This window comes from Gymnoscopelus braueri, assembly GCF_963280865.1.
Source record: "Gymnoscopelus braueri genome assembly, chromosome: 11".
Taxonomy (NCBI): domain Eukaryota; kingdom Metazoa; phylum Chordata; class Actinopteri; order Myctophiformes; family Myctophidae; genus Gymnoscopelus; species Gymnoscopelus braueri.
Window position 1 is genome coordinate 23592677 of NC_137613.1, and position 123855 is coordinate 23716531.

Sequence of the window (123855 nt, forward strand, 5' to 3'; positions counted from 1 at the left end):
GGGACTAGGCGGGGGGGCGGGGACCTCCACCACCTCCTCATCTACTTCCTCCTCCGCCGGAGGGGCCAGTGGAGGCGTGAAGGTCATCGCCATGGCGACGTTGCCCCAGCAACAGGGCGGGGCGTTGCCTCTGATGATCCTGCCGCAGGGCTGCCTGTCGTTCACCGACAGGGAGAAGCTAGCCCCGCCCCTTCAGGCCCTGCCCCAACAGGCCTCGCCGCTCACCGTGGTCGCGGCGACGCCCACCTCGGTGGTCCAGAGAGCGAGGCTGAACGCCAACAAGCGCTCCCTGGAGCAGCAGCAGCCGCCGGGGCCCGCGGCGGTTGCCGCGGGCAACGCCCCTCCGCCAGTGAAACGGAAACGAGGACGGCCGAGGAAAGCCCGGCCCGACGACCCCCCGCCTCTGCCTCCCCCCGCCGCTCTTCCTCCTCCTCTGCCTCCTCATCCTCTGCCCTCCATCATCACCTCCCTCAGTGGCGGGGTCATCCAGAAGGCCTCTTCCTCCCATCCGCTGGTAGAGATCGTGGCCCAGGGCTTGGTCCTGACGGGGCCGCTGCCCTCCGTGTCGGTGGCGTCCGAGTCCGTGGCCCACCGCGGCGTGTTGGTCCAGTGCCAGACGGCGTCCGGCACCGCGTCCGCCCGGAACCCCCTGGGGACTTCAGACCGCCGCCATCCTCACCCTCCGCCTCAGAGGCCTGTGCTGGTCTTCCAGAACGCCACCATGGTGGAGGTGATCCAGAGGGCTCCCAACAGCGCCGGTAAGACCGCCACTGCTGGGACTGGCGGCACCGTCGTTACCCAGCCGGCGCAGAAGATAGACAAGCCGCATCTTCCGCCTCCTCGTCCTCCTCTTCCTCTCCCCACGCTCCACGAGGAGGAAGGCGAGGTGGAGATCACATTGATTCCTATAGTGAAGGAGGAGGAGGAGGAGGAGGAGCAGCAGCAGCAGCGCCTTGAAGTCCCACCCCCTCCTTGTCCTCCTCCTCCATCTTCATCTTCTTCTGTTGCTCCGGCAGGGAGAAGCGAGAAGTCCGGAGGAAGAGAGGAGAGGAATGTGAAGGAGTAACTGTAATGCCTAATTTATGCTCTGCCGTACGTTGGCGTTGCGGACCGAAAATAGCCGGTCTATAAGCTGACATTGTGCTTCGGTAGCAACGCGCTGTCAGCTTATGGTCATAGATCGTCTATTTTCGGTGCGTGACGTCGTTGTGCGACAGAGAATAAATCGAATATAGTATAAAAAGAATCACCCTCTCTCCTCCTTCCTGCCTCATGTCTTTCTACGTCTGTCTGTCTGTCATCGTTACTCATGGTAACGGGCTTCTCCCCTCCCCTCAACCACCCCTCTGCTTCTCTTCCATTGGTGGAAATCCCTGATTGGTTGCCCACAAAACGACCAATCGCAGTGGGATACATGAAACCAAAAGCACTAGTAACCACTAGTAACTCCTCTCTGCTCTCCTTGCACTTTGTACAGACGCTGCCTGGTTTGGACGGCCAGGCAGCCAGTAACCAGTTTGCTGTGATTCCCTAAAAAACTGCATGTTTGACTGTGTTTGAACCTATGGACTCCTTCTACTGCTGGGCCTGCACAAATACTTCACATATGGATCTTTCCTTCCTCGTCTCCTTCCTTTCTTCCTTCCTTGCCTCCTCATCTCCGTCCGTCATCAAGGTGTCAAAACAGTTTGCAAGTAAAGCAGACAGCTTACTATTCTGTCTGATAAAGAGGATGTTCTTGTAAAAGAAGACAACAAAAGGAGAGAAGAAATAAGCAAAAAGCAGGGAAGAAAATGAAAAGAGGACATGAGGAAATGAAAGCAGACATATTTGTGGTATGGTGTGAGGTCCAATAGAGGTACTACGGGTCTGAACCTTCTGAAGGTTCTTCAAACAGGGATGGACATTTTAGTCACCTTCAGGTCAACTCAAAATAAGAAGATGTTCCAGCTCTAGAATGGCAGGTATAGATGACATCTTTAAATGCAGCCTTCATGAAGTTATTTCAAATCGCCAAGAGATTATAATCTGTAAAGATTAAGATGAATCCCAAGTAGATGTCTAGATCCAGAGCCCGTCTGTACTACGAAGCAAGTTCAACATACCTAGAATAGTCTTCGCTAACCCTGACAACCACAGTCACATGACAGTAGGGGTACAACAGTTACTCCAACTAATCGATTGAATCGATTATACATTATTATTATTTTTTAATTTTTTTAAATACAGCTTCAAAAATAACTGATCTACAAGCTCACATCGTGTTGCATCAAGATGCATTGTGAGCTTGTTGATCGGATATTTTCACACTTTTTATGACAAAGTATAAAGTAGACATCTAGAATGCTAGGTAGAGAATGATGGCAGTAAACATTAACCGCTTAAGACCTATTTCATACTATTAGAAAATAGACGATCTACAAGATCAAGAAGAAGAAGCGTTGTAAGCTTGTAGATCGGCAATTTTTTGTAAGTGACAATTTGGAAAAAATCTTTCTAGAAAAGTGAAAGTGGTTAAAGCAATCATTTCCTACATACTACAAGCTTTGACCTGAAGGTGACACTCCAGCCCTGCTCTCCTCATCTTTAAAGAACTTGTGTTCTCTATAGCTTTGGTTTGTTGTGTTCTGTTGGTGTTGGTGGTCAGTTGATAGATAGTAGTTCTGTGTGTTATCCCCCCCCCCCCTCTCCCCCAGAAGACAGTAAAGACACTCACCAAGAAAAAAAAAAGATTCTGTTTGGAGCACAACAGTTATGCACACATGGTTATAAAAAAATGCTTCCACAAAGAACCATTTGGATCCATTTAAAAAAGAGCCAAATGTGAGGACAGAAGCGAACTAGAACCTTTTTCAGTTCCATAGAACCTTTGTTGATGAGAGTGTGGGGTTGGTTTTCCACAATGTGACTCTTTTTTTTACAAGTGTTGGTAAGCAGATGGTGAAGTTAATAATAGTACAGTGTGAGCTCTCACACTATAACACACAAGTGGTCCTCAAACCATTGGTTGGTTATTGCTGACTTATTTACAAAAATGAATTGTGCACAGCCAGGCCCCAAATCACAGTATTTCATTTTATGAGTGAGTATTATCTATTTGGACCCCAATCTTTTATTGTTTATATATCCCATTCATTCCTCTTATCTCCTCTCTGATCGAACTCTTGCATCCAAAGTTCTTTCAAAGTGATTGATTGAGGTGGCATCTTGTGACTTTAGCACTTGGGAGCAGTCATCAAATGTCTGCCCGCTCCTGTTTTGATTAAGTTAACTTAATGCACGGTTGTAACAAAACTAAATGTTCACAACATTTGCAACCAACTTTGCCGTTCAACCCTTCCGTATTTGATTTAGGCTGTTTGACAACTGTAGCACCAATTGTGCAGCGATAGAAGGCGGGACAAAACGGCATTAGGATGCAGTTGGCTGTCGGCGGGTGATGTCACTCAAAAGGTCAGCCTAAACCCCTTTGTTATGAGTTATAAAACGGGACTAGCTCGCTTGTGTTATGATTAAAATATCAGGACCGAGGTGTTCCATTGTCCTACACAACGCTTCAGCTCAGGCACAAGAAATTAGATTCCAAGCACAAACTGATAGTCTAGTAACACTTGTTCACCTATAGTGAACTTTTCATGCCTAAAGTAGGCATGCCAAGTTGAAAGTGGTTAACCCTTCAATTCAACAATACGATACTAATGGGATTTTGATTAAATGACATTCATTAATTTAATTATTAAACTGGGCCTACTTTAAACATACAAACAAAACAACTTATAAACGTTTGTACTTATAAACGCTTTTGTCCTAATTATCTCTGCCAGCAGAAGAGTGGATGTGGACGTAGTGTAATTTAAAGAACACTGCTACATTTGCTTTCTTAGGACTAGTTATTGTGGGCAGTGCCACATGAGTGCTGAGTGCTGGTTTTCTGGTGTGTAGTTCGTTGGAGTGGTTAGCTCACTGAAAGAAAACTACAAGCTAAATGGCTGCCATGTGGGGTCAACAACAGCGCTTCTTCCTTTTGTTTAGACGTCCCTAAAGTTCACTAATGTTGAACTCCAAGCTTCAGACGGGTTGGACTTCACACAACACCATCAGCGCCTTCGCTGCCATGGAATGGAAGTGAATAGCGCTTCTGACGCGTATGAAGCTGTTTGCTAGCTTAGCCCAGGCTCTTGTACAGTATATGTGGCCATGGTGTTTACACATGATGTTTACACTTCATCAGCTCCATCTGCTTCAGTAAAGTGACACAGCGATGTGTTATGAGGGTGATATTGTGTGATGCACCACCAGATAGAAAACTCACTTAATGAGACCCCCCCCAAGTTCATCCCTTGAAATTACTCTTTTTCATTGTGATTTGATGATGGGACTAGAATCTATAGTGTAGAATGGTTTACTTACCCCTGGTGGTGTAGAATGGTCGATAGGCCTACTGCTTCCTGGTGTTTAATGGTGGATAAATATCGCTGTTGTTAAAGTGGTTTAGCTGGAATTTGTTCAGGTCGCAGACTGGTTGTATCGGGTTTATGGGTCGAGCCTGATGTGAGATCAAAATGTGCTCCAGATTTGTGCGCTTGAGATTAGTTTTTATGTCTACATCAACATATCAAGGAGACAATTATACTGTGTGTGTGTGTGTGTGTGTGTGTGTGTGTGTGTGTGTGTGTGTGTGTGTGTGTGTGTGTGTGTGTGTGTGTGTGTGTGTGTGTGTGTGTGTGTGTGTGTGTGTGTGTGTGTTCGGATTCTAATGAACCGACAAACAGCTTATTAGCATCATTAGAATGAAAGTTACTAATGTCTGTTATGCTAGCCTGGTCTCAGAACAATGCTCAGAGTGGATTGAGTTTGTTTGTTTTTTTAAGAAAGATGGCGGAGCGTATGTCTAGCCTGTATTATTATAATTGTTTGATATTTTATTTTTTATGACATACATAAATGCCAATTACCTAAAGTTTCCTTCATTTTGTGAAAAGCAAAAATAGCAGTTTAAACTCCCCAAAGCATTGAGCTGTTTTTGAATTGTACTGAAAGGAAATGACGTTTGCACTGTTAAAAGTTAAAATAACTTTGTATGTGATAATATTTATGTCATTTGCATCAAAAATACTACTCTTAAGTATTTCTGAGTGACATAATAAGGTGCTTTGGGATTGCACTTACTCCAACAGCTGACTGATGATGTTGGCATTGATAAAACATTTTTATGTGATAGAATTAGATCAATGGATGTTATTGAAATGGGATATGAGGGCATCTGACTCTACAGTATTATGCCTAACTTATGTCAAAAGCCTTCCAGACACAGAACTGTGACAAGACAGTCTGTCATTACAAAGTGTGTATTTTCACAGTCAACACATAGGTGAAAACACTATAAACAATAATGGTCAAATACAGTGACATGAAAGGTTTCTGAGATGACAACCTGAGACATCACTACAGATACCCAGGATAGCATAGAGTACCGTGTGTTCTAAACCTGTAAATATGTGTCAAAGTGAAATATGGCTTAAGGGTTCTTGTTGGAAGTTAATGTGAATATTCGGAGTGTAGTGCCAGCTGTTAAAAAGGGAAATGTAGGTGAATAAAGAGGAACACCAGAGTTTCCACTTCAGGGTTAAATCCGGTAGTTCACCAGTCATACCTGGGAACTAGAGTCTAGAAAACAAACTGGTTTATGGAATTGAGCCAAGGTCTTGTAGAGACCCCCGGTTAAACTGGGGTTGGTAGTGGAAAGCAGCAGTTAGCCTATGACAGCCAGTCCTGTTCGGCGTTCGCTGGAAACCAGGCAGTGAGTGTAATGGTGACCTCATGCAGTGTTGTTGACGACGTAGTGTTTGTGAGTGATGTGAATGTGTGTGTGTGTGTGAGAGAGAGAGAGAGAGAGGGGGGTGAGAGAGAGAGAGAGAGAGAGGGAGGGGGGAGCGAGAGAGAGAGAGCGAGAGATCGTTCACTGTGGAGCCATGGTGCTCAAAACTAACAAACGGGTCAAATAATCAAAGATAATGAATCGGGATTCGGGTAGCAGCGCTTTGACCTTCGACCTTATAAGAAAAAGGTGCATATGGGAGAAGTTCTTTCATAAAGCATCCTTTGATTGGTCGGAGTTAAGGTTATGGACTGTTAGTATGGTTACGTATGTTTTGGCATGGTTTTGCTGGGGTTAACTTTAGGCATGGTGTTAGTGAGGTTAAGGTTAGGGCCTAAATTCACCCATGTGACCATTTGATTGGTCTGGGGGTATGACCAATCAAATGAGGTTTGTCACTTCCTTTGTTTGTTGATCTGTTTGTGGCTGCTTAATTGTTTGGATTAATTCACTTTCAGTTCAATCAACCCATGAATGATGAAGATTTCCTCAGTGATTTCAATTCAACCAGACAAGGATGGCAGATTAAAGAATTCTGGTGTCTTGAAACATTTGGTAAAGTAAAAAAACAAACCCTCCTAACTTTAAAACAGCTAAAGGACTAATTTTGAACTGTGTTATACCAGACATAGCTTACCTCTGTTTTGCCACTGTGTTGTAAACCTTGTCACCAAACCCAATATGTGCGGTTGGTGGGGTTTCAAAACATTACAAAAAATAACATTTTACAGCGAGAGACGGTGACATTGACATGAGGTCAAATCTATAACATAATTTATGCTTTAATGTAAAAACAAAACAAAAAATGTTTGCGGGACCCGCAGGTTTACTGTTGGGAGGTTCAACGTTGGTCCCAGAGAGTTCTTGCTCTAGTTCCTAAAGTTAAAGCTCATTAATTCAGAATGTAAATAACATCCTTTTTAGTATTATTTAGTCATCTTTATCAAAAGATACTCAAACAGTTTACAGTTATCATTACATACTGTATATATGGACTGATATGTCTTCAAAGTCTCATAGATGTATTAAAAACAAATAAGAAATAATCAGTTAAAAGAACAGGCTTAATAAATGTAGCTATAATTTATGGATTTCTGAAGAAAAGCAGATGACACTGAACGGGTTGGATTGGAAGTGAATTTACACCTTAACAGATCAGTTTGATTCTAGCTATGACAGGTGATCAGTTGCTATGGAGACGGCGATGTGTTTGAAACTAGCGTGTTTTTTCTGAGTTTTCATCGAGGATTCAGCAGAAACATGTGCTTCCGAATGTTGTTTTTAATGCAAATTGTGATGTATTGCATTGCGTTTAAAGCTAAATGGAAAAAGGTAGCATTTTGATTGAATAAAATCTCTCAGTGTCACAGGAAAAAAGAAAAAACATTTGGAACCTAAGTTTACTTCGAGTTCGCTCTTATTCTAGAACAGCTCTGGATGAGTCCAGCTCAGTACCTCAAAAAGGTAAATAAATGTGCTAATGTACAGGCCCCCATCATATTGACATGAAAGACAGAGGTGTTGAAACAACATGCTAGTGTAAAGCACAGTCAGTTTGTACTGTATGTGTGCATGTGCGTGCGTGTGTGCATGCGTGTTGAACCTGGTCTATTGAATCATACAGAGGCTGTGGAATGTTAAGATGATGAATCATTTCATGGCATCATTCATACATGGCAGGAAGACTCCAATCCTGATTAATGACCAAATGACCTAAATTTTATCTTAATTCAAATCCACATAACACCGCCTTTCCTTAACCTATGACCTTAAGTAAACCCCAATCTACACTTAACCTAACTCCAACTATGAGATAGATAGTCCTTTATTGATACCCAGAAAGGACCGAATACCATAACCCTGTTTTGCTTCTTATAAGGGCAAAGAATACCACAACACAGACACAGGAGTCGATACTATAGGTCTGTGAGCCTGCCAGAACTGTTACACTATGCAACAATGACTCATGCAAACACAGCATAAGGGAAAGTTAAATAACTATAAAGTTAAATAGAATTTGATTTCAAACTACTTTTAAATACAATAAATGAATACAATAGTTCAAAGTGTTTTTGGTTCTCTAATGTGTAATGAGACTGTTAGTCAGGAGAACAGGGTTCTAAATGCCATCACAGCCTCGGCTGCCATTTAATTTTGAATTCACTCAGAAAGCTGAGTCGTTTTTTTTTTTTTCATTGTTGTTTTTTTTTTTTTTAATAATCTGTAAAAGTAATTCATTTATCATAAATGTGCTTATTGTTGTGGATTTGTGTCTTTGCTGTGTCCTGCCACTGTAAAGGTATCTGAAGTGCAGTTTTATTTTTTATTATTATTGTTATCTTTTAAAGATATCTTTGGTTCATCTGTGGGGTTGGTGTATGGCTTTCATGTTTTCAATGTTTTAAACTTTGATTTGGTTTAATAATAGGAAAAAAAAGTATTTTCGTTCAGACAGGAAATGATTTCATATGCATTTTGTTTGCAGTTTTATTTTTTCCCCTAATCATTAGGCCTATAATTTGCTGGCTTTTGTTTTGCACTTTATTGTTATTAATAATAAAATCGCGCTTTTTTATTTGATTAAAGAAACAACTTTTAAATGGTGTAAACCAGAATTGAAATGATCACCAGCCTTTATAAAACGACAAGTTAATCTACTCTACCAGACATGGTACACAGGCCCTGTTCTACAATCTAGAGTTGGTCTACCATTGACATATTGGCTGGTGATCTTTGGGATGTACTGACCACTGAAGTGGTCAAATGTTGATGATAAAGACAAATGTTCTGTGAAATGCACCTTTTACCCGTTTGTCATTTCTGCTCTGTGTGACTCTGAACGTCCCTCTGTCTAGAAACAGTCCTGTTTCATGTCATCGTTACATTTAACATGCTTCCTTCTGGAGATGAGAGAGTACAAGTGATGACGGGATGATAAGCACTGATGTGAATCTATTTTCCTATTCTGACTGACTGTAATAAATGGTGTTTCAAATCAACTTGATCCCCCCCCCCGGACTCTTCTCTTCTCTTCTCTTCTCTTCTCTTCTCTTCTCTTCTCTTCTCTTCTCTTCTCTTCTCTTCTCTTCTCTTCTCTTTTCTTCTCTTCTCTTCTCTTCTCTTCTCTTCTCTTCTCTTCTCTTCTCTTCTCTTCTCTTCTCTTCTCTTCTCTTCTCTTCTCTTCTCTTCTCTTCTCTTCTCTTCTCTTCTCTTCTCTTCTCTTCTCTTCAAAATCAAAATTCTTAACTACACAGTAAAATCTACAGTGTTCATTTTAAGAGTTAAATGTTGTGTTCAATTTGTAAATGGAACCCTTGCGGCTCCATTTGGTTACATTTACAGTAAGCACTCTCATGGTTACAAATGGATGAATTAGACACTGAGGATTTTACTGTGTATTCTACTGGGTTCTATTGTAAATGGGTTGACTGAGGGTCTACTGTTTACTCTAGCACAGATTAATTCACAGACAGAATAGATATTATACTACGTTGGACTGACATCAGAGATGTCATGGTTTGGTCTTAAATGAGAGGAGAGAATCAGAAATGAATGAACATAAGTATATTAGTACACACATTGGCCCACAGGGTGGTGTAGGCCTACTCTCCAATCATTTGGCTGATAAAAATTGTCACCACCTAGACCTGTGTGTGTGTGTGTGTGTGTGTGTGTGTGTGTGTGTGTGTGTGTGTGTGTGTGTGTGTGTGTGTGTGTGTGTGTGTGTGTGTGTGTGTGTGTGTGCGTGCGTGCGTGCGTGCGTGCGTGCGTGCGTGCGTGCGTGCGTGCGTGCGTGCGTGCGTGCGTGCGTGCGTGCGTGCGTGCGTGCGTGCGTGCGTGCGTGCGTGCGTGCGTGCGTGTGTGCGTGCGTGCGTGCGTGCACCAGAGGAAGTCCTCTCTCTGAATCCTGATCCACCGAAAAGTCTTTTTTTTACTTGCCTAGTGAATGAATGAATGAATGAACGAATGAATGTTTTATTTCCATGTCTGGACAATTTCTTGACCCATCCCACATGGGATTATCAGACACATCAATTTTAAAACAAAAACAAAATAAACATTCCAGTGTATACCCAACCAGCAACTCATAATACAGCCTGATTTTAAACAAGCCGCATACAGTACATACATTCATATATACCGGCACATAAACATTTATGAAAATTCATCTATTATAAGTCACCCTCCCACGCTTTATAAAGATATTCTGAAAATGCAAAAACATAGTAGTAGCAGCAGCAGCATTATTAGCTGTAGATTAGGGATGTAGATGTATGATTAGGCCCTAGGGATACAGTAGCCTTGTACAGAAGTAGTACTATAGTAATAGTAGAATTTATAATTATGGCAGTCTAGCAGTAACACAATTAGTTATACTGTATTAGTCTAGTGTAGTAATGGTAGAATTAGTAATAGTAGCATAGTATTGTAATAATAGAGACAGCAGCCTAGTAATAGTAATAATATCATTATTAATAGTAGCGTAGTATGGTCGTAGAATTAGTAATAGTAGCCACGTGTAAAATTTGTTATTGTAGCCAAGTCAAGTGTAGTAATAATATAATTAATAGCAATAGTCAGTGACTGGTTGTATTTTAATTCATTTACTATTTTAGAATTTTAGTGGGAGTTATGATGTGATAATGGTGATGATGATGTCTGTGGTTGTCAGGGGAGACCTCGCCTCGCCTCCACTTCCGGAGCCTTCGGCCAAGGATGGTCTGTCAACAGCCTACCAGTCTCCTCTCCTCTCCTCTCCTCTCCTCTCCTCTCCTCTCCTCTCCTAGTCTCCTCTTCTCCTCCAAGCATGATGAGCGTGTGTGTGTGGCGCTGGCGCACGTGTGTGGTGCATGGTCTATTGAATCATACAGAGGCTGTGGGATGTTTAACATTTATTTATTTATTATTTATTTAACAGGGACAATGCACATTGATCAACATGTCAGTTATTCACGTCCATGTAAATGAGCCAGAGTTAGCCCAGAGTTGGCTAATTTTCATCTGTAGTCCCTGAGCAGGCTGTTAAAAAAAAGTGGTATAGTTATCCATACAAAAAGAGACATCGTCAACAATACAAAACAAGTAGACATAGTAAAGAAGACAAAACAAATACAGTAAAATATGAGAAGACACAGTGATTAATGGTGAATCATTTCATGGCATCATTAGGCTACATGAGGAACATTCCATATCCTCAATTTAATCTCAATTCAAATGCACATATATCACATTTCCTTAACCTATTTGACCTTACACAACACCTAGTCTACACTTAACCTTAACTCCAACATAATAAAAGATAAGATAATCCTAAGTAACTAAGTACATTTACTCAAGTACTGTAGCCTACTTGAGTACAATTTTGAGGTATTTTGACTTTTTGTGTCCAATTTTCAATACTTTTACTTCTATTCCACTACATCTCAGAGGCAAATATTGTACTTTTTACTTCACTACAATTATTTGACAGCTTTAGTTAACTAGTTAATTTGCAGATTTAGATTATTATCACGAAACAAAAATCAACCACTTCAGCCCTGTATATATTTTGTCCATTTGAAAATAGCAGATTAAATATAATATCTATATAATATCTATATAATATCTACAAGCTCACAATGCGTCGCGATGCGACGCATTGTGAGCTTGTAGATCTGCTATTTTCAAAATATTGTTCATACATTTTGAACTTGACATTCTGCACAAATGAGTACTTTGTACTTGTGGTACTTTAAGTACATTTTGATGCCAATACTTTTGCACACTTACTCCAGTACATTTCGAATACTGGACTTTCACTTGTAACAGAGTATTTCTACACTGCAGTATTGATACTTTTACTTAAGTAGTACATCCACGTACCAAGTACTTCTTCTTCCATCCATCACTGACACAGATCTCCAAAGGGACCCAAATCAAATCTTTATTTTTAAATCCTCCCATTATAGCGCCCCCTCGTGGTGAAACCACAGCGATGGTGGTGGTTCCTTGCGTCACGTCCCCTCCCTTCTAGAGGGGCGGAGTCCTCCCGGGTGTGTTGCTGCATTTTTCTAGCAGAAGCACCAGATCCAAGAAGAGATCCACTAATAGATCCAGATCCACCGGACCACTGAGGGCCTGGAGTCTGGACTGCTCTGCTGGAATAGAGAGACCTGGACCAGAGGCCCCTGTTTGTTGTTGGTCCCGATTTATATGGACTTATAGACCCCACCAAATGGACCAAGAGAAACCCTGAACATCGACGTCCAAATCCCCTCATAAAAGGTGTGTGTGTGTGTGTGTGTGTGTGTGTGTGTGTGTGTGTGTGTGTGTGTGTGTGTGTGTGTGTGTGTGTGTGTGTGTGTGTGTGTGTGTGTGTGTGTGTGTGTGTGTGTGTGCATATGAATGATGAACAATCGTAACATTGTAACAGTATCTGAGGGGGAGCGGACGGTGTGTGTTTGTTTGTGTTACGTGATGCTTTGCTTGGTTTGGTTTAGTTTTGATTGTGTGTTTATTTCCTTTACATCTTTACAACAACACAAACACGATCGTTTGATTTAACAGGATGGTTCCTGTTTTTTGTATTTATATTATTCCCCGTCCGACGTCCTAATAAGGCGGTGTCGCTTGCCGAAAAGAACACATCTAGAGGGCTAGACGTGTTCTTTCAGGCTAGAATCTCTAGCTGTCTAGCAGTGTTGCCATGTCCGCTTATCATAAGGGACTTTGGGCTTGTTTTGCCTGTAAAGTTGCTTGTAAATATTTGGTGGATGCGGTGTTTGGGGCTTGTTTGTTTCTAAAGTGTAGTTGTTGCTTATTTGGGCTTGTTTCCTTATCGTTGTTTAAACCAGTGGTTCTCTAACATTTACACGTCAAGGACCCCCAGATGAATATGTATTTGTCCACAGACCCCCGCATCTGAAAATGATTTGTGCCAGCCCAGGGCAGGGGAGCCCCGCAGCCGCATACCAGATGTATTTGTTTTGTTGAATATGTTTAAAAAAATATTCAACATTTTCAACTTTTATTTCAAGATTTTTTGAAAATGTCAGATCGGCTGTTTTGAAATAGCCGATGCATATCGGGTTAAAGTGCGCATGTGGCCTTTTTTAGTCTCTTCCTTTGGGCTTGTTTTCTTGGACCTGGTTGCTTGTTTCTCTCGCAAAAAAACCTGGCAACACTGGCCCGTCCTACGACGGAGTACAAATGCATGAAGGTTTTGTTTAGCGTCGCTGACGTGGGTTTGTTTTGATGAAGAGGGTTTTCAATGTTGTAGAATGTAATTCTTATTATAACTGAATGCCTTCAACCCATAGTTAGTTTATCATATGATGATGATGATGATTGTGTTGATGTTGGTGGAGGTAGATGTGTGTTGAACTTGACCGATAGTGACCCCTCTGTGAGGAATGTTTGTGTGGTAAAAGTTCTTCATCGTAGTCGTCGTCATCATCATCATTAAAATCAGTCCTTCGATTATTGCGCAACATTTACAACCTCACTCTCATGTGCAGGGTTGGACAAATTACTCAATAGATAGATAGTCCTGGTCAAATATTACTCAACTACAACAAGTTGCTGAAAATGTGTACTTGAGTGAAAGTAATGTAGTGCTTGAGTTAAAGTAATGGAGTACTTGAAATGTGGCTTAAGTGGTTAATTTATGATGCACCCATTCCCTTCCTAGAGATGTAGTGTGGGGTCACAAGTACAATATTTGCCTTTGAAGTGTAATGGAGTGAAAGTGTAGTCTGGCTAGTGAAAGTATCCAAAAATACAAATACTCAAGTAAAGTACAGATACAAAAAAAAATGCTGTACTGTCCAACACACTTGCATTTATGATGATGAATTAGTTTGACTTTCTTTAGATAAAGTCATGTTGCTGAATCTTGTGATAGTGTCATACACTAAAACAGTTGTCTATTACATATTTATGTTTCTCTTTTTAAAAAGACTTTGAACAGCATCTTTAATGTGGTTGTAGGAAAGTGAAATAATGATGTCAGACTGACATGTTGTCACTTGAACTTGTAACATAGTGAGCAGTTGGCACTTTGAACATTAGTAAGGTAGCTCTCCACCACACGTCACAGCCTATACGTCACACCTTTGTGTGTGTGTGTGTGTGTTTGTGTGTTGAAGAACCTGTCAAGTTGAACAACGTGTCTTTATGTCAACGGTTACGTAAGACAACAGCGTCTGTCTGTCTGTTCCATTGTATACTGGTCTTACAGTGTACAATGTATACAATGAAACAGACAGACAGTATAGGAAAAATCAGACAGACAGACAGACAGACAGACAGGGGTTTCTCAGCAACAGTAGAACAAACAGCCTTGTCTTTCCAATGGAAACTAGCCTATCACCTATCGTACTCACTTTACTGTGTGTGTGTGTGTGTGTGTGATGCTATCAGTGTGAGTGAGGTAGATTGTGTGTGTGTTGTGTGTCACGGGTGTGACTGTCAGTGTCATTCACACAAACCAGCTAATTAAAAAGAGAGAGCTGTGAGGAGTGCTACTGTTGACGTCACACACACACACACACACACACACACACACACACACACACACACACACACACACACACACACACACACACGCTTTTGTATTTGTGAAGACATTTTTCCCACTTTTTGCCATTCCTAACTGTAACCCTCAAGTCTTAAGTTTAAACTTGAATCGCGTGCCAGTCTCATGCACACCCAAAATAGCCGATCTACAAGCTCACAATGCGTTTCAGCGCGACACATAGTGAACCTGTTGATCGGCTGTGTTGAGTGTGCGACAGCATCCCACGGCCAAGTATGAATCAAGCCTAAATCATTTTTAAAAAATAAAAATGGTCCTCCTCACAATGTCTATTTCTGAAATTCTACTATACCTGTGTGGACAACTACATACTTCCCCCAGTTTGTTTTCTCATGCCAAATAAAGCTCCTTTGAATTGAAAAAAAAGGGGGAAAAAGTAATGCAAGTACATTCTCTCACTCTCTCTCTCTCACACACACACGCTACTTCTTAAGTACTTACCTTCTAGTCTCGTGTAGGCACTAGGCAGACGATCAGAGATCTCTGCCGACTGATATGTAAATGTGTGACATCTAAGCTCAATGAATGGGCAAAAACTGGGTGGAATCAATTCAGAGGTGTTAAAAAGATGTATGTAAAAATTCACAGCATCACAGAACCCATTCAAAGACATTCGGGCGGCCCTTCTTAAGGGGGCAGTATCGGGATTGGTTTTCAACGAAGCGGGCGTAGGTTTGTTGATAGCGTCCATCACTGAATTTAGATGTCACCAGAAGTATCACTAGGCGGAGGGAGAGGCTAGTTATCTTCAGTCTTGATGTTGAAGACAGTGTGTGTGTGTGTGTGTGTGTGTGTGTGTTTGAATGTTTTATTGGCAATTTTTTAAAAACCCATTTAGACCTAAGGCCTATTCTAAAAACTCCTGGCCTAAGTTTTCTGAAAAACATCAAATCTTTATTAAAATAATAACAATAATAATGTTTCTATCTGTCTTAGGCGAGCGAGTCGCCGTGACGAGCGTTGCGAAGTCACCTTCAGCCGACTCAGCGCCGTCCGAATTCTGTCCCGATATGTAATAATCGTAAAACATCCCCCCCTAGTCTCGGTACCTCAGGTGTCAAAATATAAAGTTTAAAACAATTCATGATAATAAAAAAGGAAGGAGGTGGGAGGATGCTACTCACAAGAGACATAGTAGAGCTCACTGAAGGAATGAGTGGTTCTCTACCCTGGGGGCAGGCCAGCCGGGGAGTTTCGGTGGAGTCATGATGATTTTAGGTCAGCTGTACTCTTTAATGGGGAGTGTAGGGCTTTGGTAGCACATTCCACTGCGCTGTGGCTGCTACATAGTAGAATGCATTCTTACCCTTGTGTGTGTGTGTGTGTGTGTGTGTGTGTGTGTGTGTGTGTGTGTGTGTCATTTTTTGAAAATCTATTTATTTGTATCTGTTTAAGTAAATGTATATAAAACAGGAGAGCATTGTTGAATTCTAGAGAAAACATGTTGAATATCGTTGCTTTCGGGCAGAAACCTTGTACCTCCACGAGTGTTGCACAAAAGTAGCGAAAACAGCAGATCTACAGTACATGCTCACAGCGCATATCTTTGTGTGTTGTTCTATACTGTGTTGTGTGCTCGTAGATCTGCTGTTTTTGCTCGTTTTTAAAGATTTTGAAAGTGAAAGTGGGTGTGTGGGTTTTATAAATATTTAACCAATGAAAAGTATTAAGAAGGACTTGTGACTAAATAATAACTACATTGGATCCATTGGAACAGAGGTTCTTTATTTTCTATTTCCTAAAAAGTAACAGTTTTGGTTTCCACCCAAAGACGACAATATAAATCTATAGACCTTTTCAGATGAACTCTGTGTGAACTTCTTTGGTCAACAGATGCGAACTGTGAGCAGATTGATTGTCTCATATATTCAGGACCGTTTGGTTTGTAAAGCTTAATTTATACCCTGTAGTGCAAGGGTGCAGACCTATGCTTTTTGGCAAGCAACACCCTCGTACTACAGAGTATTAATCAGGCTTTAAATGTGACTCAGTGAAGCCTTGACTCTGGAACAGTGATTAACAAATAGAAGATGCAGTATAGTTATACAGTATGTATGTTCATGTGTGATATAGACATAAAACATGCAAATGCCCACAGACAGACAGACAGACAGGCCTAACACAGGATAGAAACGACAGACAGACATGCAGGTCTGATGACAGACAGACAGACAGGTCTATCACAGGACAGACAGTCACATGTAATGTGTGTGAATGTAATCACACACAGCTGTGTGTGAAGTCATGGAGTCACACTACAGACCCTGAAGACCCTGCTGTGTGTGTGTGTGTGTGTGTGTGTGTGTGTGTGTGTGTGTGTGTGTGTGTGTGTGTGTGTGTGTGTGTGAGAGAGAGAGAGAGAGAGAGAGAGAGATGGTTTCCAGATGTGAGGTTTCTGGATCTTTAGGCGTGGGCGACTGTCAGCGTTTCACTCCTACACACACACACACACACACACACACACACACACTCACTCACTCACTCACTCACTCACTCACTCACTCACTCACTCACTCACTCACTCACACACTCACACTCACACTCACACTCACTCTTTGTGTTTTCTTCAGGAAAACACCCCTTGTGCAGCCCAACAGTATGCAGACAGACAGACGTCTTAACCCATTGATACCTGGAACGCATCTGTGTAACTTTAGATGTCTTTGGCTATTCAAAAATAGCAGATATACAAGCTCGTAGCGAGTGCCGCGCTACGAGCTTGTATAATTGCTATTTTTGAAAAATCTTGATTTTTTCTTTTTGATTTTTTTTCAAAAAACTGTTAGGATTTAGATTTTTTTTAAAGAATCGCCTCAGGTCTTAATGGGTAGTGTACGGTGGTTGAGCGGCTCCGCGTTGTCGCTTCACATCAAGAAGGCCCTGGGTTCAATTCTGACTAGATGTTTGTTACCAAAACACATCATTGACGAGGACACAGGGTGCCGTCACGCAGAGACGCGCCATACTGGCGCAAACACTGTATGGGTCAAAACAGCGGGGTGCGCCTGTGGAGCAGGCCTGCGTGTGTAACTGGGTGATCAATGAATGCGATCTTAGCGATTGTTCTATTGATAACTTGTTTTTTGATAAAAGGAATAATTGAGAGGCATGTTTTTTTTGTGATTTTCTATAATCGACCTAAATGGACCACACCACGCAGCTTTATTTTAACTTATTTCTTTCCCCCAAGGCCCCTCAATATTGTTCAGATATATTTTATGACCAATTAATTATTATTATTATTTTCAAATATATCTTTGAAATGTATTTAAAATCAGTTTTTGAATCCCCTCTGTCAATCAAACTGAAACATTTTATGAACAAACATGGCTCCCATGATCATGGAAAGTTTCAGAATCATTGTCATGTTACCGCGGTTACACACATGACGACGTCACTGTGTCACTCTGTCCTCTGGGCTGTCTGTCCCTCTGTCCTACAGAGTTCATGTTTCTGTCTGCTCAGCCATGTCCACCTGACACCACAGCTAAATATCACTGTCTCTGTCTCTGCTGTCCTACTGTCTGTCTCTCCTACTGTACACTGTCTCTCTCTCAGGTGTCCTACTGTCTCTCTCTCTCCTACAATGGCTCCCTCTCAGCTTTAGTTGTCTGTCTTGCCTACACTCTCAGCTGTCCTACTGTCTGTCTGTCTATCCTACTCTGTCTCCCTCTCTGCTGTCCTACTGTCTGTCTGTCTGTCTCTCCTACACTGTCTTTATCTCTCAGCTGTCCTACTGCCTGTCTCCTACACTGTCTCTCTCTCAGCTTTACTACTGTCTGTCTCTTCTACTGTACACTGTCTCCCTCTCAGGTGTCCTACCTGTCTGTCTCTCCTACACTGTCTCCCTCTCTGCTGTCTTACTGTCTGGCTCTCCTACACTGTCTCTCTCATCTTTCCTACTTTCTCTGTTTCAACACTGGACCACACCCCCAAATAAATGTGTCATGTCACAATTTATACGGGGGAAATAATGTATAGTTCAAATATACTGTGAAAATATCTCAATAGATAGAGAGAATCTCTCACCATGTGTTGCTTGTTAATTTGTATGACATACCGTACTGTACACTTAAGGCCAATACATGCTCCTCCCGACGTCGCTCTTCGGACAGGCTTTGTGAACTATTGTTCGAAGAGTCGGGAGACATACTGTATGGGGGTGCACGAGTTCTGAGGAAGTTCTGAGACCTCCAATCAGAAGTTCGGAAGGACGTCAATTTGTAGTTATATCACCTCCCTCTCCCAAGACAAGTTCGGACGTCGTGAAGGAGCATGTATTGGGCTTCATTTATTCACAAAAGTTCACAAAATGTTTGACTAACACTTGAACTGCAGCGTAAATAGACAAACTCTTAAATGAGGAACTTCCCCCGCGAACAAAACATAAGTCTTACTGCACAGTATCAATGGTCAGTGTTTGAACAGTTGAGAGAGCACAGTTGAGAGAGCACAAATGAAACCAAAATGAACCCAGCACAAATTGGAACCCGTTTGGTTCCATTTGTCCTCTGTCAAGAGTTCTATCAACACTGGGGATTTTACAGTGCAGTCACTGTGGGATTCCCCGGCAGCGAGGGGAGAGAGTTGGCTGAAAGCGCTGCTAGTCTCTCCTCATCGTTAAGCAGCTGTTGTGTGAACCGGTGAAGGTCACCGTTCTGTGCCTTTTGGTCCTTGTACATCCAGATCAACTCCATTTTTTGGGGGGTTTTGGTGGTCGGCTTTCATCCATGGTGGCTGTGGTCCTTTAAGTTCCTTTAAGTCAGTTGTTCTCAAGGTGGGGTCCCCTCAAGGACTTGAAGGGTTCAAGGGGGTCCCCAACGAAATTAGTGTTACAGCGTCAAAATGAGTTTAACCACTTTTACCCTATATTTTATACTAAGGCTATTTGAAAATCGGATATTTTTTTAAAATATTTTCTTTAAATCTTGAAAAACTGAGACATTTTGAAGAACTTTATAATTTTTTATTTTTTTTCCTACACAACTGTTCTCTTATGGGGGCTCCTGGTACAAAATCTTTTCAGCTGATAATATAAGGTGCAAGTTACATATGCTGCAGCATAGGTTAATAAAAGTTAGGTATTACATATTAATAAAGGCTAGATATACATACATATGTAATAAAGTCCTAGTCCTATCACAACAGTAATCTTAGAAACAGCTGGAGGTGTGTGTGTGTTTATCAATGGAGTGAAGTCCCACATTGATTGACAACACTTATCACTGTGTTAAAGTACATCACCTGACCTACACACACGCACACACAGACACAGACACAGACACAGACACACTGATCAGCTAAAGTCCAGGCCGTACTGTGTATGAGAGTGAGTTGTCATGTTTTCATGACACACTTCTTTTTCTCGAGTGTACTACTACTAGTACTACACAACCCTTTATTGTACTCGGGTAATTCTACTGAGTTACTTCTGTTTTGCGATGGCAACCTGAGAAAACATCCAACAAAGCATGTACAAAATAAACGACCATGTCAGTCATTCATCATTTCTTTGTATATTTAGTTAATTGTCATTAGAGTTGTTCCGATACCGATACCAGTATCGATAGTCGATACTGCCCAAAATGCTGGTATCGGCGAGTATGCCAGTCTATGCTGATCCGATACCACATCGCCTGTCACATGATGATATTTAATGAACAGTAATATTTTGAATGCCTCAGTTGATGCCTCAGTTGACTGCTTTGTACTCTTACTGTACTATTTACGTCATTATTTTACTAATGACGTATGCACACACGCACGCAAAAGCACGCACACACTCACACAAAAGCCCCACAAGTACTCACTGACACTGTACATGATTTGTCGGGGATCATGGCCAGGCCAGTGTGTGTGTGTGTGTGTGTGTGTATTGTATGTCTTGAGAACACAGCTGCAGGATTATGTAACAGATGTATGCATGGTTTGTTTCTCGCGCACCTGCATCTGTGTATGGTTGTGTGTGTGAATACTGACCACTTAATAGCAGCAGCTACACCACACACACACACACACACACACACACACACACACACACACACACACACACACACACACACACACACACACACACACACAGCTCCGGGCAGTAGAGAGGAAAATATATTCAGTTAAAATATAAATGCATATCTAGTGAGACTGCCTGAAGTTCATAATCATATTGTAGAACAGTTACCGTACATGTCAGTCATTCATATAACATGAACACGGAAATATATTCTGTTCTACAGATAGTTGCTGTCGCCTGGAAAACTCTTATGTCAAAAGTTCTTTTTAAATAGCAAAAATAGCATCGGATCGCGACGTGTTGTGAGTTGTAGTTAGGTTTATTTTTGCTATCTTTGTGTGACACTGTAGAATGACAAAGAAGGGCATTAATTTATGAAAAATAAAACAAAATATTGAGATACAAGCTTTCTGCCTGAGAGCAACAAGATGATAATAGATTCTGTCTCTCTCTCTCTCTCCCTCTCTCCAGGTCCATCATGGCGGAGGTCTCTCTCTCCCTCCACCTCTCCTCCGTGTCTCCTCCTCCCCCGCCTCCCCCTCCCGTCTCCTCCTCGCCCCCGTCCACCTTCTCCTGCCCGTCCTCGCCTTCCAGTGCCTCCTCGTCCTCCTCCTCTTCTTCCTCGTACCGCCACCACCACCATCACCACCACCACCATCACCACCACCATCGCCCGCCCCTCCCTCTCCCCCTGCCTCTCCCTCAGTCCGAAGAGGAAGAGGAGGTGCGGGGTTCCACCTGCGTCTCCTCCCCCTCCGCCAGCCCCCGCAGCTCCAGTCCCACTGGGAGCATTGGGAGCAGTGGGAGCGTGGGCAGCAGCAGCAGCAGCGAGACCTCCTCTACTGCTCTTGGAGGAGGAGCAGGAGAAATAGAGGAAGAAGGTCCTGTGGTCTCCTCCCAGGAGGTCCCCACGGAGACGGACTTAGTGATTGACCAAGGTGAGACGACGTGATTGGATGGTTCGATTGATTGAATACTTTGTTATACAGAAATTTAAACGGCACGAGGTACAGTCAGACATTTAGGCTAAAAGGATGGCATAAAAAAGTCCAGGGGACTTGTTTCCATTGTAGTCCTACAGTATGTATTCAATTCATCAACATGGAAAGAAAATAACACAAACATACATGTCATCAACAAATACAAAACATTATATGTGCAAAGGAGAAAAAGGAAAATGTCGGTAGAGACTGACACCACCTTTCTATGGGAAAAATTGCGTTTACCTTCCCTTGTGGTCTCCTGATAGATGGTTTTTCAGGTCTGTTTTGAAAGAAGCCAGTGATCCACATTTTTTAAGGCATGGTGTCAGGGCATTCCACACTTTGATGGCAGAGTAGTAGAATGAGAATTTTCCCATGTTTGTTCTATAAGTGGGTGGTACCAGATCGTTGTCGCTCCCTCTAGTATTGTGACTGTGGGAGTCACTAACTTTGGAGAAGTATGGTGGTGTGATGTAATGGCTGGGCAATTAATGAAATAATGATACAATTCGAATAGGGTTAAATGGCTAATCACACAAATCAATTTAGTCGATTATGAAAATTCTGTGTTATACTTTGTACAAAAATAGTGTTGAACATGCATTCAATATCTGACTCCCGCCTTGTTCTGCTCCTAGCTGTGATTGACCCGGAAGTGGCTCTGCAGGCCTGCCAGGAAGTACTTCTCAAGGTCAAACTGCAGAACGGAGAGGCAGTAGAAGCACAACAAGAACAACAACAACAACAACAACAAGAACAACAAGAACAAGAACATCAAGAACAACCACAACAACAACAAGAAGAAGAACAAGAACAGCAGCAGCAGCAGCAGCAGAGCGTTGATTTCCCAGAGAGTTCCAGTCCCCAGCACTGCAATGTTTCAGTGTTCCCAGAAATGTCTGATACCGGCTCCATCAAAGAGGAAGAGGAGCAAGAGGAAGGAGAGGACCAAGCAGCAGGAGGAGGAGAAGAAGTAAAACCTCCGGCCAATCCCAGCCCCACGCCTTCGTCGGACTGCTGCTCGTACTCGGCCAAGCAGTCGTGGCTCCTCCGGCTGTTTGAGTCCAAGCTGTTCGACGTCTCCATGGCCATCTCCTACCTGTACAAGTCCAAGGAGCCGGGGGTGCAGGCCTACATCGGCAACCGGCTCTTCAGCTTCACCGACGAGCAGGTGGACTTTCACCTGCCTCAGCTGCTCAGCATGTACGTTCACATGGACGCTGAGGTCGGAGACGCCATCAGACCTTATCTGGTGAGACTCTACTCTAATACCTATCACTCATGGAGTACAGTTCATGGATAAAAGTCATTTTGATTCTGTAGAGGCCAGCATGTTTTTCTCTTGGCTTGCAACGCCAACGCTAGCACACACGCAGAACATAGATTTAGAACAATAACATCAAAATGTTGTGCTAATTGTTTAGGAAACGGAGTGCTAGTGTGGGGGGCTCCTTTCATGCTGTTTCTCTCCTCTTCTTTTTCCTGTGTCCTCTTTCTCTCTGCATGTGGAAGCCATCATGTCATTGTAAACTGTAGTAATAAACGTTATTTAATAATCTATTGCTTTGCCTCCTCTCCTCTTTCTCCTCTCCTCCTCCTCCTCCTCCTCTCCTCAGATCCATCGTTGTAGAGGGAGCATCGCGTTCTCCATGCAGACCGCCTGGCTGCTGGGGGCGTACTCTTCAGACATGCACATCTCCACGCAGAGGCACTCCAGAGGGACCAAACTCCGCAAACTCATCCTGTCGGACGAGTTCAAGCCCAAGAACACCAGCGCCGCCAGCCCCGCTGCTCCCGCGGATACCAGAACCGCGTCCGGTTCTGGAGCCGAGGGTCCCATGACCCGCTCGCCGTCATCCATGACTCGCTCCCATCACCACCATCACCACCACCATCACCGACACAGGAGACACAACAGCAGCCAGGTGGAGGCGTGTGCACCTCCCTCCGCCTCCTCCGCCTCGCCGCCGCCGCCAGGAGAGGAGGGCTTTTCCTCTCCCACCAGGAGGAGAACCCATCAGAGGTCCAAGTCGGACGCGGCCGCGGGAGGAGGCTCTGGTCTGGGCGGCGGACTGCTGAGGTCGGGGAGTCACCCCATGGTGGAGAACCAAGGTCACGAGGAGGTATGAATATACTTAAACCCATTAAGGCCTGAGGTTCCGATTCTACAAAATGTCTTCTAAATCCTAAGAGTTTTTTTTTTTTTTTTAACGTATGTTGCTATGTTGTTCCAGGGACCCCCAGAAGCAAAGATTCGAGTAAAACATTTTCGCTTTGAAAATATACATATTCAAAGATTTGCACACATTTTCTCGATTTTTCAAAAATAGCAGATCTACAAGCTCGTAGCGCGGCACTTGGTGCCGCGCTATGAGCTTGTATATCTGCTATTTTTGAATAGCCAAAGTGTAATATAATGCTTTTTAGCTCAAATAAAAAAAATTAATGGGTTAAAACAAATTAGGAAGAACACGCACATCTAAGCCCCAAATAACATAGCCAATCTTCAAGCTTGTAGATGACTTTTTTTTTGGCCTAAAAGGTTTTAGGCATAAGGGGTAAGGTAAACATAGGGCCCTGGCCCCTTGGTGTAGACGGAAAAAGCGGTCCAAGTACAGCACCAGCTCGGGTCCAGTTTCCTCTAGACCGCGTCTAGAGGGTTTCGCACGCCATTGGGCTCCAGTTTAAAACATTGCATTTATTACACCCAGAAAGTGTGTTGGTTAGTTAGTACTTTGCTGTGTTAAACGGGGCCTATCTGTTCACAGATATGCAACAGGATCTGGGTCATAGGCCAAAGTCTCTAATATGTGACATTGTGAACAATATGGAAACTTATCAGTGGAGATCCAGAGATATGTTTTTATTTGCGTGCGTGCCTCTGTGTGTGTGCGTGCGTGCGTGCGCGTGCATTTGCTTGTGCATTTAGTGTTATGAACAGGAAGTAAATGTGTTCTTTCAGGAAGTCATGGTTACCAGGAAGTTACGATGTTGTTGCTCACAGAACAGGAAGCAGGTCATGGATCACGTACCAGTGACAGGTCTAAACTGGAACCCAGTTGAAACCAGTCTGCTGTCAATCCACACCATTGCAGATCGTGCGCTGCTGCTAAACTGGTTGTGCTTTCAAAATATGACAAAAATCTATTTGAAACTAAGTACAGAACATAATAAAACAGTAAAATAAAATAAATGTAGCTCTATATTCTGATAGTAATCATCGATATAGAGTGTTTGTTCGGTAACAGGGGTCTCCTCGTCTCTACAGTAGTAAACAGAAAATGCATTTTCAGGTCAGGATACCAATTTTATCCTATCAGGAAAGAGAACTGACATTTGAAGAGATGACACTAACAAATGAGCAGAGAAAATTGTAATAGGAACAAAATTGAAGCTGATAAATGAGTTATCTTCCTGATTGGCTGTAATTGGCAACCCACCTGAAAATGTATTTTCTGTTTATTAAAGCGCTGGAGAGATGGATAGACCCCTGTTACTGAGCAAACACTATTATAGCAATGATTACCATCACAATGTATAGCTTTAACCTTTTTTTTCACAAAACACCTTTAATTAATCCATTTGTAACTCTGGACCATTACGTGTCCATTTGGTTACATTTGTACTCTCCCAGAGTTGAATTAACTGTGGATTTTCCTGTGTGTATGGTTGTTCCAGGGATCCATGCTTGATAAACAATGAGGTTTTTGGTGGGATGTATCTTACTGGGAGGTTGACTGTTCTCTGACTGGAATATTCTTCTACCCACACATACTGTACGTCATGTCCTAGTATGAGCGAATAGGGGAAGGGAATCAACTTCACGTGATGCCTTTCTTTGGCTCAGCAAAAACTTGCATGTGTGTCAAAGAATATGATTATTGGCAGAATCGCGGAACGTTTAGAATAATTTGGCAGTCCCGTTTTCAGTTTTTCACAAGATCGGTGGTTGTTGCAATGACCTGCACTACTATACTTCACCATATGTTGCGCTATGACGAAATAAACCCATACAATGTAGCAACGTGTACGCTGCAATTTCAATGTGTTATTTCACCCGAAAAAGTAATGGCGGATTCGGCCACGCCCCGAAATACCTGCATGTGTGTCTCAAAGAATGAAACATGAGACTGGATGACCCAGAAAGAGCCGAGACCTAAACATGAGATCTGATTGTCTGAGTCACAATACAATACAATACAATACGATATCGTTGCTGTCGTTAAGAAACCTTGTATCTTCTCCGTATTTCAACTTAAATAATTCCCTAATTTGTCATACTACAGTCAGTGTCACACAAAAGTAGCAATTAATTTTTAATAAATATTGAAAAGTATTGACAAGAGTGTGTGACTAAATAATAACTACTACATTGGATCCATTGGAACACTGGTTCTTTTTTCCATTTCCTGAAAAGTTAAAAGTTTTGGACACACCCGACAGCAACTATAATATGCACATCGTATGTGTGTTAGAATGTAAGTTAGGTAAACATGTATTTAAGCAGGTTTTCTGCCTTTTAATCCCCTCCGGTAAACCATGTGACTCGGGTTTCATGTGGACGACAGCTGGTTCAGACAATGTGACTGTGCAGAATGCTCAGACATGAGGAAATGAGGAAACAAAATTACACATAAGCTGTTTACAAAACTGTATGATGGAAATAACCCTTGAGTTGAGCTGAATGTTTAACACGTTAAAACCGGGAAAGCATCTGTGTCATTTTAGATTTTAGCGTTGGTTTTAAAGAAATAGCAGATATACAAGCTCACAGTGCGTCATTTCATGCCGCGCTATGAGTTGGGTTAACTGTATACTTGGGTTAACTGTATACTTCTGTTGTAAACAGTTCGCTACAGACCTGGAGCCTTCATTTACAAACTAGTGAACTGGTTATCTTGTAAACAGTTCTCTACTAGCGTGGAGCCTATATTTCGTTGCTGTCGGACGGCAACCTCACATGTCCAAAACTGTTACTTTTCAGAATAAAAATAGCAGATATACAAGCTCAGAATGTGCCACGATGCGACGTGTTTTGAGCTTGTAGATCTGCTATTTTTGATATTTTTGTGTGACACTGCAGTATGATCAAGTAGGTCAGGGGTCGGCAACCCTAGATGTTTAAAGAGCCATTTTGGACCAAAACAAATCATACAAAATATGTCTGGAGCCGCAAACAATATTTAAGCCTTCTAATGAAGGCAGCATAGGCATATTAGCCATATAAAGTGTATATTAGCCTATAAAAATTACTAGTTACTTGCAAATAGTAAATGAGCATTCATTTTAATGTTGTCAAAATATTCCACGCAGCAGGATCAGTGTTGCCAGATTCTGTGAGAGAAACAAGCGACGAGGTCTATGAAAAAACAAGCCCAAAAGAAGCGACCAGTTTCACCACTTGAGCCCTATTAAATCAGCTATTTTCAAAAATAATCTTGAAAGCAAGCCCAAATAAGCAACTACACTTCAGAAACAAGACATTAATTTAAGAAAAATTTATAAAAAAATGTCAAATATGGAGATAAGAGGTCTTTGCCTGACGGCGACGACTCACAAACTACAATGTAGGCACTAGGCAGGTGAGCCAATAGTGCGTGCCAACGTCTCGTCACCACGGGGGCCGTGGCATAGTAGCTGCAGACATACTTGTGGGGGGCAATGTTAAGTCAACCTGTTTATACCCCCCAAAGATGTCCGCCGCTACCAAATGACACTTGTTGACGCCCCCTCCAGGATTTTTGGCACGCTCTATAGCATGGGCTCCCAAACTTTTCAGCCCGCGACCCCAAAATAAGTCGCCCATTGACATTCGCGACCCCACCTAAACCTGGAGGTAATTTATGCACATAAACTTGCACGTTCAGTGCGCATTTGAAATGTATTAAAATGGTCAAATGTACTATTTTTAATCAATTTAGGTTGTATTTCATCCATTCTGTTTTTTTTATATTTTTTTAAATATTTTTTTTATGACTCAAAACAATTTAGTGACCCCACCGTCAGTCTCCCGTGACCCCAAGTGGGGTCGCGACCCCAACTTTGGGAACCCCTGCTCTATAGGATACAACAGGAGTGTATTCAGTCCCCACACAGAAATGCATGGGGAGGATTAATTGGCATTAAAAAAAATTTGGCTACTCTAAATGAAAAGAAAACCCAAGAGTTGGGTTCAACTACAACAAACTGCATTTCTGGCCCTGAAAGTCGTTTGTTTTTTGTCTTTTACCTCAAAACATCTGTGGTAGAGCAAGTCACATGACAGAAGAGTGCATGTTAGGTCAGGGCTCGACTGGCCGGGACAACAATCCGGGCCCAGCATTTAAAGCCTTGACCGGCCCATTTAGGATTCAAAAACAAAAGTGTCTCATCTAACGTAATCTCTACCACGTGCTGATCACATAGGCTTTGGTCACAATAGGCCTACTGTACATTTCCGCATCAATTAATTCATTGACAGGGTTAACAGACTCTAATGCATTATTGTACATGCAGCCTCTCTCACACAGCTGATACAGTCCAAGGCTGTGTTGTCACAGCTCGCATATCAAATCAAGTATATACACGGTTGCCCAAACCCAAATCAAGTGGCACCAATGAGTAGACTATCGTCAGGGTTGCACACAGAAATACTGTAGCTGGACCCATGAAAAGGTTCAGTGAGTGGACTCGCCCAAAGCTGCTTTACTCTGTCTATTCTATAGTTGAGTGAGAGCATAAAGTGCACTCAGTCGCTAATAGAACTACATGTTAGTACACATGGTGTGTGTGCGTGTGGCGTGTGCATGCGTGGGTGGGCATTTAATGTGAGAGAGCAAGCCTTGGCTGACTGCCTAGATGTTTTCCAAAGTAGAACTCTGCAGATACTGCAATACTGTTCTCCGGTGGCCTAACTGAGTACTGCAGTTAGCCAGACTCTTTCAGTTAGCAACTCACCTTCAATATGCTGTGAAATACTGCTAATTATAAACAAAACTCTCTCTTTTCTCTCTCTTCCAGCCGGAGCGCTTGCGTCCTCAGAGAGAGTTCATCAAGTCGTTGATGGGGATCGGGAAGCGCTTGGCCGTCCTGCCCACTAAAGAGCAGAAGACTTCAAGACTGATCTCAGAGCTGTCCTTACTGAACCACAAACTCCCTGCTCGAGTCTGGCTGCCCACCGCTGCTTTCCACCACCATGTGGTCCGAGTTCCACACACACAGGCTGTAGTACTCAACTCTAAAGACAAGGTAAACACATGTACAGTATACACTTATGCAATGCATATGTACACACACAGGCTGTAGTACTTAACGCTAGAAATTAGGTTAACGCATACAGCACATACTACACAATGTAAAGATGATTCTGATTGTAATGTAATCTAACATAGTATTATCTAATATAAATGAACATTATCTAATATAATCTAATGTAATCTAACTATATAATCAAATTTAATCTAATCTAACTTTATTTTAATGCAGTCTAACATAATGTAATCTAACATAATATATCGTCGCTGTCGGGTGGAAACCTCGTATGTCCCAAACTGTTACTTTTCAGGATTCAAATTCAAAAATAGAAAAAGTAGCAGATATACAAGCTTAAAACGTAAAACTTTCGAGCTTGTATATCTGTTACTTTTGACGCTGTAGTATGATCAAGTTGGGCATTCATTTACGAAAAAAATGTAAACCATAAATATGGAGATAAGAGGTTTCTGCCCGGCAGCGACGATATTCTGACGTGATCCAACATAATCTAACGTAGTCTAATGTGATGTGTTATAGCACATTCTAATCTTAATGTGCTGTTTTCCCCTCCAGGCTCCTTACATCATCTACGTGGAGGTTCTGGAGTGCGAGAGCTTCGAGACCTCCCCGGTTCCGACCCGCATCCCCGAGACCAGACTGATCCGGACCGCCCGCTCCGCAGAGAACCTGGACTGTAACGGCAGCCACGGCAGCGCCGGCAGCGGCATCACGGCGGAGCAGAGAGCCGGGAGTTTCTCCACCGTGCCGAACTACGACAACGACGACGACGCCTGGGCCACCGATGACATCGGACAGCTGCAGGTGGAGGTGAGTCCTGTCTGTCTGGACCACTGTTAGCACGACTGCTAGTGCAACATTTGATTAAAGTCATAAACGTAAAGATAAAGAAAACTCTATTGTCCATTAATTTAACAAAAAAAATATAATTGCACTGGCATCCAGTATACAAACAATGAAAACCAGTGGCGGCTGGTGGTAGTGCTACCCCAAAAATGAAGCCAATAACATGTACTATGTTATCACACTAGTTTATATTGATAGGCCCTGCCCTAGGCAATAGAGCATCGCAGTTCCCGCCCACTTCCTGGTTTTTCCTGGTGCCGGAAGGAAAAACTCAATGCATTTTTCCCATTGACATTTCCAAAAATATTTATATCAATTAATTTAAGCCTAGAATCAAGCCATCCAGGGTCCTGGTGAATCATGACCATAAAACGTTCACATTTTCTGTGATTTTTGTTATTTTATATTTAATTATATGATATACTATATTTAATAAATACCCTTTGTTTTGCCGTTTTCAAAAAATAATAATCACAGAATCAAACGTTTTATGGTCATGATTCACCAGGACACTGGATGGCTTGATTCTAGGCTTAAATTAATTGATATAAATATTTTTGGAAATGTCAATGGGAAAAATGCTTTGAGTATTTTGCGGTGGAACCCGTAAGGGGCGGGAACTGCGATGCTCTATAGTCATTAATTTGTGAAAGACAGGCTACTGAGCTGGTTACGAGTGTCCAAGTAAAATGGCTGTATTCATTATCACCCTTGACAGAGGTTCCTCCAAAACAGGGGTCCCCAACCTTTTTTGCACCATGGACCAGCTATATATAGACAATATTTTCCGGGACTGGGCAATTAGAAATGTATTACTTATTAATTAAAATAGTCTCTGTATAATCTCGGATTGTAAAACGAAAAACTCTGAAACCTGTGCAAAAAGTTGAGTTAAGGGCGTGTGGTTTATGTGGTTGATCATTTAATAGCGTAATTTAATACGCTGTTATGTAAAGGTGTCCGTTTTCAGCTGGCCAGCATTTCTCTGTGCATGATTTCACAGGTACAACATATACAACAACTTGAGGAACACACGGTTCTACCAAAGTTCAACATCAATTTAAATGTCAAAGAAAACACAATTTTCAGTAACCATGGGAACCAACATCCTAACCATGTCTGCTACAATGTTTATCGAACATAAAACATGGATATTGGGAAACTGTTATTAAAGGTGAGCAGGATGTGAAGTATTATTCCTGTCTTTGTCTTGTGTGTGTGTGTGTGTGTGTGTGTGTGTGTGTGTGTGTGTGTGTGTGTGTGTGTGTGTGTGTGTGTGTGTGTGTGTGTGTGTGTGTGTGTGTGTGTGTGTGTGTGTGTGTGTGTGTGTGTGTGTGTGTGTGTGTGTGTGTGTGTGTGTAGTTGGCAGAGGGCCAGGCCAGCAGCAGTGACAACATCAGTCAGTTTTCAGTCGACAGCATCACCAGTCTGGAGAGTAAAGAACCTGTTTTCATAGCAGCGGGTGATATCAGGTAGGTACACACACACACACACATACACACACACACACACACACGTTCGCTACCATTGTCATTGAGTGACTCAACTGTGATGTTATGTGTTGAAGGCGTCGACTGTCTGAGAATCTGGCCCACCCCCCAACATCATTCAGACGAGACCCAGAGGATCCATCAGCCGTCGCCCTCAAAGAACCCTGGGAGGAGAAAGTCACGTAGGATTATTATAATATTATTATAATACTGTATATTATACCATCTATTGACGAAAGAGAAAGCTGGATGGATGAATATAATTTTAATCTGGTGAATGTGCATTGTAGGGATGTGAACAATATGTTGATTTTCGACTTGTGCATAATTTTCTTTCTCTCTGTGTGTGTGTGTGTGTGTGGGTGATCAGGAGGATTAAAGAAGCATCTCCGTATGGTGCGTTACCAAACTGGAGGCTCCTCTCCGTTATTGTTAAATGTGGAGACGACCTGAGACAAGAACTACTGGCTTATCAAGTACTGAGCCAACTACAGGTACTACACTACTACTGTTACTATTACTACTGCCTTATCACGTATACTGAGCCAACAGGTACTACAGTATTCATTTCCCCAACATAGTCTCATACTAAACACTGTCTCTCTCCCTCTCTCTCCAGTCTATTTGGCAGCAGGAGCGTGTTCCTCTGTGGATAAAACCATACAAGATCCTGGTGATGTCATCAGACAGTGGCATGATTGAGCCCGTCCTGAACGCTGTGTCTTTACACCAGGTCAGTCACGCACTGGAAACCAGTTCACTTCAACTATGTGGCCCCGTTTGCAGCGGGTGACTAAAACGGAACTAAGACGAAGATTTGACCAAGAGTGGATGAGGCTGAGAGTAGACACAGAACACTCATTGTTGCTGTTAACCTCGCATCTTTTTAATGTTAAGTGCTCTTATCCGGTTTAGAGCCCGCCTACTGTATGTGGTAAATTCCACATACACATACCTGCACGCACAGCACACAGAGCGTTTCTGTGTCCGCTCTAGACTGGATAGCTATATAAACTGTAAAGCGAAATGATCCCAGTCTACCAAATAAGCAAACTAAACTTCTCGGATCATGCCTGGTTGACACATCTAGCTGTAATACGTGTGCAAAGTAACAGTACTACATGTGAGACATTTTCATTAGAAATACACCGGAACACAAGGCTACGTTTTGGTGCCTAGTAAGGCATGGCTTTATTTAACTCATTCACTGCCACTGACGTAATAAACGTAATAATTCCCTTTTACCAATGCTGCCACTGACGTAAAAAACGTAATTTTTGTTTTCTTCAATTTTTTTTTTTCAAATTTGACCCAAAGACCAAGGAGATATGATTTTTCGAAGATCTAGACTCCCATCCACTTCCTTGTTAACTTAAAACTTAAAAATTCTGTATCTCGGCTCCTGAGTACCTTTTTTTTTTAATGAAAAATCTCTGGCAGTGGGCAAACGCGGCCAGCAATAATTGTGGCAGTGAATGAGTTAACACTGCCACTGTGCAGTTAACGTATACATGATGCAGGACCTGCAAATCGTTTTTTCCTTGTAACACTGCTGCTGCTGCGCAGGTTAACGTGGGCTTGTTGTTGTTGTGCCACCGTGCAACTAGTGTTTTGGTTGATAGTGTTTTTGTTTATTCTGCACCTGACTTTTGTTGTGAACAGTGCAGTAGTGTAGTACACCTGCCTGAAAGCCTGTCAGATCTGACTGTGGATCTGAGATCTATGACCCAGAGGAAAAAGGTTTTCTCTGTTTATCCACATGGATCCTAGCATCCCTATTCTGAGCATTTCATTAAGAGAACATTTGGCCAAATTTGTGATGCGTTGTGAGCTTGTAGCTCGGCAATTCCAGAAAAGACATTTGGTGTGTAGAGTGATAAAAGGAAGGGGTCATATACAGAGCCCTGGTGGACCACGGTCAATTAAGTATAGGGTTTAAGTGGTTAAATAGGCTGTGTAGATTGAACCATTAGGAATTTGACCGTATGTGGTTGGAGGGTGTGTGAGGGTGGGACCGGTTTGACTTCCGTGCCTGCCTGCACTACCGTGATGCTCAATTATTTTACTTCAGTTATGGAATTTATCCATCCCATTACAGTGTAGAATTTGCTATAAAGAATTGTTTCTTTTCGGCAAGCGACACTGTAGTACTACAGAGCATAAATCAGCATTCAGACACTGGAAACCAGTTCTGAACCCTGAGTCTGACATACCAGAGGTAGTAGAAACCCTGAAACTGCTATTTGTGGTTAAAAATACTCTTTGTGTGTGTGTGTGTCTATCTGTGTGTTTGTCTGTGTTGTCAGGTTCGTAAGCAGAGTCAGCTGTCCATGTTGGACTACTTCCTGCAGGAACACGGCAGTTTCACCACAGAGAACTTCCTGTCTGCTCAGAGGAACTTTGTCCAGAGCTGTGCGGGTTACAGCCTGATCTGCTACCTGCTGCAAGTCAAAGACAGGTACCTGTCTGTCTGACTGTCTGTCTGTCTGTCTGTCTGATCTGCTACATACAGTAACTTCCAAGTTCATTGTCACATCACAGGTTGACAGATGTAAAAATAAAAAGTGTGTGCAATTATTTTCTATACAAGCTTTGACAAATTGCAGTATCGAGGTTTTTGGTTTTTAAAATTTAGAGCCCTGGTCAGTAGCCTGATGGCGCTCTCTCTTTCTATCTCTCTCTGTCTCTCTTTCTGTCACTCTCCCTCTGTAGACATAATGGGAACATCTTATTGGATTCTGAAGGTCACATCATCCACATCGACTTTGGCTTCATTCTGTCCAGTTCTCCTCGGAATCTTGGCTTTGAGACGTCTGCCTTCAAACTCACCTCCGAGTTCGTAGACGTGAGTGTCTGTCTTTCTCTCCCTCTGTCTATCTGTCTCACTGCCTGTTCATCTACTAGATGTTGATCTGTATGTGTGTGTGTTGCCTTAGGTGATGGGTGGTCGTGATGGAGATATGTTCCTGTACTATAAGATGTTGATGCTGCAGGGTCTGATCGCTGCCAGGAAGCACATGGACAAGGTCCTGCAGATAGTGGACATCATGCAACAAGGTAACCCTCTAACCAGTGTGATTACACATAGTTCACCCAATAAAAATATACCACCCCATATACAATGAAATGACCGGTGCCAATAATCAAAAATGGCCGTATACGTTATTATACTTTTAAAGTGTTTCAAAATGCCTTGTAGATCTGTTACTTCCACAATTTTTGGAACTTTTTCTACGGATACATTTACACAGATTAATTAACGATTCTGACCATTATGTCAAATAATTGTGATCAGGCGGCTATCTAATAATTGTGACAGGCCTAACTGAAGGTCCATGTTTGTTGGCTGAGTTGGCACTTAGTTTAGTTTTCTAGTTTATTTCAGCCATTAGCCATGTACAAATATGACACAAAAATACAAATAGAGCTACACATTTTTAAATCATTTTCACAGATATTCCACATTTTTGTCGCCTTTGCAGATACACATTGCTTTTTAACATTAGTTCTGGCCCTAGTCTGACCATTCATTCTGTCCTGCTCACTCTCTCCTTCTCGTATCTCCTATACTGTAGGTTCTCACCTGCCGTGTTTCCACGGCAGCAGCACCATCCGTGGTCTGAAGGAGCGTTTCCACATGAGCCTGACGGAGGAGCAGTTGCAGATGCTGGTGGAGCAGCTGGTGGATGGCTCCATGCGCTCCATCACCACCAAGCTCTACGACTCCTTCCAGTACGTCACCAACGGAATCATGTGAGCCATGGCCGTGGGAAACCCCCCCCCATGGAAGAACTGTGGGATATTGTTACAGACACTGTGTTACAGACAGGTGTACACTACACCCGGGTTGCACCTGGACTACAACACCTGTACTAACACACCTGCACACCTGGATTACACCTGAACTACTACACCCAAACTCCTCCACCTATACACCTGGACTGCTACACCTAGTCTACAGAGCTATTGACAGAGAGAGTTATGACACTCCCTTAGACTTCCGTTATAAAGAAAGAATATTCAATCATTTATTGCCAAAAACGACATGCAATTGATTTGGGATTTGTTTTCGGTGTGGTCAGAAATAACAAGAAGAACGAGAGGAACGCGGAAGTAACGCTTGACATCAGGGGGCGATCAGTAGTTCCAAACACTAAAGTAAAGTTCCAACTTCCAAACATTGAATCCTCATAACGGGAGTCAATGAATGCATGCGCAAATCTATGAACTATGTGAAACGAGTCGCGGCGAGATCAAAGAGTAGCGTGACTCTCTCTTTCATTGGGTCTGGTCGACATGTACCAGATGGACATATGATCATATGATGTCTAAACACACACACATGACTTCTGTCTCAGCATGTTTTGCCCCAAGTACACCTCCAGTACCCTCCCCTATACACAAACATGCACGCGTACACAGAAACACACACACGGTTTTACTGCACTCTACTTTACAACCCCCCCCCCCAGCCTTCTACGATGCATGGAATACTGGGAACCGCATGGAATCATGGGAGCACACAGGAGCGTTGGAGCTGCATGTAACTTTTCCTGTTCACCTCATCTCCGACGACTCATCACTTTTATGCCTTGCAGGAGAATTCACCTCCTCTCCTCTGCTTTTCACCTCCTTTCCTTTGTATTCTTCGGACTGAGGATTCTGAGTTTAAGATCTAAACGGGTGGTGTGTACAGAGGGGGAGGAGAAGAGACTTCACGTGACTTTACAACAGGCGAGAGGAGGACTGTTTAAGTGACAATACAATATCTCTTCATCAGAAAGCACGACTTCATCTATTGGGGCTTTATTACTTTTAATGTTAAATATTAAAAGTAAATATTTGGCTTTGTGTGTACAGGAAGCGTTAAAAAAAAAAAAGACACCTGGGAGAAATCCTTAGAGAAAAAAGATGTGAGAGAGAAAGAAAGTGGAAGGATTGAAACTGAACACTTTGAGTCTGTGTCTTTTCAACTGTTTTGACGGTTTTTGAAACGTGGATCTGAACTGGAAGACTTACTTCATCTCGTCACCGTAACCTTTTACTGTTAATATACATGTATTCTTGAGTTTCACTTCACTTATTTGTCAACAGTAGCATTTATCATTCTTTGGCAGCATTCTCTATTCAAACTACAGGGCTGTGCTGGTCAGTTAGATGCTAGCTTTAAGCTAGCGCTAGCAGAGCTCTAAGTGACCATTCTAATGCTAGTCAAACAGGACATGATGTCACTATGCGGTTCAAAGTAGAAATGTTGCTTTCTTACTATAATGACGAGATGGAGAATTAACAGACTAAAATGTGTGAAAACGTTTCTCTTCATGTATGTTTTCATGTACTTTTTTCATGTTTTTGTTTTGTTTCTTAATTTCTTGATTCAGCCTCAGAATCGATGGCTGTCGTTTCATTTCAAGCAAAGTTTGACATTCCAGCAACAGAGGCGTGGCCAGGACATCAGGTGAACCAAAAGACCAGTAGTTCTCAAACGGTTTTAATTTCGAGGACCCCCATAACTCTGAGAGTGTACAAATGGTACAATTGGTTCAATTTGTACACTCTTCATTGTTACAGACCTGCGAGGGTCCATCTGGAACCCCCTAAAGGAACCTGAGGGGTCCCTGGACCCCACTTTGTGAATCACTTCAGTACACTGATGAACATGGAGCTGCTCCACGGTACACAAAACAAACATCTGAGCTGTTCTCCAATCTCCACACATTGTACTGTACACCAGTGGTTCTCAAGGTGTGGTTCCAGGGGGTCCACAGCAAAATCAGGAACAGTTTAACCACTTTAAGCCTTCTTGTACGCTTCCGCTATTTGGAAATGTGCAACATTTTGAGAAATTTGGAAAGGTTTTGAACACAGATCTTCTCTTATGGCGGTTGCTGGCACAAAGCCTTTTCAAATGCCGGTCCGGGACCTAATACATATGAATCTGCGGGTCCTTGACATAAAAAAGGTTCTAGAGCCACTGCTGTACACAATACAGCTGGAGCTCAATGGCTAATATATCTACACTTTCATTGTATTCTGCACAGACATAATTTTGGACTGTGTTTATGGTTGAAATGTTTAGGGGGGAAAAAAATTAATGTCTGTACAGAAAGATATAACTAAACACTACAGAGACATACTATGAGAACTGTCCTGTCCAATGATTCTGTTGTCATAGTAAACATGACTCGCAAGTCCATCTAAAATGGCTGCCTGTGATGACTGAAAACTCATAATTGTACATTATTTGTGTAACTTAACTAAATCAGTGCTTTATGTTTATGTTTGTGGAAACTTAAATTTACATATTTAACGAACGCTCTTTTCTGATTGGCTCCCAGATGCATTCCTGTGACCAACTCCAAGCCAGTCAGAAAGTTGGGCAGATTACATAGGAGAGGCAGCATGAAAGTATTTCTGTATTCATCAGAAAGTTTATTTCACTCCATTGGAAGGAGATCTGTGATATGATAAGGTTTTTATATGACCATAACAAACCATTTAAACCAATGACTTTTTTGGCGGACAGACTTCCACTCAGTATTGAGCTGTTTTCAGACACTACCTGTGTAAAATATTTACATACTACGTGCTATTATTAATAATACTGTCTCATGTTTGAGAGCTGTACAGTTCTGTTTTTATTGTGTTGCCTTGACACTTTTGTTTCTGTAATAACCACTATTGAAGGAGAATGTGTTCGCTTGCTAGTTTATGCTACAGTTTAGCACCAGCTTTGCTCTCAGCAGTGTTGCCGGATTTTGCAAGAAAAATTGCCGATCTACAAGCTCACAACACGTTGCGTCGCGGCGCGTTGTGGGCTTTTAGATCTGCTGTTTTCAAAAAAGATCTTGGAGAAAAAGCGCTACATTTTGAATCTTTTTGAAACATTCTAACAACACAAATCTGGTATGGGGATCCTTGGAACAAAATCTTTTCAGATGGTGGTCCACGGATGCATATTAATTTGGGGGTCCTTCATATGAAAATTATTGAGAACCATTGATTTCAACCATAATAAAGAATTAAATTGGAAGCCCAAATAAGCAACTGCACAAGCCCAAAACACTTTAAAAAAAACAACCAAAAACGTAACCTGCAACATATATACAAGTGACTTTACAGAAAAACAAGCCCAAAGTCTCTTATAATAAGCAGACATATGGCAACACTGGCTCTCAGCTAGCAAGTTATGCTACTTTTGAAGCTTTACGGTCTAGTTCAAAAGGTTTAACTGGTCAGCAAGCAAGCTATCTAGTTAGTTTATGCTATGTATATTGACACCGCTGCGCTCATTACAGAAGCTGCAGTAACTCTGTTGCTTTGCTGAAAGGCTAGCAGGTAGGCTAGCATGTCGTTGCTTACGCTTTAGTTTGTGTTGTTAGTTTGGCTAGCTGCTAATGTGTGCAAACTGATGCCTTGAATACCAGGTACAAACTGTTTATTAATGCAACAGGAGAGGTCAGAGTTGTAGTTGTTTTGACGAGTCTCAATACTGTAAGTGTCTGTCTCTCCCTCCCCATGCTCACAGTCTAAGCCTGATTTACACGTGGTCGTACGACTGTGTCACGTGGCGAAAATAGCAGTTCTACAAGTTCACAACGCGTCGACTCGTAGTTTTGAATATGTAGATATGTTATTTTTGTAGATCTGCTATTGTTATACGACAGACTATAAATTAAGCTTATTGATGGACTGTAGTTCAATGCACAAGGAGAGACGTTAAGAGGAAGATACTATTGAGATGTGGCCTTTTGTTTATTTTGTTTCATTGCCTTTGTCCTTCCATCCTGACCCTCAACCTACAGACGGAAATAAACTCTAAAGTGCATTCATCCTGCTTCTGCCTGTCTGTCTCGCAGTGAAACTGAAACATGGCTGTGTTTTTCTGAAGCTGTGTTGTTCCATTGTCTCGGTAGCTAAACTCAGCATACATGCAATGACTGTCAGGGAACTGGATAAGAGAAGGTTCTTGTTTTAAATAGAGGAGAGGAGCAGGTCTTTAGGTCTTTGTTTGTGGGTCTACAATACATTGTTGATCCAGTAACAGAAACATGTAGTGTGACTCCTCAGAACAGCGCATGAATAACTCCTTCAATAAAACACAGTTATTTTTAAACAGACTGAGTGTGATTGGCTGTTCTTAAGCAGTGTTTCCCAAACAATGGCTGGGGACTATAGTCTGATTATCAGAATGAAGAGCGGCAGTCCACGCAGTGGTATGGAGCCAGGCTACAAAGCTGTCTGTCTCTTAGACTGTGGTCTATGTCATGTCACTGTGTCCACCAGATGGTGCTGCAACTCAACTATACCGAGGCTGTCTTGTTGTTCCTGTGCAATACTATATGAAATGTTTACTGTTATTGTCTCCGCCAGGCCGAAAGGCATGGCGAGAGAGTATGTTTTACCCCCTGTCCGTCCGTCCGTCCGTGTGTGTGTGTGTCCGTCTGTGAACAGCTAATCTCCCGCACCGTTGGCTTGATCGCAGCGAAACTGTGCACACACACTCCCTGGATGCCAATTCATCATCATCATTTATTTAACTCACGACCATGTTCACATGGTATGGAGCACAGATATGATATCATACATTTACATTTCATAGTATTCATACAGACATGGCAAAAGGCATGGCAAGCCTTATTTAAACAGAGGGAGAACATTCTTCAGAAAAGCACCCAATTTATAGATAACTCTTTGCTTGTCAGATTGCAGTAGTAAAATTTGTTTCAACATAGATGGGCGAGTTATATAATACTTTGGCAGATATTTTTGTCTGAAATTCATAATGATAGTGTTTTTACACTCAAACATAACATGAAACTCATCTCCAACTTGATTTCCATTACATAAATTGCATAACCTCTGGCTTCTTTCAAGTCCTCTATATCTACCAATGATCTTTGGGATTCTTGTGTTGTTCAACCTGAAATTACAAATGGCCTGTCTATTCTTCTGGTTTTCACACAACAGATATTTTTCCAACTTAAACTCTGGTTTATACTAAACATAAATGTCACATGATGTCATATTATTAAGTTCACTTTGCCACTTTTGCAGAAACTGATCTTTCAACCTTTGTTCGACTGTTCGTTTCAACCAGTCAATGTTATTACATTTCTGTGTCAGCCAGATGTAAGACATACCACAATCGTCCAGTATACGCTTCACCTGTGAAACCCATGGTGACGTATATGCACCTGTACTAAACAGGTTAAGCAGACAGTCGTACATTATTCGGCTCAGTTTGCTCTCTTTCCCTTCGATCAACCTGGCCCAATAGCCGATGACTCTCTTTTTAACTAGAATACAAATTGTACGTTCCACGTAGGTTTGTCTGGGATTCTGTATTCCTCCTCTTGTCTATCTCTCCTTCTCTCTGTCACACTCTACAGGTCTCATCAGCTGTCAATCAACCTGTTACCTGGCCCCACCTTCATCCAATCACCACCATCTGCTGTCTATAAAAAGCTGGGTCCCCACCTCAGCTCAGTCTCTCTCAACCATTTCACCTGTGTAGCCTTGTTTTGTAGCCCTCATTTATGTTCCCAGAGCAGACTTTAGGTATTTATTAGGTATCTGTTCTCCTTCTTGGCTTGTATATGCTGCTGCCTTGGGACAGGAAAGACGGAGGCCTCTATACATAGACACCACGTAGGCAGAACCTTTGTTAAGCACACTAGATAAGGGGGTGGTTGCCACTTAAGTATTTTTGAACATTGTTTGGTTAGAGTAATTGGGTAGGCAGGCTTTTGTTTTCACTATACTTAATTAGTTAGTCTGTCTTTGGTTTACCCTAGCTGCTGCTTTTGTTGTTTTGTCAACACCCGTGTTCCCTGGTAGTGGCTTACCTTTTTGTTTATGCCCTGTGCATTTAGTAATGTTCATATTGTAAATATTATCCTGCTTAAGAGTAAAGGCACCCTGCACCTTTTTCTCCAAACGTGTGGTCTCCCTTATTTGCACCTCTCATTGCTCAACATCCCGGTTATTCAAACTGTATTTCTTTATGTGACAAATCCATCCCTAGACCCTAAAGAGTTTCGTAAGACTTTAATTTTGCAATCCCACATGTCCTTATTTGTGAGATATTTCTGAGGTGGTCGAGGGGAAAAAGCTATTCAAGTACAGAGCCAACTCGGTCCAGTTGGGTATAACTGAAGTGGTTAAAGTCACAGGTCCCAGGAGATGTGCATGCATGAGAGTTCATAAGATGGGAGAACACCAGAGTTTAGGCCTGTGAGAATATTTATTGCAGACAGATAAGAGAGTAATTTATGCAGATAACGAAGGTCTAGCTAGCACAGGCTGGAAGAGACTGGTATACAGTGGTGGAAAGTAATGAAGTACATTTACTGGAGTACTTTACTGGAGTACTTCCAATGTTCTCTAATTCTACTTTTATCTCCACTACATCTCAGAGGCAAATATTGTACTTTTACTCCACTATAATTATTTGAAAACTTTAGTTACAAGTTACTTTGTAGATTTTGATTATTACAAAACCACTTCAGACCAAATAGGCGATTTACAAGCTGACAACGCAAGCTTGTAGATCTGCTATTTTCAAATGATTTTTATATATTTGAAAATGTGTGAAATGGGACCTTCTGCCTAATGAGTACTTTTACTTTTGGTACTTGGTGCATTTTGATACCAATACTTTTGTACTTCTACTTCTACATTTTGAATACCGAACTTGTTCTTGCGACAGACTATTTCTACAATAGGGTATTAATAATTTTACTTAAGTAAAACATTTGAGTACTTCCATCACTGCTGGTACAAGGGCCTTTTGTTGATCTCTGGGAACCTGGAGGGTAGATAGGCCATAACGGAGGAGCTGGATGCTGCAATGCTTTAGCATTAGAGTAGAGACAGACATTCTTCATTCATGACCTGTGTTTGTGAGGCGGAAACTGCAATAAAGTCACACAGAAGGTATGTGTTTTAAGTCATTTTAAAGTTTTATTTAGGTTGACACCTGTAATAAAGTTACCCAGAATAAATATGTGCTTTTTATGTCACTTTGCTGCTCAAGAGTGTTTTATTTTATTTTTTCATTCCTGCCTTAAAGAGGTTTTGCAATAGTTTTTATTTTATTAAAATGTTTTATTAAAATTTCAATTTAATAGAAAAACAGCGCTTCATTGTTCTTATGTAATAACTAAAAGTCTATTCTGCTGATTTCCACTGACCACCCCAGGGAGAGGTCTACTCTATCAAGACAAGAGAGATGGCATCCAAAAGGTTGGTCCGGAACAGGAACCTCCTTCCATACAGGTGAGGGCCAAGTTTTTTTCCTTTTCTTCTTGTTTGAAGTAATTCTTTCAGGCTTTTCTGCCCATTAGTACAGTGGATATTGACAGGAAACAACAAGAGTGTTGTGGAGTGACATGTAGCAAATGGTCTCGGTGGCCTGGGATTGGGAATCGAGCCGGGGACTCACTGTCAGGCATCAGAGTTTATGTGTTATACACCCTAACTACTCGGCTAGCGGGCGCCCCAGGCATAATTTTTTTTGCGGGCCCAAAGCACGGGCAACAGCTCTGGTTGAGTCAAACAATAATAGCGGAGCAGATGTAGTAGGGAGCTACCATCATTCTGTTTCCCCCCTCGTGGGGCAGCACAGCGCCCCTGTCACTGGCATCAGCATCCACAATGAATGGTTTGTAGGGGTTGATGCACATGAGGATAATAATACATGGAGAGAAAATAAAAGGGGCTTTTCATTATGAGTATCAAAACGAAATTATACAACAGGTAGTTCCGACCAAGCAATCTGATTGGTTGAAATAGCTATCTAGCCGTGCTTCAAACCAGCACGATAGCACGGGCCTAATCACATTACAAAATCACTCCGCACTGCAGTCCGCACCTGATTAGACCATAATGGCACAGCTGTTGTGATGTCACGCTGTCCCACGGTAGAAAAACAAACAGACAGTAGCCTGACCCACCGCCGCCACCGGAGAACAAACAGCTATGCAAAATGGACTATGTTGTTAATTTTGACTTATTTGGTGGACTTACTGTTGATCAATGGTTAGAAGAAGAGGATGAGAAGGAGAACGCGAAACCAAATGAGAGATATGTTCCAATGACAAATGAATAACTAGAATTTTCGCAATTCAGGGAAATTGCAAAGTGTGGTTGCGCCGACGCGGGTCGCGGGTCGCTACCGCCGGGACTCGAGGAATACGCTGGGAGGAATACGGTCGGAGGCTGCGCCAACTACATTGTCACGTCACTCCTGAGATCACTTGCGTTTCATTTAGAGAGGATTGATCCCCCCAAAATAAGGTTTTTGCATCAAACGGTTACATTTTGTGCATTTGTGGCGCCCCCTATTGATTAAAGTGGAAATGCTTTTGGGGATTCGTTGAGTAAACCACCCTTGACATGTGATTCAAATTTGGGATTGACCGGATTTTGTTCGTGATTTTTGGCCTTTTTTATAAAACGGGCCCCTCCCGCTAACTTCGTAAGCCATTTACGGACGAACGGTACGGACTATCAAAATACCGCTTGGAGATGTTTATCGCATGGGTCCAGAGATCATGTGTACCGATCTTTGTGTAATTTGGACAAAATATGTGGGAGGAGGAGCTAAAAGTGTGCTTTGAAGAAAATTCAAAATGGCGGAAAATCTATCCTGACGGAATCCGGCCTATATGGGGAGTTGCGTCGTGACCCAAGGAATCCAGGGGATTTTATTCTACGACCTACGGTTCAAGAGTTAAAGGCCAAAAGGTAAAGTGGGCTGTTATAGCGCCACCATGTGGCCGACTGGTATGATTCTTTTTTAAATAATTTTGCAATAAACTATTAACCTCCCCTCCAAGTCTTGTAACTGTAGCCCTTACGGTTTCAGAGAAAAAAATACTTGAATTTGAGTTTTTTCATTTTCCCATTAAAGTGGATGGGGACATTTAATGCACTAATAAATCAATATCAATTAAACTGTGCAACCAATTTTTTAGCAAAGTACAAGCAGTCTGGTCCCGGTGAAGCCGGTCAATTTGACATATGGCACAAAATTGGGAAAAATAAACTGTGGGAGAAATAGCGTGTGAGAAAAAAGTTTATCCAGAATAATAAAGTCGGTAGAGTACTATAGTCTGGTTGCCCATTCGGGCAACCACACTAATAATGAATCGAGGGGTGTGCTTTACCTACATTATTGGCACTTCAGTGATGCTTGCGGAACTCGGCTCCGCCTCGTTCCTGACCGCATCACTGGCGTGCCAATAATGACGGTAAAGCACACCCTCTCGTGTAATATTGCTTAAATAAGCAACTACGTTGCTTCCAGTCAGCAAACATAGCCTTTAATCTAACAAAAGATATGTTGTCTAATTATTGACAACATCGATCCTAGTGAACCTAGACTGGGGCTTCATTCAGGATTACTTAGCAAACAAAGTGTTGTTCATGTCCAAATAGTTCTGTCCCTAAACATTTCCCAACAACTCAGTTTTGTTTTTGGACACTTTCGTTTTCTAACTCTCCTTAATAGGGGCTCAGGAGATATGTATGTAACAATGTATGCTGTAATAATTAATGTTGTAATGCAAGTAATTGTTATCCAGTGGCTTAGGAGCCCCCTTAAGGTCTGATCCTAGATTTGCCCCTGGTTTGTGTGACCTTTGAAACCTGTACAGTATATCTCACAGATTTTCTGCATTTGGGTTTTTCTGCATGAGCTTCCCGTGTCAGTTCATGTGTCTCTCAGTCTCTCTCGCAGCTCACAAAGTAATCCATCCCGGCTTCCTCCCTTAGTGTCAGCTCTAGCAGTGGCCCGATCACTAGGTCCACTGCCTGGGTCCATATAGCTCTCTTCCAAACATGAGAGCTGCTGGGATGCAACGTGTCGACTCCTAACCACTGCTTAGTATGACCACAGGAACAGGGGCAGGTGGAGGTCCCAGTCCTCCTGCCTGGCGAGCAGGGTGGCCAGTGTGGTCCTCCAGCCTCTGTAGGTGTAGGGCAGAGGTTCTCAAACCTCTTAATTTATTTATATTTGGCCACCGACCCCCATTTCAAATGGTGTTGTGCCAGGGACCCCATCAGAGAAGATTGTGTTGATACCCCCCGCCCCCCCCCCCCCAATAAATAAATACATACATATAGAGGGGGGAAGAGAAAGAGAGAGAGAATAGCCAATCTATAAACTCACTTGTAGATTGGCTACTTTCGAATAGCCAAAATATTAAATTGTGTCAAAGTGGTTAAACTGATTTTGATGTTACTGTATATTAACTCATTTTGCTGGGGACCCACTGGAACCCCCTCAAGGACCCCTCTGCGTCCCTGGACTCCCCTTTGAGAACCTCTGGTGCAGGAGAGTGGTGGTCCTCGTAACTCTGAGCAACTGACAGCTATCCTCCTGCCCTGGAACACCTGGGCCTCAAAGTTGCACCCCTGGAGGCTGTGTTAGCTCCTCAAGTGCACTGAACAGAACACCTCGGCGACCAGCTTCTCTGCCGTGGTAACAGGACGTACCGCGACAGTGTTTTGAAATGTTTCCTTGTTAGTATCTAGAGCCACCAGCCAGGTTTGAGGAGTCAGGTTATAGATACATGGTTGGTCCGGAACAGGGACCTCCTTCCATACAGGTGAGGGACAAGTTGTTTTCCTTTTCTTCTTGTTTGAAGTAATCTTTTCAGGCTTTTCTGCCCATAAATAGGTACAGTTGATATTGACAGGAAACAACAAGAGTGTTGTGGAGTGACATGCAGCAAATGGTACTCACTGTCAGGCATCAGAGTAGTTAGCCAACTCTGGCTAACTCTGGCTCATTTATGTGGATGTGAAAAATTGACACGTTGAGTAATGTGCACTGTCCCTGATAAATAAATAAATAAATGTGTTATACAGTACACCCTAACTACTCGGCTAGCGGGAGCCCCAGACATACATTTTTTTGCAGGTTCAAAGCACGGGCAACAGCTCTGGTTGAGTCACACAATAATTGCGCTCAGCACAGTTGAGGGAGCAGATGTAGTAGGGAGCTACCATCATTCTGTTTCCCCCCTCTTGGGGCAGCACAGCGCCCCTGTCACTGTCTGGCATCAGTGTCCACAATGACTGTTTTGTAGGGGTTGATGCACATGAGGATAGAAGCCCCAGTCTAGGGTCACTAGGATTGATGTTGTCAATAATTAGACAAAATATATTTTTCTAGTTTCAAGGCTATGTTTGCTGACTGGAAACAACGTGGTGTATGTTTGTCTCTAAACATTTCCCAAGAGCTCAGTTTTGTTTTCGGACACTTTCGTTTTCTAACTCTCCTTAATAGGGGCTCAGGAGATATGCATGTATTAATGTATGCTGTAATAATTAATGTTGTAATGTAATTAATTGTGGCGAGCCCCCCTAAAGATCTGATCCTAGATCTGGAAAAAAATCTAGATTTACCCCTGGTTTGTGAGACCTTTTGAAACCTGTACAGTATCTCTCATCCTGATTTATTTATTTTTTTCACCCTGAGTTTTTGAGAATTCTTGGTTCATTTTTCTTTTGTAGCTATACCTTGTGTTTTTTTCTATGTGGAAATATTTGTTTTTATTTCTGTGGCTCCCTGCCTTGGCAGTCCTTGGCAGGGACTAAATAATATTGAAACCTGACGGATTGGATGACTGAGGGAGTACTGGGGAGGGGAAACAGTTCAATTTGTGTTAAAAACAACAAAGAAAACAATGACATCTGTAAATAGCCTACATTTCACTCACTAATTAGCGTCACAACACTTCATTTTAACCACTTTCAACCTGATGTCCCTATTTTGGTTGTAAAAATGTTTTTGTGTGTTTTATTTTCATAAATAGGGAAAGCAGATCTACAAGCTCACAACACATTGCAAGCGTGTTTCACCGTGCAACACCATCGTACAATGGAGATTGAAATAGGGCTCAAGTGGTTAACAGGCTCTAGCTGAAGGAAGCACTGTGAGGGAGACAGGGATATAAAACGTACAGCAGTATCCTTATCTCCAGCCCTGCACTTTATTACAACATTCTAACCACCCCTCACCTCCCGTAGTTGAATCTAAGAGTGGTTTGAAAAATACCTTCCTAGATAACCAATTAAATCCATTGATAGAATAGTTATTTTAAAATCTTGCTCAGTTTGTTTTACTTGTGTATTTTAAAATTGTGTGATTGTGGCAAGGAAGGACTTCTGAAAAATACTGCTAGGAAGAACAAGAAAAACATAATTTAGTTGATAGAATGGCACTATTCTGTTTTACAAATACAAATCATACATTCTGTTGACCCCAAATTGGGTTTAATGATTAGACAAGTAAGGCCTTTTGCTAGATTAAACATTATGTTTGCTGACTGTAAACAACATTCAGGATTACTAAGCAAACTAAGTTTTGTTCATGTCGTAATTGCTACCGTGCAGTGCAGTACAGGCTACTGTTGGTGCTAAACGATAAAAACATATCCACATTAAAGACGCTAGATTTAGCCCCTACCCCTCTACCTGGCCATTTGCCAGGCCACCACTGTAAATAATGATTTGTTCTTAATGACTTGCCTGGTTAGTAAAGGTTAGTGTTCACTCTGTATTCAACTGTCCAGTGTAATGGATTCAGGTGAACTTAACTTTGGTTGGGGGAGGGGGTGGATGAGTGAGTGAGGATTGGTGACAGGGAACAGGGGGAGTTGACCATGAGGAAGGGGGTGAGGGAGAAGGATAAAGGCAGGTTATCTGGGGCGCTACAGGAGAGACAACGCTGTCATCAGACACAGGATCAGGTGGCAGTATGGACGGGACACTACTGTGGCTGAGCATGGCCTCTCTGGCCTTTTCTTCTCTCAGTTCACCGGCTGATGGAGCTCCACTGTGAGTAGGAGAGCTTTATCTCATGCATTGCCTCATTGGATAATTACATAATCCGATCCGAATTGCCGATCTACAGCAGATCTTGTATCTGCTATTTTTGAATTGGAATTCTGAAAAGTAACAGTTATGGGCTTTCCATCCGACAGCAACGGTATTGTAGAGCCTGACCGACTGATGCCAGATTCTTGGTCAGATGCTGTGTGGAGAGTCTACTGACTAGACTACTTATTATTGCCAAATATTTAAATCTACTTGAAAAACTTGATTTGATTGACTTATAAGCAAACAAATAAAAATAAATATAAATAACTTTTTGATAGACAATTCTTCATTATTATTATTATCTCAGCTATGAGTGTGTGGCTAGTGCGGTCGCAAGGACCGGTATGCTGTGCACCTTTGGTAACCACATCCATAAACACCCAGCATTATTCAGTAGGGAACGTTGTTGAAGCCATGATTGATTTACAATATACTAAAGGCTTGTGTATATATGTGTTGTAAGCAAACAAATACAAATAAACAAATCACTTTTTGATAGACAATTCTTTATTATTATTATCTTTAATAAACTTCAATTTATGAAAATAGACGTTACAAAGAATATTATTAATTACCACTTAATTAACCACTTAAGCCTGTTGCGACTTGTTGTGAGGTTGTAGATCAGTTATTTAAGAAAACATTTGAAAAAATAAGGACCCATTGGCTGCATAATTGCAGATACTGATGTCGTCAAAACTGGACAAATTGGCCAATATATCGGCCAAACCGATCGGCTCTACGTAGTACAGTTTGTTGATGAGATGTAATTTGGAGATGTTTGGGAGGTGATGTACCTTGCTTGCCTCACCTCAATTCTCATTCTTTCCTTCCCTCTCTTTCTTGGCCGTTCTCAGCCAGGTGTTGGCTGCTCCTAATATTTTTCGTGTAAGAACACCAGAGAACATTTTTGTAGAGTGTCAAGATTGCTCAGGAACCATCAGTGTCAACATAAAGGTGATGTCCTATCCAACCAGAACCACACATCTGGCACAAACAGACGTGACACTTGAGAGTCAAAACAACTATCAGGCACTGGCACAAATTACGGTAGGCTAAGTTGGAAATAGAAATGGAATCCACACCACAGGCTTGCTAGATACTACTAGAGCATTCACCAACAACCATCTCTTCAATAGTCTTCTTCTTCTCTCTCTCTCTCTCTCTCTCTTTCTCTCTCTCTCTCTTCAATCTCTCTTTTTATAAGCACAACATTTACCATTTATACACTATTATTTTCTTTGTTTTGTGGTTCTCTTCTTCTGAAGTTATTCGATTGTATAGACATGTTTGTATTTGTTTTGTAATATCATGTAAAAGGTTGAGGTTAAACAACATTGACCGTACGCAGAACACAATTCACAGGCATTGTAAAAGTGACGGCAAGAAAAATCATTCATTCGGAATGGGAGGAAAATATAGTTTCTGTTCATAGGCAAAAGAGTGCATAGTTTTGACAAAAACAAAACAGTCGATACCTGTCCATATTCGTGTTACAACATTACCTTGTCTAAATAAGTTGCCACTCTATTCAGCACAACTGACACTTTTAAAACAATAGATAATCTGAAAAGCAACATCCTTCTAACATAAACAATGTATTATTGTATATATAAACATGATATTATTCATTAAATTACCCTGACCATGCTTCTCAAGAAGTATTTTTGTTTTGCTTGTCAGTATTGGGTAGCTCTGGAGACATTACTGTGCATGATCTTAACCTCACAGCTGTTACTGAAAAGCACATAATACTCTACTAAAATGTACAATTATTCTATAGAAAGTAAATGCATTCTCCCTTTACTGGTTTTAGATTCGAGATGATCTTTTAAGAAATCTCAACGTGACACAGTATGTGTACCTCCAAGCCCAGTTCCCGGGTCGATTGCTGGAGAAGGTGGTCATGGTCTCCTTCCAGTCTGGTTACATCTTCATCCAAACAGACAAGACCATCTACACCCCCAGCAGTAAAGGTGAATCCAGCGCATGGCACACTCAGAAAAGGCCTCTGGGACACCGTTTGCAAATGTTACATTGTACACTGTGGAATCCTCAATGTTAAATTAACAGTGTTTAATTGTAAGTGTTAGAAGGTAGAGGGGTTTTCAGACATGTTTTCTGATTGAAAACATACGTACAAGTACCCCCCCTGTTTTATTTAACATAATGTATATAAAGAGATAACAACTACTCCATTATGGGACCGAGTCTCAAAGAGCCTCGGCCACGGGCTCCCCTCCTTCCGCTTCTCCCACATGTACTGGTTTCCCCACATGAACTGTAACATTATATATATATATTTATATATATTTATATATATATATTTTATATGTATATATATTTAAAATTATAATTATACTGCACACACACACACACGCACGCACGCACGCACGCACGCACGCACGCACGCACACACACACACACACACACACACACACACACACACACACACACACACACACACACACACACACACACACACACACACACACACACACACACACACACACACACACACACCTCTATTGCACATTCTAAACAGTATATCCAATTAGTAAATTATTCTCCCACCTTATTATACACACTCCCCAATGCTGCTTGAGTTATTTACTCTTAACTGTCTTTCTTACTTATTCGTAATATTGCCAACTTGATTGTAAGTTTATTTTTCTTATTATCATTATTATCTTTTTATATTGTAAAAAAACATAATTTTGCTGCTTTTACCTCTATAAGAGTGATAATTAAACCCGAGGAACCCTCTTGAATCTATAATGTTTTTTGTACAATGTCCTCACTGTATCATCATGCGGTATATTTCAACGTGTGTCTCTCATTGTACAGTACATTTCTATTTCTTTCTGTCAGTTCATTTCAGGATGTTTGCTGTGACCCCTGGCATGGAGCCAATTAAGAAGGGTTCTAAAGCTACCATTGAAGTAGAGGTACATTACATGATATCAATTTACAGGCGGACGGACCACTGAGCAGACCCACAGACATGTAGATGGACAGATGGACAGACAGAACAGTAGAGAACAGATGGACGGATAGATGGATAGATATTGTTTGCATATGTATGACTTTCTCCTAGTAGAACCAATGTGAAGAACTTGTGTCCAGCATGGAATTACACAGACAGTAGACATTAGACAACCACTTTAATCCAACATCTACATTTTCTCACAAGTTCAGTTCCTTATTCATATTATTTGTTATTTGTTGTTTCTCAGACCCCAGATGGTATCATTCTTCAAATTGGCACTGTTCTCCTGGACTCTGGGATCGTTTCTAGAGACTATAACATTCCTGAAATTACCAGGTGCGTTTTCTTTGTCTCCATCAAAATAATAAAGTATCTGTCTGTCTGTCTGTCTGTCTGTCTGTCTGTCTGTCTGTCTGTCTGTCTGTCTGTCTGTCTGTCTGTCTGTCTGTCTGTCTGTCTGTCTGTCTGTCTGTCTGTCTATCTGTCTGTCTGTCTGTCAGTCAGTCAAGCCATCCTGTTGTTGGAAATGAAGGGATCACTGAGATTTGTCAACTGCCATAGTATTTTAATTCTGTTGATCAAATCAATTTGTTTTTGGTGCGTGTGTGTGTAGTATCGGGATGTGGAAGGTAGTGGCCTTCTTTCCCAGCAACACACAGCAGAGGTTCTCCGCTGAATTTGAGATCAAAGAATACGGTGAGCCAACCATTATTATTATATTTTTAGTAAGTAAACAATCATCTTCATATGTATTTATAATGTAAAACGTAGACCACACTTCTCATGAAAGTGATGATTTAATTTTCACCCCTGTCTAACAGTGCTGCCTAGTTTTGAGGTTAAATTGAAACCCGAGAAAACTTTCTTCAAAGTGGACAGCGAAACTTTTGAAGTCACAATTGAAGCTAAGTACGTTGATCATGTACAGTATGCTTGAAGTTGTGTAAGTAAAGGAAGATAGTGGGTTGTGTGTGCATGGAGGGGCTTACAGTTATGCTTTTCACCAGATTCATTCTTTGATGGTGTTGCATGGAAAATAATAAACTGTACCACTGAATGATGATGCATAAATTCAGCAGTTAGTGTTTCTTTCTTCTTTTTTGGACAGTTTCTGTTTTTGTCTGCTCCATATTTTAGCTGCAACAACAGTTTTCTTTACCTGTGCTTTTAGGTATCTGTATGGTAGAGAAGTGAATGGAAATGCCTATGTCGTTTTTGGAGTCTTTCATCAGGATACAAAGACGAGCTTCACTGGCTCTCTCCAGAGAGTACAGGTGAGGTTTTAGTTTGGTCTGTCTGTATCTGGCTTTTCTAGAGTTGTTATAATGTTGTAATGTTGTAATGTTTTAATCGATATTTTGTGAAAAAGTGCCTCTTCTAATCAAATTGATAAACGCATATTTTATTAACCACTTTCAATCTGGCATCCCTATTTTGGATGTGTCATTAGAGGCGAAAAAAGTTTCTAAAATGGTCCAAAATAACATATTTGCTAAATTACAACGTGTCGCAATGTAACGCTTTGTGAACAGCTATTTTTGAAAGTTTCTCAATAGGGCTTAAAGGACAAGTTCAGACTAAAATAACATATAGCCTTTTTATCCTACTCATATTGATCCCAAATGACTGGCCGTGGGGTCTATTTGCAGAATTGCCCCTGTCGTCCAGTTTCCCCAGCAGCCCCCATAGAATAGAGTGGAGCCCATAAGCATATCGCTACTGCTATTTGCTGCAGTCAAAAGTGATTATTATTTTCATTCATCTGTTATTAGTTGTCATTACACACGGATCGATGCCTTGGTTGTCCTACACGAGCCGCCACATTCTCGTAAATCATGTTTTGGGGTGAACGTTCGGCACAACTGTCAATCAAAGTGTCTGTACTGGCCCGTCACAGCTCGTATTATCCGGGACTTGACAAAACACATAACAGCTGTATACACGCCGTTGGTCTGTTTCGCAGACTACGGCGGCTCGTGTGGGACAACCAAGGCATGAAAAAAGTCTTCAGTCTTCAGTCAGCTGAATGTGTTGCGCTGACTGATATTGTAAGTCAGTCAGCTGACAATAGGGTCTCTACAAACGTTATTTAACCCTGCAGCGTCCTTGGGTCTTGACGGCTGCAGCCCACGACTTACACAGCTGGATAGTCCACCTGGCCTGGCGGAGATACCTTTGTAGCTATGCTTTATTTCTTAGATGGGACAGTGTAGACTGTCTCTCCTGTCTCTCTACACTGTAGAGAGACAGGAGAGACATGCAAGACAAGACTTGGAGTGTGATTTGAACTTAGATCTCACAAGGAGCCCATGTCTGTGCATGGTCTGAGCCTTTGTGGTTTATGTTTTCAGGTCACAAACGGCAAAGGAAAGGCCATCCTGGAAAGGAAGCACATCAACCAGACATTCCCTAACATTACCCAACTAGTGCAGAGCACCATCTATGCAACTGTCAGTGTGCTGACACAAAGTGGTAAGAAGGCTGTGTGACCTGTACCTGTATTTGTACAGTTTATATGTTTATATTTGCGTGAATGTGTATATTTGTGAGAATGACACCAGTATTCACTCTCAGGTGGTGAACTGGTGGAGGCAGAGGTGAGAGGTATCGTCATTGTCACATCTCCTTACACCATCAATTTCAAGAAGACACCAAAGTACTTCAAGCCAGGAATGCCCCTTGATGTTACGGTATGTCTTCCTGGGATAAATAATCTGTTTCAGATACATTGCCAGCTATGCAATCTTTTATAATCTTTCTATATAAATTATATGCCAATATTGAACTCATAGAGGAAGATCTGAAACGATGGCAGACACTTCCAATATCTATTTTATGCTGTGTAAATGTTCTAAAAATGAATGTCTTACCTAGACTATTATATTATATTTCAAATGGTTCCCATAACGGTTCCAAAATATATGTTTAAGAAAATCCAATCTTTATTTTCATCTTTTATTTGGAGTGGTAACTAGAGTTTCTAGAGTTCGCTTTAATGTATTGTATCTCCCATTGTTGATAGGGCTCGGGAGAGTTGGGTGGGCTCGGGGTTCCAAATATGAAAATTTTATTATTGGGCAGCACAAATAAAGTAATTAAGACAATGGTTTAGTGAACCAGAATAGATAGTTACCGCTGGATTTAAACTATGCCTTGTACTGTGGAATGAAAAATAACAAATAACCTGTGTATAGATAGATAGATAGATAGATAGATAGATAGATAGATAGATAGATAGATAGATAGATAGATAGATAGATACTTTATTAATCCCTGAGGGGAAATTCAGATATCCCATAGCTCATACAGGGAAGGTTAGTTAAAAACACCTCACAAAAAGTGTGTGTGTGTGAGGGGGGGGGGGGCGCACAGGTTAAAACTGAGAGAAGACAAATATAAAAGATATATTATGAATAAGCATAAAAAGCATTTAACGCGCATTTAAAAGGTGTCACTGGAGATAAGAATAATAATCATCCTTTGTCATTGCACATAGACCCATAAATATAAATAAATGTAAATGCCATTGCCATTGTGGCAAAGGGACTTCGAGATTGTCATAAAATGTATCAATATCAGAATAGTGTGATACTGTATACTGTATACTCTTTTCTGTTAGGTTCATGTTACAAACCCCGATCATAGTCCAGCTTCTGGTGTACGAGTGATGGTGAATCCAGATAATTCAGAAGGCTTAACAGATGATGACGGAATTGTCAGGGTCCACGTCAACACACATGGAGAAAGGACCTCAAGCATGCAAATCACTGTAGGTCACTGGAATTATACAGGCATTTTGCATGTGCTTTTACTTTGCATGTAACATGGTGTGTGTGTGTGTGTGTGTGTGTGTGTGTGTGTGTGTGTGTGTGTGTGTGTGTGTGTGTGTGTGTGTGTGTGTGTGTGTGTGTGTGTGTGTGTGTGTGTGTGTGTGTGTGTGTCCCAGGCAAATACCATGGATACAACAGATCAAGCATCAGCTACCATAACAGTCCATCCATACAGCACCAGTTCCAACGACCACGACCTCCACATAGGTAAAGACTTTACAGTAGAGATGAATTTGGTCTATGTACTGTATTACATGGTGACAAATGAGTAATTTCTGTGGTTGTGGTGGTATTAGAACTACATAAGGTTGCCTAACATAAATTCATTTATTAACTTGCTATTGTTGCAGCTGTGGCAAAAGATGGAAATAACATGAAAGCCACCATTAACTTTGGCAGGCTGAGACATACAGACCATGAAATCACATATCTGGTGAGTTTTGGTGTCTGCACTCTGCACATTAGGGTTGCATGATATTGTGACATTTCCCCTAAATATTGAGCCAACAAAATCTATATCATGAATCTATATTTACATAAGCATAGTTACATTATGTTGTTATAAAGTTTAACATAATCGTTAATGATTTGTGTCATTTTATTACAATGCCTTGCATCTTAGATTATTTCTCTGTGACACTTTTAAACAAGACTGAGAGTCTAAAAGCCCTGTTAGCATAGAAACATAGCCTATAGACTCTGCTGTTCCTTGTCATTTGGCCAAGGGTGGCACTAGAGGAAAAGGGGTGGGGTCACAAAATCACAATATAGGGTTCATCCTGGTATATATGCCCATTATTGTACTGTGTGAAAAGTTTATATTTTGCTGTGAAGATGGACTTAGAGCTTACAGTAGGTCATCACTCCAATTGTTAGGGTTCATCTTCTAGAGAATATGGTAAATGGTGCATTAGCGCTTTTTCCCAAAACACTACAATATAGATTTACACAGACGGCAGTGGAAACCATGCAAAGTACCAACCAGCTCATTGGGAGCAGCTAGGTGTTCAGTTCAGTGTCTTTCTCAATCTCAAGGACACTTCTACACTAGTCTCACGTAGCCTAATCTCTCAAGAACAAATTCAGAGCTGCGCTACTGAAATGCAAAAGTGAAAAACGCTGGGGGCGCTGTTTTTCCTTTTTATTTGAGGAACGTTTTTTGCGAGTAGCCAGACAACTATTGCACAATCTCCGGAAACATTTGAAAATTGTGGGAGGCAGCAGCTCCATCCCATTATCAGCAATAACATTTCCGGTTTTTGAGCTAGCAACAATAAGTTTTCCGGTTGCCTTCAAAACAAGATCGCGAATTTGTAATGTTTTTTAAAAGACACAAATCTATTTTAAAAATACATTTATGATGTATGTCTTTTAAATGGTGCATACTAGAACACTTCTAAGTGTTAGGTTGTTCTTGATTTAAACTGGCTATTGATCCCCATTAAATGTGCACTTAGCACAGTTTCTGATCCTGTTTTGCACTTTAACTGGATATTCATTTGTGTTTGTTACATATGTATTGTTTTTGTATTGTTTGTCCATTGTTGTAATAATGCTGCCTCTAGGCCAGGTCACTCTTGGAAAATGATCATGATATAATATTGTTTATTGCAGAAGCAAATAAAAAATGATAAAAGCAACAACAAAATATGCTACAAATAATAATAGTAGATAGTGCAGGTGAGATTTAGAAAACAAAGCATGGGGGGTTTATAAAATTGATCTCACCTATTTAAAAACTAAAATACAATACAAATAAGAATGTAATCAGAAACATTAATCAAAAGTGTGTGTGTGTGTGTGTGTGTGTGTGTGTGTGTGTGTGTGTGTGTGTGTGTGTGTGTGTGTGTGTGTGTGTGTGTGTGTGTGTGTGTGTGTGTGTGTGTGTGTGTGTGTGTGTGTGTGTGTGTGTGTGTGTGTGTGTGTGTGTGTGTGTGAACTTGATAGAAAATTGATACAGACCAGTACAGAATGTTGGAGAACATTGAGACTGGACACAAGACAGCTCTTTACCGTGGCACTTGTGATATACACACGCGTTCAGGGAGACCCCCTCTACAACGCCACACTCTCCGTTAAGCGAGAGAGGTGTATTTTGGAAAGGGACGGGCCGTCCAGTGAGATCAGGGGTCAGAAAAGGGCCATTTTCAGGGCATAGCCTTTACAAATTGGACACTGGATACGAGACGGCTCTTTGCCGTGGCACTTGTGACATACACACACGTTCAGGGAGACCCCCCCCTCTACCACGCCACACTCTCCGCTAAGCGGGAGAGGTGTATTTTGAAAAGTGGCGGGTCGTCCAGTGAGGACAGGGGTCAGAAAAGGGCCATTTTCAGTGGATAGCCTTTACAAATTGGACGCTGGACACGAGACAGCTATTTGCCGTGGCACTTGTGATATACGCACGCGTTCAGGGAGACCCCCTCTACAACGTCACACTCTCCGCTGAGCCAGAGAGGTGTATTTTGAAAAGTATATTGGACATTATCCAGCCCTATTTTGCCCCCATTCTTATGTATTATGCCTTATCTTATCAGGCATTGTTCTTATTTTGAAAAATATTTTTAAAACAGTGAAAATAGCCGATTTGCATGCAGCTATACATCAGGATCACTTGTCTATGCACATTGTGCAGTGTCAATTGGTCACCTGGTAGTACCAGGTGACACTTTGTTGACTGAGACTGTACGTGTGGGACTGGGACTATTTTAAAATAGTGAAAATAGCCGTTCTACAAGCTCACAATACGATTTACAATTTACAATTTAGGCATTTAGCAGACGCTCTTAATCCAGAGCGATTTACAGTAAGCAAGGTAATCAAATGCATATAAATAGTAATCTAGGATCATAGGTAAAACAAGAATCATCAGTCTAACAGTAGAATATCGCCCCAAAAAATCAATACTCTGTACATTGAAACTATTCAAACTATAGGATGCCAGGTCAACAATGGCCTGGCATCTGTCTACCTAACATGGTATCTAATTAGTGTGGTTGCCCTAACAGGGCAACCAGACTATAGTACTCTACCCCCTTTATTTATTTATAGATAAACAATACTTTGCCGTGCTACTCCTCCCACAGTTTATTTTTCCCAATTTAGTGCCATATGTCAAAATGACCGGCCTCACCGGGAATCGTGTGCTTGTATTTTGCTAAGAGATTGGTTACATAGTTTTATTGATATTGATTTATTAGTGCATTACATTTCCCCATCCACTTTAATGGAAAAGTAAAAAAAACTCAAATTCAAGTATTTCTTTCTCAGAAACTGTAAGAGCTAGAGTTACCAGATTTGGAGAGGAGGTTCATAATTTAGTGCAAAATTATTTAAAAAATAATTACACCAATCGGCCTGATGGTGGCGCTATAACAGCCCACTTTACGTTTTGGCCTATAACTCTTGAACCGTTGGTCGTAAAATAAAAATATTTTCCCCTAGATTCCTTGGGTCATTACGCAACTCCCTATATAGGCCACGCCCATTTGCGTCAGGATAGATTTTCCACCATTTTGAATTTTCTTCAAAACACACTTTTAGCTCCTCCTCCCACATATTTTGTCCAAATTTCACAAAAATCGGTACACATGATCTCTGAACCCATGCGATAAATATCTCCAAGCGGAATTTTGATAGTCCGTACCGTTCGTCCGTAAATGGCTTCCGAAGTTAGCGGGAGGGGCCCGTTTTACAAAAAAGGCCAAAAATCACGAACAAAACGTCCGGTCAATCCCAAATTTGAATCACATGTCAAGGGTGGTTTACTCAACGAATCTCCAAAAGCATTTCCACTTTGATCCATAGGGGGCGCCACAAATGCACAAAACGTAACCGTTTGATGCAAAAACCTTATTTTGGGGGATCAATCCTCTCTAAATGAAACACAAGTGATCTCAGGAGTGACGTAACAATGTAATTGGCGCAGCCTCCGACCGTATTCCTCCCAGCGTATTCCTCGAGTCCCGGCGGCAGCGACCCGCGACCCGCGTCGGCGCAACCACACTTTGCAATTGCCCTGAATTGCGAAAATTCTAGTTACATTTTAGTCTTTGCATAAGCCTGCAATGCGTCTTCTGTTTTTGCACATTTGGCACTGCTGCTACAGATTATCATACGTGTTTTAAGAGGTTTATCATACCTGCCATTCCATCTGTACTTTAATTTTATTTCTGTTATCTATAATACTAGTTCTACTTCATTACATCAGTATTGTTACTTGTTACTGACATATTTTGTTTGGTTGTGTTAAGTCTCTCTAGAAACAGGTCTCAACATTTCACTGCTTGTTCAGATTAGTTTCAGAGTTCTCTTTGAAAATGTCACACATTTTGAAATGGTTCCACATCCATTGCCTGATTGATATTAAGCTGGATTGATAAGACTGATATTACACATGATGTAATAGACTTGCCACTAAAAGTATGCACTTAAAAGTTGATTTTCATTCATTATTTATATTCTTTATAATTTTGAATGTTAAAAATGGTGGGGTTCTGCTATAGTCACTTACAAAACGTATACACTATTTTAATGTTAAATGATAGTGTTGTTTACTGGAGTCAAACTGGGTTTGTGTCAAATATACTGCAGTTCTCGCATTAGTTTATATAGTAATACCTATCACCGTCCTTTGACTTTATTTGACTCTTAGTGAGCAAGACTGTTACTTGAGTCAGCGTTTAATAGCCTACAGACAGCAATTGTTTCTAATTATGACAAGCACAATAACACAAAATAATACTCCTGTGTGCAAGTCTGTTGAGAAGAAAACTAGAAAAAGTGCTCCTCGGAGCACAGGTCTCCGTCAGGTCAGGTACGTTATTGTGGCCTCCTGGTGGCGCTATAATAGGCCAATGTGAAAAGGGCGCCATTTCTTCTTAGGCCTTTCACGGCAATCGGACACTGCATTCATGATTTGAGGCATTTTGTTCCAAAAATGTGTTTTGCTAAATTAGACCTGCTGGTGGCGCTATAACAGGCCAATATCAAATGGGTGGCATTTCTTCCTCGGCCTAGTGGGAATGTGCGTGTGAAATTTCACGGAAATTGCAAGCTGCGTTCATGATTTGAGGCATTTTGTTCAAAACGGACCAATCCTGCAAACTTTGGAAGCCAACCTTAGCCAATCAGGATGGAATATGGGAAATCGGGCAGATCCGGGTTGATCACATGACTATAGAGATATTGTGTACCAATTTACATGAGGTTTGGATAAAATCTGTAGGAGTAATGTAAAACATTTGGGGCAGAGGTTCTGAATTGGCATTGAGGGAGTGTGTGTGCACAGTTTTGCAGCGAGTGGGCCAACGGTGCCGGAGATTAGCTGGTAACACACGGACAGGACACACACACACACACACACACGGACGGACGGACGGACGGACGGTAAACCATACTCTCTCGCCATGCCTTTCGGCCTGGCGGAGACAATAACTCCAGAAGAGAGTGGCAGATTTTCATGGAACTTGGTAGAAATGATCTCTAGGCTGCCCTAGACAAATGGCACAATCATGGTCACAGTCAATGGCCAGGTTTCCCAAACGAATTTGAGCTCATGCGTAGCCTAGAAGCTGCGTAAGAGCCTCCACGCACCTGCGCAGTAGCAACCCCGCCACGCACTATCTTCGTTAGTAGCAGCTGTGTGTGCCCTACGTGCCATCTAAACTGGCTTCAGGAGATACCATCGTCGTAGGTTCTCGTTACGTATGTGCTAAAACTACATTCGCGAGACAGCATGCACGTAAAGACCTCCTGGACGAAGCCTACGTAAAGCCTACATGAACTACGTAGTGCTGTGCTGTCCTACGCTACACAGCAGTTTAAACACCCTTTGCGAAAGTGAAATGGATCATAAAAATACCAGAGCCAACTGTCAGATGTCCTGAAGCAGTCCACTCCAAATACAACTTTTGAATAATATATTTATGAATTAAATTACAGCGGTGAGGTGACATCTGCAAGGTAAATAAAACACTAAAGTGTCCCCATTATGCAAGTAAATTAAATATACTTAAAATACCAAAAGTAAAGATATGCAGAATGTCCCATTTCCCAAATTTAATATGTATTAAAATCTTTTAAAAATAGCAGATCTACAAGCTTGTGAGGCGTTGTGAGCTTGTAGATCTGCTATTTTCAAAAGATTTTTTAACCGTTCATAAATATGGCGAGTGCAAGAGCTGTCACTTTGTGAGAGGAACTGGGGACTTTAATCATAACGTTTAACTATAAAACTTTGAAATTAAGGAAACATGTTTAGCTCAGCATAATTTATATACCTTTAGTTAACTTGGCATATGCTTAATATTTTTATCAGACGATCGGATCATCTGTGAGAGTACAATTTGTAAACTTCGGGTTCATGCATAGAGGACGAAGCAGCGCAGCCGCTCGCCCTACCCAAAAGAACAGATCTGCAAGCTATCGACACGGCATGTCGCAGTGCGTTGACAGCTTGTATTTTTGGGTAGGCATGCACGTTACGCACCGGCCCGGCCGTAATCTTATATATATATATATATATATAGTGTGTGTGTGTGTGTGTGTGTGTGTGTGCGCGCGCGCGGTCGGTCGGTCTTTTCATAGATCTATTTCGCTACGATGGGTGTTACGAGCGCCCCAGGGCGCTCGTTACAAACTGCTGCGTAGGACAGCACTCAGGGCTACGCCTCTCCCAGGAGTAGGAGGAGAGTAGGATACGCCATTCTGTCTCCCGAATGTAGTTTTAGCAGACACGTAACGCGTGGGAACCGATAGCACGTTGGGCACAACCAGCTGCTACTAATGAGGGTAGAGCGTAGGTTTCGCCGGGTCCCAGGCTCTTACGCAAGCTGCGTAGGCTACGCATGACCTGAAATCTACGTGGCTGCTATGGTACTGCGCAGCCTGTGTGGACGCGCGTAAGACCCGTCGTACAACCTGCGCAGGATCTCTACGCAGCATCTCTGCGAATCTCTTTGGGAAACGCGGCCAATGTTACATCAGTCATATCTCAGGAACGGAGAGAGACACAGAACAAGATGTTGGTGTGTGCCTTTATTAATGGTCTTGAAATTTTATACTGATGTCAAACTGGGAAACTGAAATAGAAGCAAGGCTTGTCATAAGGAGGTGACATCAATGGGACCTTTTAAAAGGTATTTTATTTAATTTGATACGTGAAGTCAATGGAGATTTAAAATATGGCATTACGACGCCATCAAGGCCCGCCCCCAAAAAAATTTTCGACAAAATCAACTGTAGATTTAGTCGACTAAAATCTTATGATATTTAGTCGACTAAAACTAGACAAAAGTGTCAGGTGACTAAAATATGACTAAAACTAAATAAAGATTTGCTGTCAAAATTAACACTGCGTCACAGTGACATGACAACAACAACAGGTAACCTCAGCCTGTGATTTTAATCTACACATTTTTGTGTTAAATTGTGACTGTAGCCTGCAGCATGCATCAGTGGTCAATTGTAAGCAACAACAGATTGTTGTAATTGTAAGTAAGTAATATCCATAATTGAATGCAAACCTTTTGCTGAGATCTGCAGATAAACAAAATTATCAGTTTCTGCCAAGAGACACTTTTCTGACCTCTGACCTCAGTGGACGGTCTGCCGCACTTTGTTTTACACCCCTCTGGCTTAGCTGAGAGTGTGGCGTTGTAGGGGAGGTCTCCCTGAACGTGTGCGTATGTCACAAGTGCCACGGCAAAGAGCCGTCTCGTGTCAGGCGTCCAATTTGTAAAGGCTATGCACTGAAAATGGCCCTTTTCTGACCCCTGACCTCACTGGACGGCCCGCCACTTTTCAAAATACACCTCTCTCGCTTAGCGGAGAGTGTGGCGTTGTAGAGGGGGTCTCCCTGAACGTGTGTGTATGTCACAAGTGCCACGGCAAAGAGCAGCGCAGGGAAAAAAATGACGCTTCACTGGCGCGTTTCACTGTTGTAGTGCTCCTTTAGCAGCCGCTGCTTCTAAATTTCGTTGCTTTTCGCCGTTTTTTTTTTAAAACGCCGTTTGGTGTCCCCCCCCCAAGGTTGGTGCCCTGTGCTTCAGCACCTTAAGCCCGTTGGATAAACCACCACTGGAAATGGGCCCATTACATTTTGAGATAACTTGTGCGCAAGTGGAATGTTTGGCCTATAGATGGCACTTTAGGAAAGGCCATGGGGTCACCAAATCAGTAGGGTATACATACTTGTTAAGTATTAAGTTTCATGCCAATCTGGCCATTAGTTTGTGAGATATCTTGTTTGCAATTGGAGTTTTGTTCCTAAGGGTGGCGCTAGAGGAAATGTCATGGGGTCACCAAAATCACTAGGGGATATCCTCCAAGGAGCATAAATGTGCTCAGCGAGTTTCAGGCAAAAAACTGAGGGGAATTATCCTTCTATTTTGTCCTGAACATTGTCATTTCTGATCTTCATCGTGCAGAGGATGTGTTCATACAAAGTTCTCTTTTCTGCCACCAGTGGGAATATTCATTGTAATTATTTGTTCATTTATGATCTATTACTAAAATTTTAACTGTAACTTTGTCCATGTCTGTAACTTTGTGGTGTTATTTTTTATTTTTTTTATCTCAATGAGACCACCTGGGTTAAATTAAAGTTAAATTGATGAAAAGCATAGTCTCTATTAGTCTATCCAGCGAGCAGTCTGCTCTGAGTATCTTTTTGATACTATAGGCCTGCACTCCTACATAGCGGGAGTGGAACCATGCCATGATTGGCCTCACTGCTAATCATCAATACCAAATGAGATCAGAGGTTAATCGTTCTCCATTATAGTGGTTATATTTTATGATAATCTATCATGCAAACGAATACAGCTCCATTAGTATTGTGCAGCCCTAGTGCACATGCAAGGAGTTGGGTGTTGCTGCTGATACACTGCATACAGTGGGTACTTTATGTTTAATCGACAGGCATTTCACATTCTACACAATCTGTGTTTAAATCACAACCCCTTCTAGTATTCATGTCCGTGAAATTGTGTAAACTTTCTTAATCATTGTTGCCCATAAAAAGTATACAAATCCACATGTCATGTGCATGTTCAACTTACTAGTGAGTTTACATCGGGGGGTTACATCGTCCAATATAAACCATATTGCATAATGTACAGTATACTGCTTTTGTAATGATAAGCCCTTGATGTACAAATTCATGAATATTTTCAGATCCTGAGTGGAGGTCAGATAGTGAAGGCAGGTCGAGTAAAGAGAAAACAACAGATAACGATGCACGTGTCACTGACTGTTACCAAGGAGATGCTGCCCTCGTTCCGCGTCATAGTCTATTACCATGCCAGTGCCACTGAAGTGGTGTCAGACTCTGTCCTGGTGGAAGCCAAGTATACCTGCATGGGCTCGGTGAGACACAGACACAGACACACACATACAAACACAAAGACACAATTTGTAGTATAGAGCTCGACTCTCAACTGGTGTGCTATGGCAAGAAAATTAACATTTTACATTTGAATATTTCCCAACCCACTTTTGGGTCATGACTCTTCAGTTGAGAAACACTCGCCCTGAGGTTAGAGAAGTAGACATGTGAACATTTGCTCTTCATTAAAATCATCAGATTTAAAAAAAAGTCCAACACATTACTTGGAGGTGTGTGCATAAGGCTGACATGACATTGTTATAACCATGGCATGACATCTGGCATGAATATGAAGGAAGCTTTATGAATGTATATGACTGTTATACATTCACGTTCCGATGGACCATTCACCATGGATGAGTACCGGAGGGCCAAGGCTGTGGGGAGATGGAGTGACATCCGAGTTCTAACATATGTGCCAATAGATGAGGAAGCGCTGGACTTGAACTATATCAAGCTCAGTTTCTTGTCAGCGACTGTAGGCCTATAGTCCATTCTCCTACCGTTTACGGCTGTGAATGCTGGACTCTGAAAGCTGCCCTACAGAAGTCCCTGGATCGGTGCTAAACTAAAATGCTATGTGAAGTACTAAACATCAACCAGGATGAAGACATTACCAACAAGCATCTGTATGGGGGGCTACAGAGGGTGAGTGAGAAGATAGCAGTCAGGATGATGAGTCTGCCATCAACACCGGGAGCTCCCAGCCAGCAAGCTTTTACTATGGGGGCCAAAACACGGGCATCGATCATGAAGGCGTCCCACACCTACCTACGTGGACATACTAAAGATTCAAGAATTAATTATACAATGAATAAGCAAACAAGTAAATATAATATACACATTACACACATTAACCAAACTTCATTTTATAAAACCACTTATTAAAACCCCCGCCATATTCAAAAACAATTCCCCACAGGATCAATAAAGGTCTATCTACTACTCCTTCTCATTTTAGTTGAAGCTAGAATCAGCCACAGGAGAAACCGTTTATGAACCAGGGAAACAACTGGGACTGAAGGTAACTGGAGACCCAGGAGCCATGGTGGGACTGGTAGCTGTGGATAAAGGTGTCTACGTCCTCAACAGCAAACATCGTCTCACCCAGAGAAAGGTACGTGGTCCATTCAGTGAATTGGAGAGTTGGCACTGTAGGGACCGAGCCGTCTAGAAGATTGTGTATAATATATATAATATTGTGTAGATATACTGTATATAGGTCCATATGGGAATAAAACTGTGTGTGTTTGTTTGTATGAGGTGTGGGACATGGTGGAGAAGCATGATACCGGCTGTACACCAGGTGGGGGAAAGGACAGTATGGGGGTGTTCTATGATGCTGGGCTGATGTTTGTTACCAACACCAACACCCTTGGAACTCATGTGAGAACAGGTAAATGAATGACACATCACTTCTCAATCTTCTTTCATTGAGTTCTGTGTACTAGACCATACCCGGTGAAGTGCGCAGGCGAAAGTAGTAGACGCATGCAGCCGCACCTGACCACATCCACTCAATGCTTGTGATTCCACCAGACGCTTTTCAGATGCGTCCCAGAAACGGTGAACGGCTATTTCAAGGGATGGACGGCAACCCTTGATGTGTGTGTCTCACATTATTTGTACTGCTAGATGGTTTCACACTTTCACTTTTCCTCAGCAGAAGATGGTTTGCGTCTCCTCCAATCCGTCATTTAAATAGCAATGTGCCTCCGAAGCACACTCTGATTGGTTTAATTTATGTTATGTCCAAATCACACCCATGACTAATTAATAAACGTAATACAACCTATTTGCACCTATAGTGCTGCACTTTGCACCAGAAAACAGCTGTCCAACTAGTACAATTGAAGATGGTCACACCCCTGATGCAATTGCACCCTGCATTCTGCACTCTGTGCTGGCATAGATTGTCTAAATTTGGGTGGCAGTATTGCTCTGTGGGTAGAAATTAAGGCCTATTGGGAATTGTAATGTCACCGGTTTGAACCTCGGCTCACCCAGTTTATGTCTCGAAGACATCTAACCTCAGCTGCTCCCTGGGCGGCGTACAAATGGCAGTCTCGGAGCCATGGCTCAGGGCAGACTAGGTTATTGGGTGGCAATAGGTGAATAGGCAGAGAGCACTTGGAAACAGAAGGTCCAATGTTCCATTCCTCGACCTATCCTCGACCTATGTGTTGAGGTGTCCATGTCATGAGCAAGACACCTAACTGCTCCCCCTGAGCACTCAATATGACCACCTGAGCTGGTCATCAGCTGGGTGAAGCTATAACTGAATTTTCCCTGTGGGATTAATACAGTCTACATTAAATGCGATGATTACATTACATTACATTACATTACAGTCATTTAGCAGACGCTTTTATCCAAAGCGACTTACAATAAGTGTATTCAACATAGGTAGGGAACGAAAATTACTAATCACCAGAAGTCTTTAGTGCATTTTCTGCAAAAACAAGCAACCAAGAGTATACCTAGCTCTAAGGTAAAAGTGCAATATATCAGCTACCTATTTCCTTAAACAGATGAGACAAAATAGCTAAATCAAATGAGCATGAGCTAAAACAAATAAGTGTATCGACTAAACAAGATCCAATAAACAATACAACAATAGAAAACAAGCGTTCGTACAACTAGTTAACAACAAGTAGGTCAGGCAGAGATGATGGAGTCATATTGACATCATCCACCGGTCATTACAATATGTTTAAAAAAAACTCAGGCCCATCTAGAGTATTCCAGGCCCAGTCATTAGATCTGCCACTGGCTTCAATACAATGCCTCTTAATCCTCTTACTTGACTGAACTAAACTCCTGCATGGACAGACTTTCTTTAAGTGGTGGAGTGGTGGAATACAGGTTCGCAAACCTCTAAATTAATAAGTCAGATGGACCCAATTGAAAACAATGGTGAGACCCCAACTTTGCCTAAGCCTGGAGAGGCATCATTGGCACCTCTTCATTTATAAAGCCCTGGTTGGAAAATTACCACTATATATTTCAGCCATGTTACGTCAGAAACATAGTCACATTCTAACTCGCCCTAGCGAATGGCTAGTCCTTCTGGTTCCATTTACCAAATCTGAATTGGGAAAGACTGCTTTCGGCATTGGCACCTGGTTCTTGGAAACTCTTGCAACAAGATCTTAAACTAAATACCCTAGCATCTATTAGCCATTTTAGGAATTTACTTAATAATCATTCATTACCTGTATGCAACTGTTTTACTCTGTTACTGATTGCTGTCAACATGCAACTGTTTTAACTGATTTTGTCAACATAGTCTTTCTTTGTTGTTGTTATCATTGTAAATGAGGGTCTGCCTCAATGATCTCTTAGAGAATTTTAAATAAAGGTTGAATAAATGAATGAATTCTGTGTAACAGTCAGGGTATGTTGGTATATTCAGATCCAAAGTGCCCCGTCAGCGCCAGGAGGAAACGAGCCACAACGATAGGGGATGCAAGGATTACCCTAGGTAAGACTGACAACTATACTAGAGGAGAGTAAACTAATCAGTATATTCATGGATTAAAGCTAAATAAAATCTCACGACTAAAACATTTTGTATGGCCAAGTCCTAATCTGCAATTTGTGAAACTGCTTGAAAAGAGCCCCCCACACACTAGTGCTGTGTTTCATAAACAATTAAATTAGCACAATATGTAAAATGATAATGTTTTGGTAGCCATACAGCCAACCAGTTTGCAGATTGAGTTTTTAACCTTTTTATTTTTAGAAATATACAAGATCATAAGGGTTTTCTGGAAGATTGAACATGTATTGTATTGCTAGTTTGACCACTTCTCTTTAATCTTAAATTAACTAATAACCAAAAATAGGCTATCTACAATCTTACAACGCGTTTTCTCACAAAAAAAAAACATAAAGGAAAAAACTATGAAAACAAGAAAAAACAAACAAACAAACGAGAAAACAAAAAAAATGAGAAAATTAACACACAGAGAAAAACAAGACAAACGTGATCACAACAACCTAAAGACAAGACTTACAGATTTCTCGAATTATCATCATATTTCAATATCCATATATAATACTATAGTAATCAAGTTGAATAATACTTGATAATACATAATTAATATATAATTAAGATATAATTAATAAGATAACCTTACAAAGCTAATATTCCTTCCAGTATTAATAATTGTGGGATCGCTAGAACCTTTCAAACCTTTCAAACCTTAAACCTTTCAAACCTTAAACCTTTCAAACCTTTCAAACCTTTCAAACCTTTCAAACCTTTCAAACCTTAAACCTTTCAAACCTTTCAAACCTTTCAAACCTTAAACCTTTCAAACCTTTTAAACCTTTAATACATTTCAAACCTTTAGAACCGTAAACATTTCAAACATTTCAAACCTTTAGAACCTTTAACACTACTAATACTTTAACACCTTTAACACTTCTGAAACTATCAATACATACCATCAACATTCTTAGCGATCCCACACTGTTTCTTCAGGAACAGTACTTTCTAGTTCACATTAATGTTCTATATTTATCTATTATTTTAGATGTATACATTCTTTTAAATGTATTTATGGATCTACGCATTTTTAGTTCATCGTCCAAGCCGTTCCAAAGATTCAACAAGATCATGTAGTTTTAGGGTGTTTGATTGAATGAAAAGTGAATTTGTTGGTGCGTAGTATTCTGCATGGTTGAACATTCTGATGGCTTTTTTTTTTGTAGAAATATTGGATTGATATTTGATTTATAGTTGTTCCCCCATACTTCCACACAATGATGTGTGGAAGTACACTTGTAGATAGCCTATTTTTGCTGTGCAACATGCTTCCATGGAAGACATATAGACTTTGGAATCCAAATGACTGAAATCAGTCAAGGTGACTGAAAACTTAATCTGTGTATATTCAATGGGATAGACTGTAAAAGTTTAACATGTTTGAAGCTCATTGTTGTTGGTCTTTTCCTTCTCCACCTGTCTTACCTCCCACCTTATCCCTGTGTATCTTCTGCTCTTCCTTCTCTCCCACATCCCCTGTGTCTTGTCCCTTCCAGAGAGTCAGTACAAAGATGAGTTGCGCAAGTGTTGTTTGGATGGCATGAAAGACACCCCACTCTCTTATGACTGCCAGCGTCGCAGCGAGTACATCGTAGGCGACCAAAAGTGTATTGACGCCTTCCTTCACTGCTGCACAAATCTGACCAGCCAGCGAGCTGACAAGAAGCAAGAGTTCCTCCACCTTGCTCGCAGTAAGAGACAGGGGAGGTACAGGTCAGATGGAGTGTAGCTCCACTATGAACCGGTGAATACATGGCAAGAATGGGGAGACACGAGAGAGGAAAGCCAGCTACTTGTTTGTACGTTTGCCAGCTTGGCCGACCGAAACAGGGAAGATGAGCTGGTTTAAAAGGGGGGGAGTATGAACATTGTTGATGAAAGGGTAGAGTAATGTAGATGTGATTGAGAGGGAAACAAAAGGACAAAGCAGTGGAATAAAAGAGAGAATTCTTTAGGACAGGAGAGAGTAGAGACCTGGGGGCCCATTATCAAGCCTGTCAGAGGATGGAAATCCAAGCGTCAGAAAACTCTCAGTGAAGTACATTTGGTCCTACTTTAAGGCATACTGTTAGCCTGCTCCACCCCCTGAATCGTTTGCCTCGCATTCAGGGTCTGGTGACGCTGTCGAAGGCGGGTGTTTCTCGGTTGAAAATCTGTACGACGAATCGGGATCGGGATAATCCAGTATGAACCAATTGCCAAAGAATGCCACTTTGGCCACGCCCCCATCTCAGAAATCGGCTGCACTGCGAGGGCTTTCAGACTGAATAATGTAGTGAAACGAAATAAAAATTCAGGCTGAGTGTCAGGCTAGCATACTCTAGGAATTCCATACAAATAACACTGCACACTGCACACTGCACTGCGACTTACGTTGCGCACGTCACACACAAATACTATTTAGGACTCTGGTTAAAATACACACAATATAAAACACAGTACACTAGAAGTGGGGAAGGGGTAAGCAACGTTCATCAACGTGGAGGTAAAATGCATACTCTATCAAAAGCTGATCACAAGGGGTGAGGCACTTGTGCATAGCAACTACTAAAAACTAAAATGGAGAAAAGAACAGTGGCTGCCCTGCTGACTACGGTCCCGCGTGTCAGCAGTTCAGTCTAGAATGTACAAAAACACCAATCAATAACCAAGCATATACGACCCATCATCATTATATTAATACAATTATACTGGCAAGTCCAACTTCCTACCTCCTAAGCCTGAAGCTATTGTATACCCACAGGTAAGAACTTGGGCTGACCAGCATCTGCTCATCTGGCACTCTATAATACAACACAGAAAATCATATTACTTTCACATCACAGAAACAGTATGTAGGTCTCATGATATAAACCACATTGTCGGGTGAATGCATTTAGCTTCATGATTGACCTGAACCTCTGAATGATATAAAACACAATGAACATTAAAAGTCAACTCCTGCTACCTCAGACTCGGGCCTGGGACTCGGGGACCGTCAGTTTCTGACTGACCGGTCACTTCCGGTCACTTCATACAGTAGATCTAGATTAAGATCAGGACTGTAGAGTGGGAGGCTGCATAGGCAGTATGGAGTGCTTCTGTGACTGCGAGAAGTGCTCTTTCTGTGGAGTGGGCTGGTTTGAATCCTGACTGGTTTGGATCCAACAGGTTATTCTGTGAGAGTTGGAGAGAAAGCTGGTTATAAACAACATGATGCCATCTTATTTATTTTCATCTGACAACTTAGGTGCGGCGGATGATGGTTATGATCTGGACATCATGGAAATTGTTTCACGTACCAATTTCCCTGAGAGCTGGCTATTTAATGTGGTCCAATTGCCTAATTGTTCTTCAAATGTTCAATGGTAAGGCAGCGGAAAAAGACACACAAATACCGGTATGCAAATGCAACATAATTATGCTCAGAGAAATGCCTTTATGTTTCAGTGAATACATACATAAAAGTCAACGTCTGCCAGATTCAATCACTACCTGGCAGCTAACTGGTATAAGTCTGTCAAAAAGTCATGGTAAGAACCACTCTCTCATTTGAATAAGATTATACACCTGACCAGACTTTTGTTATGCAAGACCTTCTGCGTCTGTCTTCATTTCTTATCTTGTCTTTACATCCTTAATATAACTGTCTCTAGAATTATTTGAAACTGTATCACTTTCCTTTCTTGATTCATGTCGCTTTTTGTACTTTGTCTCATGTTAGATCTCATGTTAGAAATCACTCTCTTTTGTTCTCTTCCACTGATTCAATTATTTTCTTTTGCTCTCATGAAGGTATTTGCGTGAGCGAAGCATTTGAGGTGATTGCACGGAAGAAATTCTTCATTGACCTCAGACTACCCTACTCAGCTGTCAGAGGAGAACAACTGGAAATCAAGGCAATCCTGCACAACCTCGATGATGAGGCGATTACAGTAAGTTTAGTCCATTCTGGTATCTATCTATCTATCTATATCTATCTTAGTAACTTGAGCATATACTGTATGAATCAATCATTACATGTGTATACTGTATAGGGTATAATCTGTGTATTGTTCTCAGTATTCTGAAAAGACAAAGCATCCTCTGTGTCTTTCTCTCGCTGTTCTCTCTGACCAGGTGCGTTTGGAACTGCTTGAAACAGACCATGTGTGCAGCGTGGCCTCTAGACAGAAGAAGTATCGTCAGGAGGTGGTCGTTGGGAGCAAGTCCACGCGGGCTGTGCCCTTTGTAATTATTCCCATGCAGGCAGGCCGGCACAAAATTGAGGTCAAAGGCACAGTTAAAAATGAATATGCTGGAGATGGAATCATGAAGAAGTTGCTGGTGGTGGTAAGTGAGACAAATTCTGCACGGTCTCTTATGACATCATAGACTGTTTCAGGCTGTAAACAAACACGCCGCTGCCATCAGCCTATATATGGACATACAGTTTGTAACCGTTGCCCTGGGAAACAATGTAAACAAACGGACATGGCAGAATTGAAGAAGCCAAGTGCAGAACACACGAGACACAGACACAGGGGGGAGATTATGTTTTCGCCCTTGTGTGTCTGTCTTTCTGGGGCTAATTACTTATGCAAGCTGTAATTTTTTAGAACAACAATTTTATTATGGAAGTGAATGACGGTCAAATCGGGCTGAAACCATGCCCAAATATGGAGTTATAAATCATAGATACTCTACTCTACGGCAGTGGATTTACACTGTCTTTTTTTCTGTGACCCTCCATCTAAAAGGATTTTGTGCCAAAAATAGAAGTTCTACATTTTAGTATACAATTGGGTTAAAGATGGTTAAACAGATTTGGATGCTAAATTAACTCATTTTGCTGGGGACCACCCCCTGGAACCCCCTCAAGCATCTCTGGGTGTACTCAGAACCCACTTTGAGAACCACTGTTGTACATCATAGATGATTGACATCATAGACTGGCCACCCGGCCTGGCAGAGACATGTCCTCCACTGAACGCTCCTTTCTAGTTTGTACAGTTCTGTATATAATTTCCAAACATAATGGTAATAATTCCTGATGAACATTTTTGTCAGTTTTTTTTTCCAACTAAGTATGTTTTATCATGCTTGCTAGCCTGCAGGGGAACTGAAAAAGATGCCAAAGACAATATCCCTGGAACCTTCAAAACACAGTGAGTTGAGTTGATACTTCATTGATCGCTGGTATGTATGTACGTGCTCATTAACATGGCACCATTGCAATTGGAAAGGAGAAAAAAAGCATTTCATTACATAATGTATTTATTTATAATGTATTTATTATTGTGCCAGTTTAACCACTTTGAACATGTTGTGTCAAGATTTTTGAACATTTTCAAAAGAATTGGAACATAGTGAAAACAGCAAATCTACAAGCTACAAGCACGGTAACAAAGGATAAGATAAACCTTTATTAATCCTGAGGGAAATAGCAGCACCGCAGTAAGAATGAAGCAAAGACACAGGTAAGAATAGAGAACAAGATAAACCTTTATTAATCCTGAGGGAAATAGCAGCACAGCAGTAAGAATGAAGCAAAGACACAGGTAAGAATAGAGAACAAGTACAGAGAAGTAGTAATACATTAATAAAAGACAGAGTGAAGGCAGTATAAAGATAGCAATAAGGGGGGGGGTGGTTAAAGTTGGGGTAAAGTGTTTACTATAATTTCTCTTTCAGATGGTATACAGCGGGAGACTGTCAACAACATATTTCCTAGGACTGAACTGGTTCCAAACACACCCACCCAAACACAGATCTCAATAACAGGTGACACATTCTATTCATTAGATTTGTGTGTTATTACATTAGAAATACCAGTGTCCTTTATTCTTACCCATGCAATGTACCACCCATTTGGCCTGAGGTAAAATGTTTTCTGTGTAGGAGGAACTCAGATGAGTTCGCTGGTGGAGAATGCCCTCAGTGGAAGGTCTATGGAAGGTCTCATAAGGATGCCCGGTGGCTGTGCCGAGCAGAACATAGGCAATATGGCTTTTCCTGTCATTGCTGCCACATATTTGGATACAACACTAAATTGGGAAGCTGTGGGAGGTGCTAGCAAACGCGAAGTCGCCCTTGAATACATCAACACTGGTAAGAATACACAGACATATTTTAGGATTAGGCTAATCTAAAACATAAGAGGGGCGGCCATAGCTGAGTGGTTAGTGAGCCCGCCTAGGGAACCAGAGGCCCTGGTTGCCCCAGGTTCGATTCCAGGCTATCCCAGCATATGCGCCGATGATATGAAATTTGTCCCTGAGCAAGACTCTTAACCCCAATTGCTCACAGGTTCTCATTGGAAACAAGACCGCAAGGACTTTCATGAACGACCTGTTAAAAGGAATTATCCTTATCCTTAAGAGCTCCATTTCATCCCTCCAGATTATCCTTGATGATGTATGTGATGGTGGTAAAAATAAAAACAAACTGGACAAGTGTTCCCCTTGGAGCACAGATCCCAACAGGGATATGTTGCAACCTGTTATAGCACCACCATGTGGCTGATTTGAAACATGTGGGGTGCCTGTTCTTCCATGGCCTACTGGGAGTGTGTGCGCAAAGTTTCATGCCAATCGGACACAGCATTCATGATTTGTGGTCGTGGTCGTATCAGTTTGTTGTGGGAGGTCTGAAGGCGTGTGTTTTTTTCCTCCTGGATTTTTGTAACTTGGTGATGCGCCCTTCTGTGACGCACGTGGAACTGCCGCTCACATGAGCAGACCGCTTTAAATAACTCCCAAAACACTGCAATACCACATAGTTACGTGGCGTGCAGTGTTAAGCATTAGACTCTCAAAACCAGCGCCCTGGGCTCACACCTGCCATTGTTTATTTTTTGAATATTCACTGAGATTATTAACCTAAAATGTGTCGTAAATTATTTTATTAGGATTAAGGTTAGGTTTAGGGGTAGTTTGTGTTGCCCCAAGCGAAGCGGACCACTCTGCCCACTTGGTGAGAACAGACTACAGCCCCTAACGTTAGTTAAGTTAGGAAGTAGTTAGGCAAAAAACTGTTACAATGATGGAGGCGCGCCGTCTCGAAGTGGACTTGAGCAACGAGAGGCACTGGCGAGTGAGTCGTTGTGCCAAACGTTGCAAAGTCCACAATTGGGGCCGACTGCCCGACTCAGCGCTGTTCCGAGTTATGTACCGGTAGGGACAGAATCGTAAATTATTGCCACCCCCCCAGGCAGTGCCAGCGCCGAGCACTATTTTCCACCACGGACGAAAGCCGGCCAGTGCTATCCTCTTGGATTGAGCTCAGTGACTATGGGCGAAGGGGCCGGTGCGAAGCTACCTGAAGATTTGTGAGGAAAAAAACACACGCCAGACTGAAGCAGTGCCCGTGAGATTAGCTGCTTAGAGACAGACGGACAGACAGACTGTCAAGGCAGACAGTGAGTGAACCCAGATGCAGAACACAGACCAAGGAGATGTATAGAAAGTAAACTTAGTCTTTTTATTCAATAACTGAGGTACAGGCTTCTAAAGCCGAAGTAATAACTGAAGGTGGATTTCACCAAAAGAGGTCCAAAGTTACAAAGAACAAAAGGCAGTCCTCCTTGTAGATCTCTGCAGTCTTCTGTCCAGGTTGGAGCTGCGTGGGAGGCTGTCAGGCTGACTGTGGATGAGAACTAGTGTTACTGGAGATCAAGAATTTATCTGGTTCTTAAGCAAAGCAAACACCTTAACTGACCTAGTACTAGCTGCACCAGCATGTGCACTAGCTGGAAGCTATCACTGAGCACTGCGTGCAGTCACTGCCGGGTATACTGTAAGTAGCCAGCCAGGTAATTGCAGGATGGAAGACAGCCAGGTGATTGCCAGGACACACCTCCCCACAAGTAGAGTGCAGCTCCAACCTAATGGACAAACAAGCAGAAGTTAATAGACAGACAGGACTGGCCAGCTGCCATGACACAGAGACAGACAGGCAGAATGGCAAACAGGCAGGCACTCAGGCAGGCAGGCGGGCAGGCAGGCAGGGGGCAGGCAGGCGGACAGACGGACAGACGGATAGATGGACTCACAGGACCTAAAGCATAGTTCCTCGCGTTCGGCTGTTCTAAAAACTAAAAGTTCATGTGTTTGTATTTGTTCAGGCTACATAACGCAGCTTACGTACCGCAAGAATGATGGTTTTTCAGTCTGGTTCAGATATGGTCAAGGCACAGTTAGGTGAGCTTCTCCCCACCAAATAACCAATATACTCACATACATAGACATACAGTACAACTATTATTAACTCTCCTCTCCTTTTTACAGGCTGACAGCCTATGTAGTCAAGATATTTGCCATGGCAAGAAAGCTGGTGAAATTGGATGATAATGTGATTTGTGGTGCCGTCAAGTGGCTCATTGATCAGCAGAAGAGCGATGGCAAATTTGAAGATGCTGTAAGTACAGTATGCTGGATGACACAAATCTTTCATTTTGATGCTAATAAAACAGAAACAAAAATACTTACTTGTCACGATAAAAACGTTTTACATACAAACCAAAACCATTACATTTCAGGAAATATATATAAAAAAGAACCCATGTTCCATTGGATCCAAGGTGGTCCAAACCACAACAAGAATAAAATATAGCAATTATCCTAAATATTTTGACCTTGAATATTCATAGCCACGGGAAGCCGCCCACCCAGCACCCCTAGTTCCTGCGGGCTGCGGCTGTGCTTGAGGATGTACAGTAACGTACATTTTAGGCAATACATAGGCAACACCAAGACACCCCCACCTTTGCTTTTTTCAGTGAGTTCTTTGTTCCTTTGTTCCTGGCGGCATACATAAAAAAGCCTTTCGGTGTTATCGTCTCGGTTTAGTCGCTCAGAGGGCAACCGGAAAGCTCGCCCCAAAACACACTCACCTCCATTTTTCCCGTGGTCCGCTCTTCCACCCAGCGGCGGAACACTCGCCCCGCTTGGCTCGCCCCCCAGCGAGGGACCACTTTCCCCGCTTGGTGCGGAACACTTGGAACCACTCGGCCCGCTTGGTGAGAACCAATCTGGGAACCCAGAGCCAGTGAGAATGAAAAACAGCGCCCTCTGCTGTTTGTACTATCTCTCACTGGCTCTGGGACAATGACGACGCAGCACCTGTGCGCAAGGAAACCGGGGTTTTAGTGGTGCGACCGGGTGGTGCGACTATGTTTTCATTCCCACTAACAATATTTCTACACGGAACACTAACACCACTTCTCCCAGAGAACATGGATCGTTTTGGTTATAAACCCACTTGTTTCTATATCTGCTGGGCGAAGTACAACAATGTGCAAACACAGCAGCAAGATTCGTGAGTTGCTGTGATAGGAGAAGGATATCAAACGGAACACAACCACCCTAAAGACTAATCATTGTGTATATTCCGGCACTATACCTGCACCCAGTGATCTTGGTACATAGAAATTGATCTATTGAAGATTCTGACTTTCAAATGTACATATTTTTTTGTTTTGATTGTATTGCTGTATTGTTGTGGCCGAACGCAATTTTTTCACCCTCGTTTACTTCCTGTTTACATTGAGTGTAATTCCGGGTTTCACCAGATGGGCGCGTCACTACCGCCCATTGGGAACTTCCGACAGAATCGGCCACAAACGGCATTAAAACACTTCTTTATTGAAATATATGGATTATTACATTAAACTACTACCCTGTAGCAAGAGTTAACATTTGGAGCGTGGGGTTAAGAACCTTTATTTTCAATTTGTACATGTTTGGAGTGTCTACGGGGTATAGTACTGAAAGTCCCTGTGTCCATGGGGGGTGAACCCTACAACTCTCGTAGATTGAAAACGTCAGAATCATAAATACGTCTACGAGAGTTGTATTCTACAGCTACCCCTAATATTAAGTTAGGAAGTAGTTAGGCCAAAAACGGTTACAACGACAGAGGCACCCCGTCTGAAACAGACTTCAGCAACAAGAGGCACCACTGAGTGAGCTCAGGCGAACGAGTTGCCGTGCCGAGCGTTGCGGAGCCGACTCAGTGCCGTTCGAGATACGTCCCGATGTATGTATGTACTGTATGTATGTACTGTATGTATGTATGTATGTATGTATGTATGTATGTATGTATGTATGTATGTATGTATGTATGTATGTATGTATGTATGTATCGCAAGCTCTTTTTTACTTTTTATTGGTTAAATATTTATAAAACCCACAGACAGACTTAAAGGACCACTTCACCCATTTTCAACCTATCTTCATACTAGTCCTCACTGATGCTCATTAACATGGCACCATTTTTGTCTATTCACTCTGTGTCTCAGAACCACTTTCCACTTTCAACCTGCTGTCCCTAAAAACAATAAATGAAAGAATAAATATAGCAAATTTACAAACTCACAACACATTGCAAGCTTCTGTTGAGCTTTTAGATGGGCATATTTTCATTACTTTTACACGATTTTACACTGACAAAGTATCAAATATGGCAATGATTTATTTAAAAAACATAAAAAGTATAAATAGTTTCTGCCCGACAGTGATGATATGTATAAGTGTATTTTTATGTCTATGCATAAATTCAGCGGAGTTCTTTTGGCTTGAGCACTGAGACATCTGTGACTGCCTTCACGCTCATCGCCATGCTAGAAGCCCGCACAGTTTGTTCTGCCTCTGTGGTGAGTAATAAACATCACACACAAACAAACACTATTTCTCTGTCTCCCTTTCTCGTGTCCCCTTATAGCAACAATGAATGGAGCTTTAAACATGGGGTACCATGGTTCTATTTCTCCCTAATACATGATTATTGGGTATTATTATTATTATTATTATTATTAAAAGGAATGTTTTTTTAAAAGTGTAAATTAAGTAAATAATGTTTTTATGCGGCGCTCGGGTGGCACAGTGTTAAAGTGGCTGCTCACCACCGCAGCGTCTGGGGGTTTCAATCCACCACGGTGAGGTGTGAGAAGTGATTAGAAAAGGAAACAAAACAGCGTAGTATGCAGGACAAAACACAAAGACAATGGGCCTCATTCACTAAGCTGTACATTTGTAAAAAGCGTGTACTGTAAGTCTATCAGATGTGAGAAAGAGCGGACGCCTGTCAAAATTCACAGACAAAAAAAGATTGATGAATCACACTTGTAACGTGGGAATTTGCGTAAAAGCCCACAAGTACAACATTTGGGCGTAAACAAGCTTAGTGAATCAGGCCCAATGGACCTTTTTCCACCACAGCCCATATTGACATAAATAGTTGTGTAATGTTGTGTGTAATGTTGTGTTACCAATGATACTAATGACTCAATCAAGGCTCTGTTCCACTTAGTGTAGCAGAGCCACAAACAATGTTCTGACTCCTTTTCCCTCATAGATTACTGACTGATCCAGAATTCCTTGACACTGTCCTTTCTATTATGTGTCCAGAGTTTGCAAACGAGTATAAACAACGCAGTGGCTCACCTAGAGGGACGTCTGCAGGGGCTCCGTACCCCATATGCTGTTGCCATCACATCGTACGCCCTAGCCCTAGCCGATGCAAACAAGTTCATCAAGACCGATGCAAACAAGTTCAACAAGGCCAAACTCCTCAATTTTGCGTCAGGTGACTTTCAGTAACCATACTCATACTGTACATACTGAACAGAAGACATTATATAAGACGATATGTATCTAGATACATGCATGGGCCTACATTATGATTCCGGGACGATACATTTTAATACAGAGTTATTTGATTTAATGCAATTCGATGCAATCAAATACAGTTTTTAACATTTGTTTAATGTAGGGAATGATAAATAGTTATTGTAACAACAGTCCCATAGTAGTGATCAAGGTTACTTATTTGTGTGTTTGAGTTCCTCAGGAGGTAACCACTGGTCCGTGAGCAATGGTTTCCCTTACACCCTGGAAGCTACAGGCTATGCTCTTCTAGCACTGGTCAAGGCACGGGTGAGGTTCTCTGCTGTCTGAGTGGCTCATTGTGCTGTGCAATAGCTATCATCTTTGGTATTTTTTTTGATAATCGCGAAAGTGAAAAATCCAATCTACAGTTAATGATTTTTCTCTTTCCCTTTAATTTATTTTTATTTTTATGAATGAAGGCTTTTGAGGAGGCAAAACCTATCGTCAAATGGTTGAACCAACACAGGACAGATACCGGATCATATCACAACAGCCAGGTAACACGTTCAGACCTTTATTTAACCAGGAGTAAAATCCTATTGAGATTAAAGCATTTTCTTCCAATAAAATCTGCCTACAGCTCTTTTAATCTGGATTTTAAAGCGTTTAGCTTAATTTCAAGGTACTTTGCAGATCATTCCATGCTGAGGTGGCTGAAAACGCAAAAGACATTTTTTCAAGTTCCGTATGGGCTTGTGGGACGGAAAGAATGAGGACGTCTGTCCTCATTACGCAAAGAGTAATGTCCAACAGTACAGTTTTTTTTACCAAGAAAAGCCTCGTAAATAAAAATGACTGAGCCTATACGGGTTGTTAGAGCAGGCCATCCTGCACAAGAGTGTTAGTAACAATGATTCAGAGTTTTACAGTTTGTAATGAACCTCAAGGAAGCATTATAAGCTGTGTCAAGCATATGCAGACATTGATGGAAGAATGAATATACAAACGATCACAATAATCCAACCAGGTAAAAAGGTTTCGGTGACAAGTCGCTTTTTCTCATTAAAAGAAAATAGCATCTTGTTTCTAAAGTAGGTGCCTCATTTTTTTCTTATTTAAAAAAAAAAACAAATACAACCTTGAAAAGTGAGGTAGTCATTAATCAAAATACCCAGATTTTGTATGAGTCTAGAACTTCAATTACCTCAGTGCCCACAGAAGGTTGGCACGGCTGTGAAGGGCAACTGCCTCTCATGTTTCATTGCTTCATTGCAAGTCGCACACATCTACAATCTCACAACCAGTCGCACTGCGAAGAGTTGTGAGCTTGTGAACAAAATGCCCAGTGGATGCCAGGTGGTTAACTGTAGTACCATCACATACATCTCTTTCCATCTAACTATTTTACTCTCTCTGGGTCTGATTTTCTTTTAGGCCACCGTGGTAGTGTACCAGGCATTAGCCGAGTACTGGGCCGATGTAAATGTAAATGAACTTGACGATAATCTGGATGTGGAATTCTCAGTGTTTGGCAGGAAACATTCAGACAATCTCAACTTCAACAGAGAGAATATCTATACCACAAGAACACTAAAAGTGAGATTACATGCACACATGCACACATGCACACACGCACACGCACACACACACACACACACACACACACACACACACACACACACACACACACACACACACACACACACACTGTACACACGCAGACACACACACTGTACTACACACACACTGTACACACGCACCCACACACACTGTACACACGCACGCACCCACCCACACACACACACACACACACACACACACACACACACACACACACACACACACACACACACACACACACACACACACATAATGTAAAGTGTAATGTTCGATCATTTGTATTTGCTCATTTTGTGTGTGTGTGTGTGTGTGTGTGTGTGTGTGTGTGTGTGTGTGTGTGTGTGTGTGTGTGTGTGTGTGTGTGTGTGTGTGTGTGTGTGTGTGTGTGTGTGAGACACCCCCACACACACACTCCCTGACTCACACAGGAGAAAAATGCACATAACCTGAATGTGACCGCCAGAGGAAATGGAGAAGCAACTCTCACTGTAAGCACCATTCTTCAGCCCCACTTGCTTTTTCTGTGAATGTCTATGTGCTGTGTACTCGTATCTATATTTGGTATCCTGACAAAGTTCACTTCTGCACAAATGTAAATTGCACCGTTTTGTCGTTCCTCACCACAGTTTCCTTGTGTCCAGGTGGCTGCACCTCATGCCATGGGCAGGCAACTTTGCCTGGCAGAGATCTGCACGCCGAGGAGCACACTTTTCTAGTTAAGGTTTCGAGGCCTATCAGGCTCGAAGCCTTATTGAAACTGTAGGCGTTCTTCTTCCGCCGTTTTTTCAGTTCTGGCCCAACCGTGTGGTCGCTTTTTACGAAACTTGGCAATATGGTAGAGGGCTATGCCAAACGGCTAAGAAACTAAACTCACAACTATCGGCCAAAGGGTGGCGCTATTTCACTCAATTGACTTTGAACAGGTACAACTCATGCCCTGTTTGACCTACAGCCATGAAACTTCGATACACACATGCGTCTCCTCATGCCTAACAACTTTCATACTCATGACTTTTGACCTCTGACCTTTAGATTTCCCACCATTTTGAATTATATGAAAAACAGTAAAACTCTATCTCTTCCTGGGATCTTTGAGCAATCTGCACGAAACTTTTTACACATGAACTTTGGACCAATATCTAAAATCTCAATTCATGAAAAGTTTGTAAGTTAAAAAATGTAGCTTTTAAGAGCCAATGAATATTGCAGTTTTATGAAAATTATTCGTCTGCCCCTAACACATACATGCAGACTCACATTTGTTTGAAACTTTACAATAATGTAGAGGGTCATTCCAAGTATCACTGAAACCAATCTTACTCCAATTATAGTAATTTTTTGAAAATGCAAACTTTAAACAGGCAAAAGTCTTGCCTCGTTTGGCCGACAGCCGTGAAACTTGCTTACACATGTGCCTTGACTCATGAGGAACATATCTATCACTTTGACCAGTAAGCTCCGCCCTTAGATTTTACGCCATATGGAGCAGTTTGAAAAACATTTAAACCCAGGATTTCTGAGCAATTTGCGTGAAACTGTGTCAAATGTGTCAGCACCTTTTTCACCAGTTCAGGTCTGTTGGTCCAATGGCTTGATTGCTTAATCATCTGCCTTGAGACCCCAGGGTTGCCGGTTTGAATCCCACCTTATGTAGACTTCATTATAATTGCATTGCACACAGCATGACTGTATCAATGAATACATGTGCAATTGTTAAAGATAACGTGAAATGCTTATTTGAAAGTAGTTATTTTCAATGTATGACTTCATTCGCCCTTTTGTTTTGTTTTGTTGGAATCTCCTTTCTCACTGTCTGAGGCTTTGGATTGAATAGGTCAATCAATAAAGAATAGCCTCATGTTCCAAAAGGTCTCCGGTTCAAATCCCACTCATTACAGTTTATATTTAAATTGCATTGTACAAAACATGACCCTGTTAATTCAGACATGTGCATTTTTTTTTAAATAACATGAAATGCTTTTTTGAGAGTAGTTGTTTTTTCTGTACGACATACTTTCTTGTGAAAATAGCCGATCTACAATCTCACAACTTTTCAGATAGCAACGCGTTGTTAGCTTGTAGATCGACTATTTTCACTAGTTTCCATTCCGAGGAGACAAAAAAAAACTTTATTGGTAAATGTTTTGTGAACCAGTGATCTAGAGTAGTTAGCGAAACAGAGGCTTGGTTCATAACGGACGGAAAAACCGTATAGATATCAACAGACACCATCAGGGAGGCCATATCTCTAGCTCAATGAGAAGAGAGGCAGCCTGTGAGTCCATAGGTCGCTGCTTTGATCCCTGTCCCCAACAATGTGTTGAGGTGATCATCATTTGGAATTCTTAGTTTTACAAATAGTGTTTCTTGAGGTTAGGTCGTTGTTTTACTGAGGTTAAGGTGCGTGAGGGTGGGAGGGTGGGAAAAGAGTCATCTAGTCAGTAACCTTCCCTCTATTCCCATGGATTGGATCCACCCCTCTCACCTGCTCTCACTCATCACCAATTACACCTGTCACAACTCATTAGTGGCCTGGTCGCTTTTTCTTTTTTAAATAATGTGTAGTTTCTCAAATATTTAACTTTAAGTGACCAATGCCACGTTATTGGCCATGGCCATTTAAAGGGTAGCAACATTAACAAACAAATGAGTCTATACCTGTAACAATGCTCTATAAACCAGGGAACCAGTTTACTCATATGCTGTGTTGCTTTTGCCAGGATTCGATCCCATGACCTTGCGGTCCAGAGTCAAGAGCTCTTCCAACTGAGCTACCCAGACACAAGTAACTTTATACATTAACATTAGATGAACGTGCAACTTTTACACTACAGATTTTTTTTTACATCACTCTCCAATTTAATCAAAAAATCTAAGCTGTGTCTGATACATTTTGAGTTAAGACCATTAATATCAACCTATGTTCCTCTGCACTCTAGCAATCAGTGCACCTGGTGATACCTAGCCTGTCAGTCATTGGCTCCTCAATGGTGGTGAAAAGTAACTATGTACATTTACTCAAGTACCAATAATACCAGTGCTTACAATGCACAGTACAATTTTTTGGTACTTTTACTTTACTTTCCATTTTTGTTACTTCTACTCTACTACAATTACAGCAGATGACAGCTTTAGTTACTTGTTACTTTGCAGATGTAATTATTAATACAACACCTACAGTAACCACATACAGCCGATCTACAATGTGATGCGTTATGAGCTTGTATGTATATAATAAGCAACCCATGCTGTATGATAACTTACCACACATGAAATCAAATTCTGTCTATCCAATGGCTCAGTCAGTACTGCGGCCATAGCTGAGTGGTTAGTGAGCCCGCCTAGGGAGCCAGAGGCCCTGGTTGCCCCAGGTACGATTCCAGGCCAGGCCAGTAAATGTGTCGATGAAATGAAATTTGTCCCTGAGCAAGACTCTTAACCCCTAATTGCTCTCAGGCCCTCATTGGAAACAAGACCGCAAGGACTTTCATGAACGGACCTGTTAAAGGAATTATCCTTATCCTTTACACTGTCTACCCGCAAGTCTATAGGTCCCTGGTTCAAACCCCAATTTAATCAGGCCAAATATAATTTACTGAATCACTTCTTCTCTCTCTCTCACTGCCTCTCTCTCTCTCTCTCTCTCTCTCTCTCTGCCTCTCTCTCTCCCTCTCTCTGTCTGCCTCTCTCTCTCTGCCTCTCTCTCCCCCTTTCTCTCTCTCTAAATGCCTCTCTTTCTCTCTCTCTCTCTCTCTCTCTCTCTCTCTCTCTCTGTCACTGCCTCTCACTGCCTCTCACTGCCTCTCTCTCTCTCTCTCTCTCTCTCTCTCTCTCTCTCTCTCCCTCCCCCTCTCTCTAACTGCCTCTCTTTCTCTCTCTCTCTCTCTCTCTCTCTCTCTCTCTCTCTCTCTCTCTCTCTCTCTCTCTCTCGCTCTCTCTCTCTCTCGCTCTCTCTCTCTCTCTGCCTGCCTCTTCCTGCCTCTGCCTTATCCCTCGAAACCGCTTATTGCTGCTTGCAGCTATATTTTTGTTTGTGTTCTGAGCGAGGTGACCTCCAGACAGGCCATGGTACTCACCATGCCCAAAATCAGAGCTTATAGTCACAAACAATACCATTTACTGTAGTTTGTCTTTAAATATCTCAGTGGAGCTGCTGTTTGTGGACAAAATGAGACTGAACCAGAGGCTTCTAGTTCCTTCCTGTATAAAAAGGAAATTGTGGCCAAACATGTTCAGTTATGCACATTTAAGAGGATCATTTCGGGCCTGCCCAAAATGTGACCACTCCAGAAAAGAAAAAAAAGGATACAGCTGGAACACAGTGTTTGTTAGTGTTCATTGTTAACCCATTAAAACGTGAAAGCATCTGTGTCATTTTAGATTTTAGCTATTAAAAAATAGCAGATATAACACGTCGCTTTGTGCCCCGCTAAAAGATGTGTCCAAATCTTTGAATAGTGTATATATTTTTGAAAGCGAACATTTTAACTCTTTTTTTTTTTTTGCTTCTGGGGGTCCCTGAACAAAATATTTTGAGATGGGGTCGGTGGCCAATTACATATAATTTCGGCCTCGGGTCTTAATGGGTTAAACTTGACTCTGTTCACAGGTTGTGTCAATATATTATGCTCTACCAAAGGAAAAGGAGAGTGACTGTCAGAAGTTTAACCTCTCAGTGAAACTCATCCCAGGTGAATTTGTGTGTGTGTGTGTGTGTGTGTGTGTGTGTGTGTGTGTGTGTGTGTGTGTGTGTGTGTGTGTGTGTGTGTGTGTGTGTGTGTGTGTGTGTGTGTGTGTGTGTGTGTGTGTGTGTTCGTGTGTGTTCGTGTTCGTGTTCGTGTTCGTGTTCGTGTTCATGTGTTGGTATGTATGTTATCTGTCTTTTCAGCCATACTGTATACTTTATTGCATATGTTATCTTTTCGACTGATACCCTGTTTAAACACTTTCCTGTCCACCAGAGAAAGTAGGTGGTGATGATGATGTATACATGCTGAAAATGGAGGTTTTGTAAGTAAAGTGAAAGGCATTTCTGTCTCGACATTCTACACATTTGTTTAACTTTATGCCTCTCCAGGGTTTGAAATTGGTTACAGATATGGCTACTACATTAAAGTTATCAATCACTCAGAATTCCCACTAGCCATTTGATTACATTTTCCATTTCACCATATAAAAGATTAGTGCTTCCCCAAATCTACACCCATTATGTAGCCTAAATAAATAATTCCAAAACAGTTGTCTGTTATTTAGCAATAATATTTTGACGGATGACTTAAAGGTAGGGTGACTTAAAGTGATATTTAATTTTTAATTTTTTTAATTTTTTAAAGGTTTAAAGTACTTTATTCTGATAATCATTGATGCAGAGCGTTTGTTTGGTCACAGGGGTCTCTCCAGCTCTTTAGTAAACAGAATATACAGTACATTTTCAGGTAGGTGACAAAATGTAAGCCAATCAGAAGAGAGCACTGAAATGCATTTTCTGTTTAAGAAAGAGCTGGAGAGACATGGGAGACTCCTTTTAGTGAACAAACACTAGCAATGAGTGCTATAAGAATATAGAGCTAGTTAACACTTATTTTAACCAAAGTAAATCACTTACGCTACCTTTAAAGTAATGGGCTATGGTTTAAATATCTGGAGTGATACAAGTTCTGAAACGATATTCCTCCAAATTTGAATTTGTAGACAATAGTGTCGGTTCAGAGTGCCGACCATTGTTGAATTTTGATGTTCATAATTTCGCTAATGCTAGAGGTGTGCCAACTAAGCTCAGGGGAGTGCAAATTATCCTTGACATTCCAAAGCTGGATTTAGGTCTACGTATATAAGGGAGAGGGAGGGGCCTTTACGAGGTGGATTTACTTTCCCGTGTGTACCATCATACTGAATGCAGTGATAGTTGTATAATAATGAAAGATCCTTAAAAACACTTTAATGAAGAGATGGACCCTCACACAATAATAGGCAAAATAATAGGTACATGACATAATCATAGATTTCTGGGGGGCCTCGATACCTAGTTACCCGGTCATTACAAGCTCAGTCATCCAGGAAAGACTCACTTGACAGCGTTACCTACCGCAATTAATTTGCATCAGCATTTGGGTTTTGTTCATTTCAAGCCCTACTTCCATTCTGTCCTCACTCTTTCCTGTTCGTTCTTCACCTTTTACGTTCAAATGCTATACTGTATCTACTCAACCATACACATCTTTATTTATTCTCAAAATTTTCTTCTAACGTTAATTTCTTTCTCTTCATCTAAAGTGGTGTTCAGAAGTTCTTAAACTTTGGAAAGGGCTGTATACATTGATATAAAAATCTCAAGTGGTGTTAAAAAATTCTTAAACTTTGGAAAAGGCTGTATAAATTGCTATAAAAACTGAGGCAGTAGTGTCCTTTTCACCAGCCTTTCCATTGTTCTTTCACCTATTCTATCCATTATCCCCACAGGTATAAGGACACGGATAAAGATGCAACAATGACAATTTTAGATATCCGCATACCAACTGGTTTTATTGCGGACAACAAAGATCTGGACACGGTAAGGGCCTACACAAGAGTATTAGTGGAGCATGGTTCGAACAGAGAGCCAACTAACCCCAATTTGTGTTATACTACTAGTAGAAACCTGTAGTCTTGACAGGTGTGACCATATGAGATTGTACTACTAGTATAAACCTGTACATATATATGGTCCACACAAAGACACAATTATGCATGCACGCACACAATGCTGTAACATGAATGTAATTTAGATCTTTAAAATTATATGTAGACTTAATATGTATGACTGTGTGTGTGTGTGTGTGTGTGTGTGTGTGTGTGTGTGTGTGTGTGTGTGTGTGTGTGTGTGTGTGTGTGTGTGTGTGTGTGTGTGTGTGTGTGTGTGTGTGTGTGTGTAGCTGTCCAGTGGGGTTGCACGCTCCATTTCGAAGTATGAAATTGACAAAGCTCTGTCTGAACAAGGTTCCATCATCATCTACCTCGACAAGGTATGCTTTTACTCTCTCTCTTTGGGTCTCATAATCACGCACGCACGCACGCACGCACGCACGCACGCACGCACGCACGCACGCACGCACGCACGCACGCACGCACGCACGCACGCACGCACGCACACACACACACACACACACACACACACACACACACACACACAGGCACGCTGTCAATGTTTGTCTCTGTATGTCACCATTTTGTTTGTCTTCATCCAGGTTTCTCATGAACGGCCAGAAGAGATTGCTTTTAGAATCAGACAGGAAATGAAAGTGGGCATCTTGCAACCTGCAGCTGTGTCTGTTTATGAGTACTATAATCGTAAGCGCGCACACACACACACACACACACACACACACACACACACACACACACACACACACACACACACACACAGGACCAGCGCGTCCATGCAGGCGACCCAGGCGACTGCCAGTTTGTTTTTTGTGGTGTAGTATCTCTCTCTCTCTCTCTCTCTCTCTCTCTCTCTCTCTCTCTCTCTCTCTCTCTCTCTCTCTCTCTATATATATATATATATATATATATATATATATATATATATATATATATATATATATATATATGTACACACAGTATATATACATGCCTTATTAATCTCAAGGGGAAGACCATTTCAGATTTTAATTGTGTTTAAGGAATATTATGTTCAAATTTCATTTTCAGGCACTACAAAACAGTAACAAATCAGATATATCTCACTCTGTGTCTCCTTGCAGAGAAACCATGTGTAAAATTCTACCGCCCAGAGAGGACACAAGGAGAGTTATTACAGCTCTGTCGAGGGGATGTATGTATATGTGCTGAAGGTAAGTGACAGCATGAGATTGTCATACAGGTAACTTTATTTAAAAAAAAAGGCTCCTAAGATCCACATACAGTATCTCCTTATCCTTATCTCCCACCTACACCTTATTATAAATTAGAATCAGAATCCTTTTATTTCCTGTGCATTTCCAGAGAACTGCAGTAAGCAGAAGAAGGACAAAATTAGCAATGCTGCCCGAATGACTATGGCCTGCCACGTTGAAAAGAACAACAGAACAGATTATGGTAAGAGTGCCTTCCTGTATAGTAACTGTGTGCGTGTATATGATGTATATACATCCATGTGTGTTTTTGTGTTGCGTAAACAGTATGAAACCTGTCTCTCTTGTAGTGTACAAAGTGAGAGTGGAACGTTTTCAAGCAGATCCATCTGTGGACATTTACCAGATGCGCATAGAGGACGCTCTCAAGGAAGGTAGATATTCCTCCCTTTTAAATCTTAATAATTGAACCGTGTCTTTCTTGTCACACACTCACTACATGTCATTGTCATTTATGTATCTATACATACACATCTAAAGTAAGTGCTATATTGTTTTACACTATAATACCTTAATTATAATTATGCTTATAAATATCTATAAATCTATTATTATTTTATTATAAATCTATTATATTGTATTATAAGTGTTATATTGTATATATTATAATACCTTATAGTTATGTTATACCTATTAATATATAGTTACTACATGATTATTAATATTATTTATTGATCTTGGTCTATTGTTATTATCATACCTTTAGCTAGACCTGCGCCGCCCATGCATTCCACACTGACACTCATGCTCCGCTTACAGTAGCTCTTTGCCATCATGACTCTTGACTTCATGTATCCTTGGAGTGTGCTGTTAACACTGTGATGATTTAATTTATTTATGCAATCTGAGCCAGGGCAGGGCTTTATAAGCATTAAATGCTTCTCCCTGTCCACTTCTTCGGCATCTTGGACTCTCATTATGTCAAATGGACCTGACTACCTACCTGTACCATGGACTTGTTTGAAATTGTGCCACCATGGCACCAAATTTCGGTGTTCATTGTTCTTAAATGCACTACTGTACATACACATATGTATTCTTTGTCCAAATGCTAAAAATAAACTGAACCGAACAGAACAGAACATCTATGCACAACTAAACTACTGTATCACATTGTTTTAAAACGAGTATTGTCTTAACTTGATTTAGCGCAACGTTTCTTTTCATTTGGATTTGACTTGACAGAAAAAGTGAGGGTGAGGCTGATTTGTGTGAAGCACCTTTACTGCATTTATTTTCTGTTTGTTACAGGAACTGATGCGGGAGTTGAGAAGCAGCTGCGTGCATTTGTAAGTCTTCCCCATTGCAGGAAGTCTTTAGGACTGAAGAAAGATAAGACCTTCCTCATCATGGGCATGGCAGAAGATTTGCACTTGATTGCTGACAATGTGACAGTGTGAGTTTAATTTAAAAAACAAAAAAATCTTAGTCTGTCTTTATATAGGGGTTTTCTAGGAACTCGCATAGACAAGGTTTTTCAAAAAATGTGTTCCAAAATTGTGAAACAAATGAATACTGTGATATTTTGTTATTTTTCGTGTCTTTTCTTTCTTCTTTTCTTGTTTTGACCCTCTTGTGGTACAAGTGTGTGCAGTATATTGTAACAATCAGATATGGTTTACACCCAGACCGCTTTGTTCATTTGTTTATTCCTTTCAAAGATTCTGTGACACTTGTCATTATTAAACCAAATGGCATTATTCACTCTATGACATACACTTATGTTTACTCAACGCATCACGTGGCAAAATGTTGTGAGCTTGTAGATTGACTATTTTCGGTGTGTGTGTGTTTAGCAGTCTATAGAATCAGAATCAGAATACAGGTGTAACTCAGTGGGTTAAATTCATTGTTGTGCAAGCTCCATCATTTCGTTGTCTTTCATGAAAGCAAGGACTAAAACTAAAACAAAGAAAAATCCAAGATATGTACATACATTATAACGCAAACTGTATAACATAAAAGCAGCGTTATTGATACTACACAGTAAACTCATCAGTGTTAATGTATCCATTTGTAACTCGGACAGGGAAGGGCCCATTTGGACACTCTGAGTAGAAATATCACTGAGGAATTAACTATAGACTACTATATAACTATTTTCACAGCATACTGTAGTTATGACTGGATATAAGTAGTAATGTTTCATATCTTCTGTCCTTAGGTATGAGTATGTGCTAGGTGAGAGGACATGGATAGAGTATTGGCCCACTACAGAAGAATGTCAGACTGAAGAATACAGACCTGTCTGTTTGGGCATGGAGGACCTGGAAGACCAGTTAAACATATTTGGATGTTTCACTAAATGATTCTCCCAGACCTTTTGAATCATTCTGACCTGTCTAATTAGTGTGATTGTAAGTTCTTTTCAACAGCTGTTGTTTGTATGACCTTGGTCTTCTTTCAGCACAAGCACCCCTGTCATTATTGTCCTGCTATGTCATGATACTAATAATATTAGTATATTATGCAGGATCATACAGTATTAACAAACAGTATTATCTTTAAACGTGTTGTTCAGAAATTGTAAATAGATTCAAAGAAGCCCTACTCAATCTTTGTGTAGCTCTGAGGAGAATGCACAACTGTGTTTTGTATCATTCTAGACCACACTGGCTATCGAGTTATTGAGATTGTGCAAAAACAGCCTCTCCAGTTGTTCTATTTTCCTCAGCTTCTGTTTTGCATTGACAGTGATCATTTGTACTTAGTTTGTTAATTCTTCAGTAAATAATTCCCACTTACTTTCTCCTGTGTCTCTGAGTCTGCATCTTGGTCTGGATCTGCCTTGTGTTTCTGTATTCACATCATTTGTACATTAATACTTAAGGCCGATCCACTTTTCATCCACAGTCAATTCAACCATCCTTTAATTACTGTGCTGCTTGACATCAAAACAACACCAAGGTTGCAATAAATCAAGTTGCCTAAAATGTACATCTAGCTGACTCCTGCACAATAAAATGTGTGAGCTAACAGTGAGCAGCTTTGAGAAGGAAGAGGGTACAAAGGCAACCACAGGGCAATCATCACCATAAATAAGTTAATTGGGATTTGTGTAATCAGCTGAAGATATTTCTTTAGCTTTTTCTGCCTTTATTGATAGTATACAGTATAGCGACAGGAAATGTGGAGAGAGAGACACAGCAAAGGTCGTCGGGATTGGGACTCGAACCCACAACACGCTGTCAGGCTGCACTGGAGCCTAGGTGCCCGGACCGCTACGCACTGCAGAGGGGAGGTGTGTGTGTCTGAGGTGTGTGTCAAGCTGGCGCTCGTTGACGCTCGTTAATGTTACATCAAGGCAATTATGTTTCTGCACTGTCAAATAGGCCATTTTTTCTTTTTACAAGCGACCCTCTCTGGCTTAAATATATTTTGTTCAAGTTGTTGTTAATAACTACACTTGGTCCAGATGACAAGAATATGACTATGATTTAAGTGGAATTTATATTTATGCAGTATTTACATTATATTTGTTATTAGTCTATATGTCCTCTGAAACAATTGGGGTTCATAGTGAGAATTGACTTCAGAATGAAGATTATCAGAATGAAGAGAGGCAGTCCACGCAGTGGTCTGGAGCCAGGCTACAAAGCTGTCTGTCTCTGTGGTCTATGTCATGTCACTGTGTCCACCAGATGGTGCTGCAACTCAACTATACATACTGAGGCTGTCTTGTTGTTCCTGTGCAATACTATATGAAATGTTTACTGTTATTATTCGTGTAACAACTGAACACTATGTAAACTTGATGTGCAAGGTATGTGGCTCCCAAACGTATTTATTTAAAGGACCCCCATAACTCTGAGTGTGTACAAATGGAACCAAATGGACACAATGGATCCATTTGGTTCCATTTGTATGCTCTCAGAGTTACAGACCTGTAAGGGTTCATTTGGAAGACCCTCAAGGAACCCTGAGGGTCCTTGGACCCCACTTTGAGAACAACTGGTCGATCACTGGGCAACAATGCCAACAAAGTCCAACATGCTGTAGTTCAGATTTGCTCATTAATCCTGTCCCATTTGTTACATTAGACAAATTACTGTGGAACTGTAAATGTAATCATAACTAAAGCAGAATGTGACAAAATCATTTAAAAATAATTCTGTGAAAATGTAACTCATTTCTATAGTCCGTGAGCCAGGACCCCAAATATGGGGTCATCAGTACCATCTGGGGGGAATAATTCTCATAGTGATTTTTGGGTAGGTATACACCTAGAGCTAGGAAAAATGTGATAGCCTTGCATCGGTGGTAGCTATCTGTGTGTTATCACTCCTTTTATAACCACAAGCCAAAACACAGTTTTCAAAATCCGAATGAAGCATTCTACTTCAAACTGATGGTTCTCTCTTATTATTGACCCTCTCTCTCTGAAAAATGGTTGGGATAAAGCTCAGACTATATATTGTTCAGAAAGGTTGTTAAAATTAGCATTTTTCTATTACAGGCAGTGACAACATAGTGACTATATGTGACATAAGATGTACTTCGGTTTTAATGAAAGATGGAACACAAAGGGTTCCTTTGTAAATTACCTAAAGATTTAAAACCATGTTTACATACATAGATTCTAAGGAAATGTATTATGAAATTCAATAAACAGAATATAGTGCAAGTGTGTAAGGAAATATCCAAAATGGCCACTAAACACACGCCTGGCAATTTTTTACTTGTAATCCGCTTGTCTTAGAATACCTCTGTGTAATACCTCTGTTTTTAGGGTTTTCATATGTGTAGAATCCATTCCTGTTTTTTTTTTATATCAGGTCAATCATGTCAAAGGTCAGGTCAAGGTTAAATTTGACCTCTGGGAGAACAACAAATGGAAACAACTTGATGAACTTTCATTCAATTTGTTTTGTGAAAAGTGTCATTAACATGTCACAAGAACTGGTATTCATAATAGCCTGAATGTAAAATGATATAATCTAATGGCACATATGTATCTTTTGCAACTACATCTGTATTCTCCAACCCACATCCTGTTCTACCTCATCCTTACAAGTATCCTCCTTATTGACATCACTCCTCATCTGTAGCATGAACATATCATCAGTAACCATCTTCACCAGAGCAGTTATAGTACATCAGTGATGTACTTCTCACTCTCTGTGCCCTACATTGATATTGCACCATGTCACATAGCTCTGACGGTGCTGGGTCACCCTTAGCAATGACAGGAACAGGAATATCCTGGATCTCACATCCAATTTGTGTGACATCAAACGACTTGTCAGGTGGAGCTTGGTGGTCTGCCACTTTCCACAACATCACTTGTAAATGAGCCCACATGTGGTGCAACAGGTTGGTCGGTGTTGGAGGAAGGGCCATTACATTACATTACAGTCATTTAGCAGACGCTTTTATCCAAAGCGACTTACAATAAGTGTATTCAACATAGGTAGGGAACGAAAACTACTAATCACCAGAAGTCTTTAGTGCATTTTCTGCAAAAACAAGCAACCAAGAGTATACCTAGCGCTAAGGTAAAAGTGCAATATATCAGCTACCTATTTCCTTAAACAGATGAGACAAAATAGCTAAATCAAATGAGCATGAGCTAAAACAAATAAGTGTATCGACTAAACAAGATCCAATAAACAATACAACAATAGAAAACAAGCATTCGTACAACTAGCCATTGACTTGTGGCAACCACCTCACCCAGCACATCAGGGTAGACCCGGAAGGGGGTTCACTCTCCATTCCGACATGCTGCCACTCCGACATTGACTTCTAATTGTCGGAGTGGTGGTACCATCCATAAAAAAACACATTCCGCCACTCCGACAAAGTTATGTTCACTGTGTCGGAGTGGCGGAATGTTCCATTTTGGGAATAGTCCCACCATTCCGACAAGGGTAAAGTGCCTAATGGAGATTATTTTACCCCTATTGCTTTATGATCACTACTCAGGACATGTACCATGTAAACGGGACGGCCCGCCTGGTCGAAACACCAAAGAAACAAGGAATCCACTCGATAACACATTCTAATAGAGCGGAAAACCTTATCTCGTAACTGGAACGGTGGCGCGCTCGTTAAACATTGGACTCTCAACCCCAACTATACGTGATTGAATCCCAATGCTGATGCTCCTTTTATGAAAACCGCTGACCTTTTTTTTTTGCCGATAAAGTATAGTTATGGACAGTGGTGTAAAGTAACTAAGTACATTTACTCAAGTACTGTACTTAAGTACGATTTTGAGGTATTTTTACTTTACTGGAGTATTTCCAAATTTCTATACTTTTACTTCTACTCCATTACATCTCAGAGGTTAATATTGTACTTTTACTCCACTACAATTATTTGAAAACTTTAGTTACTAGTTACTTTGTAGATTTTGATTATTATTGCAAAACATATAGTAACCACATTGTGAGCTTGTAGATTTTTGAAAAGATGTTTTATGCTTTTTGAACTTGTGAAATGTGACTCTGACATTTAGTACTTTTACTTTTGGTACTTTAAGTACATTTTGATGCCAATACTTTTGTACTTTTACTCAAGTACATTTAGATTTCAGGACTTTTACTTGTAACAGAGTATTTCTACATTGCAGTATTGATATTTTTACTTAAGAAAAAAATTTGGGTACTTTTTCCACCACTGGTTATGGACAAAACCATGACGGAGGCGCGCAGTCTCAAGCGAACTTGAGCCACGAGAGGCACCACCGAGCGAGCTAAAGCGAGCGAGTTGCCGTGCCGAACGTTGCGAAGTTCGCTTGAGCCTACTCAGCGCCGTCCGAGTTACGTACCGATAGGGACAGAATAGTAAATCATGTTTTAGGGCAAGCGTTTGCCCCAAACTGTGTGAGTGTGTGTGTGTGTGTGTACATTTCGGCCATTTGAAAATAGCAGATCTACAAGCTGGTCGCCATGCCGCGTTATTATGGATCCCACGCCAGCTCTTGGAAAACCCCGCCCCCGCAAGCTAGTTTAGATGGAGGCCCCGCCCCTTCATTTCACTTCCGTCTACGTCAGTTGCTGTGTGAGAACCACGCCCCTAAAATAAATAAATTCATTTATTTATTTATGTATTTATATCTAGATACGGCAGCTTTGGCATTCCATAGAAAATAGCCAAAGCTGCTCAGCTTTGGCCATTTAGAGAGAGAGAGAGAGAGAGAGAGAGAGAGAGAGAGAGAGAGAGAGAGAGAGAGAGAGAGAGAGAGAGACAATACAACATTTATTTCAAATAGAAAGCATTTATTTATTAATTTATTAATATTATTATTATTCAGTCACTTTGGCATGGAAAGAATCTAGACAATCTAGACAGCCTCGAGCCAGGCAGCCTGCCTATAGAGCCAGCCTAGAGCCTGCCTGGAGCCAGCCAGCCTGCCTAAAGCCACCCCTTATATATATCCAATAATGTAATTTTAACTATATATATATATATATATATATATATATATATATATATATATATATATATATATATATATATATATAGCCATGAAAATGAATTTGGGATTTATGGACTGTCGGAATGGCGGGACTAAATGTCGGAATGGCGGTATGTCGGAATGGTGGTATGTCGGAATGGTGATACGTCGGAATGGCGGTATGTCGGAATGGTGGGATGTCGGAATGGCGGTATGCACCCTCCGGGAAGTTCCCTGCCAGCAAAGTGTTGTGTGCTCTGATCTTGCCTTTGCCATACATATAAGACTGTCCCATCACAATGCTCCATCTGTACTTTACACTGTAGGTCCACCTGATACACCCCAATACACCAACAGGACAAGAACATCAGTTAAATCACTGAGCATGTGTATCACACCCTTTCCAGAGATGGCTGCATCAGGGATATAGGAAATCATGGTGATGTCTGCCTCATCATGACTAAATGCAGTATCTATCGTCAGCACTGAAGGTGTACAACATGCTCAACGGCTTCTGCTTAATGTTCTTACTCTTCATGATGACATCTCATGTGGGTGATCTTTCTGTGTGTGAGGATACACCCCAATATTTTATGACCAAGACACACCAGTGCTTCAACTCTCCCTCTACTGTTTCTGCACATTTTGGGGAAGGCTTCAGTCCACTCCACTCACATGCATCATGACAGCATCTTTCCTGATTGTTATGGCAGTCTGCTCCCCAGACTGGTGAGCAGAGACAGTGATCCAGAATCCATCATGGTGCTGACAGACAAGGTCTAGCTTAGCCTCTATGGCATGGAGCACATGCATCTTCGGCAGGCACTGGGTTAGATATCAAGCACACTGCACATGGCCAGCACGGAAGAAGTGCTTCAGTCATGTGCTTCATGAGAGAAAAGGTAAAGTTAATGTCAATGTGTCTCCCTGCACATTCAAACTGGTGGATGTGAAGTGTAGGAAGAAGTTGTCTACCCACTGTCAGCCAGTAGGATGGAAATGCGCAGTGTCCAGGTAGGCTACTGCTGTATCTGTTCAAATGTCTTTGGCCAAGTTGAGAGAAACCACTTCAAGAGTGCTGCTGACTCAGGACTGACCACTGAACTTGCCTGTCATGTTCTGCAACCACATGCATTTCCACTTCCAGTGCTGAACCTTGCATCAGTTTTGCAATGCAGCTGAAGAATGACTGTATAACATGCATCCCACCGGGATGCACAATTACATTATAGAGCTTTTCTGGCTGATTCCATACCTGCAAGGTGTCAACAAACGGCTCCATGTCAATTGTAAGGTGAATAGGGCCTACTGTACATGTCAACCAGTGACCATATCTGCTGCCTGCTTGGACACCTGCTTGGACGATAAGGTGCGAGAGAAACCTTAATCTGACCTTTAGCACATAGGCCAAAGACTGACGAGCAAGTGAAAATATAACAGTAGAAATAGATTCTAGAAATAGATGAACGCCCCCCTGCCCCAGGTCCCCATATGAATCACATAGTTCACAGATTCCCTCACACAACTGCAATATTTTGTTGTTTTTAACATAATTTAGTACAATGGAACATCACCATGGGATGGACACCATCTTTAATTTGGCAATAAATAATTAACTGATGGTAATTTCACTGATTCAGCCATATTTCTTGAACCCTAAAACCTAGTTTTAGATACCAAAACCACCTTTCTAGGTTGAACAGTATCATAAAGCCATTTAAGCTCATGGCAGTCATATTGGACGCCATCTTGAAAATGATGGCTTTACGAGAAATATAATTTCTTAGATTTTTTTTGTATGTTCTTAAGCATGCCTAGATGTACCAGGACCAATTGAAAAACCTTTTGTATATTTTTTGGGGGGGTTAATAGTATGTTTTCATAGATTGACCCATGTCATTTTCGCCTAGTGTTATAAAATAAAATGCATGATAGCACCCATAAAGCTACCATTGGTGCAAGGCTATCACATATTTTCTAACTCTAGACATGCATACCTTGACAAAAATCACTATGAGCATTATTCCCCTCAGATGGTACTGACCAACCCCCCTGGCTCACGGACTACTACTAATACCTACAGAATGTTGTCTATATATAAGGACATTCTGAAGTGGAATTTCAAATTTAAAGCCTTCTAAAATTCAGATTAGGATTAAATGGAAATCACAGACCAATTTTTACTCCAGAATAATAGAAGACCTCTTCACAATGTCATTCTGAAGTGAAATTGGTCTGTGACAACAGGGCATTTCCTTAAACGTAGAGGGTATCGGTCATATAATGACCATTTCAGAAAGTTTTATGTTCCACGTAGGTTTGTCTGGGATTCTGTATTCCTCCCCTTGTCTATCTCTCCTTCTCTCTGTCACACTCTACAGGTCTCATCAGCTGTCAATCAACCTGTTACCTGGCTCCACCTTCATCCAATCACCACCATCTGCTGTCTATAAAAGGCCCACCTCAGCTGAGTCTCTCTCAACCATTTCACCTGTTTGTAGCCCTGTATGTGTAGCCCTCATTTATGTTCCCAGAGCAGACTTTAGGTATTTATCTGTTCTCCTTCTTGGCTTGTATATGCTGCTGCCTTGGGACAGGAAAGACAGAGGCCTCTATACATAGACACCACGTAGGCAGAACCTTTGTTAAGCGCACTAGGTAAGGGGGTGGTTGCCACTTAAGTATTTTTGAACATTGCTTGGTTAGAGTAGTTGGGTAGGCAGGCTTTTGTTTTCACTATACTAGTTAGTTACGTCTGTCTTTGGTTTACCCTAGCTCCTGCTTTTGTTTTGGCAACACCCGTGTTCCCTGGTAGTGGCTTACCTTTTTGTTTATGCCCTGTGCATTTAGTAATGTTCATATTGTAAATATTATCCTGCTTAAGAGTAAAAGCACCCTGCACCTTTTGCTCCAAACCTGTGTGGTCTCCCTTATTTGCAACTCTCATTGCTCAACATCCCGGTTATTCAAACTGTATTTCTTTATGTTACAAATCCATCCCTAAAGAGTTTCGTAAGACTTTAATTTAGCAATTCCACATGTCCTTGTTTGTGAGAGCTATTTCTGAGGTGGTCCGCTGTCATTCTGAAGTAAGGTACAACTGGTCTGTGGCAACAGGGAAGAGGAAAAATTACACAATTCTGTTGTAATTAGCGCGGTGCCCCCCCGGGAGCGTTTTGTCAACGGGGGCGGGTTGATGCGCGGAGCCCTGCTTCTAAATTTCGGCGTTTTTCGCAGTTTATTTTTTCATGCCGTTTGGTGCCCCCCCCCCCAAGGTTGGTGCCCTCCCCCCAAGGTTGGTGCCCTGTGCTTCAGCACCTCAAGCCCGTTGGATAAGCCACACTAGACGGGGGGGGGGGGAAGCTATAGAGTATAGATGGGTTTCCGCGCGACGTCATCACAGAGCAGAGTGCGTAATCTGCGCATGCCTGGGGTAGAACGAACCGGAAGCGCCCTTCACTCTGTTATTGTGTTCGGGATTTAGATAAGCATAATGCTGCTATAATAGGCATAATGCTGCTATTATATACAAACAGATCCAACTTCCAACAAATCATTTTTATTGAGTAAAGAAGATATTACAAACTGCATAATTTAACTTTCATTAAACCCGGTGAAGACTATTTATTTTATGAATGTACATTTGACTAGAGCTGCTGCGGGTAATAGCGCCCTCTATAGGCTCACCCCTCCACTGCGCGCGCATCATCCTCTCATGTTTACAAACAGGAAACCCATCTATAGAGCCAACTCGGGTCCAGTTGGCTTAAACTGAAGTGGTTAAAGTCCCAGGAGAGGTGCATGCATGAGGGTTCATAAAATGGGAGAACACCAGAGTTTAGGCCTGTGAGAATATTTGTAGACCAATCTGGGAACCCATCGTAAAAAAAAAGGAAAAACGGCGCCCTCTGCTTTTTTTTTTACCTTTGCAGCTCTGAATCTGTTCTTGAGAGATTAATGAGAGATTAATTGCAGACAGATAAGAGAGTAATTTATGCAGATAACCCGAAGGTCTAGCTAGCAGAGGCTGGAAGAGACTGGTACACAGTGGTGGAAAGTAATGAAGTACATTTACTCATGTACTGTACTTAAGAAAATGTTTGAGGTATTCTTTTACCTTACATGGAGTACTTCCAATTTTCTCTAATTTGACCTTTACTCCACTACATCTCAGAGGCAAATATTGTACTTTTACTCCACTAGGCTATAATCATTTGAAAACTCTAGTTACAAGTTACTTTGTAGTTTTTGATTATTATTACAAAACCACTTCAGACCTATACAGTACTTTGGCAATTTGAAAATAGGCGATATACAAGCTGACAACGTGAGCTTGTAGATCTGCTATTTTCAAAGGATTTTTATACATTTGAAAACGTGTGAAATGGGACCTACTGCCCAATGAATACTTTTACTTTTGGTACTTGGTGCATTTTGATACCAATACTTTTGTACTTCTAGTACATTTTGAATACCGAATTTGTTCTTGTAACACTATTTCTACAATAGGGTATTAATAATTTTACTTAAGTAAAACATTTGAGTACTTCTTCCATCACTGCTGGTACAAGGGCCTTTTGTTGATCTCTGGGAACCTGGAGTGGAGATAGGCCATAACGGAGGAGCTGGATGCTGCAATGCTTGAGCATTAGAGTAGAGACAGACATTCTTCATTCATGACCTGTGTTTGTGAGGCGGAAACTGCAATAAAGTCACACAGAAGGTATGTGTTTTAAGTCATTTTAAAGTTTTATTTAGGTTGACACCTGTAATAAAGTTACCCAGAATAAATATGTGCTTTTTATGTCACTTTGCTGCTCAAGAGTGTTTTTTTTGTTATTTTTTCATTCCTGCCTTAAAGAGGTTTTGCAATAGTTTTATTTTATTAAAATGTGATTTCGATTTAATAGAAAAACAGCACTTCATTGATCTTATATAAGGTTTCAGAAAACTAAAAGTCTATTCTGCTGATTTCCACTGACCACCACAGGGAGAGGTCTACTCTATCAAGAGAGATGGTATCCAAAAGGTTGGTCCGGAACAGGAACCTCCTTCCATACAGGTGAGGGCCAAGTTCTTTTCCTTTTCTTCTTGTTTGAAGTAATTCTTTCAGGCTTTTTTGCCCATTAGTACAGTGGACGTTGAACGGAAACAACAAGAGTGTTGTGGAGTGACATGTAGCAAATGGTCTCGGTGGCCTGGGAATCGAGCCGGGGACTCTTTATTTTTTAGTTTATGTGTTATACACCCTAACTACTCGGCTAGCGGGCGCCCCATGCATACATTTTTTTGCGGGCCCAAAGCATGGGCAACAGCTCTGGTTGAGTCACACAATAATTGCGCTCAGCACAGTTGAGGGAGCAGATGTAGTAGGGAGCTACCATCTTTCTGTTTCCCCCCTCTTGGGGCAGCACAGCGCCCCTGTCACTGGCATCTGCGTCCATAATGAATGGTTTGTAGGGGTTGATGCACGTGAGGATAGAAGCCCCCAGTCTAGGTTCACTAGGATTGATGTTGTCAATAATTAGACAACATATCTTTTGCTAGATTAAAGGCTATGTTTGCTGACTGGAAACAATGTTGCGTATGTTTGGTTAGTTTTAGTTTTTTTTGTTTTTCTTATTTTTGTTTTGACATTTCCCAACAGCTCAGTTTTGTTTTCGGACACTTTAGTTTTCTAACTCTCCTTAATAGGGGCTCAGGAGATATGCATGTATTAATGTATGCTGTAATAATTAATGTTGTAATGTAAGTAATTGTTATCCAGTGGCTTAGGAGCCCCCCTAAAGGTCTGATCCTAGATTTTCCCCTGGTTTGTGTGACCTTTGAAACCTGTACAGTATATCTCACAGATTTTCTGCATTTGGGTCTCGTCAACGTGTCGACTCCTAACCACTGCTTAGTATGACCACAGGACCAGGGGCAGGTGGAGGTCCCAGTCCTCCTGCCTGGCGAGCAGGGTGGCCAGTGTGCTCCTCCAGCCTCTGTAGGTGTAGGGCAGAGGTTCTCAAACCTCTTAATTGATTTGTATTTGTCCACCGACCCCCATTTCAAATGGTGTTGTGCCAGGGACCCCATCAGAGAAGATTGTGTTGATACCCCCACCCCATAAATAAATACATACATATAGAAGGGGGAAGAGAAAGAGAGAGAGAATAGCCAATCTATAAACTCACTTGTGGATTGGCTACTTTCGAATAGCCAAAATATTAAATTGTGTCAAAGTGGTTAAACTGATTTTGATGTTACTGTATATGAACTCATTTTGCTGGGGACCCACTGGAACCCCCTCAAGGACCCCTCTGCGTCCCTGAACTCCCCTTTGAGAACCTCTGGTGCAGGAGAGTGGTGGTCCTTGTCACTCTGAGCAACTGACAGCTATCCTCCTGCCCTGGAACACCTGGGCCTCAAAGTTGCACCCCTGGAGGCTGTGTTAGCTCCTCAAGTGCACTGAACAGAACACCTCGGCGACCAGCTTCTCTGCCGTGGTAACAGGACGTACCGCGACAGTGTTTTGAAATGTTTCCTTGTTAGTATAGAGCCAACAGCCAGGTTTGAGGAGTCATGTCATAGATACATGGTTGGTCCGGAACAGGGACCTCCTTCCATACAGGTGAGGGACAAGTTGTTTTCCTTTTCTTCTTGTTTGAAGTAATTTTTTCAGGCTTTTCTGCCCATAAATAGGTACAGTGGATATTGACAGGAAACAAGAGTGTTGTGGAGTGACATGCAGCAAATGGTACTCACTGTCAGGCATCAGAGAAGTTGGCTAACTCTGGCTCATTTATGTGGATGTGAAAAATTGACATGTTGAGTAATGTGCACTGTCCCTGATAAATAAATAAATGTGTTATACAGTACACCCTAACTACTTGGCTAGCGGGAGCCCCAGGCATACATTTTTTTGCAGGTCCAAAGCACGGGCAACAGCTCTGGTTGAGTCACACAATAATTGCGCTCAGCACAGTTGAGGGAGCAGATGTAGTAGGGCGCTACCATCATTCTGTTTTCCCCCTCTTGGGGCAGCACAGCGCCCCTGTCACTGTCTGACATCAGCGTCCACAATGAATGGTTTGTAGGGGTTGATGCACATGAGGATAGAAGCCCCAGTCTAGGGTCACTAGGATTGATGTTGTCAATAATTAGACAAAATATATTTTTCTAGTTTATATGTTTGCTGACTGGAAACAACGTGGTGTATGTTTGTCTCTAAACATTTCCCAACAGCTCAGTTTTGTTTTTGGACACTTTCGTTTTCTAACTCTCCTTAATAGGGGCTCAGGAGATATGCATGTATTAATGTATGCTGTAATAATTAATGTTGTAATGTAATTAATTGTGGCGAGCCCCCCTAAAGATCTGATCCTAGATCTGGAAAAAAATCTAGATTTACCCCTGGTTTGTGTGACCTTTTGAAACCTGTACAGTATCTCTCATCCTGATTGTTTTTTTGTTTTTTTTTCACCCTGAGTTTTTGAGAATTCTTGGTTCATTTTTCTTTTGTAGTTATACCTTGTGTTTTTTTCTATGTGGAAATATTTGTTTTTATTTCTGTGGCTCCCTGCCTTGGCAGTCCTTGGCAGGGACTAAATAATGTTGAAACCTGATGAATTGGATGACTGAGGTACTGGGGAGAGGAAACAGTTCAATTTGTGTTAAAAACAAACAAAGAAAACAATGACATCTGTAAATAGCCTACATTTCACTCACTAATTAGCGTCACAACACTTGATTTTAACCACTTTCAACCTGGCGTCCCTATTTTGGTTTTAAAAATGTTTTTGTGTGTTTTATTTTCATAAATAGGGAAAGCAGATCTACAAGCTCACAACACATTGCAAGCGTGTTTCACCGTGCAACACCATCGTACAATGGAGATTGAAATAGGGCTCAAGTGGTTAACAGGCTCTAGCTGAAGGAAGCACTGTGAGGGAGACAGGGATATAAAACGTACATTCTTATCTCCAGCCCTACACTTTATTACAAAATTCTAACCACCCCTCACCTCCCGTAGTTGAATCTAAGAGTGGTTTGAAAAAGATCTTCCTAGATAACCAATTAAATCATTGATAGAATAGTTATTTTAAAATCTCGCTCAGTTTGTTTTACTTGTGTATTTTAAAATTGTGTGATTGTGGCAAGGACTTCTGATAAATACTGCTAGGAAGAACAAGAAAAACATAATTTAGTTGATAGAATGGCACTATTCTGTTTTACAAATACAAATGATACAATCTGTTGACCCCAAATTGGGTTTAATGATTAGACAAGTAAGGCCTTTTGCTAGATTAAACATTATGTTTGCTGACTGTAAACAACATTCAGGATTACTAAGCAAACTAAGTTTTGTTCATGTCGTAATTGCTACCGTGCAGTGCAGTACAGGCTACTGTTGGTGCTAAACGATAAAAACATATCCACATTAAAGACGCTAGATTTAGCCCCTACCCCTCTACCTGGCCATTTTCCAGGCCACCAGTGTAAATAATTGTTTGTTCTTAATGACTTGCCTGGTTAGTAAAGGTTAGTGTTCACTCTGTATTCAACTGTCCAGTGTAATGGATTCAGGTGAACTTAACTTTGGTTGGGGGAGGGGGTGGATGAGTGAGTGAGGATTGGTGACAGGGAACAGGGGGAGTGGAGTTGACCATGAGGAAGGGGGTGAGGGAGAAGGATAAGGCAGGTTATTTGGGGCGCTACACGAGAGACAACACTGTCATCAGACACAGGATCAGGTGGCAGTATGGACGGGACACTACTGTGGCTGAGCATGGCCTCTCTGGCCTTTTCTTCTCTCAGTTCACTGGCTGATGGAGCTCCGCTGTGAGTAGGAGAGCTTTATCTCATGCACTGCCTCATTGGATAATTACATAATCCGATCCGAATTGCCGATCTACAATAGCAGATCTTGTAGATCTGCTATTTTTGAATTGGAATTCTGAAAAGTAACAGTTATGGGCTTTCCATCCGACAGCAACGGTATTGTAGAGCCTGACCGACTGATGCCAGATTCTTGGTCAGATGCTGTGTGGAGAGTCTACTGACTAGACTACTTATTATTGATGCCAAATATTTTAATCTACTTGAAACACTTGATTTGATTGACTTATAAGCAAACAAATAAAAATAAATATAAATAAATTTTTGATAGACAATTCTTTATTATTATCATCTTAGCTATGAGTGTGCGGCTATACTCCTTTATTATTCAGTGTCTAATCCGTTGGCTGGCATCTCGCAAGGACTGGTATGCTGTGCTTTGGTAACCACATCCATAAACACCCAGCATTATTCAGTAGGGAACGTTGTTGAAACCATGGTGGATTTACAATATACCAGTTTACTATGAAGGCTTGTGTATGTGTTTAAAGCAAACAAATACAAATAAATATAATAACTTTTTGATAGACATTTCTTTATTATTATCTTTAACAAACAAACACATTTATGAAAATAACATTTCACTTCATTATACAATGAACAAGCAAATAAGTTACATAGAAATACACATGATACTGAACTTTATGAATTAATTACTAATTAATTATTAGTTGTAGATCAGTTATTTAAGAAAAACATTTTAAAGGTTAAAAATAGGGACACATTGGCTGCATAATTGCTGATACTGATGTTTCAAAACTGGACAAATTGGCCAATACACACCACGCCAAACCGATGGGCTCTACGTAGTACATTTTGGTGGATGAGATATAATTTGGAGATGTTTGGGAGGTGATGTACCTTGCTTACCTCACCTCAATTCTCACTCTTTCCTTCCCTCTCTTTCTTGGCCGTTCTCAGCCAGGTGTTGGCTGCTCCTAACATTTTTCGTGTAAGAACACCAGAGAACATTTTTGTAGAGTGTCAAGATTGCTCAGGTCAAATCAATGTCAACATAAAGGCGATGTCCTATCCAACCAGAAGCCAAAGACTAGCACAAACAGACGTGACACTTGAGAGTCAAAACAACTATCAGGCACTGGCACAAATTACGGTAAGTTGGAAATAAAAATGGAATCCACACCACATGCTTGTTAGATAGAACATTCACCAACAACCATCTCTTCAATAGTCGTCTTCTCTCTCTCTATCTCTCTCTCTCTCTCTCTCTCTCTCTCTCTCTCTCTCTCTCTCTCTCTCTCTCTCTCTCTCTCTCTCCCTCCAATCTCTCTTTTTGTATTATTTTCTTTGTTTTGTGGTTTTCTTCTACTGAAGTTATTCGATTACATAGACATGTTTGTTTTTGTAGTATGTCAAAGGTTGAGGTTAAACAACATATCATGTCAAAGGTTGATGTTAAACAACATGGACTGGACGCAGAACACAATTCAAAGGCATCGTAAAAGTGTCGTAAAGAAAAATCATTCATTTTGGAGGAATGGGATGAATAGTTTCTGTTCATAGGCAAAAGAGTGAGTGTATCTCATAGTCGATACTCGTGTTACAACATTACCTTTTCTAAATAAGTTGCCACTATTCAGCACAACTGACACTTTTAAAACAATAGATAATCTGAAAAGCAACATCCTTCTAACATAAACAACGTATTATTGCATATATAATCATGATATTATTCATTCAATTACCCTGGCTGGTTTTGCTTATCAGTATTGGGTAGCTCTGGAGACATGTGTGCATGTGCATGACCTTACCCTCAGCTGTTAGTGCTGAAAAGCACATAATACTCTACTAAAATGAACAATGATTCTTAAGAAAGTAAATGCATTCTCCCTTTACTGGTTTTAGATTCCAGATCATCTTTTAAGAAATTATCCCAACGTGACACAGTATGTGTACCTGCAAGCCCAGTTCCCGGATCGATTGCTGGAGAAGGTGGTCATGGTCTCCTTCCAGTCTGGTTACATCTTCATCCAAACAGACAAGACCATCTACACCCCCAGCAGTAAAGGTGAATCCAGCGCATGACACACTCAGAAAAGGCCTCTGGGACACCGCTTGCAAATGTTACATTGTACACTGTGGAATCCTCAATGTTAAATTAACAGTGTTTAATTGTAAGTGTTAGAAGGTAGAGGGTTTTTCAGACATGTTTTCCGATTGAAAACATACGTACAAGTACCCCCCCTCTTTTATTTAACATAATGCATATAGAGAGTTCCATAACAACTACTCCATTATGGGACCGAGTCTCAAAGAGCCTCGGCCACGGGCTCCCCTCGTTCCGCTTCTCCCACATGTAGGTTTCCCCACATGAACTGTAACATTATATATATACTATATATTATATATATATATATATATATATATATATATATATATATATATATATATATATATATATATATATATATATATATATATATATATATATGTTTTTAAAAAAAAAATATATATATATATATACATATTTTATATGTATATAAAAATTATAATTACACTGTACACACACACACACACACACACACACACACACACACACACACAACACACACACACACACACACACACACACGCACACACACACACCTCTATTGCACATTCTAAACAGTATATCCAATTAGTAAATTATTCTCCCACCTTATTATACACACTCCCCAATGCTGCTTGAGTTATTTACTCTTAACTGTCTTTCTTACCTATTCGTACTATTGCCAACTTGATTGTAAGTTTATTTTTCTTATTATCATTATTATCTTTTTATATTGTAAAAAACATGATTTCGCTGCTTTTACCTCTATAAGAGTGATAATTAAACCCTCTTGAATCTATAATGTTTTTTGTACAATGTCCTCACTGTATCATCATGCGGTATATTTCAACGTGTGTCTTTCATTGTACAGTACATTTCTATTTCTTTATGTCAGTTCATTACAGGATGTTTGCTGTGACCCCTGGCATGGAGCCAATTAAGAAGGGTTCTGAAGCTACCATTGAAGTAGAGGTACATTACATGATATCAATTTACAGGCGGACGGACCAACAGACCCACAGACATGTAGATGGACAGATGGACAGACAGAACAGTAGAGAACAGATGGACGGATAGATGGATAGATATTGTTTGAATATGTATGACTTTCTCCTAGTAGAACCAATGTGAAGAACCAAACAACCACTTTTATCCAACATCTAGTTTCTCACAAGTCAGTTCCTTATTCATATTATTTGTTATTTGTTGTTTCTCAGACCCCAGATGGTATCATTCTTCAAATTGGCACTGTTCTCCTGGACTCAGGGATCGTTTCTGGATTCTATAACATTCCTGATATTACCAGGTGCGTTTTCTTTGTCTCCATCAAAATAATAAACTATCTATCTATCTATCTATCTATCTATCTACAGTATCTATCTATCTATCTATCTATCTATCTATCTGTCTGTCTGTCTGTCTGTCTGTCTGTCTGTCTGTCTGTCTGTCTGTCTGTCTGTCTGTCTGTCTGTCAAGCCATCCTGTTGTTGGAAATGAAGGGATCACTGAGATGTGTCAACTGCCATAGTATTTTAATTCTGTTGATCAAATCAATTTGTTTTTGGTGTGTGTGTGCGTAGTATCGGGATGTGGAAGGTAGTGGCCTTATTTCCCAGCAACACACAGCATAGGTTCTCTGCTGAATTTGAGATCAAAGAATACGGTGAGCCAACCATTATTATTATATTTTTACTAAGTAAACAAACAACTTCATATGTATTTATAATGTAAAACGTAGACCATAATTCTCATGAAAGTGATGATTTAATTTTCACCCCTGTCTAACAGTGCTGCCTAGTTTTGAGGTTAAATTGAAACCCGAGAACACTTTCTTTAAAGTGGACAGCGAAACTTTTGAAGTCACAATTGAAGCTAAGTACGTTGATGTATCATGTACTGTATGCTTGAAGTTGTGTAAGTAAAGGAAGATAGTTGGTTGTGTGTGCATGGAGGGGCTTACAGTTATGCTTTTCACCGGATTCATTCTTCGATGGTGTTGCATGGAAAAAAATAAACTGTACCGCTGAATGATGGTGCATAAATTCAGCAGTTAGTGTTTCTTTCTTATTTTTTGGACAGTTTCTGTTTTTGTCTGCTCCATATTTTAGCTGCAACAACAGTTTTTTTTACCTGTGCTTTTAGGTATCTGTATGGTAAAGAAGTGAATGGAAATGCCTATGTCGTTTTTGGAGTCTTTCATCAGGATACAAAGACGAGCTTCACTGGCTCTCTCCAGAGAGTACAGGTGAGGTTTTAGTTTGGTCTGTCTGTATCTGGCTTTTCTAGAGTTTGATTGATTGATGTACTTTATTTAGTAAGACATGAGAACAGTACATGACAGTACATAACAGTACATGGAAGTACAAATTCACAATACAAGGTCTACTAAACTGGAAATCTCATTAAGCACTGAGCTTGTTTAAGATGAGAACCCCATGCACACAAATCATGATGACATATAAGAGACAGACACAGATATACACACTACTATACAGAATGTCATACAATCAGTTTACAGGTTACTGGTATGAAGAGTGAAAAATATGTACAAAAAAAGAAAGAGAGAGAGGGGGGGGGGTAGGTTAGGTTAGGACATGGGGTAGGTTAGGACTTGGACAGGGGCCATTTTTGAATTGCAGCCTCCTGAAGGTGTATCTTTAGGGCAGTTTTGAAAGTGAGTAGGGTTTTACACTCCTTTACTCCTTTTGGTAGGGCATTCCACATTTTTGATGAATAGCATGAGAACGAGTTAATTCCCTTTGTTGAGCCAAATCTGGGTTGAACATGATTTGTGGAGCTGCCTCTGGTGTTATGATCATGGACTTCATTAACATTTTGGAAGTATTTTGACAAATACAGGGGGATCTCAATGTTGTGGTGTATCTTGAAGACCAGGCCCATAGTTGCTGTACTCTGTCCTCAACCCTAAGCCATCCAATCCTAGCAAAATGAGCAGGGGTTAGATGGGTTTTGTGATTGAGGCCAAGAAGTAGCCTTACAAGTTTGTTTTGGGATGTTTGGAGCCTTGTTTTTAAGGCCTTGGAGGTGTTGTGATACCATGAAGTGCATGCATAATCATAATGACCTTGAAAGAGGGCCCCTGCAAGAATCTTCAGAGTATTCTCTTGCTGACTAGACGATCAATCCTCCACAAATAGCGTGTTGTTTGGTTGACCGTTTTGATCACTCTTTCGGCGTTTTTGTTACCGGAGAGGTTTGCCTCCAAGATGAAACCCAGGTAGGTAATTTCCTCCTTTCTTGTGATAACATCATCACCCACTTTGATCGTGAAACTCTCAGCCTTGCTAAGGTTAGGACTGGACCCAAAGAGGATGGATTCAGTTTTACCCAGGTGTAATGAAAGTTTGTTGTCGGAGAGCCAGATGCAGATCTTGTTGAGTTCAGTGCTGAGAGTTTTCTCAACCTGCAGCCTGTCCCTGTCCGAGACCAGCAGAGCCGAGTCATCTGCGAACAGGAACAGTCTGCAGTCGCAAGCTGAAGACATATCATTCACATATATCAGGAACAGAAAAGGTCCTAGTATACTTCTTTGAGGAACACCACAAGTCACTGGGAGGGGAGGAGACTGGGTGCCGTTTACTTCCACCACTTGCTCCCTCTCTTCCAGGTAGGATCTCATCCAGCTCACCGACGTGTAGGCATGTAACGATTTATCGTATATCGATTTAAATCGATTCAAAGTGGTGACAATTTAAATCGATGCAATAAAATATGACATCGCGATGCAACCAGCAGAGGGCGCAATCGAGTCAAGACTCCCTCCCTTGTTATCCGCCTACTAGTTTTTTCCCCTCAGGGCCACCATAGCTGCTTGCGTTGGTCTCTACTTCACTCACTCAACGGCAGGCTATGAACGGCAGAGAGGGGTTCACGTCCTCTCAGGTTATGAAATCTAAACAACTAGGCGATCGCACTGCATAAAGAGGGAAATGTGCGTCGCATGTAAACATGTTTATTTGATTGATGAATAGCCCAAACTATACCGTTTACCCCCTCCCCCGTCTGACGACGTTGCTAGGCTGTAGAGTGCAATGAATAATAATCTAATTTAACAATTGTATCAGACTGCTGACAACGTCAAACTCCTTTCAACACTGTCTTTCAGATATATAGCGAATTTCATTGATACTACTAATCAATTAATTCTTATCTAATCTCATTTGGAGCAGTTTAAAACAGTTTCCCTTATTACATAAATGTGTTGTTTTATACAGAATGCTGAGAATGTAGCAGAGATAAAAAAAAATAACTTGTAAATCCCAAGGCAAAGCCTTAGTTTGTTTATTTGAAGAGGTTTTCTTTATAATTTATTTCATCTGGGATAGATGTTTCAAAATCCATTTATTTATTTAGGTTTATTATTTATAGACTTATATATTTAAAGTTATTATTTTACAAATAAAAAAGTATATGTCTTAATGTGTCAGTTAATGCATGTACCTCATGAATAAAAAGGCTTTATTTAATTTCATATATTAAAAAGAGGAAAAGAGAAAATATAGTTTTTAAAAAATACATGATTTTTGTAAAATAAATAATCAAGGTTTTTAATAAATGTGCTAAAAAAATCGTGAGAAAATCGTGACAAATCGTATCGTGAACCTCGAATCGTGATTCGAATCGTATCGTGAGTTGAGTGAATCGTTACATGCCTACCGACGTGTCATCAAAACCTATTGCTTTGAGCTTATTGATCATAATTGGGTGCTTAAAGGTATCATGACATTCATTTTCACTTTTTTTATTTTCAATGTTTTATTTGGGGTTTTATGACCTCAATTACACCCAAAAAACCTGAACTTAGAACATTCAGTGGATTTTCTGTGGTCTGGGGTTTTCTGAATAATTAGGCTGAAAAGTAATCTGAGCTTGGCCCTTCGACAGTGAGGTCACAGTCGATTAATCCCGCCCACTCTCCTCCTCGCCCCTCCCCTCCCCTATCCTTTCCTTTGGGGGGGGCGGAGCAGAGGCGATGATTGATAGGCAAAATCCCTCACCAGCGACACCCGCAGGCAAAGATTTCTTTTTTCATTGCAGTTGAAAAGGCTTTAGAAATGTGAGAGAAAAACACCTGCCATGGATCACTGGAATGGAATTTTCACTTAAAACCTTTTGTACACTTTTGAAGGACCAGGACAAAGACTTTGAATGTGGTGTAAAAGTGAATGTCATTAAACCTTTAACGGTGTCAAAGGCCTTCTGGAGGTCCAGCATGACCATGCCGCAATATTTGCCCTTGTCGACATCTTGTTTGATAGAGTCGTTCAAATAGAGAAGGCATGTGTCAGTGGAGTGGTTTGTTCTGAAACCAGATTGGAATTTGTAAATTAGATTGTTCTCGGCAAGGTACTTATCGACCTGTTCATAGACTATTTTTTCCATGACTTTCGAGATGGAGCTAAGAATAGAAATAGGGCGGTAGTTGCCAGGGTCTAATTTGTTTCCTTTTTTGTACAGAGGGGTCACCCTTGCTTTTTTGAAGTCGTTAGGGACCCGTCCCTGTATGATGGAGAGGTTTATTATGTGAGTAATGATTGGAGCAATGGAGGCGGCTGAGTCTTTTAGAAATTTGGCGGGGATGTTGTCGAGTCCTGTGGCTCTGTGTTGTTGAAGTGCACTCAATTTTTTAAACACCGCATCTGTTGTCACAGTCAGAGCCTGACTGATGGTGCTGAGCCCGATTTTGGAGAGTCCTAGATTTCCAATTCCTAATGTTTTAATCGATATTTTGTGAAAAAGAGCCTCTTCTAATCAAATTGAAAAACACATATCTTATTAACCACTTTCAATCTGGCATCCCTATTTTGGATGTGTCATTAGAGGCGAAAAAAGTTTCTAAAATGGTCCAAAACAACAGATTTGCTAAATCACAAGTGTCGCAATAACGCTTTGTGAACAGCTATTTTTGAAAGTTTCTCAATGGGGCTTAAAGGACAAGTTCAGACTAAAATAACATATAGCCTTTTTATCCTACTCATATTGATCCCAAATGACTGGCCGTGGGGTTTATTTGCAGAATTTCCCCTGTCGTCCAGTTTCCCCAGCAGCCCCCATAGAAGAGAGAGTGGAGCCCATAAGCATATCGCTACTTATACTATTTGCTGCGGTCAAAAGTGATTATTTTTTTCATTAATCTGTTATTAGTTGTCATTACACACGGATCGATGCCTTGGCTGTCCCACACGAGCCGCCACATTTTCGTAAATCATGTTTTGGGGTGAACGTTCAGCACAACTGTCAATCAAAGTGACTGTACTGGCCAATCACAGCTCGTCTTTTCCGGGACTTGGCAAAACACATAACAGCTGTATACACGCCGTTGGTCTGTTTCGCAGACTACGGCGGCTTGTGTGGGACAACCAAGGCATGAAAAAAGTCTTCAGTCTTCAGTCAGCTGAATGTGTTGTGATATAGTAAGTCAGTCAGCTGACAATAGGGTCTCTACAAACGTTATTTAACCCTGCAGCTGCCTTGGCTCTTGACGGCTGCAGCCCACGACTTACACAGCTGGATAGTCCACCTGGCCTGCCGGAGATACCTTTGTAGCTATGCTTTATTTCTTAGATATGACAGTGTAGAGAGACAGGAGAGACATGCAAGACAAGACTTGGAGTGTGATTTGAACTCAGATCTCACAAGGAGCCCATTGTCTGTGCATGGTCTGAGCCTTTGTGGTTTATGTTTTCAGGTCACAAACGGCAAAGGAAAGGCCATCCTGGAAAGGAAGCACATCAACCAGACATTCCCTGACATCCTTCAACTGGTTCAGAGCACCATCTATGCAACTGTCAGTGTGCTGACACAAAGTGGTAAGAAGGCTGTGTGACTGTACCTGCATGTGTACAGTTTATATGTTTATATTTGTGTGAATGTGTATATTTGTGAGAATGACACCAGTATTCACTCTCAGGTAGTGAACTGGTGGAGGCAGAGGTGAGAGTTATCGTCATTGTCACATCTCCTTACACCATCAATTTCAAGAAGACACCAAAGTACTACAAGCCACGAATGTCCCTTGATGTTACGGTATGTCTTCCTGGGATAATTAATCTGTTTCAGATACATTGCCAGCCATGGAATCTTTTATAATCTTTCTATATAAATTATATCCCAATTATGAACTCATAGAGGAAGATCTGAAACGATGGCAGACACTTCCAATGTCTTACCTAGATTATTATATTTATTTCAAATGCTTCCCATAACGGTCCCAGAATGTGTTTAAGAAAATCCAATCTTTATTTTCATCTTTTATTTGGAGTGGTAACTAGAGTTTCTAGAGTTCGCTTTAATGTATTGTATCTCCCATTGTTGGGAGGGCTAGGGAGAGTTGGGTGGGCTCGGGGTTCCAAATATGAAAATTGTATTATTGGGCAGCATCAATTAAAGTAATTAAGACAATGGTTTTAGTTAACCATGCGCATGGGCCAGAATAGATAGTTACCGCTGGATTTAAACTATGCCTTGTACTGTGGAATGAAAAATAACAAATAAACTGTGTATAGATAGATAGATAGATAGATAGATTGATAGATACTTTATTAATCCCCGAGGGGAAATTCTGATATCCCATAGCTCATACAGGCAAGGTTAGTTAAAAACACACTCACAAAAAGTGTGTGGGGGGGGGGCATAGGTTAAAACTGAGAGAAGACAAATATAAAAGATATATTATGAATAAGCATTTAAAGCATTTAAAAGGTGTCACTGGAGATAAGAATAATAATCATCCTTTGTCATTGCACATAGACCCATAAATAACTAAAACAAGAACTAAAACTAAGACCATTAGTCCAGTTCATAGGCCTAGCGGCTGGTCATGGAGTTGAAGAGCCTAATTGCTGTTGGAATAAAAGTGTTCTTAAACCGTTCATTCTTGCAGGGCAACGAACGGAACAGATCCTTACGACTGCTTTTCCGGCCTGCCAAGATGTGGAGAGGATGACTCACATTGTCCATTATGGCCCATCTCTTATTGTGTGTACATCTCTCCACAACTAATCTCTCAAGAACAGATTCAGAGCTGCGCTTGAATCTGTCGGGAGCCGTGTTGATAACCTATGCACATTGGCTACAAGTGGGCGGGCCTTCAGATCAGGAAGCAGGCCGCGCTTTACCCAATCAAATGTAGTGGGCGGGATTTACTATCTGTGTGCTCGCTTCCCACTGAAAACAAACCGTAACTCATTTAACAATAGCGTCCTCGAAGCCGACAAAACCACAGAAAGATATTCACATTTTAACTTGTTCTTTCATCATAGAAAGAAGTGGGCTTATAACCAAAACGATCCATGTTCTTTGGAAGAAATGGTGTTAGTGTTCCGTGGAGAAATATTGTTTGTGGGAATGAAAACATAGGCGCACCACCGGAAGTAGAGGGCTGAAGGCATGTCCAAACACCGGTTTCCAGTGAGCATGGGGCCAGTTAATGGCCTGTCCCAGAGCCAAATGCAAAAGTGAGATTGCTCCACAACAGACTCCAGTGAGTCCAGCCTCTCACCCAGTACTGAGCCCGCCTTCTTCACCAGCTTGTTCAGCCGCTTAGCATCCTTGTCCACCATGCTGCCTCCCCAGCAGACTGCAGCATAGAACAGGACACTTGCCACTGCTGACTGGTAGAACATATGCAGCATTCTGCTGCACACGTCAAAAGACCTAAGCCTCCTCAAGAAGAAGAGCCTACTCTGTGTCTTTTTATAGACAGCGTCTGTGTTCAGGGCCCAGTCCAGGTTCTCATCCAGGTGAACTCCCAGGTACTTGTAGGTCTGTACCTACAATAGCTGTCCCTTGGACGTTGACGGGCAAGAAGAGCAGACTTGTTCCTACGATAATCCACCACCATCTCCTTAGTCTTGGAGGTGTTTAGTAAGAGGCAATTTCACTGTCAATGTCACTCCATTCACCGAAGGCCTTTGTCAGGACCCTGTATTCCTCCTCCTGCCCATCCTTGACACACGCCACAATGACTGTATCATCAGAATATTTCTGAATGAAACAGGACTCAGAGTTGTACTTGAAGTCCGAAGTGTACAATGTGAACAGGAAGGGAGCCAGTACAGTCCCCCCCAGACACAGTTCCCCATCCTGACATACTGTGGTCATCCTGTCAGGTAGTCTGTAATCCAGGTCACAAAGGAGGGATCCACCCCCATCCCGTCGAGCTTATCTCTAAGTATGGAGGGTTGAATGGTATTGAATGCACTTGAAAAATCAAAGAACATAATCCTCACATAACAACCCAGCTTGTCCATGTGAGAGTGGACTCGATGGAGCATGTAGAGGACAGCATCCTCCACGCCAATGTGTTCCTGGTATGCAAACTGCAAGGGGTCATGCATGTCAATGACCTGTGGTCTCAGTTTACAGAGAAGCAGCCTCTCCATGGTCTCCATGATGTGATTCTGTGAAAATATGGGATTCATGTTCATAAGTTTCTAAACTGGAAAAGACCTCTATCACCCTATAGCCTACTCCTATTTGAAAAAAAAAAACACATTACCTTCTATTTTAATGGTAGTATATTTAAACAATTGGTGGACAAAGGTATTTCAACATTCACAAATGTATATGAAAATGTAATATTGCTTTCTTTTAAACAGATTCAAGAAAGGTTTTACATATCTAACTAAATTTTGTTTTTGTTTTCTACAACTAAGAAGTTGTATTCAGTCAGCACTTGATGAAGAACCCTCTACAATGGAGAGGATACTGAGACAAACAGAAAAACTAAAACAATTATTGACTAGATTGTACCATGGTCTGATAGAGGCTTTTCCAGTTAATACTTTGTCTACAAAAGCCAAATGGAAAACCGATTTTAAAGAAGACATCGATGATGAGGAGTAGGTCAAGATATGGTCAAGCGTACATTCTGAATATAGAATGTATATAATTGGAGACATAAACTTGCAATTTAAGATCTTACATAGAACATATTATACTCCAGTGAAATTGAACACTATGGTCCCAGAAATGTCCTTTTTGTGTTGGAGATGTAAGAAAAAAAAGGGGTCTTTCTTACATACAGTATGTTATGGTCCTGCCATAGACTTGTTTTGAGAGGATATATGTTCCTTTATGTAATCATGTCTTGATTGGTAATTTCAAATGTCGCGACAGTTACCAAAGAACATTTTGCAACCTTGCATTCATCGCTGACAAAAAAAATATTGCTGTAAATTGGAAGGCCCCTTTTGCCTTCCCCCCCAACACTGGCCCAGTGGAAGGCAATAATATCTAGTAATATACCTCTAGATTACTTGCATTACAAAACTAAGGGAAAGTTGGACATTTATGATAAAATGTGGACTCCTTACATAATATGTAAGGAGGAGTCCATATTATTCTCAGATGGACTGATGTGAGGACAAGACCATAGAAAGTGTTAGAAAAGCAACTGCTTCCGTAAAACCTTGCAATGGACTTTTTTTGGCTGTGTTATGTTTTTGGTATCTTCTGTTTTACACTGTATTGTCTCTTGTCTTGACACAAAAGGTTTTTTTTTAAAATTATTATTATGGACAAAGGATAATCAAAACTTATTAAACTCAATCAATCTAAGCATGAACATGAAATGAATAAAACATGCTTCTGTATACTCTTTCTTTTCTGTTAGGTTCATGTTACAAACCCTGATCATACTCCAGCTTCTGGTGTACCAGTGATGGTGAATCCAGGAAATTTGGAAGGCTTAACAGATGATGACGGAATTGCCAGGGTCCACGTCAACACACCTGGAGAAAGGACCTCAAGCATGCAAATCACTGTAGGTCACTGGAATTATACAGGCATGTGTTGTTGTGTTTTACTTTGCATGTAACTTGGTGTGTGTGTGTGTGTGTGTGTGTGTGTGTGTGTGTGTGTGTGTGTGTGTGTGTGTGTGTGTGTGTGTGTGTGTGTGTGTGTGTGTGTGTGTGTGTGTGTGTGTGTGTGTGTGTGTGTCCCAGGCAAATACCATGGTTGCAACAGATGGCAGTCAAGCATCAGCTACCATAACAGTCCATCCATACAGAACCAGTTCCAACCACGACCTCCACATAGGTAAAGACTTTACAGTAGAGATGAATTTGGTCTATGTACTGTATTACATGGTGGCAAATTAGTAATTTCTGTGGTTGTGGTGGTATTAGAACTACATAAGGTTGCCTAACTTAAATTCATTTCTTAACTTGCTATTGTTGCAGCTGTGGTAAAAGATGGAAATAACATGAGAGCCATTATTAACTTTGGCAGGCTGGGAGATATAAACCATGAAATCACATATCTGGTGAGTTTTGGTGTCTGCACTGCACTGTGTACATTAGGGTTATATGATATTGTGACATTTCCCCTAAATATTATTACAATGCCTTGCAACTTAGATTGTTTCTCTGTGACACTTTTAAACAAGAGAGTCTAAAAGCCCTGTTAGCATAGAAACATAGCCTATAGACTGTGCTGTTCCTTGTCATTTGGCCAAGGGTGGCACTAGTCATCACTCCAATTGTTAGGGTTCATCTTTTAGAGAATATGGTAAATGGTGCATTAACGCTTTTATCCAAAACACTACAATATAGATTCACACACAGACGGCAGTGGAAACCATGCAAAGTACCAACCAGCTCATTGGGAGCAGCTAGGTGTTCAGTTCAGTCACAGAGAGAGAGAGAGAGAGAGAGAGAGAGAGAGAGAGAGAGAGAGAGAGAGAGAGAGAGATTTTCAACTTACTAGTGAGAGAGAGAGAGAGAGAGAGAGAGAGAGACGCAACGGCCGTGTGTGGAGGGAGAGAGGGAGGAAGAGAGAGGCAGAGTAACGCATTACTTTACCTGGTTTACATCTTCTGATACAGTAGTTGTCCTTGAATGTTGACATGAAATAATAATCCCGTTCAGTCTTTCATTAGCTCAATCGTGACAAAATACACTACAGGTTGTTGTGACGCCGCTACTGTTAATCTATCTGCATGTCGCAATGACTTTCCATATACATATGTATATATATATATATATATATATATATATATATATATATATATATATATATATATATAGTGTGTGATTAGGAATATTATATATATATATGTATATTAGGGGTGGGACGATATGGGTACCTCACGATACGATATATATCACGATATTAGGCCCACGATAACAATATATATCACGATATTCGACGATGTTCGATATATTGCGATATCACGATATTCGATATATATTGAAGAAATTTCACCAACGATATATCACGATATCTGAAAATATCGATATATTGCGATATCACGATATATTGCATGAAAATTCACCAACGATATATCACGATAGTCCTTGTATTCAATTCATAAACACATAAAATAGCACCAAACAGTTCAAAATCATCATTACACAAATACAGAGTAGGAAAAACAACGTATCACAAACTAAAAAATATATTTTAATATCGATATTTTTCGGCAGGATATCGATTATTTATCGCGGGAGAAAATATCGCGATATATCGATATATCGATATATCGTCCCACCCCTAATGTATATATATATATATATATATATATATATATATATGTGTGTGATTAGGAATATTATAAATGAATTGTGATACGATCGTGGATCGTGATTCTGCCTCACAAAAATCGTGATATGATATATACATAAGGCCATATCTGTCACATCGGCAGTGGCACGTAGGTGTCGAAACTCCGAACATCTAGAGTTCATTTATAGCACATTTATAGTAACATAAATGTGCTCAGAGAGTTTCATGGAAATGGGCCCATTACATTTTGAGATAACTTGTGCGCAAGTGGAATGTTTGGCCTATTGATGGCACTTTAGGAAAGGCCATGGGGTCACCAAATCAGTAGGGTATACATCCTTGTTAAGTATTACGTTTCATGCCAATCTGGCCATTAGTTTGTGAGATATCTTGTTTGCAATTGGAGTTGTTGTTCCTAAGTGTGGCGCTAGAGGAAATGTAATGGGGTCACCAAAATCAGTAGGGGATATCCTCCAAGGAGCATAAATGTGCTCAGCGAGTTTCAGGCAAAAAAATTAGGGGAATTATTATCCTTCTATTTCGTCCTGAGCATTGTCATTTCTGATCTTCATCGTGCAGAGGATGTGTTCATACAAAGTTCTCTCTTCTGCCACCAGTGGGAATATTCATTGTAATTATTTGTTAATTTATGATCTATTACTAAAATGTAAACTAACTTTGTCCATGTCTGTAACTTTGTGGTGTTCTTTTTTATTTATTTATTTATTTTTTATCTCATTGAGACCACCTGGGTTAAATTAAAGTTTCAATTAATGAAAAGTATAGTCTCTATTAGTCTATCCAGCGAGCAGTCTGCTCTGAGCATCTTTTTGATACTATAGGCCTGCACTCCTACATAGCGGGAGTGGAACCATGCCATGATTGGCCTCACTGCTAATCATCAATACCAAATGAGATCAGAGGTTGTTCTCCATTATAGTGGAGAACTGCATACAGTGTGTATTTTGTTTAATCGAAAGGCATTTCACATTCTACACAATCTGTGTTTAAATCACAACCCCTTCTAGTATTCATGTCTGTGAAATTGTGTAAACTTTCTTAATCATTGTTGCCCATAAAAAGTATACAAATCCACATGTCATGTGCATGTTCAACTTACTAGTGAGTTTACATCGGGGGGTTACATCGTCCAATATAAACCATATTGCATAATGTACAGTATACTGCTTTTGTAATAATTGGCCCTTGATGTACACATTCATGAATGTTTTCAGATCCTGAGTGGAGGTCAGATAGTGAAGGCAGGTCGAGTAAAGAGACAAGGACAGATAATGATGAACGTGCCACTGACTGTTACCAAGGAGATGCTGCCCTCGTTCCGCGTCATAGTCTATTACCACGTCAGTGCCACTGAAGTGGTGTCAGACTCTGTCCTGGTGGAAGCCAAGTATACCTGCATGGGCTCGGTGAGACACAGACACACACACAGCGGTGGAAAGTAACTAAGTACATTTACTTAAGTACTGTACTTAAGTCCAATGTTGAGGTATTTGTACTTTACTTGAGTATTTCCAATATCCAATATTTTTACTTCTACTCCACTACATTTCAAAGGCAAATATTGTACTTTTACTCCACAACAATTATTTGAGAACTTGAGTTACTAGTTACTTTTCAGATATAAATTATGATATTATGAAACGTACTGTAACAAGCGCCCTTTAACTCGAAAGGGAAAATCAACGGGATCGGCAGGTTGCTAGTTGTGGTTACTTTCTTATCCAAGCCACAAAAATAATACTTGATACAGTCAAATGGTAAATAATAATAGACCTCTTGGTTTTTAACTACTGTCCCTGTCTCTTTCCCTAACAAATAAAAAAATACACAACACACAACAATTATTTCACATGCTCTTCCCCAACCCAAACAAACCCCACTGTCTTTTGTAACCCCGCGGATCACAATTCAAATATAAACAAACACGCACACGCACAGTATTAGCCTTGCGTAGCCAGACTATATCACTGCGTGGATATGAGTCTGGTGCTTCTATGAGGAAGTTGTTTTTCCAAAGGGGCGGGATCAAAACAATGACTCTCGACGCAATTGGTTAGACTTACAAACCAACTACCAATTACAGTCTCCCATATACTGGGCCCTGATTGGTTACCCCCGTCTTCTGGAGCAGGAAATGGATTCTCTATGGAGCGGTGCCAGACCCAAATCGCAGAGTGCATTCTTTTTTTGCACTGGCAGATTCGTCTGGTCCCAGGCTAGCACAGTATTCAGAAGTCCGCAACGGCACAAACGCTATTTAAATAAATAATAAATAGTCCCTGTGACGGTCCTCTTCTTTACCGCGCTTCTGTGTTCCTTAATCCAAATGAAATGAAAAGTCTCTTCCGCCCGACGCGGCCCAAATAATAACTAAGGTTCGGGGTACCCCTATAATTTGTAATCCACAAAGAAATAGGACGCTTGGTTTTGCCTCACCGGCCTCGGCTCCTCCCGTCTCCAACTCCGACCGGCGTCTCGCTCACAACCCCACAGCGCTCGAATCCCACGGCACGGCAACAACGGCAGGTCCACTGGGCTCGAATGTTCTTTGTTGTTGGCTGCAGTCTACGGTCACGTGTTTCCTAAACGGTGTAAACTGGCGCCTCGGAGATCTCCGCTTTACACCCGTTCACACTAGTACAAAGGTTGTTTGTTTGATCTCCCCTCCCCCGTGCCACACCCTATACTTATAGCGTCGGGTGGCACCAATGTTCCAATCACCCACAGCACTCAACCCCATTACCCCTCACGTGAATTAGAAATGTCCACCTTTCTCATAGTTTCCAACAAGTTACATATCACTCGTATATAATAACACCCATAGATCAAGCAGATAAATATAATAAATATAATGTGCATTTGTCACAGTACATTAACCACTAATAGCCCTATTTTATACATAGGCTGATTTGAAAATAGCCGATCTACAAGCTCACAACGCGTCGCAATGCGACGCGTTGTGAGCTTGTAGATCGGCTATTTTCAAACATTTTAGTACTTTTACTTTGGGTACTTTAAGTACATTTTGATGCCAATACTTTTGTACTTTTACTCAAGTACATTTTGAATTCTGGACTTTTACTTGTAACAGAGTATTTCTATATTGCAGTATTGATACTTTTACTAAAGAATTTGAGTACTTTTTCCACCACTGCACACACATACAAACACAAAGACACAATTTGTAGTATAGAGCTCGACTCTCAACTGGTGTGCTATGGCAAGAAAATTGACATTTTACATTTGAATATTTCCCAACCCACTTTTGGGTCATGATCCTTCAGTTGAGAAACACTCACCCTGAGGTTAGAGAAGTAGACTTGTGAACATTTGCTCTTCATTAAAATCATTAGATGAAAAACAAGGAAGTATGACATAAGATGTCATGTGTAGACGGGTGACAGTGTGGGTAGATGCTGTATGCACAAACACCAATAAACAAACAGATCAAATAAGAACACATTTAAGGAGAAAAAAAAAAAATAATAATATAAATACACATACGATTGTGCCTATACCATGATATTTGTTTCAATTTAAAAGTTTTTAACTCAAAGACTTTATGTATAAACGGGTTGCCTTACATCTGTATGGGATGTCAGTACTAGAGATATTCCTTCTGATGTGTGTATGTATGCATGTATGTATGTATGTATATATATATATATATATATATATATATATATATATATATATATATATATATATATATATGTGTATTTATATTATTATTTATTTTTTTCTCCTTAAATGTGTTCTTATTTGATCTGTTTGTTTATTGGTGTTTGTGCATACAGCATCTTTTGTCTGCCCTCTCCTGTACTGAAATGTATTTAAATAATTGAATGATTTATACCACGCCTGGAGGGGTGGAACTGTCTAATGAATGGCACTATATATGTGTCACTGTATCAAACACTCACACTTTTGTATAGCACCTGACGAAGCTCACGGCGAAACGCGTCGTGCTAATAAAATACTATAATGCAGTAGTAAGTTGTCCATCTGTTCCCTGGAGTGTGCAGTCCCTTCTTTGAAGGTCTATTCCCTTTTTTACAATATATATATATATATATATACATACACACACACACACACACACACACACACATACATACATACATACATACATACATACATACATACATACATACATACATACATACATATACACACACACACACGCACACGCACACGCACACACAC

General features: G+C 41.1%; 3 protein-coding genes across 5 annotated transcripts in view; all 3 read left to right on the top strand.

The window, feature by feature from the left end:
- rfx5 (regulatory factor X, 5) overlaps positions 1-4686 on the top strand; it is a 14550-nt gene extending 9864 nt beyond the window's left edge. For all 3 annotated transcript variants that reach the window (XM_080441340.1, XM_080441342.1, XM_080441341.1), the window contains exon 11: positions 1-4686. This exon is cut by the window's left edge and continues 107 nt beyond it. In XM_080441340.1, coding sequence (XP_080297466.1) covers positions 1-1066 — 1066 coding nt within the window. In that variant the 3' untranslated portion in view covers positions 1067-4686.
- Positions 4687-11906: 7220 nt separating this feature from the next.
- Positions 11907-39153, top strand: LOC308094585 (phosphatidylinositol 4-kinase beta-like). The gene is made up of 14 exons (XM_080441334.1): positions 11907-12142; positions 20935-21401; positions 22085-22698; positions 23063-23569; positions 28446-28673; positions 29253-29507; positions 30906-31015; positions 31111-31215; positions 31404-31527; positions 31653-31766; positions 33340-33491; positions 33746-33878; positions 33970-34090; positions 34609-39153. The coding sequence occupies exons 2-14, from the start codon at positions 20942-20944 to the stop codon at positions 34788-34790; spliced, it is 3105 nt and encodes a 1034-aa protein (XP_080297460.1). The 5' UTR covers positions 11907-12142; positions 20935-20941; the 3' UTR covers positions 34791-39153.
- Positions 39154-47787: 8634 nt separating this feature from the next.
- On the top strand, positions 47788-91432 carry LOC308095538 (complement C3-like). The gene is made up of 38 exons (XM_080442593.1): positions 47788-47884; positions 48784-48976; positions 49743-49902; positions 50798-50874; positions 51163-51251; positions 51529-51611; positions 51737-51837; positions 53267-53387; positions 53490-53605; positions 54535-54684; positions 63926-64117; positions 65098-65253; positions 65400-65532; positions 67552-67620; positions 69186-69396; positions 71119-71201; positions 71464-71603; positions 71788-72000; positions 72758-72815; positions 73342-73431; positions 73549-73758; positions 75773-75848; positions 75936-76065; positions 78209-78301; positions 79056-79233; positions 79498-79583; positions 79736-79813; positions 80691-80852; positions 85486-85567; positions 85838-85886; positions 87336-87426; positions 87788-87877; positions 88100-88202; positions 88619-88708; positions 88860-88952; positions 89059-89142; positions 90020-90164; positions 90933-91432. The coding sequence occupies exons 1-38, from the start codon at positions 47805-47807 to the stop codon at positions 91075-91077; spliced, it is 4500 nt and encodes a 1499-aa protein (XP_080298719.1). The 5' UTR covers positions 47788-47804; the 3' UTR covers positions 91078-91432.
- Positions 91433-123855: the final 32423 nt, after the last annotated feature.

Coding starts and splice junctions, on each gene's coding strand:
- LOC308094585 (XM_080441334.1), top strand. CDS start 20,942: ATGGCGGAGGTCTCTCTCTCCCTCCACCTCTCCTCCGTGTCTCCTCCT. Junction 31,216..31,403: donor CCCTGGGAGGAGAAAGTCAC/GTAGGATTATTA, acceptor GTGGGTGATCAG/GAGGATTAAAGAAGCATCTC. Junction 33,879..33,969: donor TCACCTCCGAGTTCGTAGAC/GTGAGTGTCTGT, acceptor GTGTTGCCTTAG/GTGATGGGTGGTCGTGATGG.
- LOC308095538 (XM_080442593.1), top strand. CDS start 47,805: ATGGACGGGACACTACTGTGGCTGAGCATGGCCTCTCTGGCCTTTTCT. Junction 72,001..72,757: donor TGAAGAAGTTGCTGGTGGTG/GTAAGTGAGACA, acceptor CATGCTTGCTAG/CCTGCAGGGGAACTGAAAAA. Junction 85,887..87,335: donor ATGCTGAAAATGGAGGTTTT/GTAAGTAAAGTG, acceptor TTATCCCCACAG/GTATAAGGACACGGATAAAG.